At 44.8% G+C, this 127892-nt stretch overlaps 4 protein-coding genes and 1 long non-coding RNA gene across 20 annotated transcripts; 2 read left to right on the top strand and 3 right to left on the bottom strand.

The window, feature by feature from the left end:
• Positions 1 to 6242: 6242 nt before the first annotated feature.
• Positions 6243 to 53853, bottom strand: SERPINB9 (serpin family B member 9). 4 transcript variants are annotated; one of them, XM_034660408.1, is made up of 7 exons: positions 53156 to 53853; positions 15988 to 16165; positions 12889 to 13026; positions 12417 to 12534; positions 10794 to 10936; positions 9338 to 9493; positions 6243 to 8117 (listed from the first exon to the last, which is right to left on the bottom strand). In XM_034660408.1, the coding sequence occupies exons 1-7, from the start codon at positions 53302 to 53304 to the stop codon at positions 7713 to 7715; spliced, it is 1287 nt and encodes a 428-aa protein (XP_034516299.1). In that variant the 5' UTR covers positions 53305 to 53853; the 3' UTR covers positions 6243 to 7712. The 4 variants fall into 4 exon arrangements, with proteins under 4 accessions (XP_034516299.1, XP_011215073.1, XP_034516301.1 ...); XM_011216771.3 differs by lacking the exon at positions 53156 to 53853 and adding an exon at positions 19071 to 19247; XM_034660410.1 differs by lacking the exon at positions 53156 to 53853 and adding an exon at positions 18349 to 18947.
• A 1723-nt stretch (positions 53854 to 55576) lies between these two features.
• On the bottom strand, positions 55577 to 76606 carry SERPINB6 (serpin family B member 6). 6 transcript variants are annotated; one of them, XM_011216767.3, is made up of 7 exons: positions 76463 to 76606; positions 65371 to 65545; positions 64228 to 64374; positions 60808 to 60925; positions 59603 to 59745; positions 56307 to 56462; positions 55711 to 56115 (listed from the first exon to the last, which is right to left on the bottom strand). In XM_011216767.3, the coding sequence occupies exons 2-7, from the start codon at positions 65533 to 65535 to the stop codon at positions 55711 to 55713; spliced, it is 1134 nt and encodes a 377-aa protein (XP_011215069.1). In that variant the 5' UTR covers positions 65536 to 65545; positions 76463 to 76606. The 6 variants fall into 6 exon arrangements, with proteins under 6 accessions (XP_034516306.1, XP_011215069.1, XP_034516304.1 ...); XM_034660413.1 differs by lacking the exon at positions 76463 to 76606 and adding an exon at positions 76334 to 76356; XM_002930066.4 differs by lacking the exon at positions 76463 to 76606 and adding an exon at positions 76094 to 76245.
• Positions 76607 to 79578: 2972 nt separating this feature from the next.
• Positions 79579 to 82159, bottom strand: LOC117802299. Its single transcript, XR_004625409.1, has 2 exons — positions 81801 to 82159; positions 79579 to 80912 (listed from the first exon to the last, which is right to left on the bottom strand). It is a non-coding gene; the product is annotated as an uncharacterized LOC117802299 (long non-coding RNA).
• A 6267-nt stretch (positions 82160 to 88426) lies between these two features.
• LOC117802255 lies at positions 88427 to 90585 on the top strand. Its single transcript, XM_034660201.1, has 3 exons — positions 88427 to 88497; positions 88833 to 88965; positions 89623 to 90585. The coding sequence occupies exons 1-3, from the start codon at positions 88427 to 88429 to the stop codon at positions 90190 to 90192; spliced, it is 774 nt and encodes a 257-aa protein (XP_034516092.1). The 3' UTR covers positions 90193 to 90585.
• Positions 90586 to 107125: 16540 nt separating this feature from the next.
• NQO2 (N-ribosyldihydronicotinamide:quinone reductase 2) lies at positions 107126 to 124833 on the top strand. Of its 8 annotated transcripts, none has more exons than XM_034660401.1 (8): positions 107128 to 107335; positions 111736 to 111878; positions 113686 to 113850; positions 118310 to 118378; positions 119301 to 119431; positions 121852 to 121965; positions 122811 to 122912; positions 124618 to 124833. In XM_034660401.1, exons 2-8 carry the CDS (start codon positions 111872 to 111874, stop codon positions 124747 to 124749), a joined length of 720 nt encoding a protein of 239 aa, XP_034516292.1. In that variant the 5' UTR covers positions 107128 to 107335; positions 111736 to 111871; the 3' UTR covers positions 124750 to 124833. The 8 variants fall into 8 exon arrangements, with proteins under 8 accessions (XP_034516296.1, XP_034516292.1, XP_034516294.1 ...); XM_034660400.1 differs by having other exon boundaries at positions 107131 to 107335; positions 124573 to 124833; XM_034660405.1 differs by lacking the exon at positions 121852 to 121965 and having other exon boundaries at positions 107126 to 107335.
• The last annotated feature ends 3059 nt before the right edge of the window (positions 124834 to 127892 follow it).

The following is a 127892-nucleotide window of genomic DNA, read 5'->3' as shown; positions in this document are numbered from 1 at the left end:
GAGGGGGGTGGGAGGCGGGGAGGGAGGAGTGGGGGGAGGAGAGGCCCGGGACTGGAGGGCTGGAGCAGGGCCCCTCAGACCTGGAGGGACGGAGCTGGGGGTGAGGGGGGCAGGGCCGGGGCTTCACCGGACACCCTGACACCTGGTCCACACCGCAGAGCTGCTCTCCCTTCTCCCCCGCGCCAGCACCCCGAGGTCTGGACCAACTTGGCTTCACTCCAGGCATTTCCTACACCGAATCCCGCTTCATCCTGTCCACCCAGGCTGGGGCTCCCAGGGTGGTGGCGCAGGGTCTGGGGCATCAATAAGCCATCCTTCCTTGGAGAGATCGAGTTTTGGATCCTGGCTACCCTCGCCTTCCCCCCCGCTTTGCCTGAAACTTCCGGCAATAGACCCTCCTTAATGTTTAAAGAAAACAAGGACAAAACACTGGCAAGGCAACGTTTCCACTGCGACCAGCTAAGCCGCCGGGAGGGCATCCGGGCCAGGCTAGCGAGCAGGGAGCCCGTGCGTCCTGCAGCCGGGGCGCGTGCGGTCCACACACGCTCTCCCACGCTCCCTTCTGACTTGCAGTCTGCGAGCCCTGGCTTCATTCCCCTTGCCAGCCTTGCACTACCTAACTGAACAAGGGGCTGACCTTCTCTGAACCTCAGTTTTCTCGTCAGTATTTACCTTCCCAGGTTGCTGTGCGGACTAAGTAAGGTAAGGCATGTGCAGTGCTCAGCACAGTGTCTGGCATCCAGCAGGATTTAACAAGTGCTAATTCCTCCTTCCCCAAGAAGACTAAGGGATTACCAGATCTCCTTTTCTCTACCTCCTAGTTTTTCAGTGGAGTCCACAGTCCCTCTCCTTGGCGGCTTAGGCTGTTCTGATGCCGTCTTTGCCTGGTTGTCGCGAAGAGATGCAGAAACGTAGGCTTGGAGAGCGTTGGAGCTGGAAGTCTTGTCCAAATGGACTTCCTTATTTCGTAGCCCTGTAAGGTTAGGGCCTGGCTTCCACAGCAGGTAGTGGAGGGAAGTATTAGGACTCAGCCTTCCCATTTTGGGATTAACATCATGGTCTGGGACTGGAAAGTTCCCCTCCTCCTGCCCACATTGTACAAACGACCTTAGCTCCTGAGAAGTCAAGAGAAGCACCCCAAACCCCAGAGAACAAAGAAGAAAGCCCGTTGGTCTCTATAGTCACCAGGTCGTTTTAGCAGCTTGGCAATATCGCCAAGTGCTCTTGACCTTCCCTGTTGTGTGACCCAGCTCTGTGAACCTCATCCGCAGTCGCATCACGGTCAAACTGCTCTCTCATTTTATGGGCCAGAAGCTGGGCCCAGAGAGGCCAGGCAACTTTAGTTTGGCCCATTTTGGTTTGTTGGGATCGATATTTGCACTCCCTGCGCGGTTCTCCTGGGCAACATCCCAATGTCCGGCATACCCAAGGGACGTGAATCAAGCTCACTTACTGAGTCTCTATCTCTGTCCATCTCTGTCTCCCCCCCCCTTCCCGCCTCTGCATGAGCCAAACTCACTCAACAGACTCTCTCTGTCTTCCCCTGCTTCCCGTGCACAGGGGTGGGGGGAGTGGTTCTCTCTAATCCCTCTTACTTGGGAGAGGTCTAGAGATCTAGGTGCTTTCCTAGGGGGAGAGATGTCAGTGGCACAGTCCGCAAGAAGGAAACTTCCCCTCCCTGCAGCTTGCCCGATCACCTCGTCATTCACCACAGCTCCTCACAGTGCCCTGGCCAGAGAGGCTGATAAGGGACCGTGAAACCTTAACTGACCCTCAGACACCAGGTCTTTAGGCCTGACTGAAGACACTGCTGACCAATGAGCTTGTAAAACACAAGGGCTCCTTCCGTACTGGCCAGAGTGCTGGGTTCCAAGAGCTCCCTCTTTTCAGCCTTTCAAGCATCCTTGACTTTTTCCCCTTGGCAAACTATTCCTGGAATTTCTGATTGTCCCCTTGCCGGGCTAGTTAATGACCTCAGCCCTGTTGGTGTTTGTTTTAGCCTTGAACATATATCATGTTTGTGTTTCAGGCAAAACTATAAGATTCCCACTGTCATATCCTGTTAGAAGATGATTCAGAAAAAAATTGTGTTTCTGTTTCCCTTGACAGCCAAGGATTAGAAAGTTGAAACGCTCTCTGGAATCTCACAAAGCCCAGTCTGTCCTGGCCTTGTGTGATTGGTGTTGCCCAGGCAACACGGGCTTCAGCAGCATGGGACCTGTGGATTTGCAAAAGACCCCACACTCGCCAAGGCCCTGTCCCTGATCTGATGCTCGGTTGTCCTGTCCTGAAATTCAAACCAGGGACCTCATTTTCATTTGCACTCAGCTTCATAAATTGTGTAGCTGGTGCTGGGTGCTGAGTCTGGGGTACAACTGTGGGAAAACTCCTGCCCTCCAGGGGTTTACAATCTCGTGCAGGTGGGTGAATAAATCATTTACGTTCAGTGTACCAAATGCTTCCGCTTCAAAGAATTAAACACACAGGCGGAGTAGTTCACCCACAAGGATTAGTGAGTGTCAGCGGCTGATGGGGCCTTTGGGGCTGTGGGAGGAGAATGGAGGGGGAAAGGTGGGGAGGAAGGGTTTCAAGGTAGAATGGGGAAAGTGTGAAGCCCCAGAGGAAAGACAAAGCATGGAATCATCAGGAAACTATAAAGAGTTGAGTCAGGCTAGAGTTGAGGATTGTCCTTGGAGAAAGGCAAAGGATGGACAGGAGAGTGGGTTAAATTAGGAAGTGTATTAGTCCACTCTGAGTGCCCTAATAAAATAGGGCAGACTGGGCGGCTTACACAACAGACATTTCTTTCTCACAGTTCTGGAGGTCGGAAAGCAGAGATGAAGATGTCAGGAGGGCTGGTTTCTCCCAAGGCCTCTCTCCTTGGCTTGAGGATGGCTGCCTTCTCACGTGGCCTTTTCTCTGTGCTTGTTTGCCCTTGTATCTCTTCTTTTTATTTTTTTTTTTAAGATTTTATTTATTTATTTGTCAGAGAGAGAGCACAAGCAGGGGGAACAGCAGGCAGAGGAAGAAGCAGGCTCCCCACCGAGCAATGAGCTGGATGCAGGACTGGGTCCCAGGACCCTGGGATCATGACCTGAGCCAAAGGTAGACACTGAACTGACTGAGCCACCCAGGCGTCCCTCGTCCCTCGTCTTCTTTTTGTAAGGACACCTTTCATGTCAGATTAGGATCTCACCCTTCTGACCGCATTTAAATTTAATTACTTCCTTAAAGGCTCTGTCTCATAATCACATTCTGGTTGGGGTAGTGTGGACGTTGACGTGTACCTTTGGAGGGAACACTACCAAGTTCCTTACAGTTTAATCTTTATCTTAAAAGTGGTGTGAAACTACCGAAGCTTGTCCTCAGCCACACAGCCCTAGGGAGTATTATGGGCAAAGTATATGAAGTCGGTTCACAGGACAGGAAATAAAGTTTTGGAAAATAATTTTTTAAAAAGATGGAAATGAACCTTACTCATGTAAAGAGGAAGAAACATGTGAGACTGGCATTCTTATTAAAAATTCTTCTAAAAGTCAAGAATAAAATAGTTTAAAGCTGTTTATGTAAATTTTATTTCAGTTTCAATACTGTGTTACTCAGAATTACACATGTGGTTATATCCTAGAGTTCTTCCTCCGAATTATGTGCAGATCACAGGATTCTATTTTCCTAGTTGAAACGTTAAATAATATGGGAACAAGAGTGAAAACTGGAAATTTTCTCTCATCCCCCCTCCAAACCTTTCCCAGAGATAACCTCTGTTAGCGGCGAAGGCTTAGCCCTTTAAACTTTTTCCCGGAGACTCACATACATGAATTCACGTGCACACATATAGGGTCAGTTCACATAAATGCCTGCATCATGCTATCACGTTGCACTGCAAGCTGTATTCTTCACTTAATTTGTTTTGATGATCTTTTTCAGGAACTGCATATAGACCTTTCACAATTTAAAAAAATGTTCTGCAGAGTATTGCATAATATAAATGAATTAAATTCTTCTCCTATGGCAGAAAAAATAAAATTGAAACAGTTAAATCATAAGGCACCCAGTCAGTGTCCCTGAGAAGTGAAGACCTGCTTGAGGTGGAAAAACCCACACCCACTGGTGTCAGAAGTATTTCGTAGCAGGAGGCAGAAACGGTGTTTCTCTTTAGTACGGATTAAATGTCAATTGTTTGTTTATATGCCACCCATAACCAGATGAGGGAAAACTGCTCTCACAATTATTATAATGATCATAAAATTTAGAAATTACCAGAACAAGAAAAACAAAACTATGTCTCTCTCTCGCTCTCTCTTGCTCTCTAGAGAGAGAGATAAAAAAGGATTTGAATAAATGGAGACTCCCACATTTTTCCGAACAAGACTAAACACTGTAAATAGATTAATTTACCCCCAAATTTTTATGTTTGATGTCACATTAATCTCTCCAAAAAAATACCAAAGTTAAAAGCATTATTTTGAGTACTGCAAAATTATTCTGACATTCAGCTTGAAGAATGAAGATGAGAAAATCACCATGAACACTGGGGAAAAACTGATTATTTACAAATGATGTTGAGAAATTGGCTATTTGTAAATAAATAAAATTATGTTTTCTTCTGAATGTCAACAACACAAAAACAAATTCAAATTAAAAACATAATAATTTAGAAGAAAATATAGGTGACGAACTGGCTTCAATGGGAAAATGCTCCTAAGAATTGAAAGCAGTGTCAAAAATCACTAAGGAAAAACCTAGATTTGACTACAGGGAGAAAAAAACCATTCATTTAACAAAACATTGTAACAAAATTTATGAAAAGTTTGTAACCAATAAAAGAAATACAAAAGGTGGGTATCCTTGTATAATATATACTGCAGAGATGTTTAATTTACATAGGTAAAACTTATAAGTTGTTAACATATATATATATACATATATATATATATATTTTTTTTTTACTCAACATCATCTATCCATGAGACTGAATGTACACCCACTTTGGACTTTAGTTTCTAACTCCTACATAGTATCACAAAGTATGCCCATATCTTCATTATCTATTCCCACTGAGATGGACACTTAGGTAGCTTCCAACTCATTGCCAACATAAATGAAATTGCAGTGAACAACCTCTTGCCTGTGCCTCTGTGGACTCGTGCAATGACATCAGTGGGCCACACACCCAGAAATGAGCCTGCTGGAGCCCAGAGCAGACACCAATTGAGTTCACTGCCAGATTGCTTCCTATCTTGGCCATATTGGTTCCTGTTCCCACCAGGGCTCCCAAATTTCCCTTCTCCCTGGCTGACACTGCACAGTATTCAACTTTCTGACGCCAATCTGATGGATGTAAAGCAGTATCTCATGGTATTTTATTTGTACTTTTCTGATCACTAATTGTCTTACTCTCTTTGATTTGCAGGAGTTCTTTGTATACCCTAATGTTAATTCCTTACTGATTTTTTATAATATTTTCTTTCAGTCTGGTTATGGTGTCCTTCATGGAATAGATTTGATACACATATGCCTATTGTATAATTTTTCACCTTATCACTCATTTTGATATTATCTTTTTTATCTATTAGCGACATCCTTTTTCAATTCAAAAGTAGTTATAGGTGCTGAGACAACTGATATCCCATACGCAAAAAAATTAAGTTGGACCCCTACCTCACATCCATATACATCAAAATGGATCAATATTCGAAATATAAGAGCTAAGATCATAAAAGTCTTAGGAAAAAACAGTTGTAAATTTTCCTGACTTTGGATTTGGCAAAGGATTCTTACATATGATACCATAAGTATGAGTGATAAAAGAAAAAAATAGATAAACTGGACATCACTGAAATTAAAAACCTTTGTGGATCAAAGGGCACTATCAAGAAAGGGAAAATATAACCTAAACAATGGGAGAGAATATTTGCAAACCATATATCTGATAAGGGTCTCTTATCCAGTATATATAAAGAACTCTTACAACTTGACAACAAAAAGACAACCCAATAAAAAATGGACAAAGGACTTGAAGAGACTTATCTCCAAAGAAGATATCCAAATGGCCAGTAAGTACATGAAAAAATGTTCAACACTATTAGTCATTAGGAAAATGCAAATAAAACTCACAATGGGATTTCACTTCCCACCCACTAGAGACACCATCCCTTTTTTAAAAAGAGGGGTGGGAAATAACAAGTGTTGGTAAGGATATGAAGAAATTGGAACCCTTATACAACAGATATCCAAACAAATACATGTACTTGCATGTTTGCAGAAGGATTACTCATAAATAGACAAAAGATGGAAACAAATCAAATGTCCATCAACCAACGACTGGATAAACAAATCTTATGCTACAGCTATACAGTGTAATATTATTCAGTCATAAAAAGAGATGACGTACATGCTAGAACATGAATGAGCCTTGAACGGGTCATGCTGAGAAAAGCCAAAAACCAAAGGTCATATATTATATAATTCATTTATATGAAATATCCAGAGTAGGTAAATCCATAGAGGTAGAAAGCAGACCGGCAGTTGCCAGGAGTTGGACGGGGAGAGAAGGGGGAGGCACTGCACAGGGTTTTCCTTTAGGGTGATGAACATTTTTTGTAACTAGATAAAGGCAGTGGTTGCACAACATTTTTAATGTACTAAAGGTCACTGCATTGTTCGCTTCAAAATGCTTAATTTTACACTATGTGAATTTCACCTCAATAACAAATTCTTTAAGAAGGCCCCAATAATATCACTGATATCTAATCACTTTTTAAAAAGTTACAGAGCTCACATATGATCAAATTACTATCGCTGCATTGTACACAGCACATAGACATGTAAAATATAGTCCCAACCCCTGAGGAATGGGCCCAGTTGGAGAACACAGATGATTCATAAATAAAGCAACTGCCATAAGAGAAATGCCCTCCCTCAGTAAGCAATAAGAGTTCAAAAGATGCAATCTGCTTATGCAGAAAAGAAAGATTTTCCTGGAGAAGACATTGGAAATTTAAGAGTTGAATGGAATTTTTGTTAGAGTTGGAGGTGGAGAAAATCCAAGAGCAACAGGAAATGGGAATCCCTACAAGGGGACCACATGATAAGTTTAAGGACATTACTTGTCCAGCCTGGCTGTTATAAAAGCCACTCTAGCATGAGTTTTAAAGACCAGGTGTCAAAAGACCATGACTCCGCCCTTATGTCTCCGATGCCTGACGCCCTGTTTGCCACCTACTTAGTGAAGCAAGAATGTCAAACAAAGGTAAAATAAAAATGTGCATTGAAGAAGCTTTCTAAAAAGTCCATGCACTGGGCAGACTATAAAACAGTAGCCTTAGCTAGCAGCATTTATTACTACTGAAACAGGCTAAGGCAGGTATGCAACCGGATTTGAGGTACAAGGCAGAACACAAGTGTCACTAGAATGAATTACAAGTGGAATGAGGAGGGAGCAAGTCCGGGGCCATCTAGGGAAACTCTGCATTCCATCTTACAGGATTCGGACTGCACTTGAAATACTACAGGGAATCATTAAGGCCTGTTGTCCCATGATCTTGACAAAGTAGGGCAAATGGGTGCTCAGGATGGGGAGAGCTGGGTGTGGACAAGCATGGGATTGAGACGCAGGAGGAATCTGCCCTCACCTTTGCGCGGGGCTTCAAAGGCCCATCTTCCCGGGGCTATGGAGTGGGAGAGGACCAGAAAGAGGGAAATGCTCACCCTTACGGAGAGGAAAACCTGCCACAGAACAGAATAGTGTTGGCTGCGTTGTGCCTAATAAAGAAAAGGAAGGGGTGGTCGGCGCAGAACGTGGGGCCGGGCGCCGAGCAACATTCCAAAACCACGATGCCTGACGCGGCCGCAGCTTCCGTGCCTTCCTCGTTCACCTCCACGAAACTCTTGTGCACGAACTTGGACAGACACAGACCTCTCTCTCCTGACAGTGCCGAAAGGTCAGCCTTGTCCTCCTGAAAGGCATCCACCATTCCCAAACCCTGGAGCACAGATCCCATGTCATAATCCCCTTCCAGCTGAAATCTCGGAAGGAACACTTCCACTTCCACACCCCGCAGACGGTCTGGCCTGGTCCAGGCTCTGAATTTCTCCAAAGTGAGATTTTTTTCCACCTGAAAGACCAGAATTCGATTTTAAAATTCATACTTCTGTACGTACGTACATGCACACCCACGTACCCGTCCTCCTCTCGGAGATGGGTGGTGACTGTCACACAGGACCAGGGGCCCCTCTGCGCCGGGAAATGTGTCAGACCTGGGACCTGTGCTATTGCCCAGCGGGCAGGGCTCGAGGCAGCCCAGAGGCACAGAAGCAGCACGGTGCCTCTTCTTACCCAACAGTAGCTACGAGACATCTTTCATCCTGACAACACCCAATGCCCAGCGGACTGTGATTTTCTTTTTTTTTTTCTTTCTTTTAACTGTGCTTATTTTTTGAAGATGAGGCATTGTTGGTAAGAAAAACAATTGGAAAAGAAAGGGCTCTTGCCAGAGCAATTTGCCAGAGACGCAATGCTGTGTGTGTTCTGAAGAAGAGACATCACGCGGGAAGGACAGACAGCCCACAGCAGCAGCTCTGCTCACACAGGCCCCTCAGGACAATGGGAGCGCTGTGTGTCCCTCAGTGCCTGGACGAGAAGCTCCTGGGCCATGGTTGACTCTCACACCAGGGATCCACGCCGAAAGGAAGCAAAGGGAGTTGGGAGTGCCGTTTGGGGCTGTCTCTGTCCCTGCTCTCCCAAGCTTCAGGTTCTTGGGATTTAAAATAATGCAGGGGCACCTGGGTGGCTCAGTGGGTTAAGCGGCTGCCTTCAGCTCTGGTCATGCGCCCTGTATTGGGCTCCCTGCTCAGCGGGGAGTCTGCTTCTCCCTCTCCCTCTGCCCTTCCCCACCGCACTGCTCATGCACTCTCTCTCTCTCGCTCTCTCAAATAAATAAAATCTTTAAAAAATAAATAAATAAAATATAATGCTAACAACAATTATGATAATAATAAAGGATCACACTTATTCAGGGCTTATTATGTACCAGACAATGTGCTAAGCTTGTTACTCGAACCACCACCGTTTTATCCCCCTAATAACTCTCAGGCACGTGTTAGCACCACCCCCGTTTTGGAGGTGGGGACACAGAGCTAAGGAATTCGGTGAGATCACAGATAATAATGGGAGCAGTTGGTCCTGAGTGACAGTTTGGGTCCCCAGCCCGAGGGCCTGATCACGGTGTTCTGCTGCGTGGGGACCCACACCACAGACTTCAAAGGTCACATAAACCTTGAACGTGGTGCTGGAGTCCTGGCAGGAAGGACACAATGGGCGTCCCTGGATTCTCACCAAGCTTAGATCCACGTGGTCGTCCGGGAGCAGAATGACCATGCTCAGCTCCTCCCCCGCGTAGGGCAGCTCCAGGACCTGGGTCTGCACCTCTTTGATGTAGGCAAGCTTAAACATAGCTTCTTGAAACATCATCTGCACTGGCCTTTGCTCCTTCTGACGGGAAGACACAGGTGAGCACGGAATTAAAACAGATTATTGAAAGATGCAACACACATTTCCCAAAGAGCTATAATGGACCCCAGGAGTGGGTTCAGCACCCGTGATGGAAATGATATTCGTGTGCTGGTCCGACTCTTTCCTATCATCGTTACGAGGCATCTACGCTCAGCAGATTCGCCGCCAGCCTAGGAAGGAGATGTGTCATTCAGCAAAATAAATGTGACACACTGCATTTGCCTCGTGTAAAATATGCCCGGCAAATATATCTAAGGAAACAATATAATCAAATACAATGAAATAGAAAATTATTTCTATTTAACTGGAAAAGTTTTTATGACAACGAAAAAGAAACTGAATAGTTTCACAGCAGTGTGACCGGTGGTGGATGGGGACAGCCCCTCAGGAGGCAGTCTGCCAGCAAGTAGAAAGAATGACTTATCTCCTCCTGTATTTAAACCCAGTTGTTCCAGTTCTGATACTCTAATCCAAGGAAATAATTTTTTAAAAATACAGACGAGGTATACGCACACAGAAGTTAACTGTAGTATATACTCCTTAAAGTTTTAAAAGTTAATATGGATTAGCTATTACAAAAATTAGAATAGTTTCTAAAATCAATGTTAGAAAAGTTCTCCCCCTCCCACCTTTGTAACCAGAGTGCTGATTATATAAAGTATATCTTATGCCCCCCCAAAAAAGGTTTTACCTGTACAAGTTTCCTAATTGCATTAAAATGGTATTTTTTTTTTAGGGGCTGGGAGATTTGGCAAGCTATTTTAACGCCTGCCTGAATTGAAGTTATACCTCAGTATCAAGACTAACATCTTTGTCAGTTAGTTTTAATATTAGAAACTTATAAATCTAGATTAATAATGATTAATTAATAATAATTCAAGTCTATACTTATTTTAAATTTTCAAATATCTGATGAAAGAAATATTCACTCCTTCTATCCACTCCCCCAACATACACACATATCACACTTGCTTAACACGTGTTTTTTGCTATCTGTTAAGCAACTTGGGCTTAGAGGAAAGTCTTAAGTTTCCTGAACCAGGTGACAGCAATGAATATAGGAGAAATTATCAGAGGCAGTAGGAGCAGTAATAAAATGCAAAAAATCAGAGGCAGCAAATAATTTTTATTTCTCAGTTCTTTTCTCCTGAGTTTAAAATTTCATTCAGAAATGTGTTTTCAAAATTATGTATAACCAATTATTTATGCTTTTACAAAGTTAACTTTTTCCATTCAATTTCTTCATGAAACTAGCAGGATATTTGAAAGCTTCTCTCACCTGGTTTATTTTAAAAGGCATTTCCCTTGTGTACATCTTGTTGAACTGTTCATCCCACCTTCCTCTGAAGTAGATGGCATTGACCAGAATCAGCCTGGTGTCGGCACTGACTGAGCTACTTGGCAATAAGTCTCGAATTTTACCTTCCGGGAAAAGTAGAGAATATATTCAGTTGGTTTTCACGGAAGTGTGATGAATAATACATCGTGATAAGGCTTATTGGCAAATCCTTGGTTATTAATCAAGAACCAAACATTCTTTTCCTTTCCAACTTTGCTGATTTTGGATTACTATGTGCAGAAATAAAAAAAAAAACCAACACATACAAGTAGTTTTCATGGTGAGGTCACCAGGGTTATTGGAATACCCACAAAGTCGATGACGGTGAAAGGTTTCTAAATTACTCAAAGGAAACCACTACACTAGGTCAGACAGCAAGGCAAGCAGGAAACGAGAGATGGGCTGGGAGGGACTTAGGTTATCTCAAGTGCTAAAATGGAGTGTTTGGTTTAATGCGCCAAAGGTACAATGGGTGCTAACATTCCACAGCTATGTCCACATGTCAGAGGCAGCCAGAATGAATGGCTCAAAGGGGAAATAGTTGACAATGGGCAGCATGGGTACATTGAGGAGCTTCTGGAGGCATCTGGAAGAGATTTCACTATTTGATCCTCTAAACAAAACACCAGACATTCCTGGAAAAGGTAAGGTGGGCAAGTGAAAGATAGTCCCTTCTTCCCTAGATATCAAGTTGTACCTTTCCAATGAACTAGGAGCATCCCTGCTAATTTGCTGCCTCCAGATGGCGTAAGGGGCAAATAGTCCAAGAAGAAATGGTAGCAATAACTGCTCTCTAAGGAAAGACAACCTCTTGTTCTCTGCTGTCCGATTTATTGATAGAAATAGGAGTGTTCCTAGTGGTAACAAGTAGAGTGGGTGCAGAGGGTCCTGAATGATCCAAACATCATTGATCATGCGGGCCAAGATCAGAACATGCCACTCTGTAAAACGGAAGTGAATAAGGCGCAACGCCAAACAAAGGATGATTTCAGTCTGTAGAACTGATCAGCCCTGAGAGAGCATCTACCGTTGGCCTACCAAATCCAGGCTTATCAAATCTAATTCAGAGAGTGTACGTGGAAGACAGGGTAGGGTAAAGGTGGTGGTGAGGGAGGTCCACAGAGAATTTCAAAGCCCAACTCTATGTCTCGCAGAAGACTGGACAGATAGCCTCCTTCCTACGGAGGTGCTGAATTTTCACCCAACATGTGAACGTTACAGGTCAAGTGAAAGTATGTTTCAGTGTAAGTCATTACACCGGAAATCCGGCCTATGAGTTTCTTTGGACACTTGTATCAATCTTTTTGGTCCCAGGAGAATGGACAAAATTAAGTCTCTGTGGTTGAAAACCTGAGCATCTGATTGGAACCTCGTGAGTCCATTAAGGTTCAAATATGCCAAGAGGCCCAGCCCGTCAGCAGGACTCTGACCATCTGAAACACGAGTGACATCAGAGCAGCAGGGAAAGCAAGGGGAGGAAGAGGGAGGGGAGGAGATCCAGGGGAAAGAAGGGAAGGCAGGGGGAGAAGGAAAAAGAAGGAGGTAAGGACATGTAATTCTGACCTTCAGTCTTTTCTGAGACCCAAGTGTTGATGTGATTCCTGGACTGCTCTGCGGCACTGGCGAAGGGAAGCTGCTCCAGCTCAGCGTGGTAGAACCGAGCGCAGGATTCCTTAAAGGTCTTTGGAGAGAAAAGGGTTCAATATGGCTATATTCCTCAATCAAGTTCAGTTTCCAAAAGATCAGAATATTATATGCATTTTATTAAAATGAGTATACATCTCTTAAAAGTGGTCATATCTTAGTCTACTAGGTACCAAAATAACAGAGTTTATAAATAGGTAAGTACTAAGCCAAGACTAAGCAGAAATGGACAAATGAATTTTAGAAGTCAAATTTGAAATAATTCAAGGCACAGTTATAGAATTATGATTTTTTTAAAAAAATGTTCACCATAATTTTCAGTTCTCCAGGATCTTTCTTTCAGACTCTATATTTTGATTACAACTTTTATTGTTCTGTTGACTCAACTTACCGAGAGGAATTCAAAGGTCTTTTCTCCAAAGAGCCTGTTGGCCGTTCTGAGCAAGTACTGGGCGCCAGGTTTGTTCACTTCAGCAAGAAGTGATTGGAAACTTTGATGAATGTCTTTCTCTGTGCTTAATGAAAGCACCTATTGAGAAAAATAATTGTAAAATTTATTGTTTGTTCTTTGGGGGGCACCTTGGTGGCTCACCCAATTAAGCATCTGATGCTTCATTTCAGCTCAGGTCATGATCTCAGGGTTGTGAGATCAAGCCCCGTGTCAGGCTCTGCACTCAGTGTGGAGTCTGCTTGAGATTCTCTCTCCCTTTCTCTTTGCTTTCCCCTGTTCCCCTCAGTTGCTCACGCACTCTCTCTCTCAAAAAAAGACTGTCTCAAAAAATCTGTAAACAAAATTCTTTCTTAAATAGTTTACAAAATTTTCCTTTAAAGGAGATTGTTTTCTCTTTTAAAAAAAGGACATTATCTTCATTTTAATTGCAGATTTAATACATATTAGAGCAACACTATGTGGGGTGGAGAGAAGATACAGAGAGAAAAGGATGGAGAGAGAGAGAAAGGGAGAGAACAGAAAACAGGGGATTAAGACAAAATGGATGAAACACCTAAATTTGAGACAGGAATCCAACAAAATCCTAGAGGAGAACACAGGCAACAACCTCTGTGACCTTGGCTGTAGCAACTTCTTGCTAGACACGTCTCTGAAGGCAAGAGAACAAAAGCAAAAATGAACTACTGGGACTTCATCAAAATAAAAAGCTTTTACACGGCAAAGGAAATAATCAACAAAACTAAAAGGCAACCTAAGAATGGGAGAAGATATTCACAAGTGACATATCAGATAAAGGACTAGTATCCAAAACCGATAAAGAATTTACCAAACTCAACACCCAAAACCCAAATAATCCAGTCAAGAAATGGGCAGAAGGCATAACAGACATATCTTCAAAGAAGACATACGAATGGTCCAGACACATGAAAAAATGCTCAACACCACTCAGCATCAGGGAAATACAGATCAAAACCACAATGAGATATCATCTCACACCAGTGAGAATGGCTGAAATTAACAAGTCAGGAGATAACAGATGTTAGAGAGGATGTGGAGAAAGGAGAACCCTCTTACACTGTTGGTGGGAATGCAAGCTGGTGTAGCCACTCTGGAAAACACCATGGAGGTTGCTCAAAAAGTTGAAAATAGGGCTAGCCTATGACCCAGCAATTGTACTACTAGGTATTTATTCAAAGGATATAAACATAGTGATTTGAAGGGGTACCTGCACCCCAATGTTTATAGCAGCAATGTCCATAATAGCTAAAATATGGAAAGAGCCCAGACGTCCACTGACAGATGAATGGATAAAGAAGATGTGGTATATATGTACAATGGAATATTACTTGGCCCTCAAAAAGAATGAACTCTTTACATTTGTAATGACATAGCTGGAACTAAAAGGTATTACGCTAAGTTAAACAGGTCAATCAGAGAAAGGCAAATACCATATGATTTCACTCATATGTGGAATTTAAGAAATAAAACAGATGAATATAGGGGAAGGGAAGGAAAAACAAAATAAGATAAAAACAGAGAGGGAGGCAAACCATAAAATACTCTTAAGTACAGGGAACAAACTGAGGGTTGCTGGAGGAGTGGGGGGGGATGGAGTAACTGGGTGATGGGCGTTAAGGAGGGCACTTCATGGAATGAGTACTGGGTGTTATATGCAACCGACACTAAATTCTACCCCTGAAACTAGTTAGCTTATGTTAACTAAATTGAATTGAAATTAAAATTTTCTTTCTCTCTTTCTTTCTCAAATGAATAAGTAAATCTTTAAGAAAATAGAAAAAGTAAGTAATAGGAAAGAATGACAAGGATAAGAGGGGTTCAGAAAAGGGGCTATTACAAAAGCTTCCATCCCAAGGAAAACATAAGTATGAAATACAGCCAATATAGGGGAAAATTTGTTTCTAAGATTTACAAAGGAAAAAAAAAAAACACAACACATAGAGTTAAAAGCATGAAAAGTTCACGGAGAAATGGGCAGAAACACACTCAGTAGGGAAAACATCACTTTCAGTCTCTGCCAGTGCACACGGACTCTGAAAGCTGGTTCTCAGAAAGAAGCCCCCTTCGTGCTATGAGTAGCCAGGTGGACTTAGCATATTCACTGCCATTCCTGTCCCGCTGAGCACCGGATGATAAGGAATTTTGATGTCTCTGAATACAAAGTAACCAGACAATCTTGAAGTTCCAAAAAACAAAACAAAACAAAACAAAAAACAACTCCCAGAGGGTTCATCAGGTAGCCTAAGACACAGAAAATTCAGTAAGCCCAAAGAATCCCCCTTCTACACTTAAACCCTCAATCCCTCCTACCACAAGCTGAAAAATGGTCAACATCAGTAGTCACCCCAGAAAGGGATCTCAAGGGAAAAGAAAGTTGTATCGAAACAAGGGCCACACTGACTTACATACCGATATTGGGGGCGGGGGGGGGGCATGAGGTAAGTGTCTAGGTTTCATCTCGGGCACGTGTCCCCTACCCACTCTATAAAACCCTTTCAGGACAGAGATAGATTCATCATCATTTTCAGATGTTTGCTGAATGTTTGTTTAACTAGTCCACATGTCATCTGTATATGCAACAAAAATATGGTTTTTTTAACCAACTTTTGCATATTTTTGTCCATCCCCTTACTGAGCTAGGAAGGCATGTTGGTATATTAATGACTTGAAATAGATATTAACCTCCCCTTCCTTCCTTAACAAAAAATAATTATACTTATGAAGTCTTTTACTCCAAAAATGAGAGCTCTTAGCTGCTTAGATTTCCAAATAATTTCAGTATCATTTCCTAAACAAAGATAGTGCTAGGACAAGATTTTGATAGTCTTATCCAGATTATTAATTAGGGAACTTGCCCCCCAAAATAGCTCAGTGAAGGAGACTCCCAGCCTTGTCCTTTATGTCTTGGTCCCCAGGCAGCCCCACCTGCCAGAAATAAGCACAGGTGTGTGTACACACTGGCCACCCCTCCCATCCTGCTTTGTGGCAGTTCTGGAGCCTGAGGTAGACAGGCAGGTTTACCTGGGCCATCTGGGCAGCAGTGTTTCCTTTTGCCCCCAGGAAGACCATGGCCAGGGCAGAGGAGATGCTCACGGGAGAATAAAACACGTTGTGTGAAGGGTTGTCTTGACACAGTATCTTTAAAAGCTGGATGGCAAAGGTGCCATTTGCTTCAGAAAGAGCATCCATGATGCAGGGTCTGGAACCAGAGCATAAAGAGAAAGCTGCTTCAACACACCCCCCGAACGTTATTGGCCTCACATACGGCAATTTTGGAATTGTACGTTGTTTTTTTTTTTTTAATAATAAAGCTCATAAATATTTTAAGTTGAAGGAAAACCCATTTACTGTTGCTCTCCATCCAAAAACTAAGTCCAAATATTAAGATAATTAGCTGAATGTGGTGCTGGCAGAAGATCAAAGCAGCTTGAGAGCCTTGGGGAAAATGCAAAACACTGGCTCCCGGGCGCGCGCACACACACACACACACACACACACACACACACACACACACACACGGCACTCAGCCCCCGGAGATCAGAGAAGCCCAATATTCTCCATAAATACTTTTTTCTTCCATACATTTTTGGAGAGAACTTCCGACAGTCAACAGACCACAGTCTCCCCATCTATTAGCTGATTCCAGAGAAATATTTGAGATGCTGGGATGAGAATAGAGACCGGCTACCATTGGGTATGATATTGGCTGTGAGGCCAGGACCTTTCATCAACTGGTCAGCAGTGGAGGGAGAGCCAACGTGCTCTCCCACTGAGCAGCCCTCACCAGCCACCCACCTGCTGCCCCCCATGGCCAATTACCTACTGATATCCCATAACCCAGCTCAGTGCCAGAGTGCCGGAGTTGCTAGCCGCTAGGCAGCATGCGACCTTGGGACCTTGGAACTGAGGGGAGGAGACTGTGTTTTGGCTTCACGATTTTTTTACTAACTCAGAAACACTGATTTGGGAATTTTACTTGTTAGACTCAGAAAAAGCCACTAGAGTGGACTGCGCATGAGAGGGCGAAGAGCAGCCGCAGTGGAACGCCAGCACCGAGAGGTAAGGAGGAACACAGGAGGGTCCAAGAAAGAGCAAAGCCACTGAGAATGGGGAGGCCAGTACCGACGGAGCTACAGAGGCGGGACGCATAAGCGTGGGTGGGGAGGTCGTCTGACCACACACCGCTCCCATCCCCCAGCCCACATTTCTGCAGGGAATTAGCTAAGGGTGGAAATGACACCCTCGCTCACCCAACTGCGGGCCTCACACCCAGGGAGACCTCCCTGACTCCTTCCCGCTGCTCCTCATCCCCTGCCACCCATCACCAAGGCTTGCCTTCTGGGGCCCACATGGCTCTCGAACCTGTCTACTTCTCTTGATCCTGCACCTGGTCCGGACCTGCTCCTCTCCCCGCCGCCGCCTCAGAACAGAGCACCCCCCACCCAGTACGCCCCTTCTGACAGGAAAGCGGACCCTTTCAGCCCTCCTCCCAGGGCCCGGTGGATGAGCTGAAGCTCACGTCATGTAATGGCTTATCCTCCACCTGCCGGCCTCCTCTGGCTCCTGCCTCCGCCTCTAGACGTCCTGCCTGCTTTTCATTCCCTCCAAGTCACCCCTGGGCCTTTGAAAACACCGTTTACCCTTGAACTCCGGGCCCCCTACTCGGATTAATGGCACTCGCGCCTCCCTCTGCACTCAAACATCCCAGCCTCAAGCGGCTTCCCCTCGACGGGTCTCCCTTCACCCGCGCCCCCCTCCCAGCGGCCCCGGCACCCTGCCCTGGAATTCCCGCTTTGGCCCAGTGTGGTCCCCCTGGACGGGAAGCTCCGCCAGGCGAGGGCCTGCCAGAGAGCTCAGGAAACGGCAAGGCCTCCGTGACTTTGGGGGGACTGCCTGAAAGAACGAGGACGGATCAGAAGCGCCGGCAGTTCGCAGCTGCAGACTGGCGACTGTAGCAGGAGAGGGCAGGTAGGAAGAGGTCATGACGCGGACCCCTAGGACAGAGAGGAGGCGAGGAAGCAGGGCCGGGGGCAATGCGGCTGCGGGGCGGCGAGGCGGCGGGGAGGAGGCGGGGGGAGAGCCGAGAGAAGACCCTGGAGGAGGGCCAGCGGCTGGGGCTCGCGGGACCGGGAGGCAGGGCGTGTGGGGCCAGCCGCAACTGCGCCACCGAGCAACTGCGCCACCGAGCCCGCCGAGCCGCTGCGCCACCGAGCGGCGGCGAAGCGACGACGTCTCTTTCTGGCAGCAGGGGGAGGGCCCGGTCGGCTCGGCTTCGCTGGGACAGCGATCGCGCTCGCGTCCTCGCGTCCTGTCCCCCGGCCGGAGCGCGGGGCTTCTCCGGGTCCGCCGCCCCCGCCCTGCCCCCGGAACGCCCCCACTTGCCACCTCGGGCCCCGCGCCGCTCCTCCCGTCGCCGCCCTCCGGGCCCGGATCCCGAAGACTCTAGGCCGAGCTCTGCAGCTGCGCCGCAGGTCCCCGCTCGGGTGACGGACGCCCGCAGGACTCTGCCGCCCCCAGGGCCGGAGACCACCTTTGGGCTTCCCGCCTCGGCTGGGGCGGCGCGTGGGCGGTGCCTCCGGGCGGCGAGAGGCCGGGTCTCCCTCCCCGCGTGGGCGGGGGCTGGGGTCGCGGACGCCCCCAGGCCCCCCTGGCCCCGCCCCGCGAGTGGGACCCTGCAATCTAAAGGGCTGCAAGGGCCGCGGTCTATCTAAGGCCTCCGAAACCGATTGTGAAAGCAAACGCGTTTTCAAACTGGCGGGCGACCGGGCTGTGACCGCTGTGCGCGCGACCAGGTGGAGAAAAACCCGGGGGCTGGGGCAGGACGCGAAAAGAACGCAGAAGCCCTGGCTTTTCTACTTCCAGAAGCAAAGGTGGAGTGACCGACTCTCACGGAGAGTAGGAAGGGCTGTGGATCTTTATGCCACACCTCCTATCGTACGCAGATGAAAGATGCGCCATTATTTTGTATTTTAGTAGCTGTTCAAGGTCCCACACTAATTCGCCGCCCTGAACCCAGACATGAAAGCCGAGCGTCCTAACTTCCAGTACCTGAGCCCTTTCCCACTACTGGATGGAGCTGGGGTGTAAGCCGCTCCACCGCCTACCTGCAAAGTGATGGGGACAGACAGAGTCAGACTGGCGCAGGGAATGGGGCTTCTGCGGCAGAGTGGACGCGCGGATGACTGATCAGCTCAGAACGTCGTCAGGGATCCCTCACGGAGCAGCTTCACCTTCAGGCTGGTGACCCCAGGCCTCGGCATTTAAAAGCATTTCTTGTTGATGTGACGATGTCCAGAGGAAGAGGTCAGATGACTTTCTGAAGCCCAGAGGTTTTCCCAGAAGCCCTGTCCTTCCGCAGATTTATCTTCTTATTTCAAATAAACCTGAATTAGTGCATTTTCCTGAGGGTCTAAATTAGAGGGAGGCAAGCCAGGCAACTAAATGTAATCAGGGAGGCACACACTCTTAGGGGATAACCCCTGCACCTACGTGACTCTGAGAGCAGGTGGCTCCCTTTAAAAATAATAATAATAACAACAACAACAACAACAGCTTTATTGAGCTATGAGTAGCGCACCATAATATTCACCCTTTAAAAATATACAATTCAGGGGCACCTGGGTGGCTCCGTCAGTTAAGCATCTGCCTTCAGCTCAGGGTCCTAGGATGGAGCCCCGAGTTTAGCTCCCCTCTGCTCCTCGCCCCTGCTCATGCTCTCTCTCTCTCTGTCTGTCTCTCTCTCTCAAATAAAAAAAAAATCTTTAAAAATGCTTGTTTTAAAAGAAAAAGTATACAGTTCAGTGAGGTTTAGTCTGTTCACAAAGTTGTACAACTATCACCACTAACTCCGGAACATTGTTTCACCTCAAAAAGAAACACCGTGTCCATTAGCAATTATTCTCCATTCCCTCCTCCTCCAGCCCCTGGCAACCATTAATCCATCCTGCCTAGATTAGCCTATTGTGGGCGTTTCACATAGACAGACTCATACATAATATAGTCTTTTTTTTTTTTTTTAAGATTTTATTTATTTATTCAACAGAGATAGAGACAGCCAGCGAGAGAGGGAACACAAGCAGGGGGAGTGAGAGAGGAAGACGCAGGCTCACAGCGGAGGAGCCTGATGTGGGGCTCGATCCCAGAACGCCGGGATCACGCCCTGAGCCGAAGGCAGACGCTTAACCGCTGTGCCACCCAGGCGCCCCATACATAATATAGTCTTTTGTGACTTCTTTCACTTAGCACAGTGTCCTCAAGGTTGATCTTTCTGGTTCAAGGTAATAATTATCTGTATTTCATTTCTTCTTATGACTGATAATATAATAATATTGAGTGCGTACACATATATATCCATTTTGATTATTCACTCATTCATTGGTAGACATTTGGGTTGTTTCCCTCTTTTGTCTCTTATGAATAGTGCTACTATGAACATTCACATATAAGGTTTTATGTAGACATATGTTCTCATTTCTCTTGAGTACACCTGGAGTGGAATTGTTAAATCATATAGTAAGTCTATATTTAACTTTCGGAGGAAATGTCAAAATATTTTTCAAAGCAGGGGCACAATTTTACCACCATCATTGTGTGTGGGTCTCAATTTCTTGACATCTCTTTTTTAAATTTTAGCCATCAGAGTGGGTGTGAAGTGATGTCTCATTGTGGCTTCGAGTTGTATTTCCCTGACGGCTAATGATGGTGAGCATCTTTTATTTTTTTCATGTGCTTACAGGCTCTTTGTCTATCTTCTTCAGAGAAAAATCAATTCAAATACTTTGTTCATTTTCAAATTAGGTTATTTATCTTTTTATTGTTGAGTTTTAACACTGTAAGTTTTTATTAAATTCATCATCATACTGCATAATACAACTGCTCAAAACCAGTGAAAAAAAGAATATCTTAAAAGTGATCAAAGAAAAAGGTATATAAAAACAGAGATGAAGAGGAAATCAAATTTTTCTTTGGCAATAATGCAAGCAAGAATAACAGTGGAGAAACAGTTTTCAAGTACTGCAAGAAAAAGAAACAATCAGCCAAGAACTCTGTACCTTTCAAAAATATTTTTCAAAAATGAAGGTGAAATAAAGACTTTCTCAGACATACAAAACCCGAATGTTTTCACCACCAACCAACCTTGCACTTTAAGAAGTTTTGAAGTAATTCCTTCAGGCAGGCAGACTAAAAATGTTAAAGAAATAAATAACCAAAGGAAGAAGAGCACTGGAAATGATAACTACCAGGTAAATATATATGACTATTTTTCTTTTTTTTTTTTTAAAGATTTTATTTATTTATTCGACAGAGAGAGACAGCCAGCGAGAGAGGGAACCCAAGCAGGGGGAGTGGGAGAGGAAGAAGCAGGCTCCCAGCGGAGGAGCCTGACGTGGGGCTCGATCCCAGAACGCCGGGATCACGCCCTGAGCCGAAGGCAGACGCTTAACGACTGTGCCAACCAGGCGCCCCAAGACTGTTTTTCTTATTTCTTAAATGTCTTTAAAGGATAACGATTTTAACAAAAATAATAACAGTGTATCATAGGGTTCATAACACCTATGAAAACAACAGCACAGAGGCCAGCAGAGTCTAATTGTAAAAGTTATAGGGAAATGCAAAGTACGCAAAATAGCCAAAACAATTTAGAAAAAATAAGAATAAAATTGGAGGACTAACATTTCCTCAAAACTTATTGTTAAACTGCAGTAATGGAGCTGTTGTAGTAGTGGCATCAAGAAAGACATTAGATCAGTGGAATCAAATATAGTCCAAAAATAGAGCCATGTGTATGTGATCAATTGATTTTTGGAAAAGGTGCAAAAACACATCAGTGGAGAAAGAATGGTCTTTTCAACAGATGCAAAATGAGCTCAAAATGGATCATAAGCCAAAATGTGAAATATTATAGTATAATATTTCTAAAAGAAACTGAGATCCTGTGACCTTGGCTTCAGCAAAATAGATAAAAAGCACAATACAGAAACAAAAAAGTTGAATAAATTGGACTTCATTAAACTTAAGAACTCCTCTTTGAAAGGCACTGTTATCAAAATGAAAACTCAAGCCACAAGCTGAATGAAAATATTTGCAAATCATGTATCTAATTAAGGACTTGGTGTCTATGAGAATGCTCAAAATACAATAAGCAAATACCCTCTCCCCACAAATCAAAAAAAATAGGTGAGAGATTTTAAAAGGTATTTCACCAGAGAACATATATGGATTGCAAATGGACGCAGGAAAAAATGCTCCACGTCACTACTCATTATGGAAATGCAAACTAAAGCCTCAGTGAGATACACATTATGCACATATTAGAATGGTTAAAATTAACGACACTGACCATACCAAGTGTTGACGAGGAGACAGAGTATCTGGAATTCTCATTTGATCTACTGGGAATGTTAAACGCTATAACCGTTTTGGAAAACAACTTTGCAGTTTCTTAAAAAATTAAACCTGCCATGTGACCCAGCGAGTCCACACTCCTATGTGAAGGGAAATGAAAGCATATGTTCCTACAAAGACTTTGCAAATGAATATTCATAGCAATTTTATTTGCAATAGTTAAAATCTTTGCAACATCACAACAGATGAATGGATAAGCCAATTGTAATGTATCCATGCAAAGGAATATAACTTAACAATTCCAAAAAATGAACTACTGATGCACACGACCACGTGGATGAATCTCAGAATAATTGTACCGAGTGATAGGAGCTGTACCCAAAAAGTACATGCTGTGTGATTCCATTTATATAAAGTTCCATAAAATGCAAACTAATGCATCGTGGCAGGCAGCAGAGCGGTGGGTGCCTGAGGACTGAGGGCATGTGGGTAGGACGGAGCAAGGAGGGAAGAGAAACAAAGATTAAAAGGTACAAAGGAACCTTTAGGGTGTGATGGATATGTCCATTATCTTGATTAGGATGATGGTTTTACCAGTGCATCCAATATCACAACTTATCAAATTGTACATGTCAAATGTATGAAGTTTACTGTATTCATTATACCTTAATAAAGTTGTGAAATAATTTTTTTATTTTTTTAAATTTTTTATTATGTCGTGTTAGTCACCATACAGTACATCCTTAGTTTTTGATGTAGTGTTCCATGATTCGTTGTTTGCGTGTAACACCCAGTGCTCCATGTGAAATAATTTTTTAGAGGATAAAAAGAAATTAAAATTTGTAGATGCCTGCTTTCCAGTCCTGTGGATTAATTTTTTTTTCCATATCCATTTTAGAAAGCACAGCCCCTGAAATGGATGTGGTCTAACAGGGAACATAGTCTAACTTGACATATTTTCATAAGAGCTGCGATAGAGATGGTAAGTGGCTCAGGTAACAGGCTGATGAGCTGTGAACCCGAATTTGAACCAGGAGCGACCATGCTTCAGTCCAAGTCATAAAGAAGAAGTCAGGCAGGGGTCAGTGGTAGCGTAAGTGTAAGCGTCGATCAGTACTTTTTGGAGATCAGTTTGGAGACCAGTTTAGGAAGATTTCCTTTAGAATATTAAGGATGTCAGCAACTAATTAGGATATTCAAAACAGTGCAGTCTATAATATAAATAATTTTAATTACCCAAATCATCTACGAGTAAACAGATCACAAGAAATACGCACAATCGCACAATGGAACTGTGTGCATATCAACACCGATGATGCGGAAAGATCATTACCTTGAGGAAGGTTTATAGGAAGGAGGGGCTAGCAGAGCCGATGACTTACTTGTGGGAAAAGATGATGATAGGCTTCTGTTAGCGTACTGATGTTGGTTCTCAACCCCCCTGGGAGTTTCCCTGGTGTAATCTGAAACCAGCCTCATGCTCAGAGATCAGGGAGAGACTGGAGAACACACGCAGGCCACTCCAACTCGGTAGGTAGGCCGCAGTTTCACTGAGCAAAGGGAACTGACATACACGGCTTGTCCTGGGGGGCAGTGAGATGAGTACGGTCAGTGCCCTTCATTTTAACCATTCTAATATGCATATAATGTTATCTCACTGAGGCTTTAGTTTGCATATGAGCTTTCTTCTTATCAACACACCAAGACTCTTCTCCAGTTCTCATGTTTTCCTTGTCCTAGGGACACAAGAGTAAAACAGCCAGAGAACAACGGAGACCAGCAGAGGTTTTCTTTCTCTCTTTTTTAAGATTTATTAATTTATTTTAGAGAGAAAGCATGAGTGGGATGTGGCGGGGGGGGGGGGGGGGGGGGAAACAAGTGAGTCAGTTCTACCAAAATCAATAATTGGAGAAAGAGACTCAAGATGAAGCTCCTGGCATGTACCAGCTNCTGAGATCATGACCTGAGCCAAAATCAAGAGTCGGGCGCTTCACCAACTGAGCCACCCAGGTGCCCCCTAGCAGAGGTTTTCAAAAGGAACTATTTTCCCAAAACTCATTTAAAATATTCAGTGTCAGGGGCGCCTGGGTGGCACAGCGGTTAAGCGTCTGCCTTCAGCTCAGGGCGTGATCCTGGCGTTATGGGATCGAGCCCCACATCAGGCTCCTCTGCTGTGAGCCTGCTTCTTCCTCTCCCACTCCCCCTGCTTTGTGTTCCCTCTCTCGCTGGCTGTCTCTATCTCTGTCAAATAAATAAATAAAATCTTTAAAAAAAAAAAAATAAAAAAAAAATAAAATAAAATATTCAGTGTCAAAGTTCTCATAACCAATTGTTACATTTATATTTGTGCTATACACATTCTGGAAGTCAAAGGACAGTCTGGCAAGGGAGAGGCCAAGATCACGGCGTGGACATCTGACTGCGGAAGAGGAGGAAATCAAGGAAGGGTGGTGTGCTTCCTGTGAGCTGAGAAAGGAAATGGGAATTAGAGGAGTGCCGCTTCAGGAATCCCTGTTCGCCCTCACAAGCCAAGCTAACTGCCTGCCCCGGAGTTAGTTTCTGGTACCCCAGGAGCTGTCACTCATTCTGTGTGGAAGGAAGGAAGGACAGAGAGGGGGCCTCCATTTGCATCTGCTCCTCCCCTCCCCTAGAGCCCCAGTGGGTGCTTCTCTTCAGGACAGCTCATGGGACATCAGCTCTAGTCCCAGTCTCTCCTCATTTTCTTCAAGACACATCTCATCCATGGCCCCACAAAGGAAGCGCATTCTGGTCCCATGAGAGAAGGCGGGGAAATCAGGCAGGCCCCCCTCAGCATCCTGGGCAGTGGTGAGCTGGAGCTGGCTACTACCTGTGGCGAGAGGCCGTTCTGAAACTTCCAGGAATTTTGCAAGCCAGTCGTCAAACTCTTGGTAATGGAAGTCAGCCGTGGTGGGAGCATTTACCCCACAGGAACCAGCAAACATTACTATTCAGGGCTTCCACCTCCCCCCACCCCAACACGTACACATCACCTTTGGGTTTGCTGAGCCAGTTTGCTAGCAGCATTGACCCTATGCCTCCTACCTATGAGTTTATTTGCCCTCCTGGACTCTCTTCCTTCCGTCAGAGAAAAAGCTCTCTCCTCCTGTCGAAGGTAAGTTCCTCCCCTGTACTTCAGATCCTTGCTGCTCCAAGTGTGGCCCATGGACCAGTGGCATCTGTATTATGTGCAATCTTGTTAGGAATAGAAACTTGAAGGCCACACCCAGACCTACTGAACAGACACTGCACCCGAACAAGATTGCTGAGGCAGCCATAACCAAGTAGCACAGATCACGTCGCTTAAACAGCGGAAATTTATTCACTCACAATTCTGGAAGCTTGAACTCCAAGATCAAGGTGGCAACAGATTTCGTTTCTTGTGAGGCTTCTCTCGTTGGCTCGTAGATGGCGATCTTTCTGGGTCTTCACGTGGCTCTTCCTCTGTATCTATCCGTGTCCAAACTTCCTCCTCTTATAAGGGCATCAGTCAGATTGGGTTAAGGCGCACCCTAAAAATCTCCTTTTTACTTTTACCACTTCTTTAAAGACCCCGTCTCTACATATGGCCACATTCTGAGTACAGGGGGGTAAGGACTTTGATATATGAATTTTGGGGAACACAACTCAGCCTCTAATAATTCGTATACATATTAATGTTTGAGAAACACGGTCTGGCTCAATCCCTACCCTCTCTTTCAAGACTCTTGTTCAATAATTATTGGGCTTTCACCAGGCCCCTCCCTTCAGAATAAAGAATAATGTCCTTATATTTTTGGCATACTCTCTTCTTAGCTTCATCAAAACTTGTCCTTACCAACAAGTCCACCTTTGAATACCCAAGAGAAATGCGTACACGAGGGGGTGCCTGGCTGGCTCAGAACATCCGACTCTTGACCTTGCGGTCCTGAGTTTGAGCCCTAAGCTGGGTGTAGAGAATCCTTTAAAAAAGAAAGAGAGAAATGCATTCACCAAAAGACATGTTCACCAAAAGACATGCAGTGCTATTCATCCAGCACTACTCGTGATAACCCAAAGTTGGAAACTCCTGGAATGCTATCTAGTGGATGGATTTAAAGAAATGAGCTGAGGCTGGAATCCACCGATACTCAGACTCATTGCTGTGGGCCACATGAGTATTGTCATCAGGAAGCAGAATGACATCAGGTCCTCCTGTGCACAGGACAACCCCAGGTCTGGGGTTTCCACCTGTCTATATGCCCTGTTTCAAATTTAGCTTGCTTAAATATCATACATACTATCTCTTTCTCCTCATAAAAACAGGAAGTCAAAATTAGATTACTGAAATATGAACACAGCTTACCCCTTCCCCCCAAATAACACATCTAACTGGAAGAACCTCTTGGGGACAAACAAGAGAGTTTTTACTTCTTCATATAAAATACATATAAAATCGTCATCGGTACATCTTAGTGTTGAGGACAGAGTGCTTTTGTTCCCACAGACCAGCTATTACCAGGGCAGAGAGACTAGATTGGCAAATGTAGAGAGACCTAAACTTTTTTTTTTTTTTTTAAGATTTTTATTTATTTACCTGACAGACAGAGATAGCCAGTGAGAGAGGGAACACAAGCAGGGGGAGTGAGAGAGGAAGAAGCAGGCTCCCAGCAGAGGAGCCTGACGTGGGGCTGGATCCCAGAACGCCGGGATCACGCCCTGAGCCAAAGGCAGACGCCCAACGACTGCGCCACCCAGGCGCCCCAAGAGACCTAAACTTTCTATATTAGTTTTGGAAGGAGTTGCGGTTTTGTTCCTCTTTGGGAAGCTGAATAAAGAAACACCCCCATGGATCTTCTAATTAAACAATATTCTTCCAAGTTCAGAGGATTATCAACTAATATTCAGGCCTTCGGGGAGAAGGTTCTGGTTAGAAAAGATGTTGTTGGCCAAAGGGAGTGATCCTTTCATCCTGAAGAGTTGCCCAACTATGTCATATAAATGTAACTACAAAGCTTAAAAACATATTCAAATACATTTTATACTTTTATATCTTTAAGTGATATGCATATTCGGTTGATGGAGGCCAGATCCAAGCTATAGCTCCCACCCACCATCCCATTCAAAAGGGAGTGGAGGAAGGGTTTAAAGTCAGCCTTAACATCCAGTAACACTGTTTCTTGAGCTTGGAATTGTAGAGCCATGAACTTGCAGACAACAAACAGGCATCCTTGTCACCCACGTTGCAAGAAGGTGTCTGAGTGAACGTAGAGCAAGATAGCACGACACACACACGTGCTGGCTGCCCCTGGGCTCCAGGGCTTAGAGGCGATTTACCTCCAATCCATATCATATCACCAAGGACGGAAGCTGGATTTGACCAAGGATGAAAAAACAGAACTCTCACTACAAACACGGTTTAGGCTTTTTCTCCCTTCCTCCCAGTAGAAGATACAAAGGGAACATGAAATCCATTCATTCAGCAATAGATTAAGAATTGAGAGGGGTTGCTGGTTTTTGTTGTTGTTTTTTTTTTTTTTAGGATTTATTTATTTTAGATGGGCAAGAGAGAACCCTCAGGCAAACTCTCCACTGACCTCAGAGCCTGACATGGGGCTCGTTCCAGGACCCTGAGATCATGACTCGAGCCGAAATCAAGAGTTGGATGCCCATGGGGCGCCTGGGTGGCACAGCGGTTAAGCGTCTGCCTTCAGCTCAGGGCATGATCCCAGCGATCTGGGATCGAGCCCCACCAGGCTCTTCCACTATGAGCCTGCTTCTTCCTCTCCCACTCCCCCCTGCTTGTGTTCCCTCTCTCGCTGGCTGTCTCTCTCTCTGTCGAATAAATAAATAAAATCTTTAAAAAAAAAAAAGAGTTGGATGCCCAGTGGACTGAGCCACTCAGGTGCCCCAAGAATTGAGAGGTTTTGAAATAACCTTTTATCTTTTTCGATCAGAATCTTTCCCATCTTATTGCTTTAAGAAAGGAGCAGTATCTGAAAAATATTTCCCTGTCTGAGTGACTTTTAAGGATTCTCCCACATAAAAGATAAACAGGACCCCAAAGAGGAAGCATTTTTCAGGAATTTTCCCGTGTTCAGAAGGGAGGAGGTTTAAGTATTTTTTGAAAATCACTATTTCATGCCCTAATAGGCCCAAGACAAATCACGGAAGTGTGTTGCTGGCCCAAAACCCTACGTCAAGCACACACAGATAGGCCTCTGATGACTGGGTCAGGGTGCTAACCCCAAGGAGATCACACTCCAGCCAGGCTCAGTCCCTCTTGCCTTACTGACTTGAAGACTCCCAAAGGAGTCTCATACCACCACTGTGTGACCCAGTTTCCTTGTCTTTCCTGCCTCCAGCTCTGCCTGAGGGAACTCTGACAGAATTCCTTACAGAGAGCAAACACTGAGTTTGGCTCTATTCTGCAAGAGTTTCCACAACTTAAAAAAAAATTCCCCTCTTAACATGTTTCTACTATAAATACTTGCGCAAGTCACGCTGCATGTCAAGATTCATTAATTAGATTAACAAAAAAAGTTAAACCAACATCTATCTTCCTGTCACTCTGCTAGGTTCTTGGCACCAAGCTGAAGACACACTATCTGACCTGAGGTGACTTATGGTCTGATGACAGAGGCCGAAAGTACAGAGGGGTACTTTCATGGTGTTATGAGAAAACAGATGGCGGCAGCCATGCTCCCCAAACCCCAAGAACATCCCTGTCCCCATTTACACTCCATATAGACTCCATTGACTTTTCTGTCTCTCTCACTAGACTGTAAGCCTTAGGATGGCCTCACTCTCCTAGACTCGTTTTTGTGTCTATAGTATCAACCACAGTGTCTGTAACGTATCTGTTGAATGACTGAGACACTTCATAGTGGGGTGTGATCATTTACGAATATTATAGCTCTCCAACGGCACAAAGAGGGAACCAGCATTTCACATCTGGATCGTCACAGCAACAAGAGAACAGAGAGCAAGCATGGTCTTCTGGGAATGGATTGGGATAGGTTTGGAGGATGTGTGTGCGTGTGTGTGTGTGTGTGTGTGTCAGGGTAGGGGTTAGGGAGAATGCACTGGTGGGGAATGATCACTGAAAAATAAGTTTGAGACCAAACAGAGAAGGACCTGTACCCAATACACTAAAAAATAGAGACAACTTTCCCATGATTATTTGGTTTCAGTTATAAAGAGCTTGGCCATTGGCTCCCATCCCCCGTTCATCACGTGTTTTCAAATATTTCAGCTTTTATAGAAGAGGAAGTAGAGTGGAAGAGAAGCCAAGCAACCAAGGAGAGTGATGGGTGATTCCCTGTGTCCCCAGTATTCTCCAACATGGAAAGATAGGGCTGATGTTCAAAAATGAACATCAATTAACCAATCAGATGTTTCCTAGAATGAACAGTGCTTATCCAGGAAGACCCAGCCAGCCAAAGGATCAGGATCTTCCCCAGGGAGATTGAAGCTCAGAGCAGGCAACCTCCATGGGATGGCACCATATTTGTGACTTACAGAAGAATGCTTGGCACTGCCAACCAGTGAGATGGCCAGGATCACTCCATCAGTTTATGAATCTCACAGTGACATCACCTGGTATATTACGTGGTAGTTCTGTTTGTTTATTTGTTTATTTTGCTTCACTTATTGCATTTAGAAAGGGTTTTTCTGGACTAAGGAATTTTGTAGAAGCTACCCAGATTTAAAGTCTCAGTTTGACAATAAGATTTTTATTTAGAAAGACAGTCAGTACTGTGGATTTGTGAGACAAAGGAAAGAACCAGGCTGGACTTGGAGGACCAGTTCAGCAGCAACTAAAAAAATACAGTAGAAGATACAGTGAGACTCTGGAACCAGCCCAGCCAGCAGAAGTAAGACTGGGGAGAAGTCAGGATGGCTGAGCTTCTGCCTGCGACGGCACTGCGCGGAGCAGGGAGTCAAGGGGGAGGAGCGGATTTGGGCGCGGGAGGGACGTACTGAGAATGGTGGCAACAACATAATTCAGAAGTAATATTACAATTCAAAATTATAATTACAGAGGTGTATTTCTAAGCACGTTTTTAAGGCAGTAAAGTTATACAGAGGGTCCCCAAATTACTATGCTTCGGCTTACGATTTTTTTTTTTTTACTTTACAATAGTAAGAAAGTGACATGCATTCAGTAGAAACTGTTCTTTGAATTTTGAGTTTTTCAAGGCTAGCAATACATGGGACGATCCTCTCCCACGATGCTGGGTGGCACCCACAGTTCCCAGGCAGCCATGCGACCACCAGGGTCAACAACCCATAGCTGATAACCACGCTGTACCCATACTAACGGTCTGTTTTTCACTTTCAGTACACTTTTTAATAAATTACATGAAATCATCAACACTAAAATAGGCTTTGTGTTAGATGATTTTGCGTAATTGTGGGCTAAGCACAGGGTATTCTGAGCACTTTTAAGGCAGGCTAGACTAAGCTACAACGTTTGATAGGTCAGGTATATTAAATGCACTTTCAACTCTGGCTATTTTCACTTGACGATGGGTTTATGGGGCATAACTGCGCGGTAAGTCAAGGAAGGTCTGTACTTCATCCTCTGTTCTTCTGTAGTGCCTCTTTTATTTTCCTTTCATCCAGTGTGTGAACTTACTGAAAGGAAATTACACATTTTCTCTCCAAAGGCTGTCAGCAGTTCTGAGAAAGCACTGCTTGCCACATTGGTTAATGCCATTGAGCAGTGAGTGGACACCTTGGTGAACATCTCCATCTTTGTTGCCAAGTGTCTGTTAACAGAGAACACCACCAACCACTTTGAACATTGCCTTCTAATTGCCTTCTAGTGACCTCGAAACAAATCTCTGTACTGAAGATCATGTGGGTTCCTACAGGAAAAGGAGTTTGACTTAATGGTCTAGCACGGGCTTTCTCGACCACATCATTATTGACATTTGGGATCAGATGATCCTTGGTTGTGGGGGCTCTCTGTGCACTTTAGGATGTCTAGCAGCATTCATGGCCTCCACCTACTAGGTACCAGTAGCGCTTCTTCCATTATGACAACCCAAGCGACTCCAGATGCTGCCACGGGTCTTCCAAGGGGACGCCATTGCTCCCGGATGGAAACCAATGTAGCAAATGTATTCCTATCAGAAAAGTATGATAACAGGAGGCAGAAAGAAAGGAAAAAATAAGTTTTGGGGATTGAATCTAGCATGACCTCAGGGAACATGAAAAAGAGCAGACATAAAAACGAAAATGTCTCACCAGCAATTTTACAGAAGTTCTCCAGACCAAATTATGATTAAATGTCAAATCAGAATGGAAACTAAGGTTGTTCCTGTATCTCCCACCACAGCCCAAAGACTCCCTCCTCCAGTGAAGAAGAAGAAGGAACCTCAGGGTAACCCCAACTGAAGTTCATTGCTGCATTGCGGGGGAGTGTTCCTATAACCCCCTGATATTACGGGCAAAATGTTAGGCATATGGCAATGCTCTGGGACACTATCATCAGATCATCATAGAAACCCAAAACACAAAGAGGCTAAGAACTACTTCCTTTTTTTTTTTTTTTTTTTTTTTAAATTTTTTTTTTTTTTNCAGAGATAGAGACAGTCAGTGAGAGAGGGGACACAAGCAGGGGGAGTGGGAGAGGAAGAAGCAGGCTCCCAGCAGAGGAGCCTGACGTGGGGCTCGGATCCCGTAACGCCAGGATCACGCCCTGAGCCGAAGGCAGACGCTTAACCGCTGTGCCACCCAGGCGCCCCTAAGAACTACTTCCTGAAAGCATTACCCACTATTTCATTAGTACAGAAGGTCACATATAACCCACTTTGGAGAAGGTTATGTGTTCCCTCTAAAGGACTCCAGAAGGTATAAGTTCTCTCATTTGTGTTGTATTCTTTCACTATCAGACAACTGCATTTCAATTTTATTTTTTTTATTTTTTATTTTTTTAAAGATTTTATTTATTTATTTGACAGAGAGAGAGACAGCCAGCGAGAGAGGGAACACAAGCAGGGGGAGTGAGAGAGGAAGAAGCAGGCTCCCAGCGGAGGAGCCTGATGCGGGGCTCGATCCCAGAACACCAGGATCACGCCCCGAGCCAAAGGCAGATGCTTAACGACTACGCTACCCAGGTGCCCCTGCATTTCAATTTTAAATAACATTTTTAACAAATGTTTTAAATAAAACAAAATTGAAATCCTTTGCCTTTTTGTGAAATAGAATTGTAGTTTTAGCCTACTCATCAAAGATGCAATTTTGCTATAATATACTGATACTTTTGTCTGGATAAAAGATCTTATTCACTTGATTTCCCCCCATGAACACTATCAGAGATTCTCTCTCCTATACAGTTCACCTTTCTACCCATGTCTGCCCTTTCTCCATCACCATGGTGCCTCTCCTGCTACGAAAGAGCCACACTGGTTTTCATCAGCTGGTGTGAAGGTGTGAAAAGATCAGCTCTTTGGAATTGCAGGGAAAAAAGCGTGGCCTTGCTCTTCCTGTGTGACAAGCACGCACATCTGGGCCATCTGGGCAGCAGTATTTCCTTTTGTTGCCATGAAGACCATAGTCAGGGCAAAGGAGATGCTCAGGGCCAAGAAAAACACTTGTCCTGAGTTCTCCTTTTCTCCCCCACATTCCTTTTTTAAAATTTCATCTCATTTCATTTAAATTAAATTAAGTAACATACAGTGTATTATTAGTTTCAGAGTAGAGTTCAGTGATTCATCAATTGCATATCACACCCAGCACTCATTCCATCAAGTGCCCTCCTTAATGCCCATCACCCGGTTACCCCATCCCCCCACCCACCTCTCCTCCAGTGATTCTCAGTTTGTTTCCTAGAGTTAAGGGTCTCTTATGGCTTGTCTCCCTCTCTGATTTCATCTTATTTTCTTTTTCCCTTCCTTCCCCTATGATCCTGTTTTGTTTCTTAAATTCCACATATGAGTGAGATCATATGATAATTGTCTTTCTCTGATTGACTTATTTCACTTAGCATAATACCTTCTAGTTCCATCCACGCCATTGCAAATGGCAAGATTTCATTTTTTGATAGCTGAATAATATTCCATTATATATATGAGTGTGTGTAATATATATATACACACACACATATATATATATTAATTACATCTTCTTTATCCATTTATCTGTTGATGGACATCTGGGCTTTTTCCACAGTTTGGCTACTGTGGACATTGCTGCTATTAACATTGGGTGCAGGTGTCCCTTCAGATCAGCACTTTTGTATCCTTTGGATACAATTGCACTAGCAGTGTAATCGCTGGGTCATAGGGTAGCTCTATTTTCAACTTTTTGGGGAACCTCCATACTGTTTCCCAGAGTGGCTGCACCGGCTTGCATTCCCACCAACAGTGTAAGAGGGTTCCCCTTTCTCTGTATCCTCACCAACATCTCTTGTTTCCCGACTTGTTAATTTTCACCATTCTGTCTGGTGTGAGGTGGTATCTCAGTGTGGTTTTGATTCGTATTTCCCTGTTGCCGAGTGATGTTGAGCATTTCTCATGTGTCTGTTGTCCATTTGTATGTCTTCTTTGGAGAAATGTCGGCTGATGTCTTCTGCCCATTTCCTGACTGGATTATTTGTTGTTTGGGTGTTGAGTTTCATAAGTTCTTTATAGATCCTGGATACTAGCCCTTTATCTGATATATTATTTGCAAATATCTTCTCCTGTTCTGAAGGTTGTCTTTTGGTTTTGCAGAAAAGCCCCCAAATAGCCAAAGGAAGGTTGAAAAAGGAAACCGAAAGTGGTAGTATAGTCCACAATTCCGGACTTTCCCCACATTCTTAATGAGCTCAACGGCCAAAGTACCATTTGCAACACAAACAAGTCTGTGACCTAAAGGATCATCAGGGAAAGTCGAGATCTAAAGCATAACCCAGAAGCACATCAAGTCCTTTTTTAGTCACCTTGTCATTACTACCTCTGTTGGTGGACACTGGGTGTGGTCAGCAGAATAATGGCCCCCCAAGATGTCCACATCCTAATCCCCAAACACTGTGACTGTGTCACCTTACATGGTAAAAGAGACTTTGGAGATCCGATCAAGTTAAGGACCTTCAGATGGGGAGATTATCCTGAATTATCTGGATGGGCTCCATGGAAACACGAGAGAGAAGCAGGCAGGTCAGAGTCAGAGAAATGAGGACAGATGTAAAGGCCAGACCAACGCGGGGCCATCAACCAACGAATGTAGGCAGCTTCTTAGGAGCCGGAAAAGGCAAAAAAAATCTCCCCTGGATGGTCCAGAAGGAAGCAGCCCTGCTGACCTGTTTCAGCCTTCTGAGCTGCAGAACTGTGCAATGACAAACTTCAGTTGTTGTCAGCCACGAAGTTTATGGTAATTTGTTACAGCAACAATAGGGAAAAAATACACTGGTTTGTTCACAAGGCAGCCAGTCCTGGCTTCCTGGGCTCATGATGGCTGACCATGAGCAACAGGACCGCCACAGGGTCGCAGACACACTCCAGGACCTGCTTCCTGTGTCCTCACCAATAATGGCCAACTTCTTTGTGCTGGGCCCTGCTGGAGTACTTGACATGCATCCTCTCATTCACGGCAGCACGCTGAGGTCGGTGCCTTAGCGCTTCTGCCAGAGGCCACAGGCAGCCATGACGGATGGAGGCAGTTGATTCCAGAACCTGAATCATCACCCAACGGTCCCCCGACCCACCTCCTGCCATTGTTGCTCATTCTCTCTGTCTGGCGTGTCTCTAATCTAATTTGTAAATGATGGTCTATGAGTAAATAATATAAATAATGTAATTCTCTCTAAATAGAAACAAAATTTTGGTCACCATGCCTTGTGAAAACAGCTGGGCAGAATTCACCAGTCTTGGAGGGTTGGCTTGTGACAGTCTGATCTAAAATGTGAGCAATGTAGAAAAGACAAATTTTACTGTGAAACAGGGGGACTCCAATGAGATACACCATTTTTCCACTACCGTGGCTGACACGGGGCCAAGGAGGGGTCCAGAGGGCACATGGCGCAGACAGCAAATATGAGTCTAGCACAGTTCGGTGGGCATTTTGCACTAGAGACATTCTTCTGGGTCCAGCTGCTACATCGCCCGGCAACTGTATGACTCTCTCAGGAAAGGAGCAGCAGGATTCCTGCACGTGCACACAGGAGAAGGAAAAGAGAGGAAAAGATGCCCTCCAAGAGAAGCTTCATTACTAAATTGAAAGTTAGTATAGATTACTATTCTTATTATAAGTTTAACAAATTATTATAAGGCTTCAGTAAACCTTATTTAATAAGAGGGGCTGTTTTTGGCTGGACTGCTACTCAATACAGTATGGAAGTTCATCAGCACACCTGTTTCCCTCGGCTGCTTTGCTGTTAGGATTGAAAACATTTTGGGAAATAAAGGGACAAATCATCCATAATCCCGTAGCCCTGCAATCTGGGGTTGTTTTTTTTTTTTTCTTATTTTATCCTTTTTTTTACATGTATGTATGTTTTTACTCAAAAATTTTAAAACCACGTAAGAAATATAGTTTCCAGTTTAGGAAAATGGAAAAAGCAAAATAAAGTTACTGAAAACTCCACCCAGAGATAAGGATCATCGTCTATAGATTTGAGGTTTAAAAATTTTTTTTCAATTATAGTAAAATACACGTAACGAAGCTTACCGTCTTACCGGTAGTTAAGTGTGCAATTTGAGGGACTGACATTGAGTATATCCACACTGTTGTACTACCATCAACACCGTCCGTCCACAGAGCTCCTCTGATTTTGCAAAACTAAAACTCTGTACCCATTAAACACTAACCCCCCGTTCCTTTCCCATCTCCCCAGCCCCTGGCAGCCACCCTTCCACTTTCTGTCTCTGAATTAAACTATTCTAGGAATCTTAGAAAAGCAGAATCATACATTTCCTTTCATAACTGGCTTATTTCACTGAGCATAACATCTTTAAGGTTCATCCCTATCGTGGCATGCATCAGAAGTTCCTTCCCTTGGGGCGCCTGGGTGGCACAGCGGTTGAGCGTCTGCCTTCGGCTCAGGGCGTGATCCCGGTGTTATGGGATCGAGCCCCACATCAGGCTCCTCCGCTATGAGCCTGCTTCTTCCTCTCCCACTCCCCCTGCTTGTGTTCCCTCTCTCGCTGGCTGTCTCTATCTCTGTCGAATAAATAAAATCTTTAAAAAAAAAAAAAAAGAAGTTCCTTCCCTTCTCAGGCCGACTGATACCCTGCTGTATGCAGACGCCACACTCTGTGCACCCATTCATCCGTCTATGAACACTCGGGGTGCTTCTACCTTCGGCTGTTACGGACAACGCTGCTATGAACATGGGTGTCCACATATCTGAGTCCCTGCTTTTGCTTCTTTGGGGTAAATATCCAGAAGTGAAATTGCCGGACCATATGCTACTCTGTGTTTAATTTTTTCAGGAACCACCATAATGTTACAGACTCATGTTCACAAGCAGATGGGTCATCACCTGATCTGTCGCCTTCCTGTTTCCTAGGGGGCTGCAAAGTGCCTCACTCTGCAGTTTTGAAAACGTGCTCCATTAAGCCTTAGGAAAAGTCTTGTGAGTCTCTTAGGGGCACAGCCGGAGAGTAGAGCCGGGTGGGTGAGACTGAGGAGTCGGGAGATCACAGTTTCAATAAGAGCATCTCCACTGTTAGATGTTTTATGGGAAGCTTCCTCTGAAAATAGTTGTTTAAGAGGGAGTGTCTCACATTAAAAAAAAAAAAAAGTGTGAAGGCCACTCTAAATACAGATCAGCCCAAACCAGGACAAATTATTTTGTCTCAAACAATGTGCAAAAACGTCAACAAGCAAGTACAATAGTGGTATCGTTTGCAGAGCAAACCCTACACATAAGAAGTCATGTTAAATGTTAGCGTTTCTCGACGGTCCTCAAATCACAATGGCTCCTGGCAGCCTTCAGCTACACAGCTTGTCCTCGAAGCCTGCAGTTTCTGGAAGGCTGGTGTGTTGGCCCCGGGCAAGTCCCTGGCAGAGCAGGGTCCAGCCTCCCCAGGCCACTTCCAGCTCACGCAACCTCACCTTACACATTTCGGGAAATGTCTGGCCAAGAGCCAGAAAGAGCTGCTCAAACTCCAAAGCACTTGGACCCCCACCCACTAACGAGGCCCAAAGAGGGAGAGAAGTAGGTGGCGCGGACAGCACAGAGACACAAACAAAATTTGAGTTTGACCCCACTTGACCTTGAGAGTTTTGCCAGCTACATGAGGCGAGTATAAACCTAGGCTGGTGAGTGTGCGTCTGCGTGTGTGTGTTTAATTGTCCTGTCTGAATAGGTCAAAGAATGAACTCGAATATCCCATCAATGTCAATCTTCGATTTTAACCACTTTGACAGCCTTGTTATGGTCTACTTCTGGTTTCTCCTGTGTTTTCTCTTTTTCCATCTCATTTCCTTGCCTCTATTCCTTTTCGGCATCCAGGAGATGGTCAGCAGCATGGTACTTCCCATCATTATCCACTCCAGGGCCAGGACACACAGGTGTGCATGCACACTCCCTCCGCGTGCCTCCGGGCTGTGTCTCAGCTCACGCCAGCGTCAGCAGTTCCGGAGGGAGGTAACAGAATGACTCGTTCTTGCACTTCCTCGTTCTTCCCCAGTAAAGCTTTTGAGAGGGTTGCAACTTTAAACAACAGGAATTTCTGGGGCGCCTGGGTGACTCAGTCGGTTAAGCGGCCAGCTCTTGGTTTCGGCTCAGGTCATGATCTCAGGGTCCTGGGATCGAGCCCTGTGGGATTCTCTCTCTCCCTCTCCCTCTGCCCCTCCCCCTGCTCTCACGTGTGTTCTCTCTCTCTCAAATAAATAAACAACGTGGACCTCCCACCAAAAATCTAAAAAGGCATTCATTTCAATATAACACGAACAACACGTGTGGGCTCCAAGGCCACGTGCCACAGGGCCATATACACGGCACTGGGGAAGGGCTTGATTTCCAGCCATTACAATGAATTAACATCAAACCAGTTTTCCTTTAACAGGTGAACATGTAAGGCCTGGGGCGATTAAATTACTGTCCTCAGATCTGGCAGAAAGTGTGACAAAATCTCAAAAGCAAGGCTTCTGCTTTCCAATATGCCGGAGCCTCCTGGGAGCCTTGAATGCCTGTGAACTCCCTGCTTCTCTACACATGGCCCTGAATGAGTTTATTCAAAGAGCATTTAGTTGGAACTTTCCTTACATGTTTTGGGGGATGAAAATGCAAACTAGGTGCTATCCGTCCTCCCCGGGAGCCCAGCTCCCAGAGGAGAAGAGATACCCGAACTCATGGGTGCCCAGTGAGCCATGAGCTCTGTGAGAACAGCAGGAAAGGCACGTCCACGCAGGGCCTAGGTGAGCGGGTCTGCAGGGTTTCCTGTGAGAATATTGTTAGAGGGCAAAAGGGAGGCTCCCTCGGGCAGGTTGACAAGTCTGAACTTGATACACGGTTTGGAAAGTCATGCATGGTTTTAAATAAATGTTGGGTACGACTTCTTCGGAGTTTTAGAAAAATAACGTGGCCCACCATCTGCTGGCTGGGAAGCCCATGGGGAGGCCACTGGGGCAGACTACCAGCTGCTGGAATGTAGAGGAAATACCTTCGTCGGACATGTAGGAAATAGACTCACTGGGCCACATGACTGGTCACTTAGGCTTAGGGAGCAGGAGAAGTCAAGGATTTGTCTGAGTTTGCAGCACACTTAGGGTGAGCCAAGGACCACAGGGACAGTTGCATGAGGAAGCCAGTTCAGAACAGGGAAGCTGATACATTCCTTGTGAGGTTTGTACTAAACCTATAACCACGGATAGCCAAGGGCTGCTGCTCATATAGGTAGGAGACTCAGAATTAGTAGTGATTCTAGCGTTTAGGGCCATTAGCATCCCTATTCCAGAAGGTTCCATGTGAGTGGATGAAATTCCTCAGAAGGTGTAGTGGAGCCCCAAGGAAAGAAATTCAATGAGTTCTGGGGACTTTCCAGTATTTGGAGGTCCTAAGAGGAAGGAGGAGGAGGAGCTTGTGACCCCTGAATGGGAAATGGGAGGAGATCCGAGAGAAGCGGGAGGTGTGTGAGGAGGCAGGGGAGGCCCTGGTTCTCGGTGGGAGGCCTCAGCGGTGGAGGATGAGGAGGATCTGGGGTGAGGAAGCGAGTTAAGGGAGCTCCTGCGATGCGACCCGTGGGGCAGCCTGGTGAAGAAGCATTTTTCCAAGTTGAGGGGAAGCGACAGATGAAGGAGATAAGGTTAAACTGTTTTGCTTTGTTTGATTTAAATATTAGTCTCATATTTAGAGGTACCTTCACAGCAATATTTAGACTGGTGTTTGACCACCTATCTTGGTCCTATGGCCCAGTCATAAGTGACATGTAAACTTAACCATCACACTGAGTTTCCCCTTTGTCTCATGGATGATGGGGAATCACCAAACGATCTTATGTGGCAAGAAGCACAGCCATTTCTTTGTTTCAGAAGGACCCTCTGGCTGCATTATGACAAGTCTAGTGTGACTTGTCACACTAGACGAGCAGTGACACATGACGTTAGGCAAACCCAGCCAAGGTGAGAGATGAGGAAGGGTGTCATGTGGTGGAGGCTGGGGAATACAGAGGCTCTTCCCTTTGCTCTTTCTGCCACACCCTGTGGTGACAATATTGTCACAGGACAGTATTAAGGACTGTCCCACACATCCAGTGAGGGAGAAGGAGTTGAATGAAGGTGAAGGCGTGTCACGAAGGGTGAGGGTGTGTTGTGTGAATGCTTACTGAATGGGGATTTTATTTCCTGAGAGCAGCCAGACTACATGGCTCCACTCAGGCTTCTTCCCTGAGATCTGTGACGCTGCTTTGCTGGAATGAAACTGACATTTCTTTCTTTCTTTCTTTCTTTCTTTCTTTCTTTCTTTCTTTCTTTCTTTCTTTCTTTCTTTCTTTCTCTTTCTCCTTTTTTTATGCTCAGTTAGCCACTGTATAGTACATCATTAGTTTTTGATGCAGTGTTCAGTGATTCATTACTTGTGTATAATACCAAGTGCCCATCACAACACGTGCCCTCCTCAATACCCATCACCCAGTTACCCCATCCCCACACCCCCCTCCCCTCTGAAACCCTCAGTTTGTTTCCCAAAGTCCAGAATCTCTCATGGTTCATCTCCCTCTCTGATTTCTCCCCCTTCAAATTTCCCTCCGTTCCCCTATGGTCCTCTGTGAAACCATATGAAAATTATCTTTCTCTGCTTGACTTATTTCACTTAGCATAATCCCCTCCAGTTCCATCCATGTCCGTGCAAATGGTGGGCATTCATCCTTTCTGATGGCTGAGTAATATTCCATTGTATATATGGACCCCATCTTTTTTACCCATTCATCTGTTGAAGGGCATCTCAGCTCCTTCCACAGTTTGGCTATTGTGGACAATGCTGCTATGAACATTGGTGCATGTGCCCCTTCCTTTCACTACATCTGTATCTTTGGGGTAAATACCTAGTAGTGCAATTGCTGCTTCATAGGGTAGCTCTATTTTTAACATCTTGAGGAACCCCTATACCATTTTCCACAGTGGCTGCACCAGCTCACATTCCCCCCAACAGTGTAAGAGGGATCCCCTTTCTCCACATCCTCTCCAACATTTGTTACCTGTCTTGTTAATTCTTGCCATTCTGACTGGTGTAAAGTGATATCTCATTGTGGTTTTGATTTGAATTTCCCTGATGGCTAGTGATGCTGAAATGTTTTCATGTGTCTGTTAGCCATTTGTTTGTCTTCTTTGGAGAAGTGTCTGTTCATGTCCTCTGCCCATTTTTTGACTGGATTATTTGTTTTTTTCAGTGTTGAGTTTGAGAAATTCCTTTATAGATCTTGGATACCAGCCCTTTATCTGTAATGTCATTTGCAAATATCTTCTCCCATTCCGTGGGTTGCCTCTTTGTTTTGTTGACTTTCCTTTGCTGTGCAGAAACTTTTTATCTTGATGAAGTCCCAAAAGTTCATTTTGCTTTTGTTTCCCTTGCCTCTGGAGACGTGTATTGAAAGAAGTTTCTGTGGCCAATGTTGAAGAGGTTACTGCTTATGTTCTCCTTTAGGATTTTGATGGGTTCCTGTCTCACATTGAGGTCTTTCATCCATTTTGAATTTATCTTTGTAGAAGGTGTGAGAGAATGGTCCAGTTTCATTCTTTTGCATGTAGCTGTCCAATTTTCCCAGCACCTCTTATTGAAGAGACTGTCTTTTTTCCATTGAATATTTTTTCCTGCTTTGTCAAAGATTAGTTGACCATAGAGTTGAGGGTACATCTCTGGAGTCTCTATTCTGTCCCATTGGTCTATGTGTCTGTTTCTGTGCCAGTACCATGCTGTCTTGGTGATCACAGCTTTGTCATAGAGCTTGAAGTCAGGCATCGTGATGCCCCCAGCTTTGTTTTTCTTTGAAACTGACATTTCAACTTGAAAATGATCCTCTGCTTTTTTGCCACTTCTGTTGAGCTCAGCGTGTCCCTCCACACTAACGCATTCTCTTCTCTCCAGTGCTCCCACCACTTCTCTCTATTCACACTGATAGAAAACCTTCTTGGACACTATTTGGCGAGTCCACAGAGTTAATGAATCATTTACGGAACACCTGCTCCAGTCCTATTTCACTCCCCTGCCACCATGCAGCTAGTACCACGTCGTGTCAACACGATCCCAAATTCAGAGTACTCAGCTATATCACGTGGTCATGCAGATAATCTAAAACATGCTCATATTAAAATATTCCAATTACTACCCATATGTGAGCATGCTATTAAAAAGAAATGTTGTGGAGTATGTACTGTGCTCTGGGAATGTGCGGAATAACCCAGTGGACCTCAATTTCAAAAGCATCACATGACTTTTGCCAGGTTTTTTTTTTTAAGATTTTATTTATTTATTCAACAGAGATAGAGACAGCCAGCGAGAGAGGGAACACAAGCAGGGGGAGTGGGAGAGGAAGAAGCAGGCTCATAGCGGAGGAGCCTGATGTGGGGCTCGAACCCATAACACCGGGATCACGCCCTGAGCCGCAGATGGATGCTTAACCGCTGTGCCACCCAGGCGCCCCTGACTTTTGCCAGGTTTTGTGTTTCAAGGAACTTGTGAGAGAAACAGGAGTGTTTCTGACATGATACCACCTGGTCCCTGCCAGCAGTCACTTGTTAACACCCTGTCCTCCTCTCCCTTAATTTTAAGGGTCTTATTTAGAAGTACAGTCGACCACTGAACAACGTGGGGGTCAGGGCACCCACCCCCCCATATAGCCAAAAATCTGTGTTTAACTTTTGACTCCCCCCAAAAACTTAACTACTAAGAGCCTATTGTTGACCAGAAGCCTTTCTGATAACATAGCTAATTAACACATTTTGTATGTTATATATATTGTATACTATATATTCTTACAATAAACCAAGCTAAAGAAAAGAATATGGTATTAAGAAAATCATATGGAGGGCGCCTGGGTGGCTCAGCCAGTTAAGCATCAGCCTTTGGCTCAGGTCTTGATCTCAGGGTCCTGGGATGGAGCCCCGCATCCGGGCTCCCTGCTCGGCAGGGAGTCTGCTTCTCCCTCTCCCTCTGCCCCTCCTCCCCACTTCCGCGCGCTCTCTCTCTCTCTTTCAAATAAATAAATAAAATCTTTTTTAAAAAAGAAAGAAAATCATATGGAAAATACATTTATAGTACTGTACTATAGTTACTGAAAAAATTTGCAAAAAATGACCCGTGCAGTTCAAACCTGAGTTATTCAGTTGCATGACAATTACGTAGAGCAGTCTGTCTTCTAAATATGTCCATTCCTTTTGGGGGGGCTTTGACTGGATATATTGCAGGTGGGAAGTTAAGTAGAACATAACCTTCTTACCCTCTTGGAACGTGGTAGAGTATATTAGCACACCATGGTTTGTCAGGGACAGACCCAATAATAGCTGTTGTCCTGGTGTCCCACTGAGTTCAGCAGTTGTCACAGCTTTTTCATTTTTAGTGAAGTATTTTTGCTAATAGCTACATTAAGCCAGGAGGGGTTTGGTAGACCTTCACTTAGGGTGTCAAGATTCTGCCCTGGTCTTTCCAACGGTGTGTGACACTCTTAGTTACATCAGTCAAGGCCCACCTAGGAGACAAAACCACTGCAGTTCTTTGAACGGGGGAAGCAGGGTACAGAATTGTTCAACAGGCAAAGGAGTGAAATGGGGCTCCCGGGGGAGTAGATGTAGCAGGTACAAAGGGCCAGCTGCTATCTCAGGGCTGAGAGGAGTGGACAATGAAAGACAGTGAAAGGACCTAGGACCTGGGAGACCCTGCTGAGAGACAGACCTCTTTGAAGAGGGCATGGCTGCCACCGGCACATGACGCCAGCCACGGGCCAGCGGGCCAGCTCAGAGCTGGCCCAGAGAAGCCATCTGCCGCCGCTGGTGGGAGGACCTGGGCTGTAGAAGCAAAACGCCAGGTGGGGGTAGAGTTGCCTGAGGTTGCAGCCTTCGTGACTGCGGAAAGGCCGTGCCCGGGGGAAGGCAGGGGAGTGCAGGTGGAGACGGGCGGTGTGGGCTGCGTGCCCCTGCGCTGAATAACCACAGGAGGCCAGCATCCCAGGGAGGTCAGTGCCTTTCTACTGCTGTCTCCTCGAATGTCTCTCTAGAGCCCCCTACTGATGAATCCCAACACCAGACCCGCTGGTGGAGTAGTAATGCTGCTAGGATTTTAGGGTGCCAAGGACAGGTGGAGGTAGAGCCCAGAGACAGTAAACTGGTAACACAGCGATGCATGGAGCTCGCACTGTTCACTACAGCCTGGGGGAACCTCCGAGGCAACTGATGAGTCTGTGCCTCTTTTCCTGGCCCTTTCCAGGCCCTCCCCTTCCACGCACGTCACTCAGGCACACCTCATTTGAGTCCGCTTTGTTTTAGCACACTTTGCTTTATTGAGCTTTGCAGATACTGTGGTTTTGGGGTTTTGGTGTGGTTTTCTTTCTTTCTTTTTTTTTTTTTTTTTTACAGATTGAAGGTCTGTGGCAATCCTGCATCAAGCAAGTCTCCAACAGAATTTGCTCACTTTGTGTCTCTGTCTCACATTTTGGTAATTTTTGTAATATTTCAAACTTTGTCATTATATGTGTGATGGTGATCTATGCCTGGTGATCCCCGATGTTGCTGTAATTGTCTGGGGCCACCACTAACCACGCTCATATGAGATGGAGAACTTAATCGATAAATGTTGTGTCTGCTTCGCTCCATCTCTCTCCCTCCCCTAGCGCCTCCCTGCTCCCAGAGACGCGACAATAGTGAATAGGCCAATGTATCCCTGTTCAAGTGAAAGAAAGAGCTACACGTCTCTCACTTTAAATCGAAAGGCAGAAATGATTAAGCTTAGTGACGAGGGCATGTTGAAAGGCAAGGCAGGCCTCTTGTGGCAAACAGCCAAGTTGAAAGCGAAGGAAAAATTCTTGAAGAAAATTCAAAGTGCTACTCCAGTGAACACATGAATGATAAGAATGTGAAACAGCCCGATTGCTGCTGTGGAGAAAGCGTGAGTGGTCTGGAGAGAAGACGAAACCAGCCACAACATTCCCTTGAGCCAAAGCCTCATCCAGAGCAAGGCCCTAACTCTCTTCAGTTCTGTGAAGGCTGAGAGAGGTGGGGAAGCTGCAGAAGGAAAGGCGGAAGCTAGCAGAGGTTGGTTCCTGGCTTTAAGGCAAGAAGCCATCTCCGTGACATCAAAGTGCAAATGTAAAGCTACAAGTGCTGATGTGGAAGCTGCCGCAAACCATCCAGAAGGTCTAGCCAAGGTCACTAATGTAGGAGGCTGCACTGCACGACGTATTTTCAATGAGACAAAACAGCCTTCTATTGGAAGAAGATGCCATCCAGGACTCTCATAGCTAGAGAGGAGAAGCCAATGCCTGCCTTCAAAGCTTCAAAGCACAAGCTGACTCTCTTGTTGGGGGCTGATGCAGCTGGTGACTTGAAGTTGAAGCCAGTGCTCATTTGCCATTCCAGAAATCCCAGGGCCCTTAAGAATTATGCTAGGTCTACTCTGCCTGTGCTCTATAAATGGAACTACAAAGCCTGGATGGCAGCACATCTGTTAACAACATGGTTTACTGAATATTTAAAGCCCACTGTTGAGATGTAATGCTCAAAAAAAAAATTATTCCTTTCAGTATATTCCTACTTATTGGCAATTAGCTGGTCACCCAAGAGTTCCGACAGAGATGTGCAAGATGAATATTGTTTTCACACCTGCTAACACAACATCCATACGGAAGCCTGTGGATCGAGGAGTCATTTCAACTTTCAAGTCTTATTATTTAATAAACACATTTTGTAAGTCTAGAGCTGCCATGGGGAGTAATTCTCCGATGGATCTGGGCAAAGTCAACTGAAAACCTTCTGGAATGGATTCACAACATTTGTGATTTGTGGGAAAAGGCCAAAATATGAACACGAACAGGCATTTGGAAGAAGTTGATTCCCACCCTCATGGATGACTTTGAGGGCTCAGGACTCCAGTGGAGCAAGGAACTGCAGATGTGGTGGAAAGAGCAAGAGAACTAGGAGAGCAGAGCCTGAAGATGGGACTGAACCGCTGCCATCTGGTGATAAACTTGAATGGGTGAGGAATTGCTTCTTATGGACGAGCAAAGACTGTGGTTTCCTGGGATGGCAGCTGCTCCTGGGGAAGATGCCATGAGGACTGTTGAGATGACAGCAGAGGATTTAGAATGTGACATAAGCTTAGTTGATCAAGCAGCAGGGGGTGAGAGGATGGACTCCAATTTTTGAAAGAAGTTCTCCTTGGGTCAAATGCTATCAAACAGCATCACGTGCTACGGAGAAACTTCTCATGAAAGGAAGTCAATCAATGCAGCAAGTGTCACTGTTATCTTGAGGTACAGCTGCAACCACCACAATCTCCAGCACCAGTCACCCCGATCCATCAACTGCCATCGAGAAGGGGACAAGACCCTCCACCAGCAAAAAGATTATTCACTAAAAGCTCAGGTGATGGTTAGCAGTCTCAGCAATAAAGTATTTTTAGATTAAGGTTTGTACATTTTTTAGATATAATGCTATTATTGCACACTTCATAGACTATAGCATAGTGTAAACATAACTTTTATATGCACTGGGAAATAAAAAATTCATTTGACTTGCTTTATCACGATATTTGCTTTATTATGGCGGTCTGGAACCAAAACCTCACTATTTCCAAGGTGTGCCTGTATACAGAACTAACTTGCTGATAAAGCCACAGTCTATCTGTTGTCAAGGCGGTGTGCGTGGTCACAGCAGCTAGGGACAGGCAAGTCCTTCTGTCTCTAGTGTGGGTGGGAGAAGTATTTGGTACTCCCGTTTTCCCTCGCTTGTGCCGTGGTTCCTGCAAGGCATATGAGAAGCCATCATCTGGCAGGGGCAATTGGAAACATGGAAAATTATAGCTTAGACATAGGTAAAATATGCACAGAGAAATAGAGGCTGACCAGTCCAGTTATGGTGTATTATAGAAAATCCAGTTATAGCAATTATAGGGGAAAAAAGTCTAAACTCTCTGGCAACAGTGATTTTATCTTTCATTATAGAGTGAAAATCCATAGACATTTATTTATTGTGTGGTTATACTCCTTTATTTTGCAGTAAATCGTTTCAACAAACGTGGGCTCAAAAATTAAGTACTGGGTTTTCATATCTCAAGAAATAGAGTGTGTAATGTGCACACAATGGTGTTTCCCAGCCACCATAGAGGTGATCTCTACCCATGTGAAGACCAGAAGATGCTATCTATAAGACAATACCAGCATTTCCTTCAAGAGGTGGTAGTTAATTTTTTAAAGATTTATTTATTTACTTGAGAAAGAGAGAGAAGAGTGAGAAGGGTAGGGGCAGAGGGAGAGAGAGAATTTCAAGCAGACTCCCCGCTGAGCATGAAGCCTGACCCAGGGCTCAGTCTCACGACCCCAAGATCATGACCTGAGCCAAAATGAAGGGTGGGAGGCTTAACCAATTGAGCCACCCAGACGCCCCTAAAAGGTAGTAGTTATTTTTTTAAAAGACATATTTATTTTATTTGAATGAGAGAGCACTAGAGTGAGTGGGGGGAGGGGCAGAGGGAGAGAGAGAATCCCAAGCAGACTCCCCGCTGAGCAAGGAGGCTGACAAGGGGCTTGATCCCACAACCTTAAGATCATGACCCTGAGATATGACCTGAGGTGAAATCAAGAGTCAGACGCTTAACCAACTGAGCCACCCAGATGTCCCTAAAAGGCAGTAGTTATTTTAAGAAGATTCTACCCAAAGAAGAGGTCTGATGAGTCCAGCTGCAGGGGCACACATCCGGTGACTTTTACTGTTAACTCTAAATTAGCTGCTGTCATTTCCAAAAAGCAAAGCCGTATGTGAACATGTATTGCCAAAGCCAGTTTCATCACGGCTTCAAATTAAAAAGCAGCTTAAGGTGTTCATTTAATTCATGGATAGAATCCAAGTTAAGGTTTTGGGAGTTGTGTCTCCCGGAAGTGAAATCTATAGTACTCTGTGAATAGATGCTGTTATAAACTTAGTTAAAATGTGTATCAGTGAAGATTTTTGTAATGACAATATGAGTCAAATATTGATGGAACACACACCCCTGTGTCAAAACGATATTCTTACTAGGTTAAAAACCTTTGGAGAAGAAGTGACTGGAGTTGGTTATGAAATACACACAATCTGGACCGTGTTAACAAGTTGCAGTATTCTTCCAAGCAAGATATAATACGTAGTTGTGCAAATTTACAAATACTCTGTATATAATCGCCACTACAAACTATCTGTGGAGAAGCTGCTGACAAATACCAGAACAGATGTCCACACGGCAGTACACGCTCTTCCTCTCCGGGGTCTCTCAGCAGATGGAACGCAGCTGTCTTGCTCTTCTGGAGAATGATTCTAAATTAGCCTAAATGTCCAATGATGGTGTTCACCTTTGAACTGAGTCCCCTAAATGTCGGGTGCATTTGTTCAAAAGCAATTAGAAATGTTTAATCAGGGGCGCCTGGGTGGCACAGCGGTTAAAGCGTCTGCCTTCGGCTCAGGGCGTGATCCCGGCGTTGTGGGATCGAGCCACATCAGGCTCCTTCACTGTGAGCCTGCTTCTTCCTCTCCCACTCCCCCTGCTTGTGTTCCCTCTCTCGCTGGGCTGTCTCTATCTCTGTCGAATAAAAAAAAAAAATCTTTAAAAAAAAAAAAAAAAAGAAATGTTTAATCAAAATATTCAAAGAGTGGAGTATCTAAATGTAAATTTTGATGGTCAAACACAAAATTTGCAAACAGGGAGATATGCAAAGTTGTACCTACAAAAACATGGGAGAAACAAATTAAATAGTCTGAGACTTAATTCTGAAACTCTATAATTGAATTTTGGAATATTTTGGCTCGTGGGAAGAATCTTTCGATAGAGTTCCTATTTTTAATTGGATAAACTTATCCTCTATATTAGAATCCAGTGAAACGGAAGTCAAAAAAATTTGTAGCATATAAATTTGGAGAACACTTCAAAAGAGTTACATAGATAAATCATTTGATACATTCTGTTCCATACGAGCATTTGGAAAAGAAGCACATACTGTGTGGAGGCAAAAAGACGGTAGCTATGGAAATATTCCCACTAAATATTTATACGTTTTGTCGACACAAAATGAGCAAATCTTTGAAAATTTCTTTAAAAAGAAAGATTTATTGGTGCTCAAGTGAGGACAGCTGCCCAGGATACTCAGTCTTTGCAAAGAAGAAAGTTCTCCTCAGAAGGAGTGTGTAATGCAGAGTTATACATGCTTTTTTGTTATATCAAGAGTTACAAATCATCAGGACATAAGACATTCCAGAAAATAAAAAACTTTATCTTATGCAGTTAGTATGTGTAAGGTTGCAGGCTTTGAAGTGTGGGAACTTAGGGAGATTTTCACTCTTATCTTTAGTTTGAAATGGTTCTTTTAGGTTACTTGTTGATGAAGCAGGTATACAGTGTGTGCAATGGGCAGAAACGGAGCCCATGCTTTGAAGTGTGGCTCAGTCATTCTGATTCTGGTAAAAGTTCAGGTATAGCTTCCCTGAGAGCTCAGGAGCAGGGCCCACCTACATGAAAAGTTGAAAACTTCCTTTATCAATTTTAATATGAAAAAAAATAGAATTGAGAAGATCTTTATTTTTCAGAATTTGCTCTGAGCTTACCTAGGTCCCTCAGCATCTGAAAAATGAATGAAATGAAAAATGAATTTTAAAAACGCTGTATTCGACAGCAGGTCTGGCTACATAATTTGCAGGATCCAATGCAAAATGAAAATGAAGGACCCTCTGACCAAAACTTTGAGGTTCAAGACAATAATAAGAGAGCATTAAACCAAGTGTGGGCCCTTCTGAGAGGGGCTCAGGATGGCCACACAGGCCACGTGCTTAAGAAGCCACAAGTGCTGGTCAACAGACAAGAGCCAAGGGATGGGGACAATAATTTCAAATTTGTGAATCATACAACGAATAAAAAATCTTTAAAAATTTTTAATAAGATCATATTGAAAAATAAATTTTTGAGATAAATACCAGGGACATTTCAGCAGATTCAGCTAAGAATCAAATTAAAATATATTAATAGGTAGCAAGAATAATTATTCTGCCTATTTTTTAAACATTTAGATAATCAGGGGCACCTGGCTGGCTCAGTTGACAGAGCATGCAACTCTTGATCTTGGGGTTGTGAGTTTGAGCCCCATGTTGGGCGTAGAGATTACTTAAAATCTTTAAAAAATAAGTTAAAAAATGTTTATTTTTTAGATATTATTTAGATTATTTAGATAATATATTTTTAATTGTGCTTCAATTTATATGTTAAATTTAATCTTTTGAAAGAATATATTTTTAAAGGCCATTTTGACAAGAATTATTTTTAGGTCAACTTTAATAAAAACCAAGTTGGTAGTCAGTAAAACAATTTCTAAAAAAAAAAAAAATCAATTATTTTCATGACCTCTTTCATTTTCAGGTGTCCCAGTTTGGACACACTACATACCTAGCAAGTATATTTGATGTCACACTTAAATATTTCATGTTATACAGATGTGTCCAGGTGTTACATAAGCTTTATATACTGAAAAAATAATTCTATGTTTTCAGGAAAATATGTGAATTGTTCTCTAATCTAATTCCAGTTGTGTGTTGATCTGTTTCCTCTAAGAATGGGGAGGAAAAGGAAATGTTACTTCTAAGAAAGATTTTTTTTTAAGATTTATTTGTTTTAGAGAGAGAGAGAGAGCGAGCACATGCTTGAGAAAACAAGGGGCAGGGCAGAGGGAGAGGGAGGGAGAGAATCCTCAAGCCAGCTACCCCCTGGGTGTGGAGCCCGGCTCAGGACTGGATTCCAGGACCCTGGGATCATGACCTGAGCTGAAACCAAGAGTTGGACGCTTAACTGACTGAGCCACCAGGTGCCCCTAAAAAAGAATATTTTTAAATTAGCTACAAGTTCACCGAAGAGTTATGACATCTATTTTCAGCATTCATTTCCCTTTGTAGCTCACTACCTTTTAGCAAAGTGACATGGGTACTTGTGAATTTCAAGAAAACTGGTTACATAATTGCCCTTGGCATTCTAAGGAAGTATCTAAATGACTGTAAAAAAGAAAGGGTTTTTAATGATATTGGGAACACTTTTTTAATGTTGAGAAGAAAATGTATCCAAAGTTTTGTCTACTGATTAAAAATAACAACAGCAATATAAGTGATATTTATCTCAAAAGGTATCTATGGAAATTAAATTAATGTATGTAAAGGGCTCTGCATTTGGTCTAGCTGATTAAAAAATAAAAAATATTAACAAATGGGCCTATTATTGTGTCTCTTAGCCACACTGTCTTCTCCTGTAGGGTTAGATAGCTATTTCTGCATCTACTGATATCACGATACAATTTCACTCCTTTGTTCTGTAAATGAGACAGATGACATTAATTTGATCATGTTGTACTGAGTTTGCATGCCTGGGATAAACTCAACTTTTCCATAGTATCCTTATAGTATCAAGGCTGTGGTAGCCACAAGCAATGAGACCAACTTTTTGTTTTGTTTTGTTCTATTTGGTTTTGTTTCATCCTCCTCATATTTTGGCTAAGTCCGATTTGTGCCTTGATCACTACCTACAGTTTCTACTGCTGGGAATTTGAACCCAGGTCCCATCCAACGGCAAGGCTTGCCCCATTCACCAAGATCCAGTCTCAGTAAGGGAGTGAATAAAAAACACGGCCCCGGTGCATTCATAAAACAGTTGGGCCTTATCCGATGATTCCATTCTCTTTTCTTCAGACCACGCATTAAAGCTTCAGAAAGAACAATATGAAATCAAAGTACTTTACTGACATAAAGATATTGAAGTGCATCCAAGGGCAGGACCTCAGCTGGCTCTGGTCACCATCTGCATGACCATTGTAGGCCAAATTCATTCCAACTAGAACTGTGCTTGCACTGATATTTTAAGGCTGAGTCGTTTGAAAGAATGAATTGATATAAGAACTTAAGGAAGAAGGAGGATAAGATAGGAGAAATGGGAGAAAAAATCTTTGCAGGCATTTATGACAATTTAAAAGGAAAGTGCATCTCCAACAAAATATTAGCAAACTGAATTCAACAAAATATATTATAAGGATCATATGCCGTGATCAAGTGGGATTTATTCCAGGAATGCAACATCCACAAACAATCAATGATATATCACATTAACAAAATGAAGGATAAAAATCATATGATCATCACAATAGATGCAGAAAAAGAATTTGACAAAATTCAACATCCATTCATGATAAAAGTGCTCTTCGACAAATCGGGTATAATAGGAACATACCTCAACATAATAAAAGCCACAGCTATGACAAGCCCACAGCTAAAATCATACTCAATGGTAAAAAACTGAAGGATTTTCCTCTAATATCAAGTACATTACAAAGATGTCAACAGTCAGCACTTACATTCAACATAGTACTGGAAGTCCTAGCAAAAAGCAATTAGGCAGGAATAAGAAATAAAAGACATCCAAATTGGAAAGAAGTAAAATTGTCTCTATTTACAAATGATACATATATATAAAACTCCACACACACAGAGAACTGTTACAAATGATAAATAAATTCAGCAAAGTTGCAGGATGTAAAATCACTATACAAGTATCAGCTGTATTATACTAATAAGTCAGAGCAAGACAAATATTATAGGATCTCACTTATGTAGAGAATCTAAAACAAAGGGGGGAACCACAAATTCATAGATATAAAGAGGAGATTGGTGGTTGTCAGAGGTGGGGATTGGAGGGGGGGTGAGTGAAATGGGTAAAGATGGTCAAACTTCCAGGTATAAGAAATAAATCTTGGGGTGCCGAGGTGGCTCAGTTGGCTGAACCCCGGATTCTTGGCTTACTCAGGTCATGACCTCTGGGTCCTGGGATGAGCCCATAGTGAGCTCTGTGATCAGTGGGGAGTCTGCTTCAAGATTCTCTCTCTGTGTCCCTTGGGCTCGCTCTCTAATAAATTTTTTTTAATCTTTTAAAAAAAGAAACTTTAAAAAAATTTAATCTTGGGGGTGTAATGCACAGCATGATGACTATATTTTTTAAAAGGAGAGACCCCACATACCATTCAAACACAATTCCACGATATTTAAATATAACAAAGCCTTTCTTTTCTGTCCATAGTTTTTAAATATTTTCCTGATTATATAAGAATACAAGTTCATTGTAGAAAATTTTAAAATTACTATATATATCTCCAAATAATAATGAGCAAAACCCACCTACAATTCTGGAACCTATTTTAAACATGTTAGAGTGTGAATTTCTTGCAGCTCATCTACTCACCTGGAGCCAGTGGCAGTTGGATCGCTGCTCCAGATGATGCGGGCGGCGGGATTCCGAGTCCTGTCCACTATGGAACAGGTGTTTCGAAATGCAGTGAAACCCGAGCAAGGAAGGGAGTTCAGCAGCGCACGACCCCCGGAGGCCTCCATCCGTGCATCCAAATCCCATGTCCTGCGGCCCCGCCTCCTGAGATTCCCAGGCCCTGGGCCCCGCTTCCCGCCTCCCCCTGCCAGCAACGCTGGGCACAGGTGCTGGTGCCCGGCTCCGTGCTGCCCACCGGCGGGCGTGTAAGATCAGGATCAGCGGGTGCGCGAGCCCCCCACTCCGTCCCCTTCTACCCAGGCTGTGCGGTCCTGCAGCGTCTCCCGGTGCTCCGCGTGCAGACGGCGCGGGCCTCCGCAGGGCTCTCCCCGCCGCCACGCCCCTGCGCCCTGAGCCTCTCTCCCGGCCTCCAACGCCTGCACCCTCAGCGAGGCCGCACGCAGTCCGAGGCTCCTCCTCTGAGAACCGCAGCAGAATGGAGGGGTGGGGGGCGTGGGCTCCCCAGCAATCTCCCTCTGGCCCTCCTGGAGGGTTGCGAGCCCTGCGGGTTCCTAGAGCCTGCTGAGCCCCCGGTCCCAGCTCCACAGCCACGGCCCTGGTTCGGGGTCCAGTTTCGTGTGTTTTCAGGGCTGGACATGTCCCGGCCCCGCTTTTGCAGATGAGAAAATGGAAGCAGAGAAATGAGACTTCCTGTTAGAGGCTGGGGCATTTCCTGCTGTCCTGTGCTGCTTGCTGAGGGCTGTGCTGATGGGAGCCTTGGTTTCCCCTCAGCCCCGCGGAAGGCGAGGTTTGGACGCATCAGTACAGACCTCAGACCTGGCTTCTTTCCGTTGCAGGTTGCAAGAACTTGTTGATGGTGCTGAACTCTTTGGGCCTCAGATCCCTCCTGGTTTATTCACTGCTGAGGATTAAATAAAATCGTCTGGGTAAAACACTGTAGGGCAAAGCATGTGCTCGGGAAGCATTTGTGAGTGGGTGAGACCAACTCTTTCCTAGAATTAAATCCTGGGGGGATTTTATGTTGTAGATCCTTACAAGAAATGCCGCAGGATGGAGTAGAAATGTCTTTGGGCACAATCTCATAAAAGACATAGAAGCCTTATTCGGGTGACTGTGTCTTTTACTAAAATTATATCTCGAGTGACCTTTCAAAGGCAATTTGACAGCTAAGTGAAAGAATTCTGGGAGAGCTCTTAGAGTAGCAAGCGTGTTTATTCTACACGCATTGTGACTTTTGACCTGGTTAAGGTCTTACTGTGTGATAGGTCTCCAACAGAGAGGAGCACTGGTGTCCATTTGTATGACTCACTACTGATCCGGCCTGACAGTCCTCCAGAGAAATGGCGGACACACACCTTGAAACCTGGATGCTTAGAGACTACAGGCAGCAAATGCAGACAGTGCTGGGGACAAGGAGGGGGATGCCAGCCACCTAACCAGCAACCCCCTCTGGCCCTCTTTCCTCTTCTCAAGCCACTCATCATATCTTCAGTCCCAGCTCAGTCCCAGTCTCTCCCCAGGGCCAAGCTGCTGGCTTGGGCACCGTGGGGAAGGTGGACCAGCAACAGAAGAGAAATACGAATCCCATCGGTTCAGCTCTGATCGCACCAGTGTAGGTCATGGAGGAAGTCCTGTGGCTGTCCCCAAAACACAGCACAGTTCTCCCCCACTGAACCTCACCCATCAGTAGGCTTGAGTGTCACTGAGCACGGTGATCACGTTTCCAGCACAGAAACCTTAGCCACCTTTTCTCTCGTACTTGCAGCAGAACAAAAAATCACCCACTATTTACAACTCAGGAAGCTGTCTTAGGCTACACCGCGGTGAACAGAACCTGTCCGTGTCCAATCATCTCCAGCTCCTGGTCGCCACACAAAGTGTTCAGAGAAACTGATGTCGTCCATCTCAACACGTGTGTGACCACAGATCCCTATGATTGTGGACTGTGAGAGAAGAAGCCACACGGATGGGCAGTGGGACCGGTTTCTCACTGGTCTGAGTTGACCATTCTCCCGGCTTCTGTGCTGGCTTCCGGAGTGCTTGCAACACGTGTGGGGACAGAGTGCGCCGCAGGGGTCTCTGAGACCTGCTCGCTGCAGCGCCCCATAAACAGTGTCACCCTGTCCTCTAACGCTGTCACCGAGCAGAGACATGTAAGACACCATGTGTCCTGTGCCTGCTGCATTCTGCCCAAAGTGAGGACCGAGGGCCTTGCGGGTGTGAGGGTGGATGGGACGATGCCTCTCAGAGCACTGGGGTTAGCAAAGTGGCCCGTGCTGGCCCTGCCAATGTGACCACAGAGCTGCCTGAATGGCAGTCTCCGACCCTCGGAAACATGACACGTGAACACACGCACATACAGGAGTCCAGAACACGGGGTTTCAAAACTGGGCCTTTTATTTTTGGATTCTCACCCCAGGTCACTTTGCGTTATAGGCACATTGTGAAGAGTCAGAGGAAAAGTGGGTCAGGAGGAGAGAGGAGGAGGACTCCGCACGGGGCCAACCACGTCCCTACGGGGAGGAGAAGCGGCCACAGAACAGGATGCTGTTGGTCTTGCTGTGCTGGATGAAGAAAAGGAAGGGGTGGTCGGCGCAGAACCGGGGCGTGATTCTCGCACACCGCAACATCATGACGGCCGCGGTGGCGGCCGCGGCCTCCGTGCCTTCCTCGTTGACCTCCACAAAGGCCTTGTGCACCACCTTGGACAGATACAGGTCTTTCCTGGACGACATCCCGGAAAAGTCTGCCCTGGCCTGCTCGAAGGCATCGGTCATGCCCAGGGCGCAGAGGACATTCTCCATGTCGTAGTTCTCCTCCAGCTTAAATCTAGGGAGGAACACTTCGGCCTCTTCTTCGTCCAGCATGTCCGGCCTCGTCCACTCTGTGAATTTCTCGTAAGTGAGTTCTTTCTCCACCTAGAAGAGAGTTGAAGATTTTCAGACCTGGAACGGTGCTGCCCGGCAGAACCATCCACGGGGCTGGGAGGGCTCTGGGCGGGGCAGGCCGAGGCGGCGGGAGCAGGAACGGGCGCCAGGCGAGCTCCAGAGGCAGCCCCCACGGCCCCCCACCACACCCTGCCGGCGGCATTACCGTCAGCCCTCCTTACCGTCCTCAAATCCATGTTTTCATCTGGAAGCATGATGACCATGTTCAGCTCTCTGCCCATGTAGGGAAGCACAAGAATTTTGGTGAATATTTCTCCGATATAGGTCATTTGAAAGGTAGATTTTTTAAACATCATCTGCACAGGTTTCTCCTCATTCTATAAAGGAAACAGATAAACGTTAAGTTGAAACCAGACCCAGTGGACGCACCGGACAGACAGACGGAACCAGCCAGCGCAGGTTCTTCAAACACTGCCTTGGCTGGCCTCCAGAATACCACACCGGCCCCTTCTGCTGCCGGCCCAGCTCCGGGGTGCTCGGGGCTCAGTCCTTCCACTGCTTGTCTCTCGGTGATCTCAATCTTGGGACTTCAGACAGAATTCACACACAGGGACTTCTAGCCGGGACCTCTCCCCTGTACTGCAGATAGGTTACCCTCCCGTGTATCTTACTGCTTACTTGGCACCTGCATTTGGACAGTAAGGGAACCTCCAATGTCATGTGTCACACTGGGCTCCTCACAGTCCCTTCCGGGTCCGCTCCATCTACAAGGTTCCCCATCTCAGGTGACGGCAATGCCATTCACCCCATTGTCAAACATTCTGTAGTATCCCTGTCTTTCACCCCACAGTGGACTCATAAGCAAGTCATATCAGCTCTGCTTTTAAAATATTAACAGAAATGAGATCAAATCACTCTTGGGTTGAGCAGATTTCTGTGGCTCCCCCTCTACTCTGAGGGAGTAAAAAAGCTGAAATCTTTAAAGCGACCTGTGATGTGACAAGAGCCTGCCCCCATGCTCTCCGCTCCCATCTCCCTTCGCTTCTCTGCTACAGTCACAGGGGTCCCTAGATGGTTCCACGGGCAAACCCAGCCTGACCGGCCCCCAGACCCTGGACGGCACGCCCCCTTGAATTGTTCTGGTCTTTGCTCAGCGAGGGCTGTAACCTGAAATTGTACCACCAGCCACAGGCTGGATCCTTCCTCTGGGTCTGTCTCTGGATCACTACCACTGTCTCATCCACTCCCACTTTCCAGGTGTGCTCACTGTCTCGCCCCCAGGAAAACGGCAGCTTCATGAGAGAGATGCGTCACGGGTTCTGCACACGCCGTGATGGCACCAGGCACCATGCCTGGCCCTCAACCAGCATCGGCGGAATACATGGATCAAAAACTAAAGGACCGGAAGACTGAAAGGACCCCGCAAAATGAACACATCTTACTAGGAGAAGAATGCATTTGTCACCAATGCGTCCCCAGACAGGTGGTAAGAACACCGAGGGACGGTGAGCACATCCTAGCCAGCAGCGCTCCTCGGCTCCTGACCTGCGTGCAGGACCCCCAGCGGCTGTGAATCAGCCAAACCCCACACTGCAGTCCCCAGCTCTCTGGGGTAGCACATTACTCTGTGTTACATGGAAGCACTTCAGTTTCTGCTTTTCACCTGTGCCTTGCCAAGGCACACCTGAACTGGCCTCAGCCGCACCTGCCCCCTCAGTCCTCAGCACCCCATTCACCTCCTGGGCCAGTCATCGGCACCCTTTTTCTCTAACGGGCTGGACAGTATACATTTTCAGCTTTATGGACCATACAGCTTCTGTCCCGACTACTCAACTCTATAGTTGCAGCATGAAATACATAAATAATCATGGCTGTGTTGCATTAAAATTTTATTAAAAAAAAAAGTGGTGGGCTGGCTTCGGCCTCAGACTGCAGTTTGCTGACACCTGTCCAGGACGATTTCTCCTTCTACCCATCCAGGGCCCGAAGCCCCCAGTCTTATACTATAAAAGGATCCAATCTCAGTAACCGAATGATTCATTAAGTATACAATTATGGAGATAAGTTTCACCTTACTTAGAAATAAAGGAATTTAAAAAATCTATAGGAACTCAAAATCTGTTTCCTTTCAGGCACAACCCCCCAGCCAGATACGCTGGTGAGCTCGACACCTACCACGCATCTTCTGCCTTTCTCTGCTGGAGAGATTAGGAAGCAACCTGGACGTACTCACCTCCCTACAGCCAGCAGAAGCCCCACAACATAACTGGGGCCTATGAGACACAGAAGAGAGGTTTCTCTTTCTGAACAAGATGTCAGAACCCTGAAGGAGAGGGTTTTGCTCTCACCCTTCGTCCTTTCCCTCCCTTCCAGCTGGATGGTGGATGCCACGACTGTGATCATGGACGAGGGCTGCATGCTAAGCACGGCAGAGCAGGAAGGCATGGAGCTGGCTCCCCGGTGGCCCCACTCTCAGCCCACCTGCAGACCTCTGCTAGGGGAGATGAACTTTCCATGAATGAATTTCGAGGAGAGAATTCATTTCCCCAGGTAAAAGTAGGGCAGTTCATTTCAGAATAAACCTCAAAGGAAAATATATTTCTTGAGAAACTGAAAGTTCAGGCTCACATCTGCTGAGAGGATCTAACTCGTGGTCAGTGATCAAGAACAGGCCGTAACTGATCTACTCTGTCTACTTAGATGCATGTGCAAAAGTCTCTACAAGTAAAGATAAGCAAAAGAGAAAGAATATCCTACATTCAGTGACAGAAAAGATATAAGGCCACAAGCACATGACATCTTCGAAGCTGGAGATAGCTCAACTTGCTGTCTATCCTATATACATGTCCTTTTGTTTGCTTGCTTTTTAAACAAAAATTAGGGTGTGTTCTCCATATTATCAAAAGAAGCCCGCAGATCAGTCATTTGTTCAGTATTCATTGAGCACCAACTACATGCCAGGTACTTCCGAGACAGCCATGTACCCTCAGATGGCCTTGGCCATTCAACCACCGCAATGCACCCTCAGGACCAGCAGGGTGAGCTGCGGTCGCTGAGAGGAGGGATACAGAATTCCCCACGGGGGAGGACGGTCGAAGGCTTCCAGATGGTGCTGGAAAGGAAGGGATACGCAGGTACTGATGGGAATGAAGATAGAGAAATGAGGACAAATGGGTAGAATCTAGGTCTACAAAGAGCCTCGTACACTATATTTTGGAGTTCAAACTTTACCTCAAAAGTTCTAGAAAGCCAAGAAAGACCTTAAGCCTCACAACTGACACGGGATTTGTGACTGTAGACAGAACACCTGGCAGCAGGAACCTATGAGTATGTAGCTACGTGTGGTGACACAGAAAGGAGAAGGGCAGGGCGAGCAGGGGAGCCCGGCTGCCGGACCGCCTGAGGCCGCACAGGGCACAAGCCAGCTTATGAGGCGAGCTTCCCTGCATATTTTAAAAACCAATGTGAACACAGGGACTGTTTCCAAGAATCTCCTTTGTTTTTCCAAAATATTCACCTTGCTGACTTTAAATGGTCTTTCCATGGTTTGCGATTTGTTAAACTGCTTATCCCAGTTTCCTTTGAAATAGATGGCATTCACGAGAATCAGATTAGTCATTGGATCAACTGAACCTGGAGACAGCAACTCTGCGATTTTACCTGAAAAGAAGAATTAAAGAATCAGTGAGCGAAAAGAATTTCAAGATGGTTAGAGAAAGACAAATACCATGTGATCTCACTCGTGTGGAATTTAAGAAACAAAGCGAGCAAGGGGGGGAAAGAGAGGGAAAGACAAACCAAGAAACAGACAATGATAAAGAACAAAGTGACCATTACCAGAGGGGAGGTGGGCAGGTGAGGGGTTGAAACAGGGGATGGGGATTAAGAGGGCACTTATCTCGATGAGCGCTGAGGAATACATAGAAGTGCCGAATCACTATAAGGTACACCGAAACTAATCTTACACTGTATGTTAATGAACTGGAATTTAAATTTTTAAAAAAGTTTCCTGAGGCATGCGTCAGGGATCATATTTAAATTGGGCAATCTCCTTGTGAAATACACAGATAAAAGGAGTTTACTGTCTCCCAAATATAACCACGTAAGGGGATTCTGGTCCTTAAGACAACAGCAGCACCAAACACCTAAAACGCCCTGGTAAGAAAAATACCATCACTTGAACAAACCATAAAATGGACAAAGGAGTACGTGCAGGATGAACGCACAACAAGTGAGACAGAAAGGAATGCTTGGCGCCTATGATCAAAGACAGGCACGTAAGGGACGGTCAGAAAGGTGAGTGGCGGTGTGAGCGTGCGGACGAGTTTCAGTGAAGAGCTGCAGGAGGGGGAGGGCTGATCAGGTGTCCTACCACACGTGGCGGTCTGTACAGCACGAGCAGCGCGGGGCAGGCAGACAGCACGAGGCCTGGATCTTTTTTTTACAGTATTTGTGAAAATAAAGACTGTATTAACGACAACCATATGGATTGTTCTAGAAGAGGTGTACTGAATATTCAAGAGGCATCACAGACACATTGAGGAGAACAGGGAAGAGCTAGAGAAAACAAGCAGACACAATATTTCAGAAGCAGATTTTAAAAGTTTATAGTTATTCAGAGAAAGATGTCATTCCTGTTTACATTTTGATGTCTTGTGAAAGAACGGGCATTGAGAGCGAATAATAAAATACTCGTAAGAGAGAGTAACACTGTATTTTCACCTTCTGTCTTTTCGGCCACCCAGGTGTTGATGTGTGCCCTGGCCTCTTCTGCAGCATTATTAAAGTCGAGCTCTTCCATCTCTGCTTGGTAGAACTTACGGCAGGAGTCTTTGAAAGACTAGGAGAGACACAGCGACATAATCACATGGCTGCAGAAATCATCAACACTTACAGCTCACTTCGTCACCGCATCCATCAGAATGTCGGCAATGTTACGATTTACGCGTGGAATACGCAAATAATAAGCATGAGGAACGGACTGAAAATCCATTTTTCAGCTACATTTAATCTTAGCTTATAAACCAAGTAAAATAGTGGTCTGGATATCAAGTAAACATCGTGAACTGCTAGATGCTTTGAGGGATGAGCTGCACATCAGTGAGGCAAGGACAGACACCGAGACCCCGAGGTTACAAGGGTGTCGCTCCTGGCCAGCCACAGCAAGAGCCACCGCTGCCACCATGTGCCAGAACGGGCTGGAAACAAGGGCCTGCTGTCCCGTACAATAGGGGACATGTGCGCTGCCACGCCAGCCCTTCCACGACAGCTCTGATGGTGGCAATGTTCTAAGTCTGTGCTGTCCCAGACAGTGCCTCGTGCAGCCCATGCGCCCGGGGAGCTGAGGAGTGACCTGTAGTCGTAATTACTCACACTGAAACTCAAATAGCTCCATGTGCCTCGTGGCTACCACTTTGGATGGCTCCGTGTTAGAGGGCGAGCGACTCTCAAAAAAAGTTTAAACTATATCTTGTTAATAGAGTCTATTAAATAACGAGGACATTCACGAACACGTACATCATGCCCCGTAGAAGCAGAAAATCTGAAAGAAGTATAAATGGACTGAAATAACTTATGTGTGGCCGGCGTACTACGGAATGGTTTCCCAATCCTTCTTCTGAACAGCTTACGGCTAAACATTTAATCCCCCTTTTCAGGACTGGTTTTCTATTACAGGATTTCACATTTCTCCTTCGAGGCAGCATGACAGAGGTAACGTGGCACAGTAGCTACCAACCCTGGTCCTGCAACTTATTAGCTGTGCGACCTTAAAAAATCACTTTGTTTCTCCAAGCTTCCTTGTCTTTCCCCGTGAATGAGGATACGGCATTCCTCTGAGGGCCAGATGAATTATTATCGTCAGTGCTGTTTTATACAGCATCACTGAATTCTGCACGCTGCAGACGCTGCACTAGGGGATCTGGGGGCACCAGAGCATTTAATGCTCGTAGAGTTTGCGCTCTGCCAACATGGCTGCTGTGCTGTTGCCCCATGCCCTTGAAATCTGTCGAAGTCGCTCATTGTAAGAAACTACTCTGGGAGCAACCTGGGCCTTCAAGTATGGATAACCTGTCACACCCTTGGGTGATTTCGACAACTTTTAAACACATTTGAAAATAACTGTTTGCTGTTTAAATTGCTGTTTTATAAGCAATGATAATCAAACTGAAGGAATATCTCATGATATGTTGTGATTGGTACTGGATTTTTGGAACATGAAATTAATAAGAAATAATTGAGAAACATTTCTAATCCCTTTATCCTACATTTCAATATCAAAATAAGATTCGAAACATTAATGCTTTTTTTAAAGTATCCACCAGAAAAGAAAGAAAATTAAAGAAAATCTTTGGGTTTATTGGAAGTTTTGTTCTTTTTTATGCCAAAGGCTTATAAAAAGATGATAACGGCCTAAGACTGATAAAATAAGACAGGTTGCAAAAAAAAAAATCACACTGCAGTGAACAAATCTTGCCAATATTTGAACTCATGTTTGACTACATTTACTTTACTCCAATTGTTTTAAAACAATAAGTCTGAAACAAGTTTAAAAAATAATGAAAAAAGTCGTATAATAGATTAAGATCGATACCCCGAACATAGAACTCAAAAAATAGTAAGAGAAAGATACATGGCCCAATAAAAAGCATGTGGAGAAAATTCTCAGAAAAGATACAAATGTTCAATAAACATAAGGAAAGCTGTTCAATATCATTAATTATCAAAATTTAAGAGGTTAACCACATGCACTGTTGTTTTTTTTTTAAAGATTTTATTTATTTATTTGACAGAGATAGAGACAGCCATCGAGAGAGGGAACACGAGCAGGGGGAGTGGGAGAGGAAGAAGCAGGCTCATAGCAGAGGAGCCTGATGTGGGGCTCGATCCCATAACGCTGGGATCACGCCCCAAGCTGAAGGCAGACACTTAACCGCTGTGCCACCCAGGCGCCCCAACCACATGCACTGTTGATGATGACGAGTGGAAATGAGCACTCTGCTACCATCTCTACAGAGAATGTAAAGGACCACAGCACTCTGGACAATCTGGCAATCTTCATTGCAACTTCAAAGCTTCACTGCCTTCCTCCCTTCTACGAATCTGTCTTATAGTAACACACACACAGGATTTCGTACAGCAATGTTCACTGTCTAAATGCCCACCAATGGGGTGCAGCCCACTATGGACGCTTCTGTACACCCGTACTGAAGAGTAGCAGGTAACAGTGAAACAGAGGTCCAAGATGCAAAGACTTTCAGACACAGTGTTGGGTGAAAAGAAACAAGTGAGGAAGTATTATGGTATAATGACATTAGGTAGAGAAAACCCCACCAAACAGATTTCTACATGTATGCCTCCATACACATCAACCTATAAAAGCTCTGACACTGGCAGGGGAGTGATGAGGTGAGGAAGAGGCTGTGAGGACTCTTGCTTTGTCTGCTTTACTTGCATTTCTGTACAACAAGAATATACTCATTATATAACAAGAATGGGCTCACATATTACTTGAGCAGTTTTTAAAAAATGAAAAAAAAAAGCATGAGAGCAGTATAAATAAAGAGAACAAGTATAATTAGACAAATAACTTTATAAAAATTCTGCACTGGAAAAAATGGTAAAAATATTTACAAGTGTAAAAAGTGGACCAAGTCACAATGCACAAAAAATTATCAATATGTGGAAAACAATGATTAGAAATAATCATTTTGATCACTTCGTTGTTTCGGCCAATTTATCTCTTTTTTTTTTTTTTTAAAGATTTTAAGTAGTCTCTGCACCCAATGTGGGGCTCGAGCTCACAACCCTGAGATCAAGAGTCACATGCTCTTCTGATGAGCCAGCCAGGTGCCCCTTGGCCAATTCACCTCGAATTGTGTTTGCTCCATGTTAATTCTTTTATAATTATCTCATTTAAGCTTCACAAAAATCTGGACGGTATTTGTGATAAGGCTCATTTTACAGAAAATAGCATTGAAGCAGGGTTCAAGGGAATGCATGAAGTTACTGAATGGGGAGCCAAATTCCTGCCCACTGGTACGAACTCATAACCCCCAAGCTTTCTGCTATTACCTCATGACCCCTCCTCCCCACCCCCTTGGTGTCTTTACTTCTTGGTCAAAAACAGCGAGTATGACTTACTGAGAGGAACTCATAAGACTTGTCCCCAAAGAGCCTGTTGGCGGTTCTAAGCAGGTACTGTGCATCGGTCCTGTTGACTTCCGTGAGAAGCGACTGGAACCCCTGGTGGACATCACCTCCTCCACCGCTTTTACTTAAAGAAAGTGTCTGAAATCCAAAACAGAATACAAACGCACAACTTCAGTGTGCCCGGACTTCGGGAAATGGATACAACACTAAACTCAGCCTAAGAACTGTACAGATCCAGCCTGAGTGGAGACTGGTCCAATGGAAGACAAAAGGCACTTCCTGCAGGGGGGGCAGAGCCTCGCCAGCACCGGCACAAGCCGCAGGGCCCCCTGCAGGCCGTGTTCTGTGGGCTCACTACTTGCAGTCTGTCTGCAAATAAGGCTGCCAACCAGGCCTCCCATCTCCGCAAACACAGGCCACTCCTGAAACAGAAAGGGCTTGCTAAGCATTTGTGCATTTAAGCTGGTCCTCTTGGAAGCTGGATGCCGTCCTGTAAGGAAGCCCAGGCTACCCTGCCAAGGAGGCACGCAGAGGAGGCCACGTGGAAGAGGCCCGAGAACCCACACAGGTGACCCGGCTGGGGCCAAGTGGAGCAGAATCACCACCCGACACAGCCAGAGTCCAGTACCACCGAACTGTCACCTGAAGCCGCTGAGTTTTGGGTAATGCTTCGTCAACAGCAAACAACTGAAACGCTGCTGACGACATCTGCGGCTGACCAGTGCCATTCTAAGAAGGTTTTACACTTCTATGAGAAAACCAAAATAACAATTTCTAACAACTGGAGAGCAAATGACAATACCCAGAGAGTATCACAGAACTCAGCATGGCCCTGTGACTGAATCCCTACTCACAAACTCAAACTCAGGTATGAAGCATGATGGGGGCTGCTGACATCACTCACCCTTCCACACGGCGCACCCCACTCCCTCCCTCACAGACCCCAGGCACTACTCCAGGCTGCTCTGCTTGGCTCGCTCAGGGCTAATGCGTCACCTGGCAGCTCTGCCCTCATCCCGCAACACCAGCAGAGGGGTCTGTTGGGACCAAATCCCGGAGGTGCACGTGGAAAACCAGCTCAACTGACAAACGAATAGCATTTACTGTTGCCCAGAAAGGGCTTCGGGTACGTACCTGGGACATCTGGGCTGCCGTGTTTCCCTTGGCACCCATGAAGACCATGGACAGGGCAGAAGAGATGCTCATGGGTGAGAAAAACACATTTTTCGAGTTATCTTCACCCAGCTTTTTCAGAAGACTTAAGGCAAAGGTGCCATTTGCTTCCGAAAGAGTATCCATGATGGTGAGCCTGAAAGAACGGTTTTAAAATCAGTATCACATTCCAAATTAAATAAATAAAACAATGAAATAGGCATCACATAAATACAGGCTTACACGCTGACCACATTTCACTCTGTTATTAATAGAGTGGTTCAGTGGGCAAATAGGTACCCCTTTGGTTCAGTGGGCAAATAGGTACCCCTTTGGTTCAGTGGGCAAATAGGCACCCCTTTGGTTCAGTGGGCAAATAGGCACACACACAAAACTCTACTTCTGTTTGGGGCCCTCAAAATTATTTTGTGTGCTTCTAATATTAAGGGAAAAAGAAAACTGGACACTGATATTAGTTAATATAATCCTGTCGTGTGGGGGGAAAAGGCAGTGGGGACTGCTACATACCCACTCACCCGGGAGCACAGAGGAAGCGTGGAAGGTTACACGCTTGACAGCTTACCCAAGTTACTTCCTGGGGGTGGGATCAGGAAAGGAGTTATTGGCTTTTGCTTCCATTTCTTATCGTTTGGTGTGTTGTGTGGGTTTGTATGTGTTATTTTATCATTTAAAAATCATTTAAAATGATCAATCCAACCACAAGGTTACACAAAAAAAGATGGTTGAACATTTTCATAATGTGGGAGGACTCCATTTTGAGATAACCTGAAGCCTGAAGATAAAAGATAATTCCAACCACATGCAAAGATGTATGAAAGCCTTAAAAACAAGGACTTTTGACCTTCAATTCTCCTTCTATGAAACCTCTGCTTGTGTCAAGGCCCAAATCTAAGGCCCTGTTCCCCAGAACCCCTGCTGCCACAGGCCCAGGCCTTCTTGCCCCTTGTTCTGGACAACAAGGGCACGTGGCAGCAGGTGCATGCCCATGGCCACCCCCGGATACAGGCCTTGGGTGCCAGGGGTCAGACTGCACACGTTGGGCATGTGGCCATGACCCCGGTGGCCTAGCCGGGGTCCAGAACAGGAATACTTCTGGGCAGTCAGGGATGGGGTGGGTATAAGTCTTCAAGCAGGTCTTTAGAAAGACCTATTATCGACTCCCCATTTTACAACAGGGGATCTGAAGGTCACAGAGGTGAAGTGATAAATCCAAGCTAAGGAACTGAATAGCTAAGGCTGAACTCAGGGTCAACACCCTGTCTTGGCCCCAAGGCTCTAGATGTCCCTACTTCAGGAAGAGCCTGAAGTGTAGGACAGAGGAGTAGGAGAGAAGGCGAGAGGTGGCCGGGGGCCCCATAGTCAAACAGCTGCAGATGCAGCAGCAGGCCAGGGAGGAGCAGACTCTGGGGGAAGCAGTTCCTGCTCTGATGTCTTTACAAATATTTCCCAGACTCACATTCGCCGGTCAGAGACTGGGGAAATGATGCATCTGAGCTGTGGGTGGGAACCTACAGAACAAGCAAAGGGGGACACAAGACTAGATATTTTCTTGGAGCAGAAGGGAGAGGGAAGGGCAAATCTAACTGAAAGACCCAGAGAAGACAATGAGAAGTTAACCCATCCTTCACCAAGCATGCCTTTCCGTTTGTAACTGTGGTCCACTGAATATGGGCGGCAAAGACGCCCCCATCCCAACCCGGGGAACATGCGAATGTTCCCTTATACAGCAAAGGAGCCCTTGTAGATGTGATGAAAGGAAGGATCTCGATATGGGGAGATCATCGTGGATTATTCAAGTAGACCGTAACGTCATCACATGTATCCTAATGAGAGGCGGACAGAGGGGGATGCAACCCGTGAGGAAAGCAATGTGGGGACGGAAGCAAAGTGCTACCCTGTGGCTTGGAAACTGGAGGAGGGAGAGACAAGCAAGGGATGGCAGAACTGCAGCTCTAGAAGCTGGAAAGGGCACGGGACAGACACCCCTCTCGAGCCTCTGCAGGGAGCAAGACCAACACCTCAGTGTCGCTCAGTGCAACCTGCCAGCCTTCCAACCTCCAGACTCGTGAGAGAGTAAACACACTGAGTTTGCAGTGATCAGTTACAAGAGCCGCAGAAAACTACTACCATAACGAATACACCCGATAAATCTTATTTACTGTCCTTGTTTAAACATTTTGTTTTCAAACCCTTCTTTGTTCATTATAGAGAAAAGCTGGGGCACTGGGCACTCCTGCTTTGCTCAGACTTTCCGTACATATCTTAAATTGCTAATTTCTGATGAAAGTACAATAGAACATACACATTACTAAAATTCTCCTGAACACAACTGATTGGATGATGATACAGAAATAACTTCAGGATTTTGCAGGGCCTTGGGAACATCAACATAAACAAAAGTAGCCATTACATGAAACTGATAAAAAGTTATATTATTTGGATTTCGTATTAGAAAATGCTCCTTGATTACCAATTGTAAAAGAAACAACTGTTAAAACAGGTTTAAGAATTAAGAGCGAGGTAAGAGGAGGTACCACAGGACAAGAAGCACAGTCCCAAGCATTTCTGACACAATCAAATGTCAGGACTCAGACAGGTTCTGTGGGTCCCCCGCCACACTAATCTTCTTGCCTGGGGACAGGGGTACCTCTGGCTTTGCCCCCAAGATGGCTCGGCCCCCACTGACAGGCTACACAGCCCCTCAGTGAATGGAGAAAGCTGAAAGATTTAAAAGTATATATATTTTGTTTTAAAAAAGGAAGAACGCTGAAAGATCAGTAGTTCCTCAATGTAACGCAGCTTCAGTCTTATTTTAAATGCTGACCCTGGGAAGAACAGGCCAGGACATTTAGAGGAAAAGGCACGAGTCAGGAGGGACAGCTCTGGGACTGTAAAGACGTTCTTGATTTCTGCGAGGAGGATCTGTGTTCCTGTCCATCGTCAATGCCTACTAATTGTCAGCTGAGTGTGGCTCACTCTGCAAAGCCCACAGTGACATCTAACAGCTCCCATTTCTCAGCTGCAAATGACTGATAGCCACCAAAGGTGAAATTACATCCACATCCTATGAAAATTGCTAAATAAAAAAGAAATATGAAATCAATGATGCCTCATAGATTTATCCCAGATATGCAGGATAATCTTATAGCAGAAAATATGTTAATCATGAAATAACTGCACACTCGTAATAAACATCCTTGAATCAAATAGGAAATGGCACTTCCTATACGTGCTTAACGTGATGAGGACTGTCAGTCATCACCATGGATGAAAAATAGTAGAAACAGTTCCCTTGTTCCCCAAACAGGAACAACAATGAATAACTAGATTAAAAAGCTTTAACTTGAGAAAAATTAATAAGTATTCCTTTTTGAGTATTACCACACTGGGATCTACGTTAGCACTTTTCCTAAAAAGACTCTTACAACTCTATTAGGCTGGTTGAGAATATCAGCATTTGACAAGCAAAGAAATTGAGCCATAGCTCTTTTCTCCTGCCCCTGTGGTCACAAGGCTCTACGGTAGCGGGGGGAAACCAGGTCTGTGTGGCTCTGGAGTTCTCTCTCTTAATTGCTAAGGCATACCGACTTCAAAAAAAAAGGAGTGGTGGAGAACAAATTAAAGATACCTTTTCAAAACACAATTTTTGAAAGTTCAAAAACCATTAATTTCCAACAATGACTAAGATAGGTATTCCTTCCTATTCTGTGTAAATGATACTATAAATTGGTATACCAATATTTCCAGAGCGTCATTTAGAATTATATAAAAAATAAAGGAAGACAAAAACATCATGAAAACATTCATATTACCTGAACCAAAAATTCCACATCTAGGGATTTAATTAAAGGTAAAACTCAGAGTTGCTGATGCAAATTCCATGCACGGACCAACAGGGCAACATAGATCGTTCCCGTCTTCACTCCCCCTCACAAGAAGAGCTAACATCTATTCAAGAACGAGACACCACTGAGAGAATCCTAGAACACGGGGTGAGGCTGCAGACAGACGGCATCAGACACGTAAGAGGAGCAACTACACATTGGCCAGACTGCCTCCCACCCCCCAGGACAGTGCAACACGGTGTGGAGAGGTCCTCCCCGAGTCTCCAGTTTCTCCAGTGGGAAAGAGAACCCAGGGGAGACAAGCAGCCTCCCCCAGCATTCGGGTTGTTTTGCAGGAGCCCCTACTCTGATCTCACACTACAGAGATTGCAGGGAAATCTGCATGGCTCAACCACTGGGCATCTGTGATGGAGAAGAGGGGAGGGGCTTGCCACAACCAGCACATGGATCTTGGCAGACCAAGTTCATGTTTGCAGTGTCCAGCCAGTAATCCCACCCAGAGGCTTTGCTCAACCGTAGGACTAAGTCAGGGATGCACTCTGACCAGGGAACATGCTGGGGTGGAGATCTGCCTGATTCAGATCTTCAAACTAGGAGATTGCCAGCCCTAGAGTCCAGTTTGCCCATGCCCAGGCAACATGCTGATCATAGCCCCACCCGCTGTGGAAAGTGCCTTCCAGCCCCATCTGACCAGAAGGCCTTTACAACTCGTGGAAGCTGTGTTGCCCAGTGGTGCTTGAGCTGAGAGGGGGGCAGGCAGAGCTGACTGCCCCCACAGCAAAGCCAGTACCAGGTATGGAGGCAGAGATATTAATCACAGAGGACTGAGGGTAGCTCCAGGACTCTCCCAACCAGACAGACTGTTTGAGAAACTGAGAGTAGCTTGCAGCAGCCTTCCCTTTCCCACCCAGGCAAGGTAGCCGAATCACAGCCCCACCTGCTGTGGAGAGGGTCTTCTGGCCCCATCTGACCAGAAGGGCTGGGGACAAGCCCTGGGTGCTGTGCAGCCCAGGGGTGTTGAGCCAAGAGAAGGACAGACAGAGCTGAGAATTTATAGTGCAAAGCCAGTGGTCCTGTTTAACAGGGTACTTCAGGCATGGATCAGTCTGAGTTAAGACAACAAGGAGTTTTACCAGCTCTAGAGCTGCTTCTCCTACTGCACTGGAACAGGGGATCTAATTCATAGCCCCACTCATCTCCGAATACAGCCTTCGGCCTGTCCAATCAGGGAGCCTAAACCAGAGCACATGAGAAGCCCATTCAACCTTCCTAGGGGCACAGGCCCCTGAACAGAGAGCACAGCCTGTGACTTGCCCCATCTGCAGAGTGAAACCTGTGGCCTCACCTGAGTAGGGAACTCAGTGCACACTCTGGCCTGATTCAGTGCCCCAAACAATGAGTTGTATAGGCCCTGGTTTCTGGCCTGCTGCCCTGTCAGGGCAGGAAAGCTAATTCAGAGCCCCAGCTGCTACTGAATATAGTACCCCCCTGACCATCTAGTAAGCCAGACCAGAAAATCCAAGCAACTGCTGAGCCCATCCTACAGCCTCACTTAGGTAGGGAACCAGGCCAGTAGTCCTACCCACCATTCTCAGCCAGTGGCACAACCCACCATCTCCATCCTCAGAGCTTGAACAGTTGCCTCACCTCAAACTAGACCATAATAACAGGCCCCACCTGCCCAAAAACATTAGCAGATGTATCCAGAAACCCAACTGTGCTGACCGGTGAAGAACTGTCTCTGCCGACACAAATCTGTCAAGTCTAGAGGAGAAACCCCATTAGTCAAATGTGTAGATACCAATGTAAGGAATCAAGGATCATGAAAAATCAGGTAAATAGGAGACCACCAAAGGAAACTAATAAAGCTCCAATAACAGACCTAAAAGAAATGGAGATTTATGAACTGTCAGAAAAAGAATTCAGAATAATCATCTTAAGGTAGCTTAGTGAGCTAAAAGAAAGTACAGACTTACAACTAAACAAAATTAGGAAAACAATGCAGGATCGAAATGAGAAGTCTGACAAGGAAATAACAACCATCAAAAAAATCCCCCAAAACTGAAATCTTAGACTTGAAAGTACAATAACTGAACTGAACCAAAGAATTCAAGAGTTTCAAAGGCAGACTTGATCATGTAGACAAAAGAATCAGTGATCTGGAGGATAGGGTATTGGAAATTATTCAGTTAGAGAAACAGAATGAAAAACAAATGAACAACAGTGAAGAAAGTCCAGGGGAATTATAAGACACAACGAAAAGAAAGAATATTTGCGCCGTGAGAATTCCAGAGGGAGAAGAGAGAGAGAAAGGGACAGAGAGTTTATTTAAAGCAATAATGGCTGGAAACTTCCAAAACCTGGGGAGAGAAGTGGATGTCTACATCCATGAGGCCCAAAGGACCCCAAATAGGCTGAACGTGAACAGGGCTACTGAGACACATCATAATTAAATTGTCAAAGGACAAAGAAAGAATTTTAAGAGCAGCAAGAGAAGAGAGAAGTTACACACTTGCGGGAACCCCAGTAAGACTATAAACAGATTTCTCAACAAAAACTTTTCAGGCCAGGAGAGAATGAGATGGCATCAAAAATATTGAAAAAACAAAAATAAAAACAAAAACAAACAAAACCCCAAAACTGTCAACTAAGAATTCTATGCCCGGTGAAGCTCTCCCTCAGAAACAAATAAGGGATAAAGACTTTCCCACACAAACAGAAGCTGAGGGATTTCATTACCACCAGACCTGCCTTACAAGAAATGCTAAAGGGAACTCTTTGAGTGGGAGCAAAAGAACACTAACACAAAAACACAAAAAGGTAGAATAAATCTCACTGGTAATGCTAAATATATAGTTACAGTTAGATTCTGCAACATGGTAACAGTGGTACATAACTCACTTAAACCCTAGTTTAAAAGTTAAAAAAAGAGAGATTAATGTAGCAAAAAAACCCATAAATATAATAATCTGTCATTAGTTCCTCAACATAAAAAATCTTAATTGTTACAGCAATTACTTATAATGTGAGAGGGAGAAGAAGTTAAAGCTATTATCAGTTTAAAATGGGGTTTATAGGGGCGCCTGGGTGGCTCGCTCGGTTAAGTGTCTGCCTTAGGCTCAGGTCATGATCCCAGGGTCCTGGGATTGAGCCCCATGTCAGGCTTCCAGCTCAGTAGAAAGTCTGCTTCTCTGCCCCTCCCCTGGCTTGTGCGCATTCTCTCTCTCTCCCTCTCTTTCACTCTCTCTCTCTCAAGTAAATAAATAAAACTTTAAAAAAAAATTTTTAAACCAAACTTGAGTAGACATTGAGACTTCCATAAACCTTATAAATCAAGACTCACAAATCCAGTAAGCTAGGCTCACCTAAGACTTTCAAACGGGTTTAAGAACACACAAAGCATTACAGTGGTTACAAAAACCATTTGTACACCTGTGCTTAAGTCTAGCACAAAGGTATCAACACCATGGATTTAACGTTTTCTATCTTTGTTACATCTCCTTATGCATTTCCCAAGGTGACAGTAATGCTCATTTTAATGGTTCTCTGGGGCTCAGTCAATCTTAAGGGACCATCCTCTCCCCACACAAGGAGCCTGGTTCTCGGTCACTGTGAGGTCCCCACCACTCCTTGGAGTTCGGCACTCGCTCTTTGGCAGACAAGCAATTGCAGTGGGTGGGGGAGTTCTGAGCTTCATTTCCACCTTTGCAGGCATTTTACAAGGTCTAAAGCAAAACACCAACTTTCAGTTCCTTGTAACCCAGTGCCTTTCCTTGAAATGAAGTATTATTTGAGTTTTCCTCTATCTGGGTCGTATAACTTGGCTATAAGCTTAATTTTTAGGCCTTAGGTTGGTTTGTATAACTACTGTGCTTGTTAGCCTAGGAACCTGGGATAACAACTTTTTACAGTAACAATCACAGATGGATCATCACACAGCATTTCCTGAAACATTACTGAAATTCCTTTGTGCCTTTTTATTTTTATTTATTTTAAGATTTTATTTATTTATTCGACAGAGATAGAGACAGCCAGCGAGAGAGGGAACACAAGCACAGGGAGTGCGAGAGGAAGAAGCAGGCTCATAGCAGAAGAGCCTGATGTGGGGCTCGATCCCATAACGCCGGGATCACGCCCAGCCAAGGGCAGACGCTTAACCGCTGTGCCACCCAGGCGCCCCCTTTGTGCCTTTTTAAAGCTCATTTTGTCTGCCTCATTTGAAGTTATTAATGGACTCAGGGATTTGTATAAACAATGCATTAGCTGATCTCAGTTTTCTTCTTGGTGCTCACACTGCCATAGCTAGGCTGGTGGGGGGGTCTCTTTAAATTGGTTACTTTATCTTGACATGTTGATTTCAAACATCCTTGCTCTAGGGCAACAACCCTAGCTCTTACCAGCCCATTTTGATTTTTTTTTTCAGTCCAAACACCTGAGGTATCAGCCCTTCTCCTGGTTTCTTTTAATGGAGAAGTGTTGTAAAGTACAAAATCTAAAACTTCAAGGAGTATGTGAGTTTTGATGCTGTTGTTTGGGCCACACCAGTGACAAAGCCAGATGGATGTTTCCTTTCAGGTCCCAAATGCGCCATACTGTAAATAAACTGCCACATAAAGTTTTTATACACTTGACTTTTCTAAAGCATAATCACACTCAGAGGCATTCTTCTGGGCTGCAGTGTACCACCTTGCTCTCTCATTATACTCAGGTATTGCTGCCCCTGTTTATCAGTCACGTTTTGGACACACCACTGTCCCACATGTCACACTGCTATCTTCTCTGAGAGATCTCTTTGCCAATAATATCCTTTGTGTCACACCCCAAAGTCTTCCTGCTTCATGGTTTACTCCCTTATTTTGATGAAGCAAATTGTCCAACAGTTTTCCAAAATACAATACATACATTTTGACTTCTTGCATGTCCAAAAGTCTTTACCATTTCATTTAATTGACAGTTTGGCAGGGTCTGGAGTGAGCTGCACAGCATTTTACCTCCAAATTTCTGACGCATTGCTACATTGCTTTCCAGCCTTCAGCTCTGATGCTGGGAAGTCTGATGACATTCTGACCCCACCCCCATCCTGCCTTCCCCATGTCTCCATTCTTAAAAAGCTCATATCCTTTATTCTAAAGGGGGACATAAAAACTGGGTAGTAAGGTTTTATTAATGAACAATTTCATATATGAGTGTGTGTGTATATAAAACAATCTGACAAATCTATCCTCACACCATTATTTTTCCCTGTAGCACCACCAGTAACTTTGAGCAATTAATGTTCACAATTGATTTGAGTCAAGCAATCAAGTGTTCATTTTTTGAAGTGTCACTATTTGTGCTTCTTGCCTTCTAGGTCTCCATTAAGATTGGCTTAATAGAGACTTGGGCTTCTGCTCTGTGCCTACCTTTTTGTTCTGGTATACTCTGTGTGTTTTACTTTTCTGAACAGCAGTTCTCCAATATGTAAACAGGAGATGATTCTTTCTATTTACAGGTTTCCTGTGAGAATTAAGAAAACTAATGTCTGGCATGCAGTGGGTATTCAACAAATGCGTAGAATGATACACTGTTTCCTTTCTTCTGATGTCTAGGCTTGCTCTCAGGTCAAGCTTGGAAATGTAAGGTATGTGGTCTTCCTCCAGATCTTACAACAAACACCAAGTATAATATAGGGTACTCTCAGTATAAACAGAAAAGAATGGTGATTCCATTCATTCTAATTTCACCCTACTCTTACAGGTGGAGCTAACTATACAGAATATCCTGAATTGTAATAAGATGCCTTGGATTGGAATTGGCCTCATATAATTTTAAATACTGGGCTGATGTGTCCAAGTATAACTAAAATTGTACCCTTTCTCTGTGATGGCATAAAAAAAAGGATACAGTCATTCAAAAGTAGTCATGAAATACTGGGTCACACCCCTATAATACTGATAACAGCTTCATTCATGTTAAGCACAGGGCACACTCCTTAGCTCAGCAATACAATGCTGCTGAGCCAGAATCCAAAGGTTACTTTTGCCCTCTCATCTCACCACATCATTCCTAAACCACACCAGGGAGGAAGCAGGCAGCCTCAGGTCGGTCATATTCCTGTCCTCAGGTACAGCTGTATGGCCCAAGGAGTAAAAGTGCCAACACTGACCCAGTTCCCCCCTAGCATCTAGGTATTTCTTCCTGGCAGCATATGACTATTCATTTCCCATACTTTCTTTTCTAAAACTGAGCTTTATGGGGAGAAAGGGGGAAAGAAAGTAACTTATGTGCCAATTTCATCTAGCACACAAGCCCCAAGTATGATTAAAATTTCTACCATGTCCTCTTTGCCCCTTAGACACCACATCTTGGAATATTTTGCCTGCGGGGAGTTAAATGAAAAAACAGAGAAGTACCAAGATCTGGAATGATGCTCACGAGTATCTCTGCAGGCCTGAGTGACCTGGAAAAGTGCTGCGGAATTTGCGAAGCACCCAAGCGAGCGCAGGGCACACCGGTGGGCAGGAAGACCAGGGCGCAGGTTCAGTGAAGAGGCGCTGGGCAGCCAGAATCAGGCCGCCTTTAGCACCGACCCCCGGCCTTCCCTACGGCCTCCAGCACCTCCCCCCCGGATTCCCAACGCCCAGCGCCCCGCGGGCCTAGGCCACGGAGCGAGCGGGGTCACCTGTAGCCGAGGGACGGGCGAAGTCACCTGTGGCGGGGACCGCGGCGAGGTCACTTGTGGCCGCGGGACCCAGCGCAGCAGTTCCGCACGCTCGGCGCTGTCCCCATGCCCTCTCCCGCTTCCTCCACTGCGGGCGCGGGGCTGCGCGTCCCTGTCTAGGCGGCCAGGCACAACTCACCAGATGGCGTCACTGTCCGCCGGGCCGCCGGACTCCTCCAGGGAACCCGAACCCAAACGCTCACACCCCACCCCTCCCAGCCAGGACTGAAAGGGTCACGGCCCCGCCCTCTCCACGCGCGACCCCGGCTCCCGTGAGGCCACGCCCCTTCCCCTCCCACGCGCGTCCGGGCCGCGCGCGCGGCCACGCCCCTCCCCACGCGCGTGCGCAGCCACGCCCCGGTCCGCGCGAGCCCCCGACCTGTGCGCGACTGTGACGCGCAGCCCCTCCGCTCGCCGCGGCCCCTCCGCCCTGCCTCCCGCGCTCTCCTGGCCTTGGAGCGGAGGACAGACCCTCGCGTGCGGGGCGGGTCCCACGCCAGACACGTACCTCGGAGGGTCGGCGCCGCGGTCTGTAGGGAAGGGAGGAGCTCTCCGGCCTCAAATACCCGCGCGGCCGGAGGGCGGGACGAGTCCGGGGACGCGAGCCAGCGCGCCGCCCACCCCGTGATCGCCTGCGGCTGTCCGCAGCAGCGGGGGCGCGCAGGAGCGAGCGGAGGGAGCTGAGCAGGTGTGCGCCAGGTACTCCACTGCACTTTGACCGCCGCCCGGGAGCCCGCCGATCCGCGGCCGCGGGAGTGGCCGCACCGCCCGCCTTTCTGGGCCTGTTTCGTTGAGCTCGCCCGCTGGGCCACCAGGGACGTGAATCAAAGGAAGGCCTGACCCGCCAGAGGTTTTCAGTCAGAGGGCGGCCCTGCGTGGCCACACCAGAGCCTTACCGTGGCTTTGTAGAGACCGTGAATGATGTTCTCCGTGAGTAGAAGAGCGCCAGTTCCTGGTACATGGGCATAAGTTCTACACGGCAGGACAGAAATTTATTTTTTATGTATTTTTTAGAGATTGAGGGGGTGGGGATGGGCAGAGGGAGAAGGAGAGAATCTTAAGCAGGCCCCATCTCAGGACCCCTGAGATCATGACCTAAGTGCAAATTAAGAGTGGGATGCTAACCGAGAGAGCCACCCAGACGCCCCAGGACAGAAATTTTAAATGAACAAACTCTAAGTGATCATCTTGTGTGTTCAAAGACGCCAGTAGTCTTCCAACGCATGTGAATTAAACTCCAGGGTACTGACAAATTAAACAAATGCGTAGGAAATCCACCTTTGCCATCTTGGAGCAGCCTTGGAGAATGGAAAGGGCTTGGGTGACTGGAGGAGGGGAAAATGCTAGCCACGTTTTAAAAATGAGTTCAATTTTGTAAACCTCAAACTCAAACCTCAAACTGTTTTGTGCTTCTTCCATTCTTACGGAGTTCTCAACATGGACACTAATAACACCTGAACTGGATTTTTCTTGTTCATGCTCTGAACTGTAGAATGTTTAACAGCATTCCTGGCCTCTCTACCCACTACATGGCAGTAGCAAACCCTGCCATCCCTCTCCCAGTTATGACTGTTTTGATTTTATTTTTGGAGTACTGAAACGTAAAGAAATACCCAGAGGTATCACCCCACCTTTATACTCTCCGTTCCTTTTCAACCCATTTTTATTAGCTTCAGGTTTGTCTTTCCAGCTTACCCTTTTGCAAACATGTATGTCTGTGTGTGCTGATCCAAAAGGTGGCATTCTATTACTTACCTATCTGTCCATCTTTTATCTATGAATAGTTCTGCAACTTGCTTTTTTTCATTTAACAATAAACCTTGGAGATCTATGTATTTGCTACAGAGAGCATCCTTATTCCTTTTCATGGCTACCTCATTTTCATCGTGTGTCACCGATGGCCATTTGGGTTGTTTCCAATCTTATGTCATTATAAATAATGCCACCAATAACCTAGTGCTGTGCTTCTCAAACTTAAATGCACATGTGAAGGATGTGGGGTATGGTTAAAATGTGGATTCTGATTCAGTAGGTCCTGAGATAACAGCATTTCTAACAAGCTCCCAGGTTGCTGAGGCTGCTGTCCCATAGACCACACTTTCAGGAGCAAGATACTAGTGTAAATACTGTTTCGTATTAGTGGAGAAATATCCATTAATCCAGATTCCTAGATTCCTAGAAATGGGATTGCTAGGTCAAAGGACAAATACACATGTTTTTGTTAGTTATTGTCAAATTCCTCTCACAGGGATTGTATCATCTTGTCCTCTCACCAGCTGCGTCTAAGCAGTTCTTCACAGCCTTACTAACAGGGATACTTGGACATCTTTGGACTTTTACCAATCTGATAGGGGAGAAATGTTATCACATGTCGTTTTAATTACCATTTCCTTTATTATGAGTGAAGCTGAACATCTTTTCATATGTTTAAAAGCATTTTCTCAGGACACCTGGGTGGCTCAGTTGGTTAAACATCCCACCCTCGGGGCGCCTGGGTGGCACAGCGGTTAAGCGTCTGCCTTCGGCTCAGGGCTTGATCCCAGCGTTATGGGATTGAGCCCCACATCAGGCTCCTCCGCTATGAGCCTGCTTCTTCCTCTCCCACTCCCCCTGCTTGTGTTCCCTCTCTCGCTGGCTGTCTCTATCTCTGTCGAATAAATAAATAAAATCTTAAAAAAAAAAAAAATCCCACCCTTGATTTCTGCTCAGGTCATGATCTCAGGGTCATGAGATTGAGCTCTGTGTGGAGCTTAAGATTCTCTTCCTCTCCCTCTGCCCCCCCCGTCCCCACTCACGTGCACATGCATGCTCTTGCTCTCCCTCTCTTAAAAAAAAAAAAAACAGAAAAGAAAAAGCATTGCCTCTTTTCTGTTTCCTCCTGTGAACTGTTCATGACTTTTATTCATATTTTTAACTCGTTTGGTCTTTTTCTTCTTGATTCTTAAGTGCTCTTTATATAGTAGCATTAGTCCTCTGTGATATAAGTTGCAAATATTTTCTCCCAGCTTCTCCTCTGTTTTCTGACTTTGTTTTCGGTGGTTTCAGCATACTTTTTCATTTTTAATGTAGTCAAATTTAATGAGTTTTCCTTTATTGCTTCTAGATTTTTGAGTCATAGTTAGAAACTCTTTCTCTAGATTTTACAGTTCACTAAGGTTTTCTTCGAGTATTTGTATAGTTTCATTTTATCCCCAAGTAATGACTAGAGGAAGAGAGCAGTGACGATGGAAGGCAAGAGTACCCCAGTCCATATGCTGAAGGCCACCCACACAGTTGCTGTTCAGTAGTACTCAGCGATTCATTGCTGTCTCATGTTTGGAAAATTCACTTCAAATACAGCAATGATGTCAACAAAAAAAATCTGATTCCAGAGAATGTCTTTTTCCTGCCAATTCCAGTTTAATTGATCTCTGTTATTAACCCTGACAGAAAACATATGCCTCTGACTCTCGGCAATAGTGTGGCATTTTATTTCCCCAAATTTCCCTGGATGGGGGATTGGTTCAATTTCAGTTTCAAAGGACTTTGGTAACTCCCTGTAAAATAAAAGTAAAACAGACCCCTTTTGGTGTTTCTAGAGCAGTCTGAATTTACAATCAGTAAATTGGAAATAAAGATTCGTGATTATGATACTACACACAGCTCATTTTACTTACGAATTTGGTATCATTACAGGTAAATGTTTTGCTGTGTTTTATTTTCGAAAATAATCCCCCTTTTAAATGTTGGAAATAATAGATTGACAAAAATCCATTTAAAAAGCGTGTGGCAAGCTGTATTCAGCTCATTTAACACAAGTTGGTTTTGACATGAATGTACAGCACAGTAACTCACCCGTGACCAAAGAGCAGTAACTAAAATATCACCCTGAATAAGTGCCTTCTATTTTGCTGACATTCAACCCTCATACAAAAGGAGAAGAAAGGAGGGGCGCCTGGGTGGCTCAGATGGTTAAGCGTCTGCCGTCGGCTCCGGTCATGATCCCAGGGTCCCACATCGAGCCCCCTGCTCAGCAGGGAGTCTGCTTCTCCCCCTCCCTCTGCCTTTCCCCCTGCTTGTGTGCTCCTCTCTCTCAAAGAGATAAATAAAATCTTAAAAAAAAAAAAAAAAAGAAAGGAAATTCGTCTCATAACTGGAACCTGTGGCCATGACATTTATGTTATGTAATACTGTTGTTTTCTATGTATATGTTCAGTGCTGTGCAGACTAACTGGAACGAACTTCCATTAAACTGGTGGAGCATTTCTACCTTGATCTCAGTGGTAGAGTTGGATTTGTATTGATTTAGTGATACCTTTTAAAAATCGGATTATAGTAAATGAGCCAAGCAAGACTAAGTGTCTAAATAGTCACCTGGGGCCTTAAATGAGTTAAGAAGAAGAAAAAGGAGGAGAGGAGGAGGGAGGGGGAGAGGGAGAAGGAGAAGAGGAGGAAGAAGGAGGTGAAGGAGGAGCGGGAGGGGGAGGAGGGAGGAGAAAGGAGGAGAAGGGAGAAGAAGAAGAAAAAAGAAGAGAACCCTAATGGATTGAACCATCCCTGATTGGGTCAATTGCTTAGCAAAACCAATTTAATTAAATAGACATCTACCACACATCTGCAGTGCAAAACTCTAAGACTGGCCCAGAACTAGAACCTCTGCTCTCCCATAAAGCACATAACATAATTTCCCAGGCAACTGTCTAACATTTGGTTTTCCCTACAGATAGTAAACATTACAATGTTTCCTACAAAAAATATAAAAGTTATTCAAATGGCATAGCAATGGCCTGTTAGCAACCTCGTAATACTTAACAGTTCTTCATATCTAATGTTCTTTCAAAGAAATTGTAGCAGTCTCTCTTAGAGATTCACTTGACAGACATGTTCACGTCATAGGTCACTTCTGAAAGACAGGCCAGGTTGGCAGCAGATAACAGAGGTCATGAACATGGAGAGCGTTGCTGGAAGGTCGACCCCTGCTAAGGACAAAATGTGACAGGTCATCAAAGAGGCCAATAAATAACACCCTGAAATCAAAACTACAATGAAATATCACCTCACCCCTGTCAGAATGGCTAAAATCAACAACACAAGAAACAAGTATTGGAGAGGATGTGGAGAAAGGGGAACCCTCATACATTGTATGTAATTGCAGTACTAGGTAACCGAAAGAATACAAAAATACTAATTCAAAGCGATAGCTGCACCCCTGTGTTTGTAGCACCATTATTTACAACAGCCAAGATGTGGAAGCAGCCCAAACTGGGGGTCACCAGAGGGGAGGGGCAGGGGTGAAATAGGTGAAGGAGATTAGAGAGCATGCGTGTTGTGATGAGCCCCGGGTGACAGATGGAACTGTTGAATCACTGAAATTAATACAGCACTGTATATTAACTAACTGGAATGAAAATATAAACTTAAAAAACATAAACTAAGACATTGCCCAAAGTGGGCAAAATGTGAGAAGCAGAGATCTAATGAACCTGCTGGCAGTGGCTGAACAAAGACTGCTCACTCCCTTCCTCTGGGAGCTGGTGACCCTCTTTCCCAGGAGAAAAACATTTGGAAAACTGAGGTGAGGTCTCCATTTTTCCTACCCCAGAAATGCTTCTCCAATAATACCTAAGCAGCTGAGAGGTAGACACCAGGCTTCTCTGCATTTTCTCCTTGAGGACAGTTTGGGGAGTATCCAAGCCTCTGCACCCTGCACAGCCGAGCTGGTGAGTGCTGGCCTGCACTGCTCCCACCATACTCCCTGCTCCTCTGGACTCCCTGCAAAGAGCTCGGCCTCAGGCCTCCGGTGCTTTCTGGGACCTACGCCAAGAAGCACCTGCCTTAAAAAAACAAAACAAAACAAAAAAACCTACCTGCCTTCTTTCCTCGAATACCTTGGCAGAGGTTTGGGCAGCAACCCTGGAACATTTTTGAGAGTGATCAGCCCCCAGCTTTCTTTCCAGACTCCTAGGGACCTCGTGCTAGACAAGATTCCTTTTCCCCCTGGCTTTCCTTCCCTAAAATGTGACCGTAGTCCTGCAACTCAGGTAAATCCATGGTGCTTCACAATGGACCTCATGTTGACTCTCTTTGTCCTTCCTGGGATTCTTGGGAAACTCCAGCACGGCCGTGCCTCTTCACTTCCACAGCTAGCAGACCTCCTCGGTGAGGGTGAAGGACTGAGCGGTACAAGCGGCCAGTACACTCCTGCGCTCCGTTGCAGTTTTCCGTCACAGCACGTTGAAACGGAGAAAAAGTGCCTTTTGTAAATCCTCCCCTCACAGCTCCATACCCTCGAAGCCCCACTAGACAGAAGAGCTGGACAACCCCAAGCTTCACTTACTAAACATTTATAATACTGAGTATTGTCCTGGGCACCGAAGCTGCAGGAGGTGACTGATTACAGGAGGTTGCAGCCTCCTGACACCGACTCCGGGAGGAATCAAAACCAGGGAGAACCGGAAACCAGCTCAACAGAAGTAGGCAAGCAAGCAACTTTTTTAAACGATCCGATATAACCAAAATATAAGGTGTTTAGGGGACCTAAGGGTCTTTCTCAGGTCTGTGTGTAAATCAGGAAACCTGACTTTTTACACCATAACGAATTGCACCTTGTGGCGCACAAGTATTTGGAGCACTGACTGCAAGCAGGTGCCCCTTTCCCCGTGCAGCTAACAAGCTTCGGAGCGGTTCCTCAGAGCAATCTGAAAGACTGCCTCCTGGACTCGAGTCCCAGGAAGATAGTGAAGAAAGCATTCGCTAACCTACTTTGAGGTTGGTTTTCTTTCAGCAGACAGTATCAGGTCTCAAAGAAGTTGAGAAATAAGACTGAATAAAACATGGTCCTTCCCTTTTCCAGCAGTTCAGATGGGTGCAAAGGGGAGATTGTGTTTGCAATATTCAGTAGTGGGGGGATCTCTTCCAAGACCCCCAGTGGATGCCTGAAACTACCTAGTACCAAACCCACGATAAGGTCAATTTATAAATAAGGTGCAGTAAGATATTAACAACTACTAATAAAATAGAACAATTATGGCAATATGTGCAATAAAAGTTATGTGAATGTGGTGTCTCTCTCAAAGTGAGGATAAGTGGAGTTAAATGGGCAAGGTAGCGCTGGCCTGGAAAGGGTCCTTACGCCATTCTAAGGAGTGTGGGATCTGTTGGCCAAGCAATGGGGAACCATTATAGGATTTTAACTAGAGGAATAACATCATTCATTCATTCATTTATTCCTTTCCCTACTCTCCCTTCCTCTCTCCCTCTGTCCCTCCTTCCCTTTCTTTCTGACTCTAGCATCAGCCTTTAGGATGGTTTGGATGCAAAAGACAGTGGTGGCAGGAGTCCGTTAGGAGCTGGCTTTAGGGATCCAGAGCATGAGCCCTTTGGGCTTAAGCCTACGTAGTTGGCATCAGTGATGCTGGTGAGGCAGGAGCTAATCAGGAAGCAGAAACCATAGGATATAAAGGAAAAGAATGGAGTTCCAGATGACTTTTAGTAGTCTAACTCAGGTAATCGGATACAAGATGATATAATCAACTAAAAAAGAGAATGGAAGGGGAGGAGGATAGGTTCAGGGGTCAAATAAAGAATTAGTTTGAGTCAAAAGGGCTTTGCAGTGCTTGTGACACATTTAGGTGACAATGTCCAGGACACAGGTAGAAATAAAGACAAAGCTGTGGGATCCAGGGGCCAGAAGCCAGAAGAGGGATGCATCGGCCCAGCCAAGCTTGTTGCTCAGGAAGGCATCTGTCTGGTGACAGAAGCCGAGGCAAAAGCAACCAACAATTTAAAAGATTGCTGGGGGAAAAAGCACATAGCAAAGAAGACTGAAAAGAGCAGAAGAGGCTGGACACTGGAGAGTGAGGTCAACGACATTAGTAGCTCATGTTGGAGGAAGTGGAGACTTGGAGAGGCCACTTGTCATTCTCAGGGCAATAGTTACCTTAGTGACAGGCAGGACAGCCACCAAAGTGAGTGCAATTCAGGATAAAAAGAGACAGGTGGAGACAGTCGTCTTAGAATACTCTTTGAAGAAACTTCGCAGTGACGACTAAGGCCTAAGACAGCCAGTAGAGCTGGGGCTCCGCTGGAGGGAAGGCTGTGTTTTAAGGACTGAACAGAGCAGAGCACGCCATTTGCCTTCTGAATAGTCACAGTCGGAAACAGCCAGGAAAATACTAGGAAATTGTCTGATTTAAAGGAAAACCTAAAATGAAAAAAACGATTGTTTTGTCAAGAGTATTATGGCGAAGCAAAGCAACGCTGCTTACTTCTGTCTTGACCATTATTCTTTGTTATTTTAGGCCATCTTTAGTCCAAGGACTCGGATGGAATTGGCACTTTCCAGACCAACATGTTAACGTAGTACCTGAAGGACAGGTGTCCCTAGGAAGAGGGGCTGTGGGAAGGGCCCACAGGAAGGGGCTTAGAGCTGGTTCAGCTGCGGTGTGAATGGCTTTACCTGGAACCCAGAAGGAGTTTTTCAGAATCTATGTTTCAGTTATCTCACTTTATTCATTTTATTATTCACTTATTTCTTTGGAAATCATGCTTTCTTATTTAAAATCTGAGTTAAATCAAAAGAACCTGATTACTCTGGAGATTTTTTTAATATTCATGATCATATGATTTTAAGAAATAGCTAAATAGGGGTGCCTGGGTGGCACAGCGGTTAAGCGTCTGCCTTCGGCTCAGGGCGTGATCCCGGCGTTATGGGATCGAGCCCCACATCAGGCTCCTCCGCTATGAGCCTGCTTCTTCCTCTCCCACTCCCCCTGCTTGTGTTCCCTCTCTCGCTAGCTGTCTCTATCACTGTCAAATAAATAAATAAAATCTTAAAAAAAAAAAAGAAATAGATAAATAGCTGAACAGAGTTTCCTCTCTCTCTCTCTTACTTTTTTCCCCTCTTTCTTTCTTCCTCACAAGAAAAGCTTGTCTTCTTATTTGGTCTGGAATCACTTGGGAGGTCCATTTCAGAATGCAAATGTAAAGAAAGGTGGATGGGAACCCTTTGTCTTGGGATGAGGGCCCTTAGCTCTGGGCCGCCTTGCCCTGAGGTCCAGGACTTTGCTGAAAGGAGCTGGATGGATTTGCCTGAGAAGCCCAAGGAAACTGTTTCCTCAAACACCGGGTTAGAGAGACGGTGTGCTCTGCCAGAGCAGTTCCGACTGGGCCCTGTGCTAACGAAGCTCCTAAAAAATTTTTAAAAAGCAAGCAAACAAACAAACATGGTTGAGAGCAGGGCTCAACAGTTATGAGTGTAATTTCAGCCAGTCTGTGGCTTGTGCCAAGGTGTAAAAATCCCCTCCAGACTGGTCACCTGTCACAGGGCCTGCTTGGGGAGACAGGGACTGAAACCAGGATTTGGAAACTCAGAAGAGTGTCTTCTTGGCCAGGCTTAGTGCTCAAGGACTGGGACACCTGTGGTGATGCACGCACGAGATTCTGCACAAAAGGCAGGAGGGTTAATCTCAAAATGCAGGTTTGGGTAGCACAGAATGAAAACCAAAAGGGTCACAAGATACGCATTTTCATTACTCCTACTTGGTGAAAGCTGGTCAGGTCATTTTCATTCTTTTTAAACAAGGGAAGCAGCTCCATCACTTTCTAGGTGCCCATCTGCCTCGAGTTGGAGAACCCCAGTCCCTCAAGAGGAAGGTAACTGTGTGCTGAGCCCCAGGGACAAAACATCAAGGGCTGAGGGAGGAGCTCTATCACCTCCTCACTGTCTGTGCCTGTGTGCCGTACGCACTTTCTCCCAGGGCCATCACAGATCCCAAAGGCAATATAAGATCCTCACAAGGACCATGGGGAGTTCTTACCTATGAGTTATCTAAGCAATGAGCAAAGTCTTTGATATCATTTGCAATGGTATTCTTTGATAACTTAATGTTTGCTCATCAGCCTTAATAACTTTATTATATGGACTATCTGGCATTCATGAAATGGTAAGTGAGGTCCTAACTGGTGGTATGACTAATTATTTCACTCACTCCACAAACTTATTGAGCACCTACTATAGGCCAGGAGCTACGCAGGTCTGGCAATATGATGACAGAAGACAAGGTCCCTGACCTCAAGATATCAAATAGATATGGTGAGATAATAGAGAACATACATATTTGTCCGCCCCCCTGCTCCTAACAACGAGCCTCCTGAAACCTTTGTAATTTCCTAAGTGGTAAGAACACAAGGAACCACTTTTGTTCTGATGGTTGGTCGTTGACTCCAGTTATTGACATAGGGCTCCTGAAACCCTTGTAATTTCCTGGCTAACAGTAGTGTCTTTTCCTAGTGAGGCAACTCTAGGTGGGGCCCTGGGTGGCTCCTGGATGAGAGCTGATCACTGGAAAGACCAAGCCATGATTAGAAACCAAACTCCCCATCCTCTTAAGAAGAGAGAAGGTCTGAAAGTGGAGTTAATGACTGATCATGTCTACATTATGAAGCCTCTACAAAAATCCCAGCAAGATGGGGTTCGGGGAGGTACCACGTTGGCGAACACATTCACACCCTCAACTCCAGAAGGACAGAAGCTCCTGCCCTCAGGACCCTCCCAGAGTTTGCCCTATGTATCTTTTTTTTTTTTTTAAAGGATTTTATTTATTTATTTGAGAGAGAGAGAGGCATGAGTGGAGGGGGAGGGGCAGAGGGAAAGGGAGAAAGGGAGAAGCAGTCTCTCTGCTGAGCAGGGAGCCCAACCTGGGGCTGATCCCAGGACTCAGTCTCAGGACCTTGAGGTCATGACCTGAGTTGAAGGCAGACGCTTAACCAATTGAACCGCCCAGGCGCCTCTGTATCTGTTAATCTATATCCTTTATCTATATTTTAATAAACTGGTAAATGTGTTTCCTTGAGTTCCGTGAGCCACTCTAACAAATTAATCAAACCAGGGTGGGCACAGAGTAGGGGGACATCATGGGAACCTCCCATCTGTAGCCAAACTGGAAAGGAATTGTGGGTAACCTGGGAACGTATTACTTGCAACTGGCATCTGAAGTTGAGGGGGGTGAGAGGCAGTCTAGTGGGACTGAGCCCCTAACCTATGGGATCGGACATGATCTCCAGGTAGAACGTGCTAGAACTGAGTTAAATTATAGGACTTCAGCTGCTCCTGTGGAGAACTGCTTGGTGTAGGAAATCCCCCACATACATTTGGTGACCAGAAGGGTCGGAAGTGAAGTGTTTTTTACGAGTAGTAAAGGAGACACACAGGAGAGAAGCACAGGAGGAGGAAAGCATTGGGGTTTTTCTCTATTCAAGAGGAAGACCGGACTGAGGTTTTTCCTTATACAAATATGCCAACAAATGAAATAGAATGTGGTTTGTGCTGTAATGGCCTTCAGCACAAGGGGCAAGAAAAAGGAGCAGCAACAAGGAGTCTGGCTGGAGGAATCCAGAAAGGTGTCACACTCTCCCTAACACTTGAGCGGAGGTCTGCAGAACCAGGCTGAGCTAAGCAGAGGAAATATTCCAAACTGGGAGACAGGGAAACCTGCAAAAGTATGCTTGTTGGAGGAAGCAACAAACTATTGCCATATCATCAATTATGAGGCAGTTTAGACTAGATGTCTGTGAAGGGCTTTATATGTCATGCCAATAAAGTTTTATTTTATAGGCAGCCTCCGAAGAATTCTGAACTGTGGGACACATAAGCAGAGTTATGTCCCGGGAAGATTGCTCCGCAGGAATGCAGACAAGGGCGATGGGAACAAGACTGAAGTGTCAGAGCTGCAGTCCTTGAAATGAAAGACCCCAGTGAGCACAGGGGCAGTGGGGGTGGGCAAGATGGAGGTATTAAAAAACAAATTCAACCGAGTCTAATTGGCTTTATTAAATGATTCCTGACTCAGGCAGTCTCCCATCCAGCAAGTAGAGGGGCTCTATGAGGAGTTGGGTAAATTGGAAAGTTTTTGTAGGAAGGAGGGTGGGGCAAGAAGGTAGAAGCAAAAGAAAAAGATTGTTCCAGGCAAGGTCTCTTTCCCTGAGAAGGAAGAGCAGGGGATTTTGTCAGATTACCTCATCTTCCTTCAGGGGGGATGGAGAGGGTCAAGCTATAGACTCACTGACGTGCATCAGAAAATTCCTGAGTGACCTGTTAAGACTACATTGCTGAAGGAGGTTGAAATTGCAATGAGATTAGGTATTAAGCTCCAGTTTGATGACTCGGACTGGACTAAGTAACACCCTCTGGGGCCTGTGGTTTTCTTTTTTAACAGAAGGAAAAGCGGTTCAGGACGAAGATAGGATGGGACCAACAATGGGTTGTTGGATGGGTAGATAAGGAAGGAGGAATCTAGCTGACTTTCAGATCACTGACTTGGACCAGTGGGTGAATGGCAATGACCACGAGCAAGACGGGAAGATTGGAAACAGGAAGACAAATGACTTTGGAGAACAGAATGCATTTTGGTTTTGTTAGGGCAAGGTTGAGGTTCCACAGAAGGCTCAGGTGAGAGGTCTAGGCACCAGCTGTCAATGGAGGGGTCATCAGCAAATGGATGAGGTGAAGTTATGGGCTGGAGAGGCTGGCCAGGGACAGCATCCAACCCTCAGGAATGCCAATAGGTAAGGATGACTAGAGGAAAAGAAGAGCCAGAAAAAGACAAGGAGAAGCCAGAGAGGCATGAAAAGAATCTGGAAAGAGAACCATTAACAACAAACAAAAGAGAAGAGAGTTTTAAAGAAGGAAGCTAGCCGCGTGCCGCTGAGCGGCATTGTCACCATCAGAATTGAGTACGTGTAGGATCTGATGGAGACCCTAAGGGCTGCAGAGGTGTGGACTGATGACTCCAGCGGGACAGGCAGCGAGGAAGCTGAGCCAGGTGCTGAAATCCTCAGCCTGTGGGGAAATGGGGACAGAAAGGAGGGTGGAGGTTGGTGACCCCCCGGGGGCTTGGGAGGCGCGCCACCCGTTCTTCCCCAGCCCGAGCTGGAGGAATCAGCACCTGCGGCGTCCACACGAAATGCTGCAGGGAAGGCGAGGCTGGAGAGGTTGGGAACGCGGCGGTTCCGGGTAACCAAGAAAGCGACCGGGTGAGTCAGAGGGCAGAGCTCAGGGATGAGTCACCGAGCGCAGGTCACGATGATCCCGGAAAGAGAGGGGTGGCAGGCCGAGAAGGGCTCTCGAGCCGCCAGGGAGCTGAGCTGGACTGAGCGATGACGGAGCTCGGAGTCCCAAAAGCGGCAGGCACCCCCGGACCCCATGGGGCCCGCCCGGGCTAAGGAGTGGCGGGACCCCGGGCGCACAGCGCGGTTCCCCTCCCGCCCGAGAACGGGGCGCGCGGGGTGTGCCGCCGGCGACCAGCAAGAGGCAGGCGGTTCCCGGGTCCCTCGCCTGCCGCCCACTCCCTGCCACGCCCCGGCACCTGCTGCGCCCTCGGCACCCTGCCCGCCGGCTCCCGCCCGCTTCCCCGAGGCCGCACCCCGCGATCTCCGCCGCGCGGCATCCTGCCAGCCGATCCCCTCTGCGCCCAGCTCGCCGCGGCTGGGAGGAGCCGGCGACACAGAGGCGGGACCGGGGCTGGGCCCAGGGGGACGCGCCCCGGCGCCAGCGCAGCAGGGCGTGAAAGCGATCGCATGGGGTGACTCACCTGGGGCCCAGGCTCGGTAGAGGACGGTCTCGCGACACCCTGTACGCCCCGAGGAGGCCCGTTAGTTTCTACCACAGCGCCCTCTTTATTTTCTCCACAGCACGAGCCACGGTCTGTAACCAGCTGTGTTGTCTCCTCCTTGGTTTCCACTAGAAGGTCCTTTCCAGGAGAGGGGGCCAGGTCTCCTGGAGCTCCCCACGGCTGGACCGGCGCCAGACTCGCCAGACTCGCAGTGCATCGGCGGGAGGACGAGGGGAGGCTGGTCAGGCTGGGAAGGCCGGAAGACCCGCGGAAGAGGAAGAGACTGACGCTCAGAGTGAGCGGAACTGGGCGCCGCACCTGCCCGGGCCAGGGGCCGCGTGGGGTGTCGGCATTGACTGTGTCCGCCGTCCAGCATAAAGGGGAGACTCGTCACATTACACTGGACCTGCCGGTCCACCTTGATGCCCCTCGGACCTCTGCCAGAACCCCCCGGCTTTGCCGAGGTCACGTCCTGTGTAATTGTATAAAATATCTGGACAGGGGCGTCTCCATTTTGAAGCTCGGTTTCCTAACGAATGATCTCAAACCCCAGAAGCAGGCATGGTTTTACAAGCAGCTGCTCATAAAACCCAACAGGATAACTGGCATTCGGACCATAAAACTTAATAGGAACTTTATGAAGACATAAAAGTTAACTAACGCGTACCAGGTATATAGTTCGTTTGATAGCATCAATTAAACAGTCGATTAGATGGTAATCAAAATTAGCACCGAATTAAGATTTTTTGGGTCTTCTTTTTCTCTAAATCATATAATGATGCCTTCTTTCTTTGTCATAAAAACCCCATGCTTTCCCACAGAAACGGGACACTTTTCTGGTTACTCCAGAATCTGTGCCCCCCAAATTATAACCCCGAGACCCCAAATAAATGCCTTTGCTCTGTTTTAGTTTAACTCCTTTTCTCAGTAGACAGCCCACAGACCATCAGAGCCTCACCAAGTCCCACAGCCACCGGGACAGTGTGTGCTCATGGAGTCCTCAGGCCCAGCTTTCTGCTGTCGCTCTAATTTTTAATTTGCTATTTGAGATCTTATCTACACTTTAGACCGTTTCTACAGCACTTTCCAAAACAAACACAAGGTATAAATAATTTAACTTCACCCCCAAAGTAGAGTTTTCATTATCCGATGCAAATTCCTAAAATACTAAATGCATCTTGCTGGTCACTTTGCACTTTGTACTACGTGCCAGGTAGTCTGAGTGTACTGCCGGGTTCTGCTATTCACATGGCTGGGCAAGCAGCACTGTCTGTGGCTCAAGAGCTGATCTTCCCGATTAATCCTGCTGGGGTTCCCTAATCAATCACCTGCGGTGAGTTGTCTGAGGTCCAGGGTGCTGCACCTGTAATCCTGTGTCCCCGAGGGTACAGGGCCGGCCTGGGGCTTTCTTGGAGGGGTTCCTACCTTTTATTACGGGATGCTCCTGTGAATGATTTGATTGGTGGTGTACTTCTTTGCTAATCCCAGCTTTCTATTTTTTTAATCCTTACTAAGAGTTTTTCTCTGATCCACCAAGGATTCTCTTGTTTTCCCGTGGGACTGAGGATTTATTTATGTTTTAAAATTTTTTTTTTCTGTTTGTAGGGATGTGGATGTGAAGGCCTCAGCATGAGCTCAGTCTGCCCTCCCCCAACAGCATGGAGCTTCCACTCCAAGCTCAGCCCAGATTGCTCTACATATCACCTTACTTTCATAATGTGGCAAAAGCAATATCTGTCCCTGTAACAAAATCAAGCAATCCAGAAAACAGAGTTAAAAAAAGAAATATTCCTCTCCTTTCACCCCTAGATGCCCTTGTATGTATTAAAATATGTATATGTGGAAACATCTACATTTCTATAATATTTTTACAAACGTAGAACCATACTATCAATTAAAAAAAGAATCCCTAACAGAAACTGAGACCCCTTCTATCACTACTCTGAAATCATTTTGTTTTCCCTGGAAACAAACGAGGTCAGCAGATCATGAATATTATCTGTCCCTAAAGTCTGTGAAACAGGTTATATATATTTGCACTGAGGGAAAACATGTAATATCAGCAAACAATTCCCTACAGAAAGACTCTTTATTTAAAAATCCTGAGCACTTGGGTGGCTCAGTTGGTTGAGTGACAGACTTGTGATTTCGGCTCAGGTCATGATCTCATGGGTTGTTAGATGGATAACAGTCCAGCTCCACATTCAGTGGGAAGTCTACTTGAAATTCTGTCCTTCTGCCCCTACCCTCACTCGCATGCTTGCTCGCTCTCTCTCTCCCTAAATTAAGAAATCTTTAAAAATAAATAAATAAAATAAAAATCCTGACATAAATTAAAAACACACACACATGCTCACACACACACACATAATTTATTTTGCAATCATTCTCTGTCTTAGCTCCTGTTTGAGTCCATCGCCCCATCAGTTTGTAAGCTCCATGACATTTGGGGACCAGGAACCAAGGCACCAGGGTGTGGTTTTGCTCAGAATTGAGTCCTCCATGCCCCAAATAGTGACTGACACAGAAAGGTAGCCAGTGAACACTTTTTGAATGAATGAATGAATGAATCTTACCACTCTGAAACTTCTAGAGTCTCTTTATTTTTTTAATATATTATGTTTAAGATCTAATTGTCAGCCTTTACGATAGTGTTGTACATGTCTTCCTTTATTCTGTGTTGGTTTCCATGTGGTCAGTTCACTTGTTATCTACTTCTGCTTTGAGTTCACGATAATATACAACAGTTAAACACTTAATTTACTACAAAACGAAAACAAAAGATTTCCTTCCATTGATACTTAATGTGAGATATTATGATAGAGGCAAAATATCTCATAAAGATGTGATAAAACGTCATAATTTTCTACCTTTGGTAGTAAGGCATGACACCATTCTTTAATCTGCTATTACAGAACCAAGATTTGATTCAGAAAACAGATTTTCTTGTATTAATTCATACACCATTCATGTCAGATTTCGTCTTTCATTTTATTAGATAAATATGGGGAAAAAACAACCTAGAATGATGAATCATTCTCTAAAATTAGAATAACACCTGATAAGCAGTTGTGTAGCAGGGGTTTTAAAAGAAATTAGAAAAACACATTTTTTTGGAAATCTTAGTATTACTAAAAATATCTTCTTGTAATTTGTTTTATGTATATATGAAATTTACTCTTCTAGCTCGTGAGAATTTTTAAAAGCAACGATGTTAGTATGTGTAAACTTTGAGATATAATAATTATTCTAATACAATTTTTATTTCGATTCACAAAAAAGTTGCAAAGGTAATACAGAAAGTTTCCATACACCCCCTAACACAGTTTTCTCTAATGTTAATATTGTATTACCATGGTACATTTGTCAAAACTAAGATGCCAGCATTGGAACCTTACTATTAACTAAACTCCAGACATCATTTGGATTTCATTAGTTTTTCCATTAATGTCAGCATACATATTTTAAAAATAGGTAGCGGAAAAGGGGGTTTAATTTTACAATGGTAATTTATAGACTATCAAATATATTCTTGAGAAACTTCAATAGCATACCTTTAACTATATATTATACTGATATAGCTGACAAATCAGGCCTTGGTAAAGGCCTGTTTTTCACTACACAATGCATATGAAATGTACATGACAATGGTACTTCAAGAATCATATAGCATTAAATTGAACATACTATTTCTGAAATGTAAAAATATAAATGTAAATGTCACATTAACACAAAAAACTTTTAAGGGATAAAAATAAAATTGTCATTCTCTCTAGCCATATAGATATGGTAATCTCTCTAGAGTGCATCATTTTAAGATTTATTTACAAAAAAACAGTAAGTTTGTTTTTTTTAAATGACATGTTTGTAACATGGTACATAAATCTACACATCTAAGCAGCTCAACAAACTCCAAGTAGGGACTCAAAAGAGATCCACACTGAGACACATTTTTATCAAACTAGTTATACGACAAAGAGAGAATCTTAAAGGCAGCCAAAGACATGCAACTCTTCGCATACAAAGGAGCCTCAATAAGATTAACAACCAATTTCTCATTAGAGATGATGGAGGCCAATGACAGTGGGATGACATATTTAAAGTGCTGAGAGAAAAACTGTCAATCAAGAATTCTATACTCAGCAAAACTGTCCTTCAAAACTGAGGGAGAAATTAAGACACACCCAGATAAACAAAATCTGAGAGTGTTCACCACAGACCTGCCATGACAATGCTAAAGGGAGTCCAATTTGAAACAAAATGACATCAGGTAGTAACTCAAAGCTGTATGAATAGAAATCTCCAGTAAAGGTGAATACATGGGAAGTATAAAAGCCAGTATTGTCATATTGTTGTTTGTTTTGTTCTTTGGGTTTTTTTAAGATTTTATTTTTTATTTATTTGAGAGCAAGAGAGAGAGAAAGAGCAAGCACAAGTGGGGGGAGGGGCAGAGGGAGAGGGAGAAGCAGACTCCCCACTGAGCAGGGAGCCTAATGCTGGGCTTGATCCCAGGATCCTGGGATCATGACCTGAGTTGAAGGCAGACACTTAATGACTGAGCCACCCAGGTGCCCCTGTATTGTTGTTTTGTGATTATGCTTTTTTATTTCCAAATGCTCAAAAGACAAAGCTATAAAATATAAATCTATGTTATTAAGCAAAATATGTATAGAGACGCAATTTGTGACAATAATGTAAGGGAAGGAACAGAGCTGTATAGAGAAGAGTTTAATTTACTGAAATTAAGTTGGTATCAATTCAAATTAGATTGTTATAAATTAGGATATTAAATGTTATCCCCATGGTAACAACAAAATATCTAAAGAACATACACAAAACGAGATGAGATAGGAATCAAAATGATTCATTAAAAAAAATCAACTAAATGCAAAAGAAGACAAATGACAGACAAAAGCCTGTAAAACATACAGAAGACAGGGGCGCCTGGGTGGTGCAGTCGTTAAGCGTCTGCCTTTGGCTCAGGGTGTGATCCCAGCACTCTGGGATCGAGCCCCGCATCAGGCTCCTCTCCTGAGAGCCTGCTTCTTCCTCTCCCACTCCCCCTGCTTGTGTTCCCCCTCTCGCTGGCTGTCTCTCTCTGTCAAATAAATAAATAAAATCTTTAAAAAAACAAAAAAACATACAGAAGACAAACAGCCAAAGGGCAGAAGTGTTTCCTTATCAGTAATTCCTTCAAATGTAAATGGATTAAAATCTCTAATAAAAGGCAGAGATTGGAAGATAAGATTAATAAACCATGATCCAACTATATTCTATATCCAAATATGCAAATAAATTGAAAGTGAATGGCTAAAGAAAGATTTTCCATGGAAAATGTAATCCACAGAGATACTAACATGAGACAAATAGACTTTAAATCAAAAACTATAACAAAACAAAGAAAGACATTATATATTGGTAAAAGTTTCAATACAGCAAGAAGATAAAACAATTTAAAACATTTCCACACCTAAGAACAGACCCTCAAAGTATAAGAGGCCATAAATGACACAATTTAAAGGAGAAGTAGATTATTGTACATTAATAGTTAGAGACTTTAATACTCCACTTTCACTAGCAAATAGAACACCTACACAGAAAATCGATAAAGAAGGAGGGAACATGAAAATAACTATAAACCAACTAGGCTTAACAGACATGCTACATTCAACAATAGCAAAATACATATTCTCCAGGACAGGCCATATTTTAGGGCATAAAACAAGTCTTTATAAATTTTTAAAGATTGGAAACATAGAAAATATATTCTCAGACCACAATGGAATGAAGCTAGAGCCAATTTTTTTAAAAAAAGGAAATTGAACCACACACTCTTAAATAGCTAATGGATCAAAGAAGAAACCACAAGGGAAATTAGAAAATACTTAGAGATGAATGAAACAAAACAACATACCAAACTTATGGGATGCAGTAAAGGCAGCACTTAGACAGAAATTTCTTGGTATAAATGCCTACATTAAAAAAGAAGAGAGATCTCAAATCAAAACCTTAACTTTACACCTTGAAGAACTAGAAAAAGAAAATGAAACTAAACACAAAGTCAGCAGAAGGAAGGAGATAAGAAAGACTAGAGCAGAAATGTATAAAATAAAAAATAGAAAAACAATAGAATCAATGGAACTAGAAGTTGATTGTTGGAAAAGAACAACAAAATCGGCAAAACTTTAGCTAGACTGACAAAAAAGAGAGAAGATGTAAATAACTAAAAGCAGAAATGAAAGTGGTAACATTACTGCAGCTTAAAGAAATAAAAATGATGACAAGAGAATACTATGAACAATTGTATGCCAACAAATGTAATTACCTAAACAGGACAAATTTCCAGAGGCTCACAAATTACATAAACTGACTGAAGAAAAAATAGGAAACTTCAACAGATATATAAGAAGTAAAGAGATTGGATCAGTAATCAAAAATCGCTCAACAGGATGCCCACTCTCATCACTTTTATTCAACATAGTATTGGAAGTCCTAGCTAGAGCAATTGAGCAAGAAAAAAAAAAAAATAAAGGCACCCAAACTGGGAGGGAAGAAGTAAAACTTCACTTTTTGCAGATGGCATGATATTATATATAGAAAATCTTAAAGACTCCACCAAAAAACTGTTGTAATAAATGAATTTAGTAAAGTTGCAGGGTGCAAAACCAGTATATGAAAATCTGTTGCATTTCTGTATGCTAGTAATGATAAGAAAGAGAAATTAAGAAAACAATCCCATTTACACTTGCATCAAAAAGAATAAAATATCTAGGAGTAAATATGACCAAGGATGTAAAAGACCTTATACTGAAAACTATAAAGACATTGATGAAAGAAACTGAAAAAGACAAATAAATGTAAAGATAATCTGTGCTCATGGATTGGAAGGATATAGTCAAAATGTCCATACTACCCAAAGCAATCTACAGATTCAATGCAATCCCTATCAAAATTCCAATGGCATTTTTCACAGAAATAGAATAAACAAATCCTAACATATATATGGAACTATGAAAAGCCCTGAATAGCCAAAGTAATCTTAAGAAAGAAGAACAAAGCTGGAGGCATCATGCTCCCTGATTTCAAATTATATTACAAAGCTATAGTAATCAAAAAGAATGGTATTGGCATAAAAACAGACACATAGATCAACAGAATAGAACAGAGAGCCCAGAAATAAATCCATGCATATATGGTTAATTAAGTTACAACAAGGAGCCAAGAATGTACAATGGGGAAAGAACAGTCTCTTCAATAAATGGTGTTGGGAAAACTAGACAGCCATATGGAAAAGAATGAAACTGGACCACTACCTTACACTATACATAAAAATTAAGTCAAAATGGATTAAAGACTTGAATGTAAGACTGAAACCATAAAACTCTTAGAAAAAAACCATAAAACTCCTGGTAACCTCCTCGACATAAGTCTTTGCAATTACTTTTTGAATCAGACACTGAAAGCAAAAACAACAAAATCAAAAATTAACAAATGGGACTACAACAAACTAAAAGGCATCTGCACAGCAAAGGAAACCATCAACAAAATGAAAAGAACCTACTGAATGGGAAAAAAATATTTGCAAATCATATATCTGCTAAGAGGTTAATATATAAAATTCATAAAGAATTCATACAACTCAACAGCAAAACAAACAATTCAATTTTTAAAATGTGCAGAAGATTTGAATAGATATTTTTCCAAAAAAGACATACAGATGGTCAACAGGTACATGGAAATACGCTCAACCTCACTCGTCATCAGGGAAATGCAAATCAAAACCATGGTGAGATATCACCTCACACCTGTTAGAATGACTGGTATCAAAAAGAGAAGAAAAAGCAAATGTGGACAAGGATGTGGAGAAAAGGGGACCATTATGCATTGTTGGTGGGAACATAAGTACAATCACTATGGAAAACAATATGGAAGTTCCTCAAAAAATAAAAATAGAACTACCATACGATCCAGCAATTCCACTTCTGGGTATTTAATCAAAGAAACCAAAAACACTGATTTGAAAAGTTATCTGTACCCTCATGTTCACTGCAGCATTATTTGCAATAGCCAAGATATGGAAATAACCCAAGTGTCCATCAATAGATGAATGGGTAAAGAAGGAGTGTCTCATATATAAAATAGAATATTATTCAGCCACATATAAAATGGAATACCATTCAGCCAAAATCTTCTCAATGGTGACAATATGGATGGAATTTTTAGGGCAATTATACTAAACGCAATGAGTCGGTCAGCGAAAGACAAATACCATATGATCTCAGTTATATGTGGAATCTAAGAAAAAAAAAAGCGTAGATACAGAGAACAGAATGTTGGTTGCCAGAAGCAGAGGGTGGGGATGGGGGAAATGGGTGAAGGGGGTCAAAAAGTATAAACTTCCAGTTATAAGGTAAGGAAATCATGGGGATGTAATATACAGCCTGGCCACTATAGTTAATAATATCATATTGCATATTTGGAAGTTGCTAAGAGACTATATTCCAAAAATTCTCATTAAAAGAAAAACAAATTGAGAGGTGGTAAGGACCGGATTAAAATATACAAATTTCTTGGCCCCTCCCTTGCCCCTGCCTATGCCCCACAAACCAAATATTCCAACTTAATGTTAACATAAAAAAGAAAGAAACAAAGAAAACCTCTCAACAAAGAAATGTCCAGAACCACGTGGCCTCACTGGTGAATTCTATCAGACATTTAAGGAATTAACACCAATCCTTGTCAAACTCTTCTAAAAAATTAGAGAGAATATGTCCAAACTCATACCTTGATACTAAAGCAAGACAAAGACATTGCTACCAAATAAAACTAGATGAATATCCTTATAAATATTGTTGCAAAAGTCCTCAAGAAAGTACTAACAAACTGCATCCAACAGCATATTAAAAGGATGACACATCACGACCAAGTGGAATTTAGTCCAGGAATGCAACATAAGAAAATCTATTAATGTAATACATCACCTTAATAGAACAAAGACAAAAAAACACATGACTGCCTCAATTGACGCAGAGATGGCATTTGACAAAATCCAACACTCTTTCATAATAATAGTTTTAAAACACTCAGAAAACTAGGAATAAAGGGAACTTCCTCAACATGATAAAGGGCATTTATGAAAAACCTACTACTTCTAGCTAGAGCAATTAGACGACGGAAAGAAAAGTCATCAAAATTGGAAAGCAAGAAGTAAAACTATTGCTATTACATGATCCTATATATAGAAATATATCAAATGTATAAAATATCTAGAAAATCCCAAATATATAGAAAATTCCAAATACATAAGATATATAGAAAATCCATGAGAAAGCTACTAAATCTATGGAGAAATGTCTGCTCATGTCTTCTGCCCATTTCTTGACTGGATTATTTATTTTGGGGGTGTTGAGTTGGTAAGTTCTTTATAATTATTGGGTACTAGCCCTTTATCTGATAAGACATTTGCAAATATCTTCTCCCATTCTGTAGGGTGGGGGGATGGTGTAACTGGATGATGGGCAATAAGGAAGGTACATGATGTAATGAGCACTGGGTGTTATATGCAACTGATGAATCACTGAACTCTACCTCTTAAACTAATAATACACTATATGTTAATTAATTGACTTAAAAGGAAGGAAAAGAAAAAAGAAAGCTACTAAATCTAATATACAAATTTAGCAAAGTTGCAGGATACAAGATCAACATGCAAAAATCAGTTGTTTCTATATACGTGTAATGAACAATATGAAAAAGATTAAGAAAGAAATTCCATTTGCAATAGCATCTAAAATCATAAAATACCAATAAAATAAAACAATAAAATGCCTAGAGTAAATTTTATGTAGAGCAAATTTAAATTTAAACTACAAAATATTTCTGAAAGATCTTTCAAAAGATTCAGTGCAATTCCTATCCAAACTTCAACTGCATTTTTAAATTTTTTGCAAAAATGCAAAAGCCAATTTTCACATTCACACGGAATTGCAAGGGGCTCTGAATAGCCAAAGCAATCTTGGAAAAGGAGGACAAAGTTGGAAGACCCCCACTTCCTGATTTCAAAACTCACTATGAAGCTACAGATATGAAAACATCGTGGTTTGGTACTAGCACAAATACAGACATATACGGTAACGGGATGGTATTGAGAGTCCAGAAGCGACCTCTGCTGTCGACTGATTCCAATAAGGGTGCCAAGCCCATTCAATAGGGAAAAGAATGGTTTCTTCCATAGATGGTGCTGGGGTAAGATGGTGCATTTCCACATGCAAAGAAGAAGCTGTACGATGACTTCATAGCATATACAAAATAATCAAAATCAGTCAACAATCTAAATATAAGAGCCAAAACTATAAACTGTTAGAAGAAAACACAGGATGTTCATGAACTTGGATTTTGCAATAGGTTCTTAGGTATGACACAAAAGCCCAAAGCAGAAACAACACAAACTAGATAAACAGGATTTCATCAAAATTAAATAATTTTTGTCTTTCGAAGGACATTATCAAGAAAGTGAAAGACATTGGAAAGCAAGCTTGAGTGCGATTCCTTCGAGTCAGGTTAATGTGCTTTAAATTAATTTTTTTAAAAGATTTTATTTATTTATTTGAGAGTGAGAGAGAACAGAGTGAGAGCACGAGTGGGGGTGGGGAGGGGCAGAGGGAGAGGGAGAAGCAGGTGCTCTGATGAGTGGGAAGCCTGATGCGGGGCTCGATCCCAGGATCCTGGGATCATGACTTGAGTCAAAGGCAGACGCTGAACCGCAGCACGGCGGCCCAGGTTAATGGGCTTTAAAGGCTTCTGGGGCTGCCCAAGAGGTTGGTGAGTTCTTTCTTCAGTTGCTGCTATTGTCTGCTGCTCCCTACAAAGCTGAAAAGTTAGAGGATAGAAAGAGTTGCACTTCTCAGGAAACCTTTAATTCTCAACTCCTTTGGAAACAGACTCCATTTTTATAGGGTTTGTGGTTCTGATTTTTCTTTGTTTTAATCGTATGAAAAACTAATAGGTTCCTACTTCCCCAGAGCCCCCTTTTATCCCACTGGGGATATTTTCCTTCATTATCATTGTTAAAAGATGGGCTCTGGAGCCAGGCTGCTTTGCATCTTTACTAAACTCTTTGGACCTCAGTTTTCTCATCTGGAAAATGGAAATAACAGTAGAAACGGCATTCTGGTGCTGCTGTGAGGATTACGTCAGACGGTAAAGAACCTAGCATACTGCTAGTACACAGTAAGCCCTCTGTAAGTGCTAACGATTCTTTCCCCACATCATTCTTATTTCTAATAACTCTCCAGAATATTAAGTTGCGTTTTTAGCTTAACCTTGAAGAGCAGGGAGCACTCATTCAATTCACATTCCCTCATCCAAGTTTCATTACTCTGAGTCATGAAGAAAGTGGGGGGAAAAGTCATAGAACAGAATTCTGGCTTAATTATATTTACAATTCCCATGGTGTAATCCTTAAAGTATTTATCTATAATTTTTAATCAAAATTTTACCCACTATACATCAATGTGTACAGTGAAAGCCTAATATCTCTATTCACACAATTGCCAGAATGTTCTGATTGATTTGGGGTGATGATACAAAGTTTAAAGTTTGGTTGGGCCCAGGTACACACAGCAGTGATTCTAAAGGCATGTTGACTTTGCCAGTATTTGGTTGTCAACGAAATCCTTAGTTAGAATAAGTTAAGATATGAGAGGTTTGTGTTCTCATATTTGAGTCATCAATTATTCATGGTATGAATGGCCACTTAACATCAAAAAACCTATTTAATAACACTCTCACTCTCGTGTTCTCTCTCTCATTCTCAAATAAATAAATTAAATCTTTTTAAAAAGGGGTGGCAGGCACCTGGGTGGCTCAGTCAGTTGGGCGTCTGCCTTCAGCTCAGGTCATGATCTCAGGGTCCTGGGATGGAGCCCCGCATCCGGGCTCCCTGCTCGGCAGGGAGTCTGCTTCTCCCTCTCCCTCTGCACCTCCCCCTGCTGTGCTCTCTCTCGCCCGCTCTCAAATAAACAAAATCTTTAAAAAAACAATTCAAAAATTAAAAAATAGACTATTTAATAACAAAATATGAATCTAGTCTCTACTGTTTTGTTTAGATGCTGTCCACTCAACACTTATTAATGCAAAAAGTTAATTCATACCACGTTGCCTTTAGAATTCTAGAATCAAGACTGATCACTCTTGACAAACAGCAGACCTTTCCAAAGTACCACAGGGAGAGAAACTTCTCAGAAACCAGGGGTTCTGTAAGGAGATGGACATACTAGCTCATTTCCCAATGAAGCCAGCAGGGGTCAATGTCTTCCAGTTAAGTCTGAGGAAAAAGCCATTAGATTCTTCATGACATTTCAGAGTTTGGATGATTGTCAATTAGACACAAAGAACACCCTGAAAATACATAACATCTGCTCATGCTGAAATAGCCAAAGAAACCTGAAAATATTCAGAACTACTGGTATTTTCATTGAACAAAGATTGTACCTCCATCCCACCTCCAAGATCTATTTCCTGATAATTCAGCAGCAAGGTAGAAATAACAATAAAAGGGAATTAAGAAAAAGAATAACTGCTTAATTGCTTACAGAGGAATAGGACACCCCCCAAAAAAGTCAAAGACTATGTACAGGATGGAAGAAAATATTTGCAAATTATTTACCTGATAATATACAGGATATATCAAAACGCTTACAACTCAACAAAAAATAGACAACACAATTAAATGATGAGCAAAGGACATGCACAGACATTTCCTCAAAGAAGATCTACAAATGGTCGATAAGCACATGAAAAGATGCTCACCTTTATTAGCCGTTAGGGAAATACAAATCAAAAACAAGGAGATGCCACTTCACACCTATTAGGATGTGTGAAAATTAATAAAGGGAAATCCCACTAAAATAGAGTCTTGAAGCTAGCAAGGGGAGGCATACAGAGGCAGTATAGGGAAAATGAGAGAGACTTACTTCCTGTACAGTCGCTGGTAGGAGGGAAGGGTGCAAAGTGTCCATATGCTTAGAGACAAATACCTCCTTCTTGGAAAGAGAACAAAGGAGAAAGAACAAGTCTTCAGGCAGTATTGGCTGTTTGAACAGAAACAGAAGAAACTGTTTGCCCAGAAACAACAATTTGAAGCCTGCCTGCACAAGTATTTCTGTTTTTCAGGGGCCCCAAAAAATGTCAGCCACTAAAGAGTGACGACCAACGAAATGACATTCTTCTTGTTGGCTCCCCTGTATACAAGCTATCTCTAATAAACTCCACCTGTTTTCTTTCTCTCGAGTTCAGTATTCATTTCTATGACACTGGGACTCAAGAACCTGGTTTCGGGGGTCCCGTAACAATACCACCCAATGCCAATCACAGGCGGAATTATCAATTACAGACGCCAAAAGAATGATCATCAATTACAGGTTCCCAAAGGGAAAAGATGTACATTGCATCTCCTACAAGAAACTGAGCACCCCCGCAACTCAGGCAAGGAGACTTCATCATCACCCTGCACTCTTGCTCTTCTCCAATGGTCTTTCATTCAAAATAATCCCTCCTAATTTTCTCCCTCCTCTTCATAAAATAACATTCCTCTCCTTTGTTTATTGGACTTGCCCCATAGCTTGCATGTCCCAAACTGCATTTCTCTGTTACTCCTAAATAAACCAATTTTTGCTGGTAAAATACCGGCCTGTTTTGTTCTTAAGGTTATGGTTATAACAGTTTTTCAAAGGAATATAACAAATTTCGGTGAGACTGTAGAAAAATCAAAACCCTTTTATAGAGCCAGTGGGAATGTGAAATGGTGCTGTCACTATAGAAAACAGTTTGCCAGTTCCTTAAGAAGCTAACCGAATACCCAAAGCACCAACAATTCCACTCCTAGGTGTTTATCCAAAAGCACTGAAAACAGGGATTCAGATACTGGTACACCAATATTTTCAGCAGGATGATTCACAACAGCCAAACAACCCAAGTAACCAAAGATGAAGGGATAAACAAGATGTGTTACAAACGTGCCACGGCCTATTATTCAGCCACTAAAAGTAATGAAGTTCTGTCTGGAGCTGAGACCATGCAGAGAGAGCGTCAGGAGCCCACACCTGTCATGCCCGCTGGGGCCTCAGCTAGCCTCATGTTGGTGACTCATCTCTGCCTCAAGGACAGCCTTAGTGCCTGCTGGCCTCCATGGACCATAGTTCAGCAAGCTGCACACACTTTCCGTGCAGGCGGCATCCTCTGAATGCCGCTTCTCATCACAGCAGTGAGGGGCAGGGATCCCTTTAAAAAAAAGAAAGGAACGCAGTTCTGATATGTGCTGTGATATGGATGAACCTTGAAGATGAGAAAGGGAAGCCGAGGGGACTCCATTTTCAGAAAGGCTCTATCTCTGTTTCTCTGCCCATTTCCTCGTGCTCTAGATTTTGCATCTGCGTAACCCAAAGAAGCTATACTCCCACTCCAAGGGGAAGCACAACAGTGAGTCATTCTCTGAGTTTTTCCCAGGCCCCCAAACATCTGATAACTTCTGAAAAGAACCAGCTCCCAAACACATACCAGGACATTAGATTCAAACAAACGTCGGCCACCGCTAGCATCGATACCCCCTACCTTTGATGAGTTACGAAATAACACCTATGATTCCCCTGTCACTCACCTCTGATCAGACCCTACTCTGGATTCCTGAAGGAACACATACTCTGCACCCCTCGCCCCTAACTCCAAACAACGAGATTTGACCAATTCTCCTTTCCTTCCCTAGTCTCCTGGACATTCTGTCTGCCATAATCAATCACTAGTCAATAACCTCTGCTTTTACTTTCTCCAGCTTGAGTTTGATTTCTATCCTGTGCAAAGCCAAGGACCCTCTTACTGGGTCCAGTGGGAGCCCCCTCTGGGTCCTCGGACCCAACTTTCCTGCATCAAAAACACTATGCTAAGTGAAAATAAGCCAGACACAAAGGGCCACATATTGTATGACTCCACTTGTACAAAATATCTAGAACAGACAAATTCATGGAGGCAGAAAGTAAACAAGTTACCAGGACTGGGGGTGGGGGGCAGGGGCGGGGAGTAGGGAGTGATTGCTGAAGCTTACTGAGTTTCTCTTTGGAGTGATTAAAAATTTGGGAATATATAAATAATGGTGTTGTTTGCACAACATTTTACGATGTAATTGCAAATATAATTATCACCACTGAACAGTGTGCTTAGAACGGTTAAAATGGCAAATCGTATACACATTTCACTACAATAAAAAAAAATATGTTATTAGGAAGAATTTGTTTCCCAAAGGAAAGGGGATGCTGTTAGCGGAGTGAAAGAAAAGTCCTTAAATAAAACCCAAAGTAACTACTCCTCTAGGAGATAGTTCAAACTGCTTACATGAGCTTTAATGCGGCCCTCGATATTCATTTTCATCCGAACGAGTATAGGGAGTCAGGGAGAAGAGGAAATGTAAATTGGCTTAACTGCCTCTTTGCCTAGAATGCCTCATTCAGTTCTTGCATTTCTTCATAGCAAGGGGGGAAATGAAAATGGAAATCTCAGAAACCCCTCAAGGTGCTGCTTATTGTTGATGCCAAGTGTATTTATTTTGTTTTAATAGCACTGCCTTCTTACTAAACTCAGAATACAAATAGGGTCATATCTTATTTGTTTGCGGTAAATGCTCAGCTCCCAAAACAAGATTAGCAGGAAATTCTGTTATTTTCTCTTGGCAGATGGGCTCCGACTAAACTGTCCTAGAATCAACCACGGGGGTTCACACCGCGGCAGTTTCCATTCCAAAGGGAGTAAGTGGCTCAGTCCACATGTGACATTGCTCCCCATTACCACTAGATGGTGCTGTCTGATCACAAAGAAGCATCATGAAGCAGCTCTCTGATCCTCCCCGCACCCGCTCCTTTCCAGAGATGAGGGTGAGTCTTGGTCTCCCAATTCTTTCAGCTCCCATACCAAGAACGAAGACGCCCCTGAGACTGGTTCTGGCATTTGCTATTCTACAGTTCCCTGACCTTCCCATGGGATCCACACCGCCCAGACATCTTAGAAGTCCTTCAGCACAAGAAACCTGACAATAGGGTTACTTGCCCTCCCCATAAGGAAGCTTACCTTCAGTTATGCCAGAGGGCTTTTTAAGGATGATTTATTTATTTTAGGATGATTTAGGGTGATTTATTTCTTTCTGTGGCACAGAGATGATTTGAGGACATCCCCTCAGTGAGTCAACAGAAACGGGAAGAAGACAAAACAAATTTCACCTTTGGGGACATTCTAGTCCATTGGAAAATGCCGCAAGCACTTTTTCCTCAGACAAAGGTCATTCTAAAATGAAAGCTGCCTCCAGGATCCCCTGGGCTCACAAGACAAGGCAGCCCTGTTCCCTGCCAGCACGAGGTCATCTCAGAGAGCACATCTTCTCATTGCTGATTACATCAACAACAGAGAACAACCACAGCAACCCAAATGGTCTACAAACAGCTGCAGTTATTTTCATCAGGAACATGTGAACGAAGGGGAAACCTTACTTCTGCTTCATATGGTCACCCGAGGACACCAGAAATCAAAGCACAGAATTTGGGGAGGGTCCTTGAGAAGGTCACAAAGGTAGGTAGGCTATCAAACGAGGTAGCATAAACCAGAAAGTGCTGGGAAAAAAGAAAAAGGTAATTAGCCCAAACTGCTCACCAGCACTTCTCTCTCTCTTCCTCTCTCTCTCTCTCTCACACACACACAGGCTCTGGTTCATGTACCTCTCTGCCTTCTAGGGGATATCCTTGGCCTTGAATATTCTTCTCCTTCTTCTTTGATTAAGCTTTTTCTTTTCAGAAAATTGTAGACTCACATGCAATTTAAGAAACAACACGGGGGGGGGGGCACCTGGGTGGTTCAGCTGGTTGAGCATCAGACCCTTGGTCTCGGCTCTAGGCTTGATCTCAGAGTCGTGGAGTCTCCGAAAGAGAGAGAAAAGGAAAGAAAAAAGAAAGGGGAAGAGAAGAGGAGGAGAGAAGAGAAAAAGAGGAGAGGAGAGAAAAGAGAGAAAGAAAGAAGGAGGGAGGGAGAAAGAAAGAACAGAGACATCCCCTGTGCCCTTTATTCAGAATCCTGCAACGAGAACATCTGGCCAGACTTCAGTGCAGTATCACTATCCGGATACTGACATCGATACAGTCCCATACAGAACATTTCCATCACCACAGGGGTCCCTGTTGCCCCCAGCCTCCCCCTTCCTAAACCCTGGCAACCACTAATCTGTTCCTCACTTCTATAATTTGTCATTTCAAGAAAGTCACATAAGTTAAGTCATACAGCGTGGAACCTCTTGGGATTGGCTCTTTTCACTCGGCATAATTTTCTGGAGAGTCTCACAGGCTGTTGGATGTTCGTTCCTTTTAAGTATTACGCCATGGACCTGCATTTTTTAAGCCGGATACCTAACCAGGGACGGAGAAGGGAAGAAGCACACAACAGGGAGGCTTTCCCCGCCGCCTGCAACCCCGGAGGGGCGGGGCGGGGCACAGGTCAGGACCGCCCAGGCGGGGGCGGGGCCAGGCGGAGCAGGGCGCGGGGCGGGACGCCGGGAGAGGGCAGGGATGAGGGAGTGGCGGGGCTCTGGGACCAGTGCACGCGGCCTGGCACTACAGAGCGCAGTCGCAGCTCTCCGCCTGGCAGACCTGTGAGAGTACGGGGCCTCGGCGGCCGGAACCTGGCGCGGACGTCCGGAGCTTCGCTCTCGAAGGTGGAGGGTTGATTCCTGCCGCTGCTTCTCCGGGGCCTGCGCTGCCCGCAGCGTGAGTGCCTTCCGTCGCCGGGGTGCGGGTGCTTTTGGGGGGGGGGGGCACTGTCCGGGGCGCTGCTGTCCGCACCGCGGGCCATTCACCGTTTCGACCGTAGGATTGTACTTACCTCTTACTTACCACGTGCGAGGTCCGGTTATAAGTGCTTAGCAGAATCCTCTCCTTTAATGGGCACTCTGCCCTAGGAGGGCCGTGGTGTGATTACCCTCGTGTTAAAAATGAAACAGGGCAGCCCAGGGTGAGTTTGGCGAGGGGGTGCCATCATTTAGGCCAACAGGGCACCGGCCAGGGCTGTGCTGGCCGCATGGAGCCGCCCCTGTTTTGGCTCGTGGCAGTCTGTAGCAGATCCTAGAAAAATAATCTTCACCCTTTTGTCTTTCTGAGAATATTAGCTAAAGAAGTACATGAAAAGGAATTTGTATTAAATGAGACATCGGCTAGCAGTGCTATTTATAGTTTGGGGGGGGGAGAAATACCTTAGGTGTCCAGTAAGAGAAATGGTCACAGATGGGCATGCATACATGTTGAGATGTTATCTGGCTGTTGGAATAACTGGCTTCGGAGCCTGTCTACATGGAAAGAGGTATAGGAACTGTTAACCTTAAAAGTGACAGTTATTTTACCAGCAAAAAAAAAAAAAAAAGGGTTTATTTGGGAATTGCGAAGACTTGCAATCTCAGACAAGCAACTTTACAGCTGGAGGTAAGTGCCCAGAAGAACCGGGAGGAATGCTGGGAAAGGGGAGGTTGGGAAAGCTGTTATAACCCAAAAGTCCATTGGAATAAAACCAGAGTTCCAAGTATCCTGGCTTCTCATTGGCTGAGCGTGACCACCTCCCATTGGCTAGGCTGTTGCTGGGGCAGGAGGAAACCTCTCTACCTGCCGATGGGACAGTGAGGTAGTCCCCGTGTGCGAGTGCATCTGTCTCTTCCTCCTGGGTCTGCGGTTAACCCAGTGATAGCATGCGAGAGCTGCTCCTGCTGGCCTCCCACTCCACTCTAAGTGACCTTTCCTTTTACTGATTTTTCACAGACGTCAAATGAGAACATTATAAAATAGTTCCTGGGTGCTGATTAAGATGAAGTACATAAAAAAATATCAGAGCCATTTGGTGTGGTATACATAGTTTAATAACCTGTTGACCTAAAAAAAAAAAAAAAAAGGAGCCAGTTATTTAACCAGCAAAATGAGTTTATTTGGGAATAGGAGAGGAATTGCAATTTGGGATACGCAGGCTATGGCAAACCATAGGTCAGTCCGGAGAACAAAGGAGAGGGACATTACTTCATCAAGAAAAAGAAGGTGGGATGGGCTGCTTTAAACAAAGGTCTGTTCAGCCTGTTGGAGGAAACCAAGAGTTCAGGGTGGTGATGGTTTCTCACTGACTGGACTGTTGATGGGCAAGGAGAAAGAAAATCTTTCTTGCGCCTGCTGGGGTTGTAAAATGAACCTCTTCCTCTTCAGGAACGTGAGGTAAACTATGAGGGAGAGTGTGTGGTGAGAGGTCCCCCTACAAGGCGTCCTGACTCCACTTCAAATGAGATTTCCCTTTATTAATTTTCACACACCACATGGTTCCTTTTTCTTATTGAGCTTGGTAAGTGCCTCCTTCCTAACGAAGGAAACTGCTCTGTGCCGCTGGGTGTTAAGGAAGGGGGGGGCGGGGGGGCGGTGAAGAGCACTGGACAGCTAGTAAAGCCCTGGCTTGGAGTCTTTTCTCTGATTCTGGACAAGGCACTCACTTCTTGGGCCTGTGTCTTACTTTGTACAAACAGGAGAATAGAACAGATGGAGAGTGACAAACTCGCATGCCTCAGGTGGCCAGGTGTGTGATATAAATACGTAAACTGGGCCAAGCAAAACAGCAGGGAACGGTGAGGCCTGGGGATGCAAAAGAATGCATGCCTTGTCATGGGTATTAAAATCAAACCATTTATCCAAGCCAAAATGGAATCTCAGGATAAGGTGTTCCCTAAGCCTGCAGTGACGCTGATAACCTTTTAAAAAGTAATCGGATCCTATCATTCTCCTGCTTAAGATGCCTCAGTGGCTCTCTGTGAGGCTTAGAATATTAACATAATAAAAAATTATTATAAAAAATAAAATAAAATAACTAATTTTGCCCAAAAAAAGCACTTGAGATGAATAACTACGTGTTATAATATTCATTTAGTTTTGATAATTACACTATGTGAAATATTCAAGAATTATCTCCCCAAGTATCATCTTTATGCAAAATAAATATTAATTTCTTACTAAAAAAGAAAGAATAAGATCCTTGCCCCTGTCCTATGGACCCCACGTCACCTCTCTGACTGCATCTCCCACCAGCCAACTCTTTTTTTTTTTTTTAACTGCAGGCCAGTCAAACAGGCTTTCTTGAACACTCCAGGCCAGTTCCTGCCTCTTACTTGCCATTGCCTCTGCCTGAACCTCTGATCTTTGTGTGACTGGGTCCATGTCATTCACATCCCTGTTCCCAGAGATACTTTCCTGGACCTCCTATCTAAAATAGCAAATATACCCCTGGCCATTTTAGCCACAGAAGTACTTTATTTTCTTACCACTCTCACTATTACTTAGCATTATTATTAGTACTTATCACTATCTTGAATGTTATGGTTGCCTTCTTTTTGCCTGTTGGTTTTGTCTGCCCAGCACCCTCCCCCCACCCCCCGGCCAAGAGTGTAAAGTTCCATAGTTGCCCGTCTTGTTCACCGCTGTGGCCTCCGCACCCGGCACAGTACCTGGCCAGAGGGTGAGTCCTCCTACGAGCCGGTGACCCAGCCGAATGAACGCATAGATTGGGATTGTGTCCCATTCACTGCTGTTCATGGAGAGTCAACTCCAAATGGCTTAACCACAGTTCAGAGTTTGCTCTCCCATATAAAGAAGTCCGAAGGTTGGCAACTCAGAACCATCTCATGGCTCCAAGGAAGCATCAGGAATCCAGGTTCCTTTCGTACTTCTGGTCTACCATCCTTAGTCCAGAGCGTCTACCCCCGTGATAACAAGATGACTGACGGAGCCCTCGCTGTCATTCCACAGTGCAGCTCAGAGGAAGGCCAGCCGCAGGGGCTGAAATAGCACCTCCACCCTCCCCGCCCCCGCCCCGGGTCAGCCCCTGGAAGGGTATGTCCTAGGAGCCACGCGTAATGGCTTCTGCTTCACCTCTGTGGCCACCCCTGCGTGGAAGACCAGAAAATATAGGGATTAACTGGGCACACTGACTCCTCAATAAATTCAGGGACTGTTCATTAGAAACAAGAGGGGATGCTGGGTAGCCAAAGAGGCAGATCCCTAACTCTTCAGTCAGTAGTCAGTTTAAGCAAATGGGCAGGATTTAAAGTCACCTTTGAGGTTTGATGGCGTTTGGAGTTCCCACCCTCTGTCTGACCAGAGCTGTTTGCCCCCTCTCCCGTTGAAGCATCCCGCCTGCCCTCAACTCAGCTCCAGCCACAATTATTTAAACCTCTTTTTCTTTCTGTCCCCGGGACACCCAAACTGGGCCAGAGCCCGTTGCCCTACAGCCCCCACTGTGACTTCTTGGCAGTATTCTGCATACCTCAGCCCTTACCTGGGGCTCCTGGGCAGCTGGAGGTAGGGAGGGCCCAGGAAGAAGCTAATGCAGGCTCTGCTCCAGATTCCAGTCATGGCCATGGGTATGCCTGATTTCTGTCTCTCTGTTCTTGTTGTCTGATGATGATGCACTGATATGTGAAAATTGTCATTTGGATACAACATGCAACATACAGCGCCCCCACACTGACCCTGAGTCACAGGCTCTGGGCTGTTTTTTTCGGGCAGAGGGAGCAGGTTTGTTGGAGGTATCTTGTCTGTCCCAGAGTGAAGCCGATTATTTCAGAGCTGGCTAGCCAGGAGGGAGGATTCAGGCCCCTCTTGTGCGTTTGAGGCCTTCTATGTGCAGGCCACCCTATGTATGTCTTGTCTGTCTGGCTCTTCTCAGCCATGCTGGGACTTTGCAGACTGCAGTAGACGTGGTAACTATGAATTTTTCACCAACACCCCTGACCTTTGTTCAGCTGTTTTGATTATTGGGGGCGGGGCGGAGGGGCAGAAATGTGGGAGAGGGAGGAAGGACACAGAGGCATGCCTCCTGCTTCTTATCATATCTCATTTTCTAGGACCTCTTCGTTTTGGTTGCCTTCATGGAAGGTTCTGAGTCCTCTCAAAAGAGAAAAAAAAAAAAGTCTTGGTTTTGGTACTGTTCATGATTTGTCCTCTGAGGCTTAAATCTCCAACTGGTTCCTTGCCCCTCTTGTGAAAGCTTTTTTCACACACATCTGCATGTCCTTCCTGAGGCCTGCAGTTGGTACATTGACCTCACCACCACATCTCCCACCTTCCCTTCAAGTGTTTGTTTTCTCTTCCAGATTGTCGGGGTTGCTGAGGAGAGTGACCGCAGCTGAAAGCCTGGGGCTCGCCACACTGAATCCTCCTGTGCCCGGGATTAACAGCAGACCCTCCCTTTGGTAGTAGTCAGAGGGGAAGAATCTGTCTTCTTAGAACATGGCAGGTGACTATGACCTATGGGGGAGATGAACTTTTCTAAATAAAAATTTTAATTAGAAATTAAATATGTTGGGGCGCCTGGGTGGCACAGCGGTTAAGCGTCTGCCTTCGGCTCAGGGCGTGATCCCGGCGTTATGGGATCGAGCCCCACATCAGGCTCTTCGCTATGAGTCTGCTTCTTCCTCTCCCACTCCCCCTGCTTGTGTTCCCTCTCTTGCTGGCTGTCTCTATCTCTGTCACATAAATAAATAAAATCTTTAAAAAAAAAAAGAAATTAAATATGTTATAAAAACCCAAACCGCACTGAAATGTATTAAAACTTGTTTTGTTTTTAACATGAATCACTATTTTGAATTATCTTACTTTGTGTTTTCTTACTTGTTTTATTGTCCATTTCAACCCCACCGGAATATAAGTTGCTCAAAAGTGAGAGCCATGCTTATGTTGTTTTTGCTCTGCCTCTGATCTCTGGAATGATATCCAGGCTATCATAATGCCCATAAACATTTATCAAGTGAGGAGTAACCATGGTTTAAAATTCAGTGCAACACAATTTTTACTCTTGTCCCTACTCAACACACACACACACACACACACAGACACAATACACTCCATGCTTAAACTTTTTTCCTTTCAACAATATGGCATAAAAATTCTTTCAGAATATAAAAGTCCACCTTATTTTACACAGTGTGGTGAAGATTAGGGCTTCGGAACCTCAGCACTACTGACATCCCGGGCAGTAATCCTTTGGTGTGATGTGTCCTGCGTGTTGCCGAATGTCTAGCAGCTCTTCGGTATCTATCCGCTGATGCCAGGAGCACCCTCTCCCTAGCTGTGACACCCCAGAGTGTCTCCAGACATTGTGGGCTGTCCCCCCTGGGGGGCAACACTGCCCCCACCTGAGAACCGCTGATGTAGATGTCTATTTGTGTCCATCCGTAGAGGTCCTGTATCATAAATGAGTCTGAGAAGTTAAAATAAAAATGTTAACCATTAAGCTAACCCACGGACTCCAACCTTTACACCGAGTTGAGTGCCCAAATTGTTTGCTTCAAACTAACATTGCTGTTTCCTACTTAGGGACCTAAACTGAGAAATTGAAATCAAGAGTTCAGACATTTTAGTCTTAGACATTACTGAGGGCAAATTAAGCAGATGACCAAAGCCGGCTGCCAGAAGAAAGCAATACATGATTTCACAGAATCTTCTGAACAAGGGAAATGTTGCTTCAGCGGCTGTTGGTATTAATGGCACACCCAGGGCCTGTAAGACCTGACTTTTCTTACAGTCTCTTTGTCATCAGCCTTGCCACCCAAAGTGGGGTGCCATCTAAACCTGCCTCCCCCTGGGGTAAGGGGTCTGATTTTCCCTACTTTGTTTACTTGTCCCATTTCAGTGGGGCTGGAGGAGAATGAGGCAGAGCTGTAGCTGATGCCTGCCAAAGTAGGATTAGGACAGCTTAGTTACGGTAGCTTTCCATTTTGGTTTTTCCCAACAGGGCGGAAACCTCTGATGGAGGATAACCACAATAGCTTGGGCTTTTCAGGAAATTCCCAGTGTCATTTTTGAGGAATCCTAACTTCACCCATTTTACATCTGTGCATTAGTAAAGCAGGCAGTGATGAGCTGTGTCATAACTGGATTTTTAAAAACATTCATTACTTTAAAACTGTCACCCATGAAAAAGGTTGGTATTTCTTAGCTGGAGCCTATCACGCATCTACACATTCCATTGTTATCTTCGTCTTCATGGAATTTTGACAAAGAGGAGTTGTTCTTCAAGAGAAATCATTTCTTTTCTGATTTAGGCAAGAAAGTGCTCATTGTCTATGCTCACCAAGAACCCAGGTCTTTCAATGGGTCCTTGAAGAAAGTGGCAGTGGAGGAACTCAGCAAGCAGGGCTGTGCCATCACCGTTTCCGATCTGTACGCCATGGACTTCGAGCCACGGGCCACCAGGAAAGATGTCATCGGTGAGTCGTGGGATAAACAGTTTTTGGTTTTTTAACTTTTTTTTTTTTTAAGATTTTATTTATTCATTTATTTTCGAGAGAGAGAGAGAAAGAGAAAGCGAGCATGAGCAGGGTGAAGGGCAGAGGGAGAAGCAGACCCCCTGCTGAATGGGTAGCCTGACATGGGGCTCCACTCCAGGACTCTGGGATCTTGACCTCAGCTGAAGGTAGATGCTTAATGGACTGAGCGGCCCAGGTTCCCCTGTTTTTTAACTGTCTTCTAGTTTTTTAATGGAAAAAATGTTTTGAAAAAACTAACCATTGCACATGATACCCAGTTCCAAGTCAAAAGAGTCCGCATGGCAAGTCTTTCTCCCGTCGCTGTCCCCCAGCCACCCAGTGTCTCTGCCCCCAAGCTACCAGGGTACTCACTTGTCTCTGTGCCCCTCCAGAGACATCTGTGCTACGGAAAGCAATTACAGGCATAGTCTCCATTTTCTGTCCTTTGTTTTGGAATGCTAGCATATTTTACATGTTTTGCACATTGCGTTCATTTTTTTACTGCCCTAAGTATTCATTGTGTGGAGGTGTCATGGTTCAAGTAGCCCCTTCTGCAGGACATTTCAGATCATTCCTGATCTTTTCCTATTACAAACAGAGATGCAAGGAAGAATCACGGCCATGTGTGTTTTCCTGTGTATACAGGTGATCGAGAGGTGGAATTGCTGGTCGGAGGGAAGGTGCACTTTTGATTTTCATAGATAATATCAAATGGTAAATGGCCCATTTACACTCACACCAGCAATGTTTGCAAGTGTTCATTTCCTCTGCATGACCAATTTGATAACTGCCAGTCTGTCAGGTGAAAAATGGTCTCCCAGTGTAGTTCTGATTTGCCTTTCTCTCATTGTAAGTGAGCTTTACTGTCTTTGTGTTTATGTAAGAAGCATTTTCTCTTTTTTCCAGCTTCATTGAGACATAATTGACAAAAGTTATATACATTTAAGGTATACAACATGATGGGGGTTTTGGGGGGGTTTTTTCCTAGTATTTTTTTTATTATTAGTTTCAGAGGTAGAGTTTAGTGATTCATCAGTTGCATATAACACCCAGTGCTCATTCCATCACATGCCTCCTTAATGCCCATCGCCAGTTACCCCATCCCCCCACCCACCTCCCCTCCAGCAACCATTGGTTTGTTTCCTAGAGTTACGAGTCTCTCGTGGTTTGCCTCCCTCTGTTTCTATCTCATTCTGTTTTTCCTTGCCTTCCCCTGTGTTCATCTGTTTTGCTTCTTAAATTCCACGTGTGAGTGAAATTATATGGTATTTATCTTTCTCTGACTGATTTCCCTTAGCATAATACCCTCTAGTTCCATTCGTTATGTTGTAGATGGCAAGATTTCATTTTTGATGGCTGAGTAGTATTCCATTGTATACATACACCACATCTTCTTTATCCATTCATCTGTTGATGGACATCAGGGCTCTTTCCATAGTTTGACTATTGTGGACATTGCTGCTATGAACATTGGGGTGTATGTGCCCCTTCTTTTCACTACATCTGTATCTTTGGGGTAAATATCTAGTAGTGCAATTGCTGGGTCATAGGGTAGCTCTGTTTTCAACTTTCTGAGGACCCTCCGTGCTGTTTTCCAGAGTGGCTGTACCAGTTTGCATTCCCACCAACAGTGTAAAAGGGTTCCCCTTTCTCCACATCCTCACCAACATCTGTTGTTTCCTGACTTGTTAATTTTAGCCGTTCTGACTGGTGTGAGGTGGTATCTCATTGTGGTTTTGATTTGTATTTCCCTGATGCTGAGTGTTGCAGAACATTCGTTCATGTGTCTGTTGGCTATTTGTATGTTTTCTTGGAGAAATGTCTGTTCATTTCTTCTGCCTATTTCTTTACTGGATTTTTTTACAACATGATGTTTTGACGGCATTTTCTTAAATATTCTTTTTGAAAAGCTAAATAAATACTTTTAGCTTTCTATTTGTATTAATATTTTGTATTATACTTATTAATGTTTGTATTAATATTTTAATAAAATATTAAATATTTTATATCCCTTGCTCATTTTTTCCTTATGTCTCTTATTGGTTTTAAAGAGCTCTTTGTGTATTAAAAAATTAGTTTCTAGCATGGGATATGAGTTGTAAATACATTTTTCCTAATTAGTGTTTTATTTCAATTTTGCTTATGGTGTTTTTTCCATGCAAGATTTTATTTACCTAGCTGGCTTTTGATCAGTCTTATCCTTCCATGACTTCTAGATTTTGTGTCACACTTATATACTCTCCAAGATTTTTTTTTTTTGAAGATTTTATTTATTTATTTGACAGAGACAGCCAGCGAGAGATGGAACACAAGCAGGGGGAGTGGGAGAGAGAAGCAGGCTCCTAGCGGAGGAGCCTGATGTGGCACTCGATCCCAGAACACCGGGATCACGCCCTGAGCCGAAGGCAGACGCTTAATGACTGCACCACCCAGGCGCCCCCAAGATTTTTTTTTTTTTAATTTGATAGTTTTGTCTAGTGTTTGACATATTTCACTTTAAAAAAATACTTTATCTACTTAAAATTTATTTTGGTATATGATACGACAACCTACTGGGTTGTCTCATCATCATTGATTGCATGATCCAGCCCCTGATTTAAAATGCCGCCTTCACTGTGATTTAAATTCCCACGTACATTTGATTCTGTTCTGCACTTTGTATTCTGTTGGGTTGTTTTGGGGGTTTTTTCCCCCTATCTGTTCATGGATTCAGTACCACATGGCTTTAATTATTTTGGCAAATGATATAATATGATAGAATTAGGTCACCATGTTTGCCTTATTTTCTGTGTTTTCTAGCTAGTTTTACTTTACTTTTCTATAAAATCTTTTGAATTAACTTTCCAGATTCGAAAAGTAACCAGATGATATTCTTATTGAAATTCCATTAAATTTACAGATGAACTTTTATTATGCTGATCCTATCCAGGAGAATGGTTTGGCTTTTCATTTGCTCACGTGTTCTTTTACAACCCTGCAGCTCTCTTTAAAAGGTTTCTTCATACAGATCTTGCATAATTCTTGTAAATGGGTTTTTGTTTCTCTCTGTGAAGAGGGTTAATCTCTGTGTACCTGCGAGTGTGTGTGTGTATCCAGCCACGACTAATTTTCTAACTGTTTGTAGATTTCAGCAGATTCTCTGGGGCTTTCCCGGTATACAATCAAATCATCTGCAAATAATGATAACTTCACCTCGGCCTTTCCAGTATTTAATACTTTTAATTTCCTTCTGTTTGTAATTGTGTTAATGATAATCCCAAGATTTAATATTTAATATTGATGGTGATAGCTAACATCCTGTATCTTCTTGCCTTTCTACCATTTTAATAAATCAGTCAACGGTTTGCACTTAAGGAACAACAGAGCCGGGACTGGGAAGACAGACTCTTATGTTAAGGAGCCACAAGTTTTTAAGTGGATAAAGTAACACAAGCTTATTGTAAAAAAATGTTTTAAAACACAGTGAATAAGGTGAACATAGGGTAAGAAGTACAGACCCTTTTCACATATAATCCATAGTCCTACCCTGTCCATGGAGACAAATTAGTTTAACTTTTTGGTGTAGATCATTGTGGATCTTACTTAAATATCAAAAAGGTACATATCCATGTAAATTATAGTTTGGAAACTCTCTAGATACAGATGTAAATGGTGCCATGCCATGGGACTTGCCTTATGCACTTAGAGCTTCAGAAGTCTTTTTACTGATTGCGTAGCACTCCGTGGTATGTAATATAACTTACTTACCAATTCCCCTTCTGATTTATATTTATGTCATTCCCACCTTTTATTTCAAGCCCTGTGCCAGTCTTTCTTTTATGGCTCTGGGTTTTCTGTCTTGCTTAGAAAGGCCTCCCCATACACACACTTAAAAAAAATATTCTTATTTTCCACTGATACTTGGATACCTTTACTTTGATATTTACTTTTTAAACTTACCTAGAATATGTTTGGCCTACGCACGTTTTTCATCTCTGTTTACCATTATCAGAACCACCCCCAGGTCTGCTGTACGTTCCACATACTGTGAGTAGCCAAAACCCTACCTGGAACCTGCCTGAGAAAACACGACCTCTTGCCTATGGCAGTTACCCTCTGGGTAACTCTGTCAATACAGAACCTTACCCTGAGGACACACTCAGTAGGTGCTTTTTGAATGAACATCATATATAGGTAGGTTAAAAGAGGAAGCAAAGAACACTGACCTGTTTCTAAAGAATGAGTCTACTGAAGGACCTTGGATTCAGTTCTCCTTTTGGTTCCTCTGCACGCGGTTGGGGGTTTGTGTGCTCCTCTCCAGAGCCCGTGTGGTGGAGTGGTTCACACCTGGCCTCATCACCCCACCTCTGTGCCGCCGAGGTCTCCGTGGTATTGAACTAGTCACTCAGCCTCTCTCAAGTCTTGCTTTCCTCTTCGGTAGACCGGGACTTACACTTACCAGTTGTCATAAAGACAGAAGAGGTGATGTGTGGAGCACAGCACCTGATAGGTAGGAGGTCCTCAATAAATGCTAAGCTATTTGTAATGCTGATTTATGCCTTTGATGTATCCTTTTGGTTGACAAGATCCCAATGGAAGGCGTAGACCAAAATAACTTCTCTTCCGTTTTAGTTGCCATGGGCAGTGCTGGAAGTTCTAGCCTGAGCCCCCTCCTCCCACCACCCACTGCTGCTGCCTGTTGTGTGTCCCCCACCACACTTGCTCTCGAATCCCTGCTGCTGCAGTGAGCTTGTCCACACCCACGTCAGAGCATTTACATATTTCCCTGCGTGTGCCACATGGCTCCCCACGTGCAGGAAAAGTTCGAGCTTCTTAAGAAAGCTTACAAGACCTGGCTCATCTCTCTGCTCAAATCACCTGTGGCCCTCCTGGCCTTTCACCCATTGCCCGGGAGGTGCTCATGGTGGCTCTTTCCTGGGCTGGCCCACTTGTCAGACACCCTGCCTTCTCTGAGTCTTATGCCCAGCATGTCCTGTCTCTTTCCTCTGGGGCTCCAGGCTGCCTGGTGAACTCCTGCTCCATCTTCAAAGCCTGGTGTACAAAACTCATCACTAACCCAAGCAAGCAAAGCCAGCCACTGCTATACTGAGTTAGACCACATGTGTCTTGATTGTAAGATGGGAGGCTTATCTGGCGTAACATTAGACTGAGCTAGCTAATTGTTGTTTTGTATGTTAATCGTTTGGTTACTTACCTACTCTTACTGGACTTTGAGTCCCGTGAAAGTGAGAACAGTAGCTTCCTCCCTTTTTATTTCCATAGCCTGACCCCAGGGCCCAACACCTGGTGGGGTCTCAGTGAGTGGCCACTTGGTTTGGGGAGTCCAGATGACAGGGATGCTCATGGGATTGGCCAGGATGGGCTGTGGGTGCGCGTGTGAGAGTGAGAACATTTGGCCTGTTCTTCTCCAGGTGCTCTCTCTAATCCCAAGTTCTTCAACTATGGGGTGGAAGCATACGAAGCCTTTAAGAAGAGGTCTCTGGCCAGTGACATAACTGACGAACAGAAAAAGGTTCAGGAAGCTGATCTAGTGATCTTTCAGGTTGGTTTTGCCTCTAATTGTTATAATGAATTAGTTCATTCCATTTACAAGCTCTTTCCAAATATTGAGTCGCTCACTTCTAGAAATAGAATTCATGTTAGCACAATTGCACATTTATTTATGTCTGGTTGGGTAAGGAGATCCACGTTACCAATATGCATTCAGAGCCCTGACTCTGAGGTAAATTGTAAGGAATTTCCCTTTAGCCCCGCGGTCCAAGAACATCTGCATCATGCAAGGGGAATTGCCTTCATTCCCTTCTGATCCCCACCCACACAGGCAGAGGCTGCCTGAAAACCGGATTTATCGACCGGTGTGTTTGTCAGGGTAATTGGGGCCAAACGCAACTCCTGCCGTAAGTAATTTGATCATTAGGAGGAAAGTCTTTTCTTTCCTTCCTGTCACTGGTTGCCTCACCAGCTCACCTTCTGTGCACTCACTCACAGATTGCCCCAGGCTAGGGCTCCCTGCAGAGAGAGCCTGCTTCTGTGGGTTCTGACTCACCCAGGAGCCCCGCCGCAGCTAGACAGGCCTGTGTTCCCACAGAGGGAACCGCGAGCCTGGCAGCAAAATAAACATGTGCTTTTGGGGAGCGGTTGGGTTGGCAGAAATCCAAGTCAATTAGAAAAAAGGAATTTTATTCTCAGGGCCCTGGTCCCTTGGGTCTCCTAGAAGCCAAGGGCAGGCTAGCTGGGCTTCAGGGACCGTGAAACCGGAGGCTTAGACCCCTCTGCCTTCTCCCTCTGATTCTCCTCCGCTGTTCCCCACATGCCACTCTGGCCTCTTGCTGCACACCAGGGCCTGGGGCTCTAGATCCCGGATCTCCAAGATGGATCTGATTGGTCCCGATTGTCTCTGTTTTCAACACGGGGTAAAGGCGGGGAGTGGGTGAGAGAAGAAGACCCCAATGTGCAGGGGAGGGACGAGGATGCGACCAGTTTCCAGGTGAAACAATGTGTGTAGAAGGCAAAGTTCACAAACCTTTCATAAAATAACCCTACCCCCATGGGAGGGGGAATGCTTCAGCCCTCCTCTTCCGCCCTGCCCAGGCTACCTCTAGACCCCCCTTCCTGGCACCGTCCCTTTCTTTCCCAGACACCGGGAGCTGCTAATCTGATCAGAGTGCAAGATGCTCTTCCATCCTAATTCCATGTGGCTGGATCACGGGGCCACAGACCGCTTGCCACGTGCTTTATCATCCACAGAATAATAGCCACCCCAGGACAGTCGGGCTGTATCAAAAGTGGGCCCGTGGTCCAAGCAGAACCATACTTGGCTCTCTCACTCTTCTCTTCCTGCCCGCTGTGGTCAGGTGACCACATGGAGCCCGGCTCTCCTTTCTCCCCGCTCTGGCACTCTTGCAGCTGGATAGCTAAAGCAAGCCAAGGCCTGTTCTTTCTGTTACGCTCTTTCTTTTTCTCTATTCCATTTCACAGCTCTTTTCCCTTTGCCTTTCCTCTTTTCCTGATACTTTGCCCAGAGGGTCTGCATTATAAGTTTATTGTTTTTCATTCAGCACTTACACAAATTCCATTCCTCACTACTACTTAGTAGTGATCACTACTCGCCGTCACTCACGGAGCACGTACTCTGTTCTGAGCACTGTATCGGTCATTGAATCCTCCCCACAATGCTGTGACCTAGTAACCTGTACTAGCCGTATTGGCAGATCAGGAAAAGGAGGCACAGAGAGGTTAAGTAACTTGCCAGCATCACACAGCAGTGTGTTGTGGAGCTTAAATTTCAATGCCAAGTCCTGTGTTAGATTTATAGCAAAAGCACATGAAACATGGGCTTTCTTCTGCCTTTGGTAACAGATTATTATCTGTGTTCATCTCTTGTCATTGATGGTGATTCTGGATATAGCGTCAGGGCTTCTGTGGAGACCGGAGTGGACTTTAGGCAGATCTTACTGCTGGTGTGTGGAATCTTTGAGGATAAGGCTTTAGTTTGTGTCAAAATCTGGAGCTTCTCAGAACCTCGCTCAGCCTGACTTCCAGAAGGCAGCAACTCATCCCCAGAAAGGGGCAAATTCTTTCCCACACCCTTCGTCTTATGCCCCTTGATTGGATCAGTCACGGGGACTGCTGCCAGAGAGCCAGTGTCTGGCAGGACTTCCCAGCACTGCCCCACCTGCTCCAGGCCCAGCCTAAGGGGCTGTCACAGGGAGACACAGAGCCACCTGTAACAGCAACCAGGACCATGGTCAGCTCTGCCCCCCCCACACCCACCATCCCGCTGTCCACGTGGCACGCCTCCGAGCGGAAGGGAAGCAGTGCCCCTGCTCGTGCTGCCCTCTGGTTATACTCGCCTGCCCAGCCACCTGGGAAGAGGAGGACGGTGGGATTCCTTCTGGATCAGCCAGTCTGCAACCTGAGGCAGCCCGCCGAGTCCGTCTCTCCCTGGTGTTGTGTCCCCAGTTCCCGCTGTACTGGTTCAGCGTGCCGGCTATCCTGAAGGGCTGGATGGACAGGGTGCTGTGCCAGGGCTTTGCCTTTGACATCCCAGGATTCTACGACTCCGGTTTTCTCAAGGTGTGTACCCCGGGGTGAGGATCCCTATGTCCTGGTGGGGGGCATCTCCTCAAGTCCTAGTTCTTATTCGCCTTTTTATCAACAAAAATGGATTGAGCCCCTGTGGGCAAAGCCCGGTGTGCTGTCCTCGGGCAAGAAGAGCGTTGTTTCTGAGGTCATGGGGCTTTTGTCTAGTGAGGGATGTAGACGCATGCCCCACGAACGCGTGGCCAGGAAGGGCCGGGAGTTGGGCTTGTGGGAGGGCTGCCCTGGGCCCCACGGAGTCAGCCCCGGCTCGGGAGAGGCGTCTGCGCTGCCATGCAGAATTGAGCCGTGGCCTCACACCACTTCACCTCACAGCTTCACGTTCCTCCTTGAAAAGCGGGATGATAGGACATGCGTGTTGCAGGTGAACATTGCACGGAGCCCGGCGGGCGCGCAGTAGCTGTGAATTTCTTACTGAGTTCATTCCTTGCTGAAGTAGATAATGTCTGAATTCTGAAAGCCTTAGAAAATAAGTGCGTGTAAGGAAACTAGGGTCACACGGTCCGTCTTGGGTGGTAATGTAATGCTGCCGTCCCGAGAGCGGTCCTGGGCCGGGGCCGCGTGCTGCCTCATGCGCCCTCACTGCAGCCCCCGCGCTCAGCCCCGGCGCCTCGCCCGTCCACACCCGGCGTCACAGCCTGCTCTCTCCCAGAAGTCGGGGCCCCCCGACCCCGCCGGCTGTGCTTGCCGCCTGTAGCTGGGCGTGGCTGAGGAGAGTGTTACGGTTTGTCCATCCCTGGAGGGACTGGCCTCAGACCCTCCCTCTTGGTCGTTCTCAGCCTCACTGCCAGCATCACATGGATCTGTTTCCTCCTCTGCAGAATAAATTGGCCCTCCTCTCGTTAACCACGGGGGGCACAGCCGAGATGTACGGGAAAACCGGAGTCAGCGGAGATTTTCGGTACTTCCTGTGGCCCCTCCAGGTACCCGCTGCACCCCCCACCCCCCCACGTCCCCTGCAGCTCCCCCAGGTATCAAATACGATGCAATGTAAGCCCAAAACCCAGACCATTTTGACTCCACCTGAATACAAGACGTTAGAACATTTTGCCCTTTTAAATGTCTTACTTAGCACTGAATAAGGGAGCCAGTAGGCAAAACACATATTTATTATAACCATAGCCTTTGAATTTGTTGGGTGGGAGCTGGTTCGCTGACGTCTGTTCCGTGGCGGCCCTGTGTGTGTGCGGAGCACCGGGGGTGCCGTCCACACTGACTGGCCGCGCTTTGTGAAGGCAGCATCCTGCTGGAACGCTGGCAAAAGGTGCCCCAGGGCCAGCAGTGCAGATAGCCTCCCACCGCCCACAGGTGATGGGTCTGTGGAGCCAGGCGCTGTGCCCCGTCCCCAGGGCTCACACCCTCCCTGGGTTCCCAGGACTCAGCCTGCTCTCTCAGGTAGACACCGTGCTGCCTCTAGGCACCCCTGAGTCGTCTATGAAGGGGACAGCAAGGGCAGCATATGCAAGCAGGCTGGGGTGCCCCCATGTGAGGCACCCCTTGCTGAGGGACCGAGCAGGGGGTTGGTGCAAAGGGAGCAGGCTGTGGGTCAGGTGGCCGCATCCTGGCTCTGAGCTCAGGAGACCCAGAAACCTAGATGCAAGCCATTCTTCCAGGATGTTATGAAGGGACGTTTGTCCAGGGAGGAGGAGATCACGTATTCAGCAATTTGCGAGCTTGCTTTAAAAACGTAGACAATGACCTGTGGGCCTCTTGCCCCTGACTTACCCCTGGTAGGGCAAGCTGGACAGAGGTATGGGTTTTAAGGGAAGGAGTGCAGAGAGGAGAGAGTGATATTTCTAATAAGAGTTGTCTTTGAAAGGATAGTGATTCAATTTAGTGACGCTCTGCGGGAGAAAGTGATAACTTACAGGCCTGAACTTCCTTCTCCACAGGTCAACTAGTCTCTTGGGGGTCATGAGCCAAGTTTAAATTCTTCTGGTTTTTAAAAAATCTTTATATATTCTTTTCAGTTTTGAAAAGTACATATTATGAAAAAAGAGTGAATGTACAAAATATAAAGATAGAAATATAGAAAATATAAAGATATTAATCCCCCCTTAAAAATAATTACTTTTAATAATTTGATATATTTCCTTATGGCCCATACATATTTTTATATGTATATTTCTTATTATTAGGGTTATTTTGTTTATGTTTTTACATAAATGGTATACCACAAATGGACTACTTCAGATTTCTTTTTATTTTTACTTGACACGTTTAACAACCATACATGGATATACTTTATAGCTAGAATAATGTCACATAGTTCTAGAGTAATCCACTGTATGAAGGTACCCTAATTTGCCTAATCAATCAAAACCATACGGGTTACTGTCTGAGTCAGAAGCAAAGATTACAGATGAATCTCAGTTAGGATCTGAAGTTTCCTCCTGCCCGTCAAGTCCCACGCCGTAAGGTTATAGGGCAGTTTGGCTGTCTTTGGTTATCTAGTAGCCGTGAAGTTGTTCTTTTATTTTTTGAAGGCTTATTTCAGGTCATTTCCCCCCTTTAATTGTTTACTGGAATGACACGTACAGGATGCAGCTTCTGATCAGTTCTCTGCTTTCTCCGGGGTCGCAGCATGGGGCGCTGCACTTTTGCGGATTTAAAGTCCTCGCCCCGCAGATCAGTTTTGCTCCCGAGATTGCCTCAGAAGAAGAGAGGAAGGCCATGGTGGCATCCTGGGCCCAGCGGCTTAAAACCATCTGGGAGGAAGAGCCCATCGACTGCACGCCTGCTTGGTACTTCGGGCACTGACGCTTCGCACCACCTCCACGGCACGGGCACAGCTGGCACATGCAAAGAGAAGATGCCCCCGTAATAAAATGAAATCACAACAGAGTGAGCTGGAGATGTTTCATGTCGGGCAGGACCGGGTGTCCTACAGCCAATCCAGCATTTCAGCCGTCACTGTTCACCCTGAGTTCCGTTCCGACTGAGACCATTATCACCCAGGCTTGCTTTTCTCTTCTGATGTCTTTCCATCTCCCTGTGTTCAACCTTCGTGGGTATTCTTGTTTTCAAACAGTTCTCCTGGCATGGCGTAGTTTTTTTCTTTTGTTTGATTTCACAACTCAACTTGGGAATTTCTGTTTTTTCATAGAAGGTTGAATCTTTCATAGCTAGTGTTGTAGTGCTGTGTTTGGGCTTGATCTTCCATCTCTCTTTTTTTTCTTGCTTGCATGCACAATGGCTCTTCAGTCTTCAGTGAACAGCTGTTTAACACATATGTAAAATCACTTTCACCATCTCTGAGAAACTGAGGGCTTCAGAGGGGAGGGGGTGGGGGAATGGGATAGACTGGTGATGGGTAGTAAGGAGGGCACGTATTGCATGGTGCACTGGGTGTTATACACAATTAACGAATCATCGAACTTTACAGCAGAAACCAGGGATGTACTGTACGGTGACTAACATAATATAATAAAAAAACATAAAAAAATAAAATAAAAAAATAAAGGAATTGGTAAAAAAAAAAAATCACTTTCACCGTGAAAGTCTCCCAGCGAAAGACTCCCGTGAAAGACTCCGATGGTGTCCTCTCGCTGCGCATGCGTTCACGTGACACTACTAGTAATTGTCCTGAGTGGAGGTGCCTGTAGCGGGAAGGGGCTCCCTAAAAGCAGGTTTAAGAGATTAAATCTCCTCCTCTTCCTCATCATCATCACTCCGAGGATGGAGCCACTGCCTGTGCACAGGGTCCTTCCTTCCTTAACGTCCCCAGTGCCACCCACAGCCCCCTCATTGGACTGGCCACGCAGCTTGTCCCCGGACCCTCATCACACTCCTTCGAGCTGCCACCCTCATCCTTGAACAGCCCGTCCCCTGCTTTGCCTGTGCCTTCCTCTTCCTCAGCATCTCCAGACCCTCTTCCATCTGCCTTCCTCCTGTTTGCCATCTTCTTGCATCATCACACGCTTCCGCGGGTGCGTCTCCTTCCTCCTCATCGGAATCCCCACAGCCTCCCCACCAGACAGTCGCTCGGAGCCGCCATCCCCAGATGCTCAGCTTTCAGGACGCTTCCTTCCTAACTCTTTTTCAACACCATTTTCTCCTTCTTCTTCTTTTATTTATTTATTTATTTTTTTTGGAGCCTTCTTCAAACTCTTTTTCAGAGCAGTCTTCAGATTCTCTTTCCAAGACATCTTCCTCTTCAGAGTTTCAGGGTCACCTCCAGACTTTTTTCAAAGCCATTTTCTTCAGAGTCTTTTGAGGCTGTCCTTTAGAGACTGTTCTCATCACTTTGGGGACTGCTGCCTTCAGATTCTTTTGGGACCACGTTCTTTAGCATCTTTTTCAGAAACATCTTCAAAATCTCCCCATCTTCTCATTTTTCGAATATCTTTCCATGTCTAGGTTCTTGATATGCCATGTTAGTTGTGGCTTCTTGAGCATTCATCCTGGACGTGCTCATGCTCTGGAAACACCTTCCTTTGGAAAGTCTGGCCTTTTGGAGCAAAGATGGAAGCTGAACACTGAATGCCTCCATTGGCATCCACTTCCCTTCTCTCGGCTGCTCCTCCCTCCCTCTTGGGGTCTTCTCAGCCTGGCCATCTGTAGTCTCACCCCATGTTTAGACGGATTCAGTGGCCACCAAGCCACCTTCCATGGAAGGTTCGAGTGCACAGATAGGTTCCTCAGGACATCTGGGTGTCTCACCAAGAGAAGGAGCTTCCTGACTGGCCTAAGCTTTAAACACTCTCCTCCAAGGTTTTCTCTGACCTTGATCAGCACCAGTGGACCATCCTCAAAATCCACAGGGTGAAACATTTTGCTGATGAGCACTCCCTGGTGGGGCAGCCCACGAATATTCCAGCAGTCCAGCTGCTTTCCTTACAAAGCCATCTCTTTCCTGTGGTGCTCGAACTCTTTCTGATGCCCCCTCTTCCCCTTCCAGTGAAACTGAGCTACCTCAGTATGGGATTTCTAGCTTCTAATTTCATCTTCATCCAAAAGCATTATTGCACAATCCAGATTCCTTCTTCAAATAACTGCAAAGCCCATCTGCTTTAAGATTTCCTTGGTTTATCTTTGTAAAACTTGACCATGAATTCTGTCTGAGGATCTCATAATCATGCCAAGTTAGAAGTTGTATAAAGGCCTCCACTTCGATGTCGGTAGGCAGACCGGTTGCATTTACATTTGTAGTTCTGACTTCAATGTGAAGCCTTTCTCTTTTCTCTTTTTGAGATCAGGGGGTTTGAGGGTATCTTAGCATTGCTGGCACATCTCGTATGTTGGCCATGGAGCCAGATATGCCGGCATTAAGAAGCCACAATTAGCCTGATTAAAGCAGTGATAAAGTCCCAGTGATCTTCCACCAGCCACCTTGCCCGGGTGTCAGCCAGCTGCTGCCTGAAAGGTTGGCTTTCTCCACTGGGATTCTTGGTGTCTGTCTAGTTCTCCATTCACAGTTGCTCATTTGCAAATTCCTCAGCAAAGTACACTTGACCCATGAACAACATGAGCTTGAACTGCATAGGTCCCCTTACACGTGGATTTTTTTCCATAAATACATTGGAAAAATTGGGGGAGATTTACAACAATTTGCAAAAACTCACAGGTGAACCATGTGGCCTAGAAACCCTGAGAATTTTAAGAAAAATGTATTATTGTAAGAATACAGTAAATGCATAAAGAAAATATGTGTTAATGGACTTTATATGTTATCAGTAAGGCTTCCAGTCAACAGTAGCCTGTTAGTAGTCAAACTTTGCTGGGGGTCAGGAGTTACACACAGTTTTTCTGGGGGTGTGGCTGGTGCCCCCAGTCCTGCATTATTCAGCTGTACTTGCAGCCTGAGTTTCCCCTCCAGGAGCAGGCTCCAGGCGAGTAAGAAGGGGTGGCTTACTCTGCCCCGCCTCAGCACTGCCGGTCAAGGCCTGAGGTCTGGTATCTTT

The sequence above is a fragment of the Ailuropoda melanoleuca genome, chromosome 5 (assembly GCF_002007445.2).
Source record: "Ailuropoda melanoleuca isolate Jingjing chromosome 5, ASM200744v2, whole genome shotgun sequence".
NCBI classification, from domain to species: Eukaryota; Metazoa; Chordata; class Mammalia; order Carnivora; family Ursidae; genus Ailuropoda; species Ailuropoda melanoleuca.
This window is presented reverse-complemented; position numbering and strand designations above follow the sequence as displayed.

Bases quoted from the DNA above. Each gene is read 5' to 3' on its own strand.
- SERPINB9 (XM_034660408.1), bottom strand. From the start codon at position 53,304: ATGGAGGCCTCCGGGGGTCGTGCGCTGCTGAACTCCCTTCCTTGCTCG. The intron at 13,027-15,987 runs GTAAACCTGCCT...TTTTCTCAATAG, and splicing joins CTGCTGCCCAGATGGCCCAG to GTGCTTTCATTAAGCACAGA. The intron at 9,494-10,793 runs GTGAGAGAAGCT...TCTTCCCGTCAG, and splicing joins TGCCTTTTAAAATAAACCAG to AAGGAGCAAAGGCCAGTGCA.
- SERPINB6 (XM_011216767.3), bottom strand. From the start codon at position 65,535: ATGGATACTCTTTCGGAAGCAAATGGCACCTTTGCCTTAAGTCTTCTG. The intron at 60,926-64,227 runs GTAAGTCATACT...TGTCTCTCCTAG, and splicing joins AGTCTTATGAGTTCCTCTCA to TCTTTCAAAGACTCCTGCCG. The intron at 59,746-60,807 runs GTGAAAATACAG...TCTTCTTTTCAG, and splicing joins GGTGGCCGAAAAGACAGAAG to GTAAAATCGCAGAGTTGCTG.
- LOC117802255 (XM_034660201.1), top strand. From the start codon at position 88,427: ATGGATGAGGTGAAGTTATGGGCTGGAGAGGCTGGCCAGGGACAGCAT. The intron at 88,498-88,832 runs GTAAGGATGACT...GGGGCTTGGGAG, and splicing joins ACCCTCAGGAATGCCAATAG to GCGCGCCACCCGTTCTTCCC. The intron at 88,966-89,622 runs GTGAGTCAGAGG...TTTTCTCCACAG, and splicing joins GTAACCAAGAAAGCGACCGG to CACGAGCCACGGTCTGTAAC.
- NQO2 (XM_034660400.1), top strand. The intron at 113,851-118,309 runs GTGAGTCGTGGG...CCTCTTCGGTAG, and splicing joins CACCAGGAAAGATGTCATCG to ACCGGGACTTACACTTACCA. The intron at 122,913-124,572 runs GTACCCGCTGCA...CCGGGGTCGCAG, and splicing joins ACTTCCTGTGGCCCCTCCAG to CATGGGGCGCTGCACTTTTG.